Below are 144,179 nucleotides of genomic sequence, written 5' to 3' on the forward strand. Positions count from 1 at the left end.
AGGAGGGATCAGCCTCTAAAAGACGTACTTGCGAACAGTATAGGAGCTCCATAAGCCCTTCATATCAAAGAATCAGAATATGTTGAGAAGAGGTCTAAAAGCGGATGCCCGGTTGGTATCTATCTATCTATCTATCTATCTATCTATCTATCTATCTATTTGTCTGTCTACTTTTCTATGCATCGAAGATAAAAGGGCTGATTGGATGTAAAGCTGATATTCAGGGCAAAAAGGTCCTGCTGTCTATCCTCCGTAAAAGGGTATACCTTCTTCCAACTTTTACAGTCGAGACTGGGCACGCAGACGGGACAGCAGTGCAGAGTTCCAACTCTTCGTTTCCGAACTCTAAGATGCGATTTACCTCTTTACACAGTGATCGACCTAGGAGAGGGATCTGCAAAGAGGGATCAGCCTCTAAGAGACGTACTTGCGAACAGTATAGAAGCTCCATAAAGAAGGGGGTGGAGGGGAGAGAGGGTTTTTTTTTTTTTTTCTTTTTTTCTCTCTGCCCCTCCGTGTCCCTAATTTGCCTCCTGTTTCCTCCTTCGCTCATCTAGCTTTGCTCCAATTCTTCCCCTTTTTGTTAAGAAGTACAAGTAGAAAGGGGTCAATAAGGAGATCTGGACGGAGGGGAGGCTAGCCATGGGAGGAGTGTAGCCCTAAGGACCAAATCAAAGGTGGATGTTAGTTCCACAAATGATGAATAGGCAAAGTGAAGGCCTAAAAAGAGGGGGGAAGGGGGGGGAGGGATGGTGGTGAGGTTGTGGGGAGGGGATGGAGGGGAGGGAGAGGGGAGGGATTGTGGGATGGGGGGGAGGGATAAGGGGAGAGAAAAGGTTAGCGAGATAAATACGCTCTACAGCAGCGGTTCTCAACCTGTGGGTCGCGACCCCTTTGGGGGTCAAACGACGCTTTCACAGGGGTCGCCTAAGACCATCGGAAAACACATATTTCCGATGGTCTTAGGAACCGAGGCACCACTCCTCTATCTGTCTCCAGGTGTGTGCGGGATGACATGCCACCTCTGTCATCTGGACACACCCCCGGCATCAATCCTCGCCGGTGATTGGACGCCGGAACTGAAGCTCAGGAGAGGCACACAGGCGGCAAATCACCGGCGAGGTGGTGGAGCTCAGAGAGGTGGAGCCGAGCGGCACTGCGAAGATCGAGCGAGTGAAGAGGAGCAGAGCGGCCGGAGAAGGAAGACAGCTGACCGGTAAGTGTCTGTACCATGTGAGAGGGAGGGAGCGAGCGAGGCCAGGCTGGAGCAGGGGTCAGCAAGGTAAGTATCATTGGTGTCAGTGGGAGGAATAGTGCCCAATCATTGGTGTCACTAATACCAATGATGGGGCACTATTCCTCCCACTGACACCAACGATGGGGCATGATTCCTCCCCCAAATGACACCAACGATGGGGCACTATTCCTCCCCCCACTGACACCAACGATGGGGCACGATTCCTCCCCCCACTGACACCAACGATGGGGCACTATTCCTCCCCCCACTGACACCAACGATGGGGCACTATTCCTCCCCCCACTGACACCAATGATGGGGCACTATTCCTCCCCCCACTGACACCAACGATGGGGCACGATTCCTCCCCCCACTGACACCAACGATGGGGCACTATTCCTCCCCCCACTGACACCAATGTTGGGGCACTATTCCTCCCCCCACTGACACCAATGTTGGGGCACTATTCCTCCACCTGATACCAATGTTGGGGAACTATTCCTCCCACTGACACCAATGATGGGGCACTATTCCTCCCACTGACACCAATGTTGGGACACTATTCCTCCCACTGATACCAATGATGGGGCACTATTCCTCCCACTGACACCAATGTTGGGGCACTATTCCTCCCACTGACACCAGTGATGGGGCACTATTCCTCCCACTGATACCAGTGATGGGGCACTATTCCTCCCACTGACACCAATGATACTTACCTTGCTGACCCCTGCTCCAACCTGGGCTCGCTCGCTGCCTCCCTCTCCCATGGTACAGACACTTACTGGTCAGATGTCTTCCTTCTCCGGCCGCTCTCCTCCTCTTCACTCGCTCGATCTTCGCGTTGCCCCTCAGCTCCTCCTCTCCAAGCTCCACCTCCTCGCCGGTGATTGGTCGCCTGTGTGCTTCTCCTGAGCTACAGTTCCGGCGGCCAATCACCGGCGAAGGATTGATCCCGGGGGTGTGTCCAGATGACAGGGACGGGATGTCATCCCGCCCACACCTGGAGACGGATAGAGGAGCGGTGTCTCGGTTCCTAAGGCCATCGGAAATATGTGTTTTCCGATGGTCTTAGGCGACCCCTGTGAAAGTGTCGTTCGACCCCCAAAGGGGTCGCGACCCCCAGGTTGAGAACCGCTGGTTTAGAGTAAACAGTTAGTGTTTGTCGGTCTTAAGTTTGTTACTTTGATTGTGAATAAGCAATGAAAAATATGTCAGCAAGAAACATGTTGAGCGTGGGGCGTCTAATGTTCTTGTCAGTATTGTGTCCTTTTTAAAAGTGTTGTGCTCTGGCCAGAGTGGATTACTTTTCTGGAACATTATTTGGTCTGAGTTTACTCTGTGGTAAAAGCGGATGCCCGGTTGGTATCTATCTATCTATCTATCTATCTATCTATCTATCTATCTATCTATCTATATATTTGTCTGTCTACTTTTCTATGCATCAAAGATAAAAGGGCTGATTGGATGTAAAGCTGATATTCAGGGCAAAAAGGTCCTGCTCTCTATCCTCCGTAAAGGGGTATACCTTCTTCCCCCTTTTACAGTCGAGACTGGGCACGCCGACGGGACAGCAGTGCAGAGTTCCAACTCTTTGTTTCCAAACTCTAAGAAGCGATCTACCTCTTTGCAGATCCCTCTCCTAGGTCGATCACAGTGTTAGGAGGGATCAGCCTCTAAAAGACGTACTTGCGAACAGTATAGAAGCTCCATAAGCCCTTCATATCAAAGAATCAGAATATGTTGAGAAGAGGTCTAAAAGCGGATGCCCGGTTGGTATCTATCTATCTATATATTTGTCTGTCTACTTTTCTATGCATCAAAGATAAAAGGGCTGATTGGATGTAAAGCTGATATTCAGGGCAAAAAGGTCCTGCTGTCTATCCTCCGTAAAAGGGTATACCTTCTTCCCACTTTTACAGTCGAGACTGGGCACGCAGACGGGACAGCAGTGCAGAGTTCCAACTCTTCGTTTCCGAACTCTAAGATGCGATTTACCTCTTTACACAGTGATTGACCTAGGAGAGGGATCTGCAAAGAGGGATCAGCCTCTAAGAGACGTACTTGCGAACAGTATAGAAGCTCCATAAAGAAGGGGGTGGAGGGGAGAGAGGGTTTTTTTTTTTTTTTTTCTCTCTGCGACTCCGTGTCCCTAATTTGCCTCCTGTTTCCTCCTTCACTCCTCTAGCTTTGCTCCAATTCTCGCCCTTTTTGTTAAGAAGTACAAGTAGAAAGGGGTCAATAGAGATGTAAAAGGGCTAAATTGTCCAGGAAAGAGATTTAGGTTATTTAAAGAACTACAACATAGAAAATCCTCAGTGATATTCTTGCAAGAAACACACTTAGAGATAGAGTCGAAGGTTAGACTGAGAACCAGATATTTTCCGACATGGTTTTATGCGCATTCACCAATTAAAAGAGCAAAAGGAGTTGCTATAGGCTTTGCTAAAAATATAAGGTTTGAGGTTGAGGAGAGATTGACGGACCCGGAGGGAAGGTTCCTATTTTTGAGAGGTAAATTACAGGGAATTGAGTGCACAACAGCAAATATATATAGTCCAAATAAGAAGCCAGTGACATTTGTGAGAGAAGTGTTGAAGAGATTGATGGACTTTAAAAAAGGGTGTATGTTAGTGGCGGGTGATTTTAACCTCTGTATAGACCTGAAGATGGATACCACTTCCTGTGTGAGGAGAGAGGAAAGCAAGTCCTTGAGAAGGTTAAAAAAAATGATGCATGAGTGTCAACTGGTGGACATCTGGAGAATTAGGAATATGAAAGAGAGAGATTATACTTTCTTTTCGCAAGTACATGAGACTTATTCTAGACTAGATTACATATTAGTAGAACACCAAATGATAGAATGGGTGGGGGAAGTAAAAATAGGAGAAAGCACCCTATCGGATCATGCCCTGGTAGAAATGAGGTTAAGATGGGGTAGAGAAGAGAGAGAGGGATATGTGTGGCGGATGAATGAGGCACTCCTCATGGATGAAGAGATTAGTCGAAGAATTGAGAGGGAAATTGAGTGGTTTTTTGAAGAGAACGAGACAGAGGATGTATCGGTAGCAATGGTTTGGGAAGCTCATAAAGCTTACATCAGAGGTCTGCTCATTGCAATGGGGGCAAAAAAGAAAAAAGAAAGGAAAGAAAAGATAAACAGATTATTAAATGAAATAAATGATCTTGAACAGGTGCATAAAAGGGAAAGATCTAAGGAGATAATGCAGGGGTTAATAAAGAAGAAAGAAGAACTAGAGAATGTAATGGAGGAAGAAAAAAGAAAAGTCTTTAATAAAATAACATGTGAAAGGTATAGATGGGGAGATAGGCCGGGAAAGTATTTAATGAGAACTTTAAGAAAGAAGAAAAATAGAAATTATATTGAGAAAATAAGAAACCCCAAGGGTGAATTTCTACACTCAACTAAGGATATTGCCAGAATATTTAAAGAGTATTACAATGAGTTGTATAATATTATACCCCAGGATAAGTTTAAGAAAATGGATATAGTAAATAGGGGGAAAAGAAAGATATACCTAGAGGAAGCAGGTCTACCGAAATTAAGAGAAATACAACTGAACTCTTTAGAGGAAGAAATAACTTCAGAGGAAATAAAAATAGCGTTAAAAAGCATGGCGGGAGGGAAAAGTCCGGGTCCAGACGGATACACAGTTAAATACTATAAAAAATATATAGAGCTTTTAATACCCAAGATGAAGAGTTATATGAACGCCTTGGGGAATGGGATGGAGATGAGGGGAGAATCGTTACAGGCTAATATAGTACTGATTCAGAAGGAAGATAAAGATCCCACGCAATGTGCGAGTTATCGACCAATAGCGCTATTGAATGTAGACACTAAAATATTTGCAAAGGTGTTGGCAAATAGATTAAAAGAACTGATGCCGGAGTGGATACATAGAGATCAAGTGGGGTTTGTTCCAGGAAGAGAGGGTAGAGACAACGCTCTGAGATCACTGCTGCTTACACAAGAGGGCAAGAAAGGGAAAACCCCAATGATACTGATGTCGATAGATGCCGAGAAGGCATTCGACAGAGTAAGTTGGGGTTTTATGATGGACACCCTGGAAGCATTAGGAATGGGAGATAGAATAAGAGGGTGGATTGGAGAGTTAGATAGAGGGCCTACCGCCACCATAATGGAAAATGGAGGAAGATCAGAGTATTTTAAGATGTCAAATGGTACAAGACAGGGATGTCTATTGTCCCCACTGTTATATGTATTATCACTGGAGCCCTTGCTGTCTAGGATTAGGAAGAATATAGATATAAAAGGAATAAAGATAAAAGATAGAGAAAATAAGGTAGCGGCGTATGCGGACGATTTGATGTTCTATGTAGGAAATCCCAGAACATCACTTCCAAATTTAATGAAATCATTGAGAGAGTATGGAGAACTGTCGAATCTGAAAATAAACCCGACAAAGACTGAAATTTTAAATATCAACCTTAAAAATGAAGAAAAGGAAAAACTAAAAGAGGAATTCCCTTTCCTTTGGAGAGATAAAGATTTAAAATATCTAGGAATAAAATTATCAGCCTCAACTACGAACTTATATAAAGCCAATTATATAGCACTATTAAATGAGATAAAGGCGGAGCTGAGAAGGGTGGGAAATGGAAACCCATCGTGGATGGCACGCATAAACCTGATAAAGATGATAATTGTCCCTAAAGTATTATACAAATTTCAAATGATCCCAATTAAGCTCCCAGAGACATATTTTAAAGAACTTAGGAAAATGATGATAAAATATATATGGAGAAATAAAAAACCTAGAATAGGCTATGAGATATTGACTAGAAGTAAAGAGAGAGGAGGATTGGGAGTACCAGATTTCAGGAGATATTATAGAGCGGGGATTATTGAGAGAATTTTTGACTGGATCCATAATCCGGAGAAAAGTTGGGTTAAAATTGAGAAAGCACTGAGTGGAATAAGTTTAAGTAAAAGTATTTGGGTACCAGCACAATATAGGGAATTAGAGGAGAGCACTAGTAAGTATACTTTGAATGTTCTAAAAGAATGGGATTTATTACACAGACAAAAAGGGTGGGTTTTTAATTCACAATTAATACCACTTAGGAACACAAAATATTTTATCCCGGGTATGGATAGTATAGCAGGGAAATGGATTATAAAACAAGAGGCGCAATTGAGAGATATATTGGTAGGGGAGGAAATTGGGTCATATAAGGATATGGAAGACAGAAAGGGAGAAGTTTTTAATCAGATGGATAGATTAAGATATTACCAACTGAAGTAATTTTTTGAGAGTCTCCCTAAGCCCATAAGAACTAGAAAGGATTGGAACCCATTTGAGAGACTATTTGAGACACGGGGAAATGGTAGACACGGAATGGCAAAAATACACAAGATATCATTGGAGATTGACACTGACACAAAATTAATGCACATAGAGAAATGGGAAAGAGATATAGGAAGGAAAATAGAGGAGGAGGAGAAGAGGAAAATGTTCACATTCATTCATGAAAATATTAGTATGAGGGAAGTAGAAGTAAATTATAAGTGTTTGAATAGATGGCACATTACCCCTAATGTAGAGCACAAGATGAATACGGAGATGTCACGGATGTGTTAGAGAGGATGTGGTGAGGTTGGCACGTGGTATTACATGTGGTGGGAGTGTTCAGAAATACAGGTGTTTTGGCGGAAGATAGTTTATTTAATAGGGAAAATTACTAAAATCAATATAGGATTGGATCCAGAGCTATGTCTCCTCCATATCTCGAAGCTCTCTACGAAAGTATACAAGAGTCTCGGGATATGGCAATACTTGACCGCAGCAAAGAGTCTGATCCCCAGGTTCTGGAAGAAAAGAGAGGTGCCAACTGAGGAGGATTGGATAAGTAGAGTAAATCAGCTATCCGGGACAGAAAGATTGTATTATACATATGAGGACAAGTTGGAGTTGTATAATAAAAAATGGAAAGTCTGGGAAGAATATAAAGTAAAGATGAAATATATGAGGAGATAATATTCCTGGAAGTGGAATTAGAATAGGGTTTAGGAAGAATAGAAAGATATGGAGTTAATGAGAGAAAAAGGAAAGTGGAGCGTGGGTGGGAGAGGGAAGGGGGGGAGGGGAGGGGGAGTTTTGGGAGGGGGGATGGTAAGTAAAGGAAGTTTATATATATGGTCAAATAAATCATATAAATTACTGTTTTGATAATTATAATAATAGAAATGTTGAAATGACATGTATAAGACTTGAAAATAAATAAATATTTATAAAAAAAAAAAAAGAAGCTCCATAAGCCCTTCATATCAATGAATCAGAATATGCTGAGAAGAGGTCAGAAGTGTAATGTGAAACATAGCTTTTTAATGTACAATAAAGACTATACAGAAAAAAGGTCAGGAGTACAACATACAACATACACTACCCAGAGAATGGGTCAAAAGTATAATGTACAGTGTAACACAGACTATAGAAAGATAAGAGAGGAGTTTATTGCAAAGACAATAGACAGTGCAGAGAAGGGGCCAGGAGTAACATATACTGTTTAGAGTAAACAGTTGGTGTTTGTCGGTCTTAAGTTTGTTACTTTGATTGTGAATAAGCAATGAAAAATATGTCAGCCAAAAACATGTTGAGCGTAGGGTGTCTAATGTTCTTGTCAGTATTGTGTCCTTTTTACATGTGTTGTGCTCTGGCCAGAGTGGATTACTTTTCTGGAACATTATTTGGTCTGAGTTTACTCTGTGGTAAAAGCGGATGCCCGGTTGGTATCTATCTATCTATATATTTGTCTGTCTACTTTTCTATGCATCAAAGATAAAAGGGCTGATTGGATGTAAAGCTGATATTCAGGGCAAAAAGGTCCTGCTGTCTATCCTCCGTAAAGGGGTATACCTTCTTCCCCCTTTTACAGTCGAGACTGGGCACGCCGACGGGACAGCAGTGCAGAGTTCCAACTCTTCGTTTCCGAACTCTAAGAAGCGATCTACCTCTTTGCAGATCCCTCTCCTAGGTCGATCACAGTGTTAGGAGGGATCAGCCTCTAAAAGACGTACTTGTGAACAGTATAGCAGCTCCATAAGCCCTTCATATCAAAGAATCAGAATATGTTGAGAAGAGGTCTAAAAGCAGATGCCCGGTTGGTATCTATCTATCTATATATTTGTCTGTCTACTTTTCTATGCATCAAAGATAAAAGGGCTGATTGGATGTAAAGCTGATATTCAGGGCAAAAAGGTTCTGCTGTCTATCCTCCGTAAAAGGGTATACCTTCTTCCCACTTTTACAGTCGAGACTGGGCACGCCGACGGGACAGCAGTGCAGAGTTCCAACTCTTCGTTTCCGAACTCTAAGATGCGATTTACCTCTTTACACAGTGATCGACCTAGGAGAGGGATCTGCAAAGAGGGATCAGCCTCTAAGAGACTTACTTGCGAACAGTATAGAAGCTCCATAAGCCCTTCATATCAAAGAATCAGAATATGCTGAGAAGAGGTCAGAAGTCTAATGTGAAACATAGCTTTTTAATGTACAATAAAGACTATACAGAAAAAAGGTCAGGAGTACAACGTACAACATACACTACCCAGAGAATAGGTCAAAAGTATAATGCACAGTGTAACACAGACTATAGAAAGATAAGAGAGGAGTTTAATGCACAGCATAGACAATGCAGAGAAGGGGCCAGGAGTAATATATACTGTTTAGAGTACACAGTTAGTGATTGTCGGTCTTACGTTTTTTACTTTGATTGTGAATAAGCAATGAAAAATATGTGAGCCAAAAACATGTTGAGCGTGTGGCGTCTAATATTCTTGTCAGTATTGTGTGTTTTTTACATGTGTTGTGCTCTGGCCAGAGTGAATTACTTTTCTGGCACATTATTTGGTCTGAGTTTACTCTGTGGTAAAAGCGGATGCCCAGTGGAGGTCTATCTATCTATCTATTTGTCTGTCTATTTTTCTATAGATTAAAGATAAAAGGGCTGATTGGCTGTAAAACTGATACTCCAAGCAAAAAGGTCCTGCTGTCTATCCTCCGTAAAAGGGTATACCTTCTTCCCACTTTTACAGTCGAGACTGGGCATGCCGACGCGACAGCAGTGCAGAGTTCCAACTCTTCATTTCCGAACTCTAAGATGCGATTTACCTCTTTACACAGTGATCGACCTAGGAGAGGGATCTGCAAAGAGGGATCAGCCTCTAAGAGACGTACTTGTGAACAGTATAGAAGCTCCATAAGCCCTTCATATCAAAGAATCAGAATATGCTGAGAAGAGGTCAGAAGTGTAATGTGAAACATAGCTTTTTAATGTACAATAAAGACTATACAGAAAAAAGGTCAGGAGTACAACGTACAACATACACTACCCAGAGAATGGGTCAAAAGTATAATGTACAGTGTAACACAGACTATAGAAAGATAAGAGAGGAGTTTAATGCACAGCAGAGACAATGCAGAGAAGGGGCCAGGAGTAATATATACTGTTTAGAGTACACAGTGATTGTCGGTCTTATGTTTATTACTTTGATTGTGAATAAGCAATGAAAAATTTGTGAGCCAAAAACATGTTGAGCATGTGGCGTCTAATGTTCTTGTCAGTATTGTGTCCTTTTTACATGTGTTATGCTCTGGCCAGAGTGGATTACTTTTCTGGCACATTATTTGGTCTGAGTTTACTCTGTGGTAAAAGCGGATGACCGGTTTGGGTTTTTCTATCTATATATTTGTCTGTCTATTTATCTATGGATCAAAGATAAAATGACTGCTTGGCTATAAAGCTGATACTCCGGGCAAAAAGGTCCTGCTGTCTATCCTCTGTAAAGGGGTATACCTTCTTCCCCCTTTTACAGTCGAGATTGGGCACACCGACGGGACAGCAGTGCAGAGTTCCAACTCTTTGTTTCCGAACCCTAAGAAGCGATCTACCTCTTTGCAGATCCGTCTCCTAGGTCGATCACAGTGTAAAGAGGGATCAGCCTCTAAAAGACATACTTGCGAACAGTATAGAAGCTCCATAAGCCCTTCATATCAAAGAATCAGAATATGTTGAGAAGAGGTCAGAAGTGTAATGTGAAACAGCTTTTTAATGTACAATAAAGACTATACAGAAAAAAGGTCAGGAGTGCAACGTACAACATACACTACACAGAGAATGGGTCAAAAGTATAATGTACAGTGTAACACAGACTATAGAAAGATAAGAGAAGAGTTTAATGCACAGCATAGACAGTGCAGAGAAGGGGCCAGGAGTAACATATACTGTTTAGAGTTCACAGTGAGGTAAACCAGATTCACTCATGGCAACCGATACAGAAATCTATGTATTACTCCCAAGTGCAAAAGGGAAGCCTGCAGTCCAAATGTGTTCATGTATCCAAAGGCTATGTTCTCAGTTGTGCATTGTGGGAACACATGCACAATTGCACACTTTGCAGCCCTGTATCCGGTGCACAGCATTGATAATAATTTTTAATGGCACCTGCATGCGCTACGCTAATGCGTGTACATTCATGTGCGCCAAAACATATGGTGCTTTATTACATTTTAGCGTGGTGCGATTTTTAATAGAGGCCAGGGAATTATTTTTTACATTTCTTGTGCATAGCACAGTCCATTGAGAGTAATGGGCTGCCCAAACCTAACGTGCAGACTGCGGCCGGCCAGTTCTGGGAGGGCGTCATATGACATCCTCTCAGAACGTGCCCTCCCGCATGCCCCCAGGGGTGCGTACCCGGCGATCTACAATCTTAAACTAGATTCACTGATGGCAACAATACAGAATGGGCTGCCCAAACATGATGCACAGAAACACACAGAAAGCATAAGTTTCTGTTTAACCACTTGCCGACCGCAGATAGCCAAATGATGGCTTCACTGCGACCGGCTAGTTCTGGGAGGGCGTCATATGACGTCCTCCCAGAACGCACCCTCCCTCGTGTCCCCAGGGGCATGCCACCCAGCGATCACCGTGAGTGCTGTGTCCTACAGACACAGCTGATCAAGTGATGTGCTAAAAGGTCAATCACAGAGGTCTTTTACCACATGTTTAGCCTTGTCCAATGACACAGCAGATCACCGGTAAAATGCAGTTGTGTGAGGAAAGTACTGCTGATAACTGGCAATTGTCAGAGGATGGATCAGCACTGATCATCAGTGCCCTGATGATCAGTGTCCATCAGTGCCACCCACCAGTGCCCATCAGTGCCACCCACCTGTGCCTAGCAGTGCCACCCACCTGTGCCCATCAGTGCTGCCAGTCAGTGCCACCCATCAGTGCTGCTCATTAGTGCCGCCTATCTGTGCCCATCATTGTTGCATAACAGTGCCGCCTCATCAGTGCCGCCTATCAGTGCTGCTTATCAGTGCCGCCTATCAGTGCTGCCTATCAGTGCAGCCTCATCAACGCACATTAGTGAAGGAGAACAATTACCTGTTTGCAAAATTGTATAATAGAAACAAAGAAAAACTTTTTTTTCCAAAATTTTTACTCTTTTTTTGTTTATAGCACAAAAAATAAAACACCCAGTGGTGATTAAATACCACCAAAAAGAAAGCACTATTTGTGTGAAAAAAATGATACAAATTTCATATGGGTACAATGTTGCATGACTGCGCAGTTGTCATTCAAAGTGCGACAGCGCTGAAAGCTGAAAATTGGCCTGGGCAGGAAGGGGGTATAAGTGCCCTGTAGGCAAGGGGTTAAAATCTATGTATTATACTTATGATGGAGTGGAATCACCACTCTCTTCCAGGGTTACAGAGCCATTAGGATCTTCAGTATCCAGCATATTCAGTAGGTCCCATTCACACCTGAGCATTTTGTAAACGCACAGAAACTCCCAAGAATGTACATGCATTTACAAAATGCGCATAACATGCATGTGACGCTTGTGGTGCCATTCACTGGTAATGGCACCTCAAACGCAGTAAGCAGACATGTTTCTGCATGTGGAAAAGTGCACAACAATCGTGTCAAAACGCACAAAGTTCAATGCTGAAAAAGCTACATGCACTACTTTGGCGCGTGTGTTGTGCGTAGGGAAGCCCATTGAAATGAATGGGCTGCCCTATGCGTGTAGTACACAAATACGCACAAAAAAGTGCTCTTTTTACATGCGTCCACAAAATGCAGTTTATAGATACAGGATAAAAAAAAATTACAAAGGAAAAAAATCTTTTACAATTATGAGGGTGGCCTTTGGGGTGTAGTATGTGTCATTATTTGTCTGTACTACAGTCCCAGCTGCCCACACCATACATGGCAGGAAGGGGGCACTTTACCAGGATAAAGAGATGTGGGCTGCTCAGCTCCGCCCACTCACATGCTGGCTTAGCTGCTAATGACAGTTTTGAAACTGCACCCAAAATCGCCATTCATACATGTATTATCAGCCCAGAAGCCATTGGCTGTCCCTCTGGGCTGTTCTGTGGCTACTACTGCTCTGAATTACATCCCCAGCTGCCCACACTGCACCTAGAAGGGAATAGGTCCTTCACCGTAACAAACATGGCCGCCGGAGTCCTCAGCTCCGCCCCGTTTAGCTACTTAGCAAGTAATGACAGCTTTAAAACTGCAAACAAAATCAGCATTGGTACATAAATAATCAGCCCAAAAGCCATGAGATGTCCCTCTGGGGTGTGCCCACACTGTACATTGAAAGGAATGAGTTCTTTTACCATAACAAAGATGGCCACCGAAGTCCTCAGTTCCACCCACACAGATGTTGGGTTAGCAACTAATGACGGCTTTGAAACTTGAATCAAAATCGGCATTCAAACATGTACAAACATTACAAAATGCATGAACTGCCCCTCCAGAGTGTACTGTGGCGATTACTACTCTGAATGACATTCACGGCTGCCCACACTGTATATAGAGGAGAATGGGTCACTGTACCTTAACAAAGATGGCCATCCTAGTACTCGTCTCCGCCTCTCCTTGGCTCCTCCTCTCATATGGCCTAGTCTGTGGTCTCTTCATAACTGACGGAGGTGGAGCTTCAGCCCAGCAGTCCACTCCTCTCGACGAGAAGGCAGCAAATGAATAGTTGCTAGGGACTCCAGAGTGCATAGCAACCGAGGTTTGCTCCGCCCCCTGCTGTGTGTGACTCCTCCCACTTCCCTCCCCCTGATTGGCTGACTTCTGGGACTTGTCAGGTATAATGGGGGCTGTGATAGGAGCTGTGTTGATCTATGGGGAGGGGGACTGTGATTTATGGGGGACCTCAGAGGGGATCTAGCTCTGTATACACAAGCATTGCTATAGAAATGTCTGTCATCTCATGTACAGGTGATCATGACATCACACTCTGCTTTCTATGGACATTTTACTACTTTGTTGTCAGAGGTTTTATATAAAGTGACCCTTCCCCCACCCCCACTTTGTATCATTGCACTCCTCCCCCTCCGCTGTCACAGATGGACATTTTATTTCATTATTCTATTTATTATTCTACTTTTTTTGGCATTTTTTCTTAAATTTGCTTATTGCTGTAATATCTTTTTTTCTTGCCCCCTCTCCTCACATTACAGGTGATCATGACATCACACTCTGCTTTCTATGGACACTTTGCTACTTTTGTTTGTCAGTTTTCTTTTAAAGTGATCCTCTCCCCCCCACACTTTGTATCATTGCACTCCTCCCCTCCGCTGTCACAGATGGACATTTCTTTGTATTTCTTTTACGGATTATTCACCTTTTTTGCATTTCTTTATTAATTTTTGTAATACCATTTTCCTTGTCCCCTCCCACCACTGGCAGGACTCTCCCACATCCTCCTGGAATACTGATGTCATGCATCCCAGGAAGCCTCGGGGTCCTGTACAACGCATGCGCTGCTGTGCATCATCAGGGCTCTGGCTGTCTCTTCATGATTCTTGCAGCTGTAGCCATGATGCTGCACTTTGTCCAATGCGTGCCATCAGGGGGACGGCTACGAGAACCCGGGAGAGACTGCGGCCCCTTGATGATGTACCTAAACACCTGATTGTTTCATGAGAGCAGCAAAATCGTAAGTTTTTATGTGAATTTATGAAACGTTGTGGTGCCATTCATTGTTAATGACATCACAAACACAGCAAGCACACACGTGTGGTGTTCCACGTCGCAGACGTGTCAAAACGCACAAAGCTTAATGCTACTTTGGCACGTGTGTCATGCGTAGGGCCGCCTACTGAAATGAATGCGATTTTGCATGCGTTCATGGAATGTACTTTATAGCTTACAAAAAATGATGAAGGAAGTCATTCTTTTACCAGAACAAAAAGCTCTGAGCGCTCGGCTCCACCCCGCAACATTGTGCTGGGCTGGCAGATTATGACAGCTTTGTACCAAAACTGCTATTCATGGATGTATGGATGTGTATGGATGATGGCAACAGCCATCAGGGGTCCCTCTGGGGTGTATTGCGGTTATTACTGATCTGCACTACATTCCCTGCTGCCAACACCAGACATTGGAGTGAAAGGGTCACTTTACCATAAAAAAGATGGCCACTGGAATGCTCAGCTCCACCTCCCATCCTTGGCTCCACCTCTCATCATTGGCTCCACCTCCCATCCTTGGCTCCACCTCTCATCCTTGGCTTCACCTCCCATCCTTGGCGCCACCTCCCATCCTTGGCTCCACCTCTCACTCAGGCTCTGTAATCCTTCAAACTTACTGAAAGCTCTTCAGAAAATGGCAGACCTGGACCGTCAGCCCGCCAATCTGCAGCGCTGGATCCCCACTGAGCAGCAGTCAATGATTGCTAGGAACGCCAGCGTACTTAGCAACTTCTTAGCAACCAATGGTGTCTTGTGTATGCCTTGTCCCCTGTAGCACACCTCCTCCCAGTTCCCGTCTCCTGTCTGCCCTTCTTCAGGGTATTATTGGTCGAGCACTGGGCACTGTGATAGGGCTCTACTGATCTATGGGGCTACTTTGACCTATGTGGGCACTCTAATCTATGGGGATACTCTGACTGGGGTACCTGATTTGTGGGGGTACTCTGATCTGTAGAGGCACTCTATGGGGGTTCTCTGATTGGGGCACCTGATCTATGGGGGTACTCTGATGAGGGCAATTGATCTTTGTGGGTACTCTGATTTGTGGGGGTACTCTGGTCTGTAGAGGCACTCTATGGCAGTACTCTGATTGGGGCACCTGATCTGTGGAGGTATTCTGATTGGGGCAACTGATCTTTAGGGGTACTCTGATCTATGGGGGTGCTCTGAATGGGGCACCTGAAATTCTGCAGCATAGAGGTGGGTATGTTTTTTTTTTAGTAACCCCATACATCTCAGACTGATGCAACAGTGTGGCGGGGAGTATAAATGTTTCTTTTTTGAGAACCCCAAAGTTCTCCTTTAAGTGACCTCCTACTTGATGGTGCCTAGTTAGTTCCATGTGTGACACCAGACTACAGCATGACATTAGGTAAGGGGTGCATTCTTCCTACTGACCACCAATATGAGGGACACTTTTGCAATTGACTCTGATTAAACTCGTAAGTTGTCCTTGGCTACACCTGTCACTCAGGCTCCGTTGACCAATACATTTCCTGAAGATTCTTCAATAAAGGGCAGACCTAGCCTGTCAGCCCGCCAATCAGCAGCACCGGATTCCCGCTAAGCAGCAGTGAATGGTTGCTAGGGGTTTCTTTAGCAATTGATGAAGCCCCATTTGCTCCACCCCCTGCGGCACGCGTCTTTCCTCCAGTTCCCGCCCCCTGCCTGGCTGGCTACAGGGACTTGTCAGGTATAATGGGTGCCGTTATAGGAGCTGGGCTGATCTATGGGGAGGGGGACTCTGATCTATGGGGGAACTCAGAAGGAATCTAGGTCTGTATACACAAGCATTCCTCTAGAAATGTACATTTACAAGTGATAATGATAATAAACTCTGCTTTCTATGGACAGTTTGTAACTTTTTTTAAAAAAAGTTCTATTTAAAGGGAACCTTCACCCTCCCCACCCACTTTGTATAATTGCACTCCTACCCCCTCCACTGTCACAATTGAATATTTTTTAATTTCTTATTCTACTTTTTTTGCATTTTGTATGAAAAGTTTTTGTGGTAATACCTTTATTCTTGTCCTTTCCCACCACTGCCAGGATTCTCCCGCAGCATTCCAGGAAGCCTTGGGGTCCTGTACAACGCATGCGCTCCTCTGCATCATCGGGGCTCTGGCTGTGACTTCCTGGTTCTTGCAGCTGTATCCCTGATGTTACACTGTGACACGTGCATGCCATCAGGGGGACGGCTACAAGAACCCGGAAGACACAGCGGCCCCTCGATGTAAGTAAACAAGATGGAGGCATGGTGAACAGTTTGCAGCGGATTGCAGCTGGAGAGGCGGTATAATTAGAAAACCCCTCTGCAGTGTAAAGAGCAGGCTCTATGGCAAGCTGCATCAAGTGTCTTGGAGCTGCAGTGGCTGGGCAGTAGCCATCGCATGCATCAATAATTGCAGCGAATCTGGTTGGGTCTCTCTGAGTTATGGTTCAACAAGTAATGTCAGTTCTCTGTATAGGTAAACCAGATTCACTCATGGCAACCGATACAGAAATCTATGTATTACTCCCAAGTGCAAATGGGAAGCCTGCAGTCCAAATGTGTTCATGTATCCAAAGGCTCTGTTCTCACTTGTGCATTGTGGGAACACATGCACAATTGCGCACTTTGCAGCCCTTTATCAGGTGCACAGCATTGCTAATAACTTTTAATGACACCTCCATGCGCCACGCCAATGCGTGTACATTCATGTGCGCCAAAACATATGGTACTTTATTACATTTTAGTGTGGTGCGATTTTTAATAGAGGCCAAGGAATTATTTTGTACATTTCTTGTGTATAGCGCAGTCCATTGAAATTAATGGGCTGCCCAAACATGACGCGCAGACTGCGGCCGGCCAGTTCTGGGAGGGCGTCATATGACGTCCTATCAGAACGTGCCCTCCCGCATGCCCCCAGGGGCGCGCACGGCGATCTACAATCTCAAACTAGATTCACTCATGGCAACCGATACAGAATGGGCTGCCCAAACATGACGCACACAAACACACAGAAAGCATAAGTTTCTGTTTAACCACTTGCCAAATGATGGCTTCACTGCGGCCGGCCGGTTCTGTGAGGGCGTCATATGACGTCCTCTCAGAACGCGCCCTCCCTCATGTCCCCAGGGGGGCGCCACCCGGCGATCACCGTGAGCGCTGTGTCCATTGGACACAGCTGATCACGTGATGTGGTAAAAGGCCAATCACAGTGGCCTTTTACCAGGTGATTAGCCGTGTCCAATGACACATCAGATCACCGGTAAATGTAGTTGCCGGTTATCAGCTGCACTTTCCTCACGCTGTGACAGCGTGAGGAAAGTACTGCCAATAACTGGCAATTGTCAGAGGACGGATCGGCACCGATCATCAGTGCCCTGATCATCAGTGCCGCCCACCTGTGCCCATCAGTGCTGCCAGTCAGTGCCACCCATCAGTGCTGCTCATCAGTGCCGCCTATCTGTGCCCATCATTGTTGCATAACAGTGCCGCCTATCAGTGCTGCTTATCAGTGCCTATCAGTGCCGCCTATCAGTGCTGCTTATCAGTGCCTATCAGTGCTGCCTATCAGTGCTGCCTATCAGTGCAGCCTCATTAACCCACATTAGTGAAGGAGAACAATTACCTGTTTGCAAAATTGTATAATAGAAACAAATTAAATTTTTTTTTTCACAATTTTACTCTTTTTTTGTTTATAGCACAAAAACTAAAACACCCAGTGGTGATTAAATACCACCAAAAAGAAAGCACTATTTGTGTGAAAAAAATGATACAAATTTCATATGGGTACAATGTTGCATGACCGTGCAATTGTTATTCAAAGTGCGACAGCGCTGAAAGCTGAAAATTGGCCTGGGCAGGAAGGGGGTATAAGTGCCCTGTAGGCAAGGGGTTAAAATCTATGTATTATACTTATGATGGAGTGGAATCACCACTCTCTTCCAGGGTTACAGAGCCATTAGGATCTTCAGTATCCAGAATATTCAGTAGGTCCCATTCACACCTGAGCGTTTTGAAAATGCACAAAAACTCCCAAGTATGTACATGCATTTACAAAATGCGCATAACATGCATGTGACGCTTGTGGTGCCATTCACTGGTAATGGCACCTCAAACGCAGTAAGCAGACATGGTTCTGCATGTGGAAAAGTGCACAACAATCGTGTCAAAACGCACAAAGTTCAATGCTGAAAAAGCTACATGCACTACTTTGGCGCGTGTGTTGTGCGTAGGGAAGCCCATTGAAATGAATGGGCTGCCCTATGCGTGTAGTACACAAATACACACAAAAAAGTGCTCTTTTTACATGCGTCCACAAAATGCAGTTTATAGGTACAGGATAAAAAAAAATTACAAAGGAAAAAAATCTTTTACCATTATGAGGGTGGTCACTGGGGTGTAGTATGTGTCATTATTTGTCTGTACTGCAGTCCCAGCTGCCCACACCATACATGGCAGGAAGGGGGCACTTTACCAGGATAAAGAGATGTGGACTGCTCAGCTCCGCCCACTCACATGCTGGCTTGGCTGCTAATGACAGTTTTGAAACTGCACCCAAAATCGCCATTCATACATGTATTATCAGCCCAGAAACCGTTCGCTGTCCCTCTGGGGTGTTCTGTGGCTACTACTGCTCTGAATTACATCCCCAGCTGCCCACACTGCACCTAGAAGGGAATAGGTCCCTTCACCATAACAAACATGGCCGCCGGAGTCCTCAGCTCCGCCCCATTTAGCTAATCAGCAAGTAATGACAGCTTTAAAACTGGAAACAAAATCAGCATTGGTACATAAATAATCAGCCCAAAAGCCATGAGATGTCCCTCTGGGGTGTGCCCACACTGTACATAGAAAGGAATGAGTTCTTTTACCATAACAAAGATGGCCACCGAAGTCCTCAGTTCCACCAAAACAGATGTTGGGTTAGCAACTAATGACGGATTTGAAACTTGAATCAAAATCGGCATTCAAACATGTACAAACATTACAAAATGCATGAGTGTACAGAGTAATCGCCTCCAGAGTGTACTGTGGCGATTACTACAGTGAATGACATTCACGGCTGCCCACACTGTATAAAGAGGAGAATAGGTCACTGTACCTTAACAAAGATGGCCATCCTAGTACTCGTCTCCGCCTCTCCTTGGCTCCTCCTCTCATATGGCCTAGTCTGTGGTCTCTTCATAACTGGCGGAGGTGGAGCTTCAGCCCAGCAGTCCACTCCTCTCGACGAGAAGGCAGCAAATGAATAGTTGCTAGGGACTCCAGAGTGCATAGCAACCGAGGTTTGCTCCGCCCCCTACTGTACGTGACTCCTCCCACTTCCCTCCTCCTGATTGGCTGACTTCTGGAACTTATCAGGTATAATGAGGGCTGTGATAGGAGCTGTGTTGATCTATGGGGAGGGGGACTGTGATCTATTGGGGACCTCAGAGGGGATCTAGCTCTGTATACACAAGCATTGCTATAGAAATGTCTGTCATCTCATGTACAGGTGATCATGACATCACACTCTGCTTTCTATGGACATTTTACTACTTTGTTGTCAGAGGTTTTATATAAAGTGACCCTTCCCCCTCCCCCCACTTTGTATCATTGCACTCCTCCCCCTCCGCTGTCACAGATGGACATTTTATTTCATTATTCTATTTATTATTCTACTTTTTTTGGCATTTTTTCTTAAATTTGTTTATTGCTGTAATATCTTTTTTTCTTGTCCCCTCCCCTCACATTACAGGTGATCATGACATCACACTCTGCTTTCTATGGACACTTTGCTACTTTTGTTTGTCAGTTTTCTTTTAAAGTGACCCTCTCCCCCCCCCCACACACTTTGTATCATTGCACTCCTCCCCTCCGCTGTCACAGATGGACATTTCTTTGTATTTCTTTTACGGATTATTCACCTTTTTTGCATTTCTTTATTAATTTTTGTAATACCATTTTCCTTGTCCCCTCCCACCACTGGCAGGACTCTCCCACATCCTCCTGGAATACTGATGTCATGCATCCCAGGAAGCCTCGGGGTCCTGTACAACGCATGCGCTGCTGTGCATCATCAGGGATCTGGCTGTCTCTTCATGATTCTTGCAGCTGTAGCCATGATGCTGCACTTTGTCCAATGCGTGCCATCAGGGGGACGGCTATGAGAACCCGGGAGAGACAGCGGCCCCTTGATGATGTACCTAAACACCTGATTGTTTCGTGAGCGCAGCAAAATCATAAGTTTTTATGTGAATTTATGAAACGTTGTGGTGCCATTCATTGTTAATGACATCACAAACACAGCAAGCACACACGTGTTGTTCCACTTGGCAGACGTGTCAAAACGCACAAAGCTTAATGCTACTTTGGCACGTGTGTCATGCGTAGGGCCGCCTACTGAAATGAATGAGATTTTGCATGCGTTCATGGAATGTACTTTATAGCTTACAAAAAATGATGAAGGAAGTCATTCTTTTACCAGAACAAAGAGCTCTGAGCGCTCGGCTCCACCCCGCAACATTGTGCTGGGCTGGCAGATTATGACAGCTTTGTACCAAAACTGCTATTCATGGATGTATGGATGTGTATGGATGATGGCAACAGCCATCAGGGGTCCCTCTGGGGTGTAGTGCGGCTATTACTGATCTGCACTACATTCCCTGCTGCCAACACCAGACATTGGAGTGAAAGGGTCACTTTACCATAAAAAAGATGGCCACTGGAATGCTCAGCTCCACCTCCCATCCTTGGCTCCACCTCTCATCCTTGGCTCCACCTCCCATCCTTGGCTCCACCTCTCATCCTTGGCTTCACCTCCCATCCTTGGCGCCACCTCCCATCCTTGGCTCCACCTCTCACTCAGGCTCTGTAATCCTTCAAACTTACTGAAAGCTCTTCAGAAAATGGCAGACCTGGACCGTCAGCCTGCCAATCTGCAGCGCTGGATCCCCACTGAGCAGCAGTCAATGATTGCTAGGAACGCCAGCGTACTTAGCAACTTCTTAGCAACCAATGGTGTCTTGTGTATGCCTTGTCCCCTGTAGCACACCTCCTCCCAGTTCCCGTCTCCTGTCTGCCCTTCTTCAGGGACATATTGATCATGGGCCTGGGCACTGTGATAGGGCTCTACTGATCTATGGGGCTACTTTGACCTATGTGGGCACTCTAATCTATGGGGATACTCTGACTGGGGTACCTGATTTGTGGGGGTACTCTGATCTGTAGAGGCACTCTATGGGGGTTCTCTGATTGGGGCACCTGATCTATGGGGGTACTCTGATGAGGGCAACTGATCTTTAGGGGTACTCTGATCTATGGGGGTGCTCTGAATGGGGCACCTGAAATTCTGCAGCATAGAGGTGGGTATGTTTTTTTTTTAGTAACCCCATACATCTCAGACTGATGCAACAGTGTGGCGGGGAGTATAAATGTTTCTTTTTTGAGAACCCCAAAGTTCTCCTTTAAGTGACCTCCTACTTGATGGTGCCTAGTTAGTTCCATGTGTGACACCAGACTACAGCATGACATTAGGTAAGGGGTGCATTCTTCCTACTGACCACCAATGTGAGGGACACTTTTGCAATTGACTCTGATTAAACTCGTAAGTTGTCCTTGGCTCCACCTGTCACTTAGGCTCCGTTGACCAATACATTTCCTGAAGATTCTTCAATAAAGGACAGACCTAGCCTGTCAGCCCGCCAATCAGCAGCACCGGATTCCCACTAAGCAGCAGTGAATGGTTGCTAGGGGTTTCTTTAGCAATTGATGAAGCCCCATTTGCTCCACCCCCTGCGCCATGCGTCTCTCCTCCAGTTTCCGCCCCCTGCCTGGCTGGCTACAGGGACTTGTCACGTATAATGGGTGCAGTGATAGGATCTGTGCTGATCTATGGGGAGGGGGACTCTGATCCATGGGGGAACTCAGAGGGAATCTAGCTCTGTATACACAAGCATTCCTCTAGAAATGTACATTTACAAGTGATAATGATAATAAACTCTGCTTTCTATGGACAGTTTGTATCTTTTTTTAAAAAAAGTTCTGATTAAAGGGAACCTTCACCCTCCCCACCCACTTTGTATATTTGCACTCCTACCCCCTCCACTGTCACAATTGAATATTTTTTAATTTCTTATTCTACTTTTTTTGCAATTTGTATGAAAATTTTTTGTGGTAATACCTTTTTCTTGTCCTTTCCTGCCACAGCCAGGATTCTCCCGCAGCATTCCAGGAAGCCTTGGGGTCCTGTACAACGCATGCACTGCTGTGCATCATCGGGGCTCTGGCTGTCTCTTCCTAGTTCTTGCAGCTGTATCCCTGATGTTACACTGTGGCACGTGCATGCCATCAGGGGGACGGCTACAAGAATCCGGAAGACACAGCGGCCCCTCGATGTAAGTAAACAAGATGGAGGCATGGTGAACAGCTTGCAGCGGATTGCAGCTGGAGAGGCGGTATAATTAGAAAACCCCTCTGCAGTGTAAAGAGCAGGCTCTATGGCAAGCTGCATCAAGTGTCTTGGAGCTGCAGTGGCTGGGCAGTAGCCATCGCATGCATCAATAATTGCAGCGAATCTGGTTGGGTCTCTCTGAGTTATGGTTCAACAAGTAATGTCAGTTCTCTGTATAGGTAAACCAGATTCACTCATGGCAACCGATACAGAAATCTATGTATTACTCCCAAGTGCAAATGGGAAGCCTGCAGTCCAAATGTGTTCATGTATCCAAAGGCTCTGTTCTCACTTGTGCATTGTGGGAACACATGCACAATTGCACACTTTGCAGCCCTTTATCAGGTGCACAGCATTGCTAATAATTTTTAATGGCACCTCCATGCGCCACGCCAATGCGTGTACATTCATGTGCGCCAAAACATATGGTACTTTATTACATTTTAGTGTGGTGCGATTTTTAATAGAGGCCAGGGAATTATTTTGTACATTTCTTGTGCATAGCGCAGTCCATTGAAATGAATGGGCTGCCCATACATGACGCGCAGACTGCGGCCGGCCAGTTCTGGGAGGGCGTCATATGACGTCCTATCAGAGCGTGCCCTCCCGCATGCCCCCAGGGGCGCGCACGGCGATCTACAAACTCAAACTAGATTCACTCATGGCAACCGATACAGAATGGGCTGCCCAAACATGACGCACACAAACACACAGAAAGCATAAGTTTCTGTTTAACCACTTGCCAAATGATGGCTTCACTGCGGCCGGCCGGTTCTGTGAGGGCGTCATATGACGTCCTCCCAGAACGCGCCCTCCCTCATGTCCCCAGGGGGGCGCCACCCGGCGATCACCGTGAGCGCTGTGTCCATTGGACACAGCTGATCACGTGATGTGGTAAAAGGCCAATCACAGTGGCCTTTTACCAGGTGATTAGCCGTGTCCAATGACACATCAGATCACCGGTAAATGTAGTTGCCGGTTATCAGCTGCACTTTCCTCACGCTGTGACAGCGTGAGGAAAGTACTGCCAATAACTGGCAATTGTCAGAGGACGGATCGGCACCGATCATCAGTGCCCTGATCATCAGTGCCGCCCACCTGTGCCCATCAGTGCTGCCAGTCAGTGCCACCCATCAGTGCTGCTCATCAGTGCCGCCTATCTGTGCCCATCATTGTTGCATAACAGTGCCGCCTATCAGTGCTGCTTATCAGTGCCTATCAGTGCCGCCTATCAGTGCTGCTTATCAGTGCCTATCAGTGCTGCCTATCAGTGCTGCCTATCAGTGCAGCCTCATTAACCCACATTAGTGAAGGAGAACAATTACCTGTTTGCAAAATTGTATAATAGAAACAAATTAAATTTTTTTTTTCACAATTTTACTCTTTTTTTGTTTATAGCACAAAAACTAAAACACCCAGTGGTGATTAAATACCACCAAAAAGAAAGCACTATTTGTGTGAAAAAAATGATACAAATTTCATATGGGTACAATGTTGCATGACCGTGCAATTGTTATTCAAAGTGCGACAGCGCTGAAAGCTGAAAATTGGCCTGGGCAGGAAGGGGGTATAAGTGCCCTGTAGGCAAGGGGTTAAAATCTATGTATTATACTTATGATGGAGTGGAATCACCACTCTCTTCCAGGGTTACAGAGCCATTAGGATCTTCAGTATCCAGAATATTCAGTAGGTCCCATTCACACCTGAGCGTTTTGAAAATGCACAAAAACTCCCAAGTATGTACATGCATTTACAAAATGCGCATAACATGCATGTGACGCTTGTGGTGCCATTCACTGGTAATGGCACCTCAAACGCAGTAAGCAGACATGGTTCTGCATGTGGAAAAGTGCACAACAATCGTGTCAAAACGCACAAAGTTCAATGCTGAAAAAGCTACATGCACTACTTTGGCGCGTGTGTTGTGCGTAGGGAAGCCCATTGAAATGAATGGGCTGCCCTATGCGTGTAGTACACAAATACACACAAAAAAGTGCTCTTTTTACATGCGTCCACAAAATGCAGTTTATAGATACAGGATAAAAAAAAATTACAAAGGAAAAAAATCTTTTACCATTATGAGGGTGGTCACTGGGGTGTAGTATGTGTCATTATTTGTCTGTACTGCAGTCCCAGCTGCCCACACCATACATGGCAGGAAGGGGGCACTTTACCAGGATAAAGAGATGTGGACTGCTCAGCTCCGCCCACTCACATGCTGGCTTGGCTGCTAATGACAGTTTTGAAACTGCACCCAAAATCGCCATTCATACATGTATTATCAGCCCAGAAACCGTTCGCTGTCCCTCTGGGGTGTTCTGTGGCTACTACTGCTCTGAATTACATCCCCAGCTGCCCACACTGCACCTAGAAGGGAATAGGTCCCTTCACCATAACAAACATGGCCGCCGGAGTCCTCAGCTCCGCCCCATTTAGCTAATCAGCAAGTAATGACAGCTTTAAAACTGGAAACAAAATCAGCATTGGTACATAAATAATCAGCCCAAAAGCCATGAGATGTCCCTCTGGGGTGTGCCCACACTGTACATAGAAAGGAATGAGTTCTTTTACCATAACAAAGATGGCCACCGAAGTCCTCAGTTCCACCAAAACAGATGTTGGGTTAGCAACTAATGACGGATTTGAAACTTGAATCAAAATCGGCATTCAAACATGTACAAACATTACAAAATGCATGAACTGCCCCTCCAGAGTGTACTGTGGCGATTACTACAGTGAATGACATTCACGGCTGCCCACACTGTATAAAGAGGAGAATAGGTCACTGTACCTTAACAAAGATGGCCATCCTAGTACTCGTCTCCGCCTCTCCTTTGCTCCTCCTCTCATATGGCCTAGTCTGTGGTCTCTTCATAACTGGCGGAGGTGGAGCTTCAGCCCAGCAGTCCACTCCTCTCGACGAGAAGGCAGCAAATGAATAGTTGCTAGGGACTCCAGAGTGCATAGCAACCGAGGTTTGCTCCGCCCCCTACTGTACGTGACTCCTCCCACTTCCCTCCTCCTGATTGGCTGACTTCTGGAACTTATCAGGTATAATGAGGGCTGTGATAGGAGCTGTGTTGATCTATGGGGAGGGGGACTGTGATCTATTGGGGACCTCAGAGGGGATCTAGCTCTGTATACACAAGCATTGCTATAGAAATGTCTGTCATCTCATGTACAGGTGATCATGACATCACACTCTGCTTTCTATGGACATTTTACTACTTTGTTGTCAGAGGTTTTATATAAAGTGACCCTTCCCCCTCCCCCCACTTTGTATCATTGCACTCCTCCCCCTCCGCTGTCACAGATGGACATTTTATTTCATTATTCTATTTATTATTCTACTTTTTTTGGCATTTTTTCTTAAATTTGTTTATTGCTGTAATATCTTTTTTTCTTGTCCCCTCCCCTCACATTACAGGTGATCATGACATCACACTCTGCTTTCTATGGACACTTTGCTACTTTTGTTTGTCAGTTTTCTTTTAAAGTGACCCTCTCCCCCCCCCACACACTTTGTATCATTGCACTCCTCCCCTCCGCTGTCACAGATGGACATTTCTTTGTATTTCTTTTACGGATTATTCACCTTTTTTGCATTTCTTTATTAATTTTTGTAATACCATTTTCCTTGTCCCCTCCCACCACTGGCAGGACTCTCCCACATCCTCCTGGAATACTGATGTCATGCATCCCAGGAAGCCTCGGGGTCCTGTACAACGCATGCGCTGCTGTGCATCATCAGGGCTCTGGCTGTCTCTTCATGATTCTTGCAGCTGTAGCCATGATGCTGCACTTTGTCCAATGCGTGCCATCAGGGGGACGGCTATGAGAACCCGGGAGAGACAGCGGCCCCTTGATGATGTACCTAAACACCTGATTGTTTCGTGAGCGCAGCAAAATCATAAGTTTTTATGTGAATTTATGAAACGTTGTGGTGCCATTCATTGTTAATGACATCACAAACACAGCAAGCACACACGTGTTGTTCCACTTGGCAGACGTGTCAAAACGCACAAAGCTTAATGCTACTTTGGCACGTGTGTCATGCGTAGGGCCGCCTACTGAAATGAATGAGATTTTGCATGCGTTCATGGAATGTACTTTATAGCTTACAAAAAATGATGAAGGAAGTCATTCTTTTACCAGAACAAAGAGCTCTGAGCGCTCGGCTCCACCCCGCAACATTGTGCTGGGCTGGCAGATTATGACAGCTTTGTACCAAAACTGCTATTCATGGATGTATGGATGTGTATGGATGATGGCAACAGCCATCAGGGGTCCCTCTGGGGTGTATTGCGGCTATTACTGATCTGCACTACATTCCCTGCTGCCAACACCAGACATTGGAGTGAAAGGGTCACTTTACCATAAAAAAGATGGCCACTGGAATGCTCAGCTCCACCTCCCATCCTTGGCTCCACCTCTCATCCTTGGCTCCACCTCCCATCCTTGGCTCCACCTCTCATCCTTGGCTTCACCTCCCATCCTTGGCGCCACCTCCCATCCTTGGCTCCACCTCTCACTCAGGCTCTGTAATCCTTCAAACTTACTGAAAGCTCTTCAGAAAATGGCAGACCTGGACCGTCAGCCTGCCAATCTGCAGCGCTGGATCCCCACTGAGCAGCAGTCAATGATTGCTAGGAACGCCAGCGTACTTAGCAACTTCTTAGCAACCAATGGTGTCTTGTGTATGCCTTGTCCCCTGTAGCACACCTCCTCCCAGTTCCCGTCTCCTGTCTGCCCTTCTTCAGGGACATATTGATCATGGGCCTGGGCACTGTGATAGGGCTCTACTGATCTATGGGGCTACTTTGACCTATGTGGGCACTCTAATCTATGGGGATACTCTGACTGGGGTACCTGATTTGTGGGGGTACTCTGATCTGTAGAGGCACTCTATGGGGGTTCTCTGATTGGGGCACCTGATCTATGGGGGTACTCTGATGAGGGCAACTGATCTTTAGGGGTACTCTGATCTATGGGGGTGCTCTGAATGGGGCACCTGAAATTCTGCAGCATAGAGGTGGGTATGTTTTTTTTTTAGTAACCCCATACATCTCAGACTGATGCAACAGTGTGGCGGGGAGTATAAATGTTTCTTTTTTGAGAACCCCAAAGTTCTCCTTTAAGTGACCTCCTACTTGATGGTGCCTAGTTAGTTCCATGTGTGACACCAGACTACAGCATGACATTAGGTAAGGGGTGCATTCTTCCTACTGACCACCAATGTGAGGGACACTTTTGCAATTGACTCTGATTAAACTCGTAAGTTGTCCTTGGCTCCACCTGTCACTTAGGCTCCGTTGACCAATACATTTCCTGAAGATTCTTCAATAAAGGACAGACCTAGCCTGTCAGCCCGCCAATCAGCAGCACCGGATTCCCACTAAGCAGCAGTGAATGGTTGCTAGGGGTTTCTTTAGCAATTGATGAAGCCCCATTTGCTCCACCCCCTGCGCCATGCGTCTCTCCTCCAGTTTCCGCCCCCTGCCTGGCTGGCTACAGGGACTTGTCACATATAATGGGTGCAGTGATAGGATCTGTGCTGATCTATGGGGAGGGGGACTCTGATCCATGGGGGAACTCAGAGGGAATCTAGCTCTGTATACACAAGCATTCCTCTAGAAATGTACATTTACAAGTGATAATGATAATAAACTCTGCTTTCTATGGACAGTTTGTATCTTTTTTTAAAAAAAGTTCTGATTAAAGGGAACCTTCACCCTCCCCACCCACTTTGTATATTTGCACTCCTACCCCCTCCACTGTCACAATTGAATATTTTTTAATTTCTTATTCTACTTTTTTTGCAATTTGTATGAAAATTTTTTGTGGTAATAACTTTTTCTTGTCCTTTCCTGCCACAGCCAGGATTCTCCCGCAGCATTCCAGGAAGCCTTGGGGTCCTGTACAACGCATGCACTGCTGCGCATCATCGGGGCTCTGGCTGTCTCTTCCTAGTTCTTGCAGCTGTATCCCTGATGTTACACTGTGGCACGTGCATGCCATCAGGAGGACGGCTACAAGAATCCGGAAGACACAGCGGCCCCTCGATGTAAGTAAACAAGATGGAGGCATGGTGAACAGCTTGCAGCGGATTGCAGCTGGAGAGGCGGTATAATTAGAAAACCCCTCTGCGGTGTAAAGAGCAGGCTCTATGGCAAGCTGCATCAAGTGTCTTGGAGCTGCAGTGGCTGGGCAGTAGCCATCGCATGCATCAATAATTGCAGCGAATCTGGTTGGGTCTCTCTGAGTTATGGTTCAAAAAGTAATGTCAGTTCTCTGTATAGGTAAACCAGATTCATTCATGGCAACCGATACAGAAATCTATGTATTACTCCCAAGTGCAAATGGGAAGCCTGCAGTCCAAATGTGTTCATGTATCCAAAGGCTCTGTTCTCACTTGTGCATTGTGGGAACACATGCACAATTGCGCACTTTGCAGCCCTTTATCAGGTGCACAGCATTGCTAATAATTTTTAATGGCACCTCCATGCGCCACGCCAATGCGTGTACATTCATGTGCGCCAAAACATATGGTACTTTATTACATTTTAGTGTGGTGCGATTTTTAATAGAGGCCAGGGAATTATTTTGTACATTTCTTGTGCATAGCGCAGTCCATTGAAATGAATGGGCTGCCCATACATGACGCGCAGACTGCGGCCGGCCAGTTCTGGGAGGGCGTCATATGACGTCCTATCAGAACGTGCCCTCCCGCATGCCCCCAGGGGCGCGCACGGCGATCTACAATCTCAAACTAGATTCACTCATGGCAACCGATACAGAATGGGCTGCCCAAACATGACGCACACAAACACACAGAAAGCATAAGTTTCTGTTTAACCACTTGCCAAATGATGGCTTCACTGCGGCCGGCCGGTTCTGTGAGGGCGTCATATGACGTCCTCCCAGAACGTGCCCTCCCTCATGTCCCCAGGGGGGCGCCACCCGGCGATCACCGTGAGCGCTGTGTCCATTGGACACAGCTGATCACGTGATGTGGTAAAAGGCCAATCACAGTGGCCTTTTACCAGGTGATTAGCCGTGTCCAATGACACATCAGATCACCGGTAAATGTAGTTGCCGGTTATCAGCTGCCCTTTCCTCACGCTGTGACAGCGTGAGGAAAGTACTGCCAATAACTGGCAATTGTCAGAGGACGGATCGGCACCGATCATCAGTGCCCTGATCATCAGTGTCGCCCACCTGTGCCCATCAGTGCTGCCAGTCAGTGCCACCCATCAGTGCTGCTCATCAGTGCCGCCTATCTGTGCCCATCATTGTTGCATAACAGTGCCGCCTATCAGTGCTGCTTATCAGTGCCTATCAGTGCTGCCTATCAGTGCCTATCAGTGCTGCCTATCAGTGCAGCCTCATTAACCCACATTAGTGAAGGAGAACAATTACCTGTTTGCAAAATTGTATAATAGAAACAAAGAAAAACTTTTTTTTTCACAATTTATACTCTTTTTTTGTTTATAGCACAAAAACTAAAACACCCAGTGGTGATTAAATACCACCAGAAAGAAAGCACTATTTGTGTGAAAAAAATGATACAAATTTCATATGGGTACAATGTTGCATGACCGTGCAATTGTTATTCAAAGTGCGACAGCGCTGAAAGCTGAAAATTGGCCTGGGCAGGAAGGGGGTATAAGTGCCCGGTAGGCAAGGGGTTAAAATCTATGTATTATACTTATGATGGAGTGCAATCACCACTGTCTTCCAGGGTTACAGAGCCATTAGGATCTTCAGTATCCAGAATATTCAGTAAGTCACATTCACACCTGAGCGTTTTGAAAATGCACAAAAACTCCCAAGTATGTACATGCATTTACAAAATGCGCATAACATGCATGTGACGCTTGTGGTGCCATTCACTGGTAATGGCACCTCAAACGCAGTAAGCAGACATGGTTCTGCATGTGGAAAAGTGCACAACAATCGTGTCAAAACGCACAAAGTTCAATGCTGAAAAAGCATTACTTTGGCGTGTGTGTTGTGAGTAGGGAAGCCCATTGAAATGAATGAGCTGCCCTATGCGTGTAGTACACAAATACACACAAAAAAGTGCTCTTTTTACATGCGTCCACAAAATGCAGTTTATAGATACAGGATAAAAAAAATTACAAAGGAAAAAAAATCTTTTACCATTATGAGGGTGGTCACTGGGGTGTAGTATGTGTCATTATTTGTCTGTACTACAGTCCCAGCTGCCCACACCATACATGGCAGGAAGGGGGCACTTTACCAGGATAAAGAGATGTGGACTGCTCAGCTCCGCCCACTCACATGCTGGCTTAGCTGCTAATGACAGTTTTGAAACTGCACCCAAAATCGCCATTCATACATGTATTATCAGCCCAGAAGCCGTTCGCTGTCCCTCTGGGGTGTTCTGTGGCTACTACTGCTCTGAATTACATCCCCAGCTGCCCACACTGCACCTAGAAGGGAATAGGTCCCTTCACCATAACAAACATGGCCGCCGGAGTCCTCAGCTCCGCCCCATTTAGCTAATTAGCAAGTAATGACAGCTTTAAAACTGGAAACAAAATCAGCATTGGTACATAAATAATCAGCCCAAAAGCCATGAGATGTCCCTCTGGGGTGTGCCCACACTGTACATAGAAAGGAATGAGTTCTTTTACCATAACAAAGATGGCCACCGAAGTCCTCAGTTCCACCAAAACAGATGTTGGGTTAGCAACTAATGACGGCTTTGAAACTTGAATCAAAATCAGCATTCAAACATGTACAAACATTACAAAATGCATGAACTGCCCTTCCAGAGTGTACTGTGGCGATTACTACAGTGAATGACATTCACGGCTGCCCACACTGTATATAGAGGAGAATAGGTCACTGTACCTTAACAAAGATGGCCATCCTAGTACTCGTCTCCGCCTCTCCTTGGCTCCTCCTCTCATATGGCCTAGTCTGTGGTCTCTTCATAACTGGCGGAGGTGGAGCTTCAGCCCAGCAGTCCACTCCTCTCGACGAGAAGGCAGCAAATGAATAGTTGCTAGGGACTCCAGAGTGCATAGCAACCGAGGTTTGCTCCGCCCCCTGCTGTGCGTGACTCCTCCCACTTCCCTCCTCCTGATTGGCTGACTTCTGGAACTTATCAGGTATAATGGGGGCTGTGATAGGAGCTGTGTTGATCTATGGGGAGGGGGACTGGGATCTATTGGGGACCTCAGAGGGGATCTAGCTCTGTATACACAAGCATTGCTATAGAAATGTCTGTCATCTCATGTACAGGTGATCATGACATCACACTCTGCTTTCTATGGACACTTTACTACTTTGTTGTCAGAGGTTTTATATAAAGTGATCCTTCCCCCTCCCCCCACTTTGTATCATTGCACTCCTCCCCCTCCGCTGTCACAGATGGACATTTTATTTCATTATTCTATTTATTATTCTACTTTTTTTGGCATTTTTTCTTAAATTTGTTTATTGCTGTAATATCTTTTTTTCTTGTCCCCTCCCCTCACATTACAGGTGATCATGACATCACACTCTGCTTTCTATGGACACTTTGATACTTTTGTTTGTCAGTTTTCTTTTAAAGTTACCCTCCCCCCCCCCCCCCCACACTTTGTATCATTGCACTCCTCCCCTCCGCTGTCACAGATGGACATTTCTTTGTATTTCTTTTACGGATTATTCACCTTTTTTGCATTTCTTTATTAATTTTTGTAATACCATTTTCCTTGTCCCCTCCCACCACTGGCAGGACTCTCCCACATCCTCCTGGAATACTGATGTCATGCATCCCAGGAAGCCTCGGGGTCCTGTACAACGCATGCGCTGCTGTGCATCATCAGGGCTCTGGCTGTCTCTTCATGATTCTTGCAGCTGTAGCCATGATGCTGCACTTTGTCCAATGCGTGCCATCAGGGGGACGGCTATGAGAACCCGGGAGAGACAGCGGCCCCTTGATGATGTACCTAAACACCTGATTGTTTCGTGAGCGCAGCAAAATCATAAGTTTTTATGTGAATTTATGAAACGTTGTGGTGCCATTCATTGTTAATGACATCACAAACACAGCAAGCACACACGTGTTGTTCCACTTGGCAGACGTGTCAAAACGCACAAAGCTTAATGCTACTTTGGCACGTGTGTCATGCGTAGGGCCGCCTACTGAAATGAATGAGATTTTGCATGCGTTCATGGAATGTACTTTATAGCTTACAAAAAATGATGAAGGAAGTCATTCTTTTACCAGAACAAAGAGCTCTGAGCGCTCGGCTCCACCCCGCAACATTGTGCTGGGCTGGCAGATTATGACAGCTTTGTACCAAAACTGCTATTCATGGATGTATGGATGTGTATGGATGATGGCAACAGCCATCAGGGGTCCCTCTGGGGTGTATTGCGGCTATTACTGATCTGCACTACATTCCCTGCTGCCAACACCAGACATTGGAGTGAAAGGGTCACTTTACCATAAAAAAGATGGCCACTGGAATGCTCAGCTCCACCTCCCATCCTTGGCTCCACCTCTCATCCTTGGCTCCACCTCCCATCCTTGGCTCCACCTCTCATCCTTGGCTTCACCTCCCATCCTTGGCGCCACCTCCCATCCTTGGCTCCACCTCTCACTCAGGCTCTGTAATCCTTCAAACTTACTGAAAGCTCTTCAGAAAATGGCAGACCTGGACCGTCAGCCTGCCAATCTGCAGCGCTGGATCCCCACTGAGCAGCAGTCAATGATTGCTAGGAACGCCAGCGTACTTAGCAACTTCTTAGCAACCAATGGTGTCTTGTGTATGCCTTGTCCCCTGTAGCACACCTCCTCCCAGTTCCCGTCTCCTGTCTGCCCTTCTTCAGGGACATATTGATCATGGGCCTGGGCACTGTGATAGGGCTCTACTGATCTATGGGGCTACTTTGACCTATGTGGGCACTCTAATCTATGGGGATACTCTGACTGGGGTACCTGATTTGTGGGGGTACTCTGATCTGTAGAGGCACTCTATGGGGGTTCTCTGATTGGGGCACCTGATCTATGGGGGTACTCTGATGAGGGCAACTGATCTTTAGGGGTACTCTGATCTATGGGGGTGCTCTGAATGGGGCACCTGAAATTCTGCAGCATAGAGGTGGGTATGTTTTTTTTTTAGTAACCCCATACATCTCAGACTGATGCAACAGTGTGGCGGGGAGTATAAATGTTTCTTTTTTGAGAACCCCAAAGTTCTCCTTTAAGTGACCTCCTACTTGATGGTGCCTAGTTAGTTCCATGTGTGACACCAGACTACAGCATGACATTAGGTAAGGGGTGCATTCTTCCTACTGACCACCAATGTGAGGGACACTTTTGCAATTGACTCTGATTAAACTCGTAAGTTGTCCTTGGCTCCACCTGTCACTTAGGCTCCGTTGACCAATACATTTCCTGAAGATTCTTCAATAAAGGACAGACCTAGCCTGTCAGCCCGCCAATCAGCAGCACCGGATTCCCACTAAGCAGCAGTGAATGGTTGCTAGGGGTTTCTTTAGCAATTGATGAAGCCCCATTTGCTCCACCCCCTGCGCCATGCGTCTCTCCTCCAGTTTCCGCCCCCTGCCTGGCTGGCTACAGGGACTTGTCACATATAATGGGTGCAGTGATAGGATCTGTGCTGATCTATGGGGAGGGGGACTCTGATCCATGGGGGAACTCAGAGGGAATCTAGCTCTGTATACACAAGCATTCCTCTAGAAATGTACATTTACAAGTGATAATGATAATAAACTCTGCTTTCTATGGACAGTTTGTATCTTTTTTTAAAAAAAGTTCTGATTAAAGGGAACCTTCACCCTCCCCACCCACTTTGTATATTTGCACTCCTACCCCCTCCACTGTCACAATTGAATATTTTTTAATTTCTTATTCTACTTTTTTTGCAATTTGTATGAAAATTTTTTGTGGTAATACCTTTTTCTTGTCCTTTCCTGCCACAGCCAGGATTCTCCCGCAGCATTCCAGGAAGCCTTGGGGTCCTGTACAACGCATGCACTGCTGCGCATCATCGGGGCTCTGGCTGTCTCTTCCTAGTTCTTGCAGCTGTATCCCTGATGTTACACTGTGGCACGTGCATGCCATCAGGAGGACGGCTACAAGAATCCGGAAGACACAGCGGCCCCTCGATGTAAGTAAACAAGATGGAGGCATGGTGAACAGCTTGCAGCGGATTGCAGCTGGAGAGGCGGTATAATTAGAAAACCCCTCTGCGGTGTAAAGAGCAGGCTCTATGGCAAGCTGCATCAAGTGTCTTGGAGCTGCAGTGGCTGGGCAGTAGCCATCGCATGCATCAATAATTGCAGCGAATCTGGTTGGGTCTCTCTGAGTTATGGTTCAAAAAGTAATGTCAGTTCTCTGTATAGGTAAACCAGATTCATTCATGGCAACCGATACAGAAATCTATGTATTACTCCCAAGTGCAAATGGGAAGCCTGCAGTCCAAATGTGTTCATGTATCCAAAGGCTCTGTTCTCACTTGTGCATTGTGGGAACACATGCACAATTGCGCACTTTGCAGCCCTTTATCAGGTGCACAGCATTGCTAATAATTTTTAATGGCACCTCCATGCGCCACGCCAATGCGTGTACATTCATGTGCGCCAAAACATATGGTACTTTATTACATTTTAGTGTGGTGCGATTTTTAATAGAGGCCAGGGAATTATTTTGTACATTTCTTGTGCATAGCGCAGTCCATTGAAATGAATGGGCTGCCCATACATGACGCGCAGACTGCGGCCGGCCAGTTCTGGGAGGGCGTCATATGACGTCCTATCAGAACGTGCCCTCCCGCATGCCCCCAGGGGCGCGCACGGCGATCTACAATCTCAAACTAGATTCACTCATGGCAACCGATACAGAATGGGCTGCCCAAACATGACGCACACAAACACACAGAAAGCATAAGTTTCTGTTTAACCACTTGCCAAATGATGGCTTCACTGCGGCCGGCCGGTTCTGTGAGGGCGTCATATGACGTCCTCCCAGAACGTGCCCTCCCTCATGTCCCCAGGGGGGCGCCACCCGGCGATCACCGTGAGCGCTGTGTCCATTGGACACAGCTGATCACGTGATGTGGTAAAAGGCCAATCACAGTGGCCTTTTACCAGGTGATTAGCCGTGTCCAATGACACATCAGATCACCGGTAAATGTAGTTGCCGGTTATCAGCTGCACTTTCCTCACGCTGTGACAGCGTGAGGAAAGTACTGCCAATAACTGGCAATTGTCAGAGGACGGATCGGCACCGATCATCAGTGCCCTGATCATCAGTGTCGCCCACCTGTGCCCATCAGTGCTGCCAGTCAGTGCCACCCATCAGTGCTGCTCATCAGTGCCGCCTATCTGTGCCCATCATTGTTGCATAACAGTGCCGCCTATCAGTGCTGCTTATCAGTGCCTATCAGTGCTGCCTATCAGTGCCTATCAGTGCTGCCTATCAGTGCAGCCTCATTAACCCACATTAGTGAAGGAGAACAATTACCTGTTTGCAAAATTGTATAATAGAAACAAAGAAAAACTTTTTTTTTCACAATTTATACTCTTTTTTTGTTTATAGCACAAAAACTAAAACACCCAGTGGTGATTAAATACCACCAGAAAGAAAGCACTATTTGTGTGAAAAAAATGATACAAATTTCATATGGGTACAATGTTGCATGACCGTGCAATTGTTATTCAAAGTGCGACAGCGCTGAAAGCTGAAAATTGGCCTGGGCAGGAAGGGGGTATAAGTGCCCGGTAGGCAAGGGGTTAAAATCTATGTATTATACTTATGATGGAGTGCAATCACCACTGTCTTCCAGGGTTACAGAGCCATTAGGATCTTCAGTATCCAGAATATTCAGTAAGTCACATTCACACCTGAGCGTTTTGAAAATGCACAAAAACTCCCAAGTATGTACATGCATTTACAAAATGCGCATAACATGCATGTGACGCTTGTGGTGCCATTCACTGGTAATGGCACCTCAAACGCAGTAAGCAGACATGGTTCTGCATGTGGAAAAGTGCACAACAATCGTGTCAAAACGCACAAAGTTCAATGCTGAAAAAGCATTACTTTGGCGTGTGTGTTGTGAGTAGGGAAGCCCATTGAAATGAATGAGCTGCCCTATGCGTGTAGTACACAAATACACACAAAAAAGGGCTCTTTTTACATGCGTCCACAAAATGCAGTTTATAGATACAGGATAAAAAAAATTACAAAGGAAAAAAAATCTTTTACCATTATGAGGGTGGTCACTGGGGTGTAGTATGTGTCATTATTTGTCTGTACTACAGTCCCAGCTGCCCACACCATACATGGCAGGAAGGGGGCACTTTACCAGGATAAAGAGATGTGGACTGCTCAGCTCCGCCCACTCACATGCTGGCTTAGCTGCTAATGACAGTTTTGAAACTGCACCCAAAATCGCCATTCATACATGTATTATCAGCCCAGAAGCCGTTCGCTGTCCCTCTGGGGTGTTCTGTGGCTACTACTGCTCTGAATTACATCCCCAGCTGCCCACACTGCACCTAGAAGGGAATAGGTCCCTTCACCATAACAAACATGGCCGCCGGAGTCCTCAGCTCCGCCCCATTTAGCTAATTAGCAAGTAATGACAGCTTTAAAACTGGAAACAAAATCAGCATTGGTACATAAATAATCAGCCCAAAAGCCATGAGATGTCCCTCTGGGGTGTGCCCACACTGTACATAGAAAGGAATGAGTTCTTTTACCATAACAAAGATGGCCACCGAAGTCCTCAGTTCCACCAAAACAGATGTTGGGTTAGCAACTAATGACGGCTTTGAAACTTGAATCAAAATCAGCATTCAAACATGTACAAACATTACAAAATGCATGAACTGCCCTTCCAGAGTGTACTGTGGCGATTACTACAGTGAATGACATTCACGGCTGCCCACACTGTATATAGAGGAGAATAGGTCACTGTACCTTAACAAAGATGGCCATCCTAGTACTCGTCTCCGCCTCTCCTTGGCTCCTCCTCTCATATGGCCTAGTCTGTGGTCTCTTCATAACTGGCGGAGGTGGAGCTTCAGCCCAGCAGTCCACTCCTCTCGACGAGAAGGCAGCAAATGAATAGTTGCTAGGGACTCCAGAGTGCATAGCAACCGAGGTTTGCTCCGCCCCCTGCTGTGCGTGACTCCTCCCACTTCCCTCCTCCTGATTGGCTGACTTCTGGAACTTATCAGGTATAATGGGGGCTGTGATAGGAGCTGTGTTGATCTATGGGGAGGGGGACTGGGATCTATTGGGGACCTCAGAGGGGATCTAGCTCTGTATACACAAGCATTGCTATAGAAATGTCTGTCATCTCATGTACAGGTGATCATGACATCACACTCTGCTTTCTATGGACACTTTACTACTTTGTTGTCAGAGGTTTTATATAAAGTGATCCTTCCCCCTCCCCCCACTTTGTATCATTGCACTCCTCCCCCTCCGCTGTCACAGATGGACATTTTATTTCATTATTCTATTTATTATTCTACTTTTTTTGGCATTTTTTCTTAAATTTGTTTATTGCTGTAATATCTTTTTTTCTTGTCCCCTCCCCTCACATTACAGGTGATCATGACATCACACTCTGCTTTCTATGGACACTTTGATACTTTTGTTTGTCAGTTTTCTTTTAAAGTTACCCTCCCCCCCCCCCCCCCCACACTTTGTATCATTGCACTCCTCCCCTCCGCTGTCACAGATGGACATTTCTTTGTATTTCTTTTACGGATTATTCACCTTTTTTGCATTTCTTTATTAATTTTTGTAATACCATTTTCCTTGTCCCCTCCCACCACTGGCAGGACTCTCCCACATCCTCCTGGAATACTGATGTCATGCATCCCAGGAAGCCTCGGGGTCCTGTACAACGCATGCGCTGCTGTGCATCATCAGGGCTCTGGCTGTCTCTTCATGATTCTTGCAGCTGTAGCCATGATGCTGCACTTTGTCCAATGCGTGCCATCAGGGGGACGGCTACGAGAACCCGGGAGAGACTGCGGCCCCTTGATGATGTACCTAAACACCTGATTGTTTCATGAGAGCAGCAAAATCGTAAGTTTTTATGTGAATTTATGAAACGTTGTGGTGCCATTCATTGTTAATGACATCACAAACACAGCAAGCACACGTGTGGTGTTCCACGTCGCAGACGTGTCAAAACGCACAAAGCTTAATGCTACTTTGGCACGTGTGTCATGCGTAGGGCCGCCTACTGAAATGAATGAGATTTTGCATGCCTTCATGGAATGTACTTTATAGCTTACAAAAAATGATGAAGGAAGTCATTCTTTTACCAGAACAAAAAGCTCTGAGCGCTCGGCTCCACCCCGCAACATTGTGCTGGGCTGGCAGATTATGACAGCTTTGTACCAAAACTGCTATTCATGGATGTATGGATGTGTATGGATGATGGCAACAGCCATCAGGGGTCCCTCTGGGGTGTATTGCGGCTATTACTGATCTGCACTACATTCCCTGCTGCCAACACCAGACATTGGAGTGAAAGGGTCACTTTACCATAAAAAAGATGGCCACTGGAATGCTCAGCTCCACCTCCCATCCTTGGCTCCACCTCTCATCCTTGGCTCCACCTCCCATCCTTGGCTCCACCTCTCATCCTTGGCTTCACCTCCCATCCTTGGCGCCACCTCCCATCCTTGGCGCCACCTCCCATCCTTGGCTCCACCTCTCACTCAGGCTCTGTAATCCTTCAAACTTACTGAAAGCTCTTCAGAAAATGGCAGACCCGGACCGTCAGCCCGCCAATCTGCAGCGCTGGATCCCCACTGAGCAGCAGTCAATGATTGCTAGGAACGCCAGCGTACTTAGCAACTTCTTAGCAACCAATGGTGTCTTGTGTATGCCTTGTCCCCTGTAGCACACCTCCTCCCAGTTCCCGTCTCCTGTCTGCCCTTCTTCAGGGACATATTGATCATGGGCCTGGGCACTGTGATAGGGCTCTACTGATCTATGGGGCTACTTTGACCTATGTGGGCACTCTAATCTATGGGGATACTCTGACTGGGGTACCTGATTTGTGGGGGTACTCTGATCTGTAGAGGCACTCTATGGGGGTTCTCTGATTGGGGCACCTGATCTATGGGGGTACTCTGATGAGGGCAACTGATCTTTTGTGGGTACTCTGATTTGTGGGGGTACTCTGATCTGTAGAGGCACTCTATGGCGGTACTCTGATTGGGGCACCTGATCTGTGGAGGTATTCTGATTGGGGCAACTGATCTTTAGGGGTACTCTGATCTATGGGGGTGCTCTGAATGGGGCACCTGAAATTCTGCAGCATAGAGGTGGGTATGTTTTTTTTTTTAGTGACCCCATACATCTCAGACTGATGCAACAGTGTGGCGGGGAGTATAAATGTTTCTTTTTTGAGAACCCCAAAGTTCTCCTTTAAGTGACCTCCTACTTGATGGTGCCTAGTTAGTTCCATGTGTGACACCAGACTACAGCATGACATTAGGTAAGGGGTGCATTCTTCCTACTGACCACCAATGTGAGGGACACTTTTGCAATTGACTCTGATTAAACTCGTAAGTTGTCCTTGGCTACACCTGTCACTCAGGCTCCGTTGACCAATACATTTCCTGAAGATTCTTCAATAAAGGACAGACCTAGGCTGTCAGCCTGCCAATCAACAGCACCGGATTCCCGCTAAGCAGCAGTGAATGGTTGCTAGGGGGTTCTTTAGCAATTGATGAAGCCCCATTTGCTCCATCCCCGGCGCCATGCGTCTCTCCTCCAGTTTCCGCCCCCTGCCTGGCTGGCTACAGGGACTTGTCACGTATAATGGGTGCAGTGATAGGATCTGTGCTGATCTATGGGGAGGGGGACTCTGATCCATGGGGGAACTCAGAGGGAATCTAGCTCTGTATACACAAGCATTCCTCTAGAAATGTACATTTACAAGTGATAATGATAATAAACTCTGCTTTCTATGGACAGTTTGTATCTTTTTTTAAAAAAAGTTCTGATTAAAGGGAACCTTCACCCTCCCCACCCACTTTGTATAATTGCACTCCTACCCCCTCCACTGTCACAATTGAATATTTTTTAATTTCTTATTCTACTTTTTTTGCATTTTGTATGAAAATTTTTTGTGGTAATACCTTTTTCTTGTCCTTTCCTGCCACAGCCAGGATTCTCCCGCAGCATTCCAGGACGCCTTGGGGTCCTGTACAACGCATGCGCTGCTGTGCATCATCGGGGCTCTGGCTGTCTCTTCCTAGTTCTTGCAGCTGTATCCCTGATGTTACACTGTGGCACGTGCATGCCATCAGGGGGACGGCTACAAGAACCCGGAAGACACAGCGGCCCCTCGATGTAAGTAAGCAAGATGGAAGCATGGTGAACAGCTTGCAGCGGATTGCAGCTGGAGAGGCGGTATAATTAGAAAACCCCTCTGCAGTGTAAAGAGCAGGCTCTATGGCAAGCTGCATCAAGTGTCTTGGAGCTGCAGTGGCTGGGCAGTAGCCATCGCATGCATCAATAATTGCAGCGAATCTGGTTGGGTCTCTCTGAGTTATGGTTCAAAAAGTAATGTCAGTTCTCTGTATAGGTAAACCAGATTCACTCATGGCAACCGATACAGAAATCTATGTATTACTCCCAAGTGCAAATGGGAAGCCTGCAGTCCAAATGTGTTCATGTATCCAAAGGCTCTGTTCTCACTTGTGCATTGTGGGAACACATGCACAATTGCGCACTTTGCAGCCCTTTATCAGGTGCACAGCATTGCTAATAATTTTTAATGGCACCTCCATGCACCACGCCAATGCGTGTACATTCATGTGCGCCAAAACATATGGTACTTTATTACATTTTAGTGTGGTGCGATTTTTAATAGAGGCCAGGGAATTATTTTGTACATTTCTTGTGCATAGCGCAGTCCATTGAAATGAATGGGCTGCCCAAACATGACGCGCAGACTGCGGCCGGCCAGTTCTCGGAGGGCGTCATATGACGTCCTATCAGAACATGCCCTCCCGCATACCCCCAGGGGTGCGCACGGCGATCTACAATCTCAAACTAGATTCACTCATGGCAACCGATACAGAATGGGCTGCCCAAACATGACGCACACAAACACACAGAAAGCATAAGTTTCTGTTTAACCACTTGCCAAATGATGGCTTCACTGCGGCCGGCCGGTTCTGTGAGGGCGTCATATGACGTCCTCCCAGAACGCGCCCTCCCTCATGTCCCCAGGGGGGCGCCACCCGGCGATCACCGTGAGCGCTGTGTCCATTGGACACAGCTGATCACGTGATGTGGTAAAAGGCCAATCACAGTGGCCTTTTACCAGGTGATTAGCCGTGTCCAATGACACATCAGATCACCAGTAAATGTAGTTGCCGGTTATCAGCTGCACTTTCCTCACGCTGTGACAGCGTGAGGAAAGTACTGCCAATAACTGACAATTGTCATAAGACGGATCGGCACCGATCATCAGTGCCCTGATCATCAGTGCCGCCCACCTGTGCCCATCAGTGCTGCCAGTCAGTGCCACCCATCAGTGCTGCTCATCAGTGCCGCCTATCTGTGCCCATCATTGTTGCATAACAGTGCCGCCTATCAGTGCTGCTTATCAGTGCTGCCTATCAGTGCTGCCTATCAGTGCCCATCAGTGCTGCCTCATTAACGCACATTAGTGAAGGAGAACAATTACCTGTTTGCAAAATTGTATAATAGAAACAAAGAAAAACTTTTTTTTTCACAATTTTTACTCTTTTTTTGTTTATAGCACAAAAACTAAAACACCCAGTGGTGATTAAATACCACCAAAAATAAAGCACTATTTGTGTGAAAAAAATGATACAAATTTCATATGGGTACAATGTTGCATGACCGTGCAATTGTTATTCAAAGTGCGACAGCGTTGAAAGCTGAAAATTGGCCTGGGCAGGAAGGGGGTATAAGTGCCCTGTAGGCAAGGGGTTAAAATCTATGTATTATACTTATGATGGAGTGGAATCACCACTCTCTTCCAGGGTTACAGAGCCATTAGGATCTTCAGTATCCAGAATATTCAGTAAGTCCCATTCACACCTGAGCGTTTTGAAAATGCACAAAAACTCCCAAGTATGTACATGCATTTACAAAATGCGCATAACATGCATGTGACGCTTGTGGTGCCATTCACTGGTAATGGCACCTCAAACGCAGTAAGCAGACATGGTTCTGCATGTAGAAAAGTGCACAACAATCGTGTCAAAACGCACAAAGTTCAATGCTGAAAAAGCTACATGCACTGCTTTGGCGTGTGTGTTGTGAGTAGGGAAGCCCATTGAAATGAATGGGCTGCCCTATGCGTGTAGTACACAAATACACACAAAAAAGGGCTCTTTTTACATGCGTCCACAAAATGCAGTTTATAGATACAGGATAAAAAAAATTACAAAGGAAAAAAATCTTTTACTATTATGAGGGTGGTCACTGGGGTGTAGTATGTGTCATTATTTGTCTGTACTACAGTCCCAGCTGCCCACACCATACATGGCAGGAAGGGGGCACTTTACCAGGATAAAGAGATGTGGGCTGCTCAGCTCCGCCCACTCACATGCTGGCTTAGCTGCTAATGACAGTTTTGAAACTGCACCCAAAATCGCCATTCATACATGTATTATCAGCCCAGAAGCCGTTCGCTGTCCCTCTGGGGTTTTCTGTGGCTACTACTGCTCTGAATTACATCCCCAGCTGCCCACACTGCACCTAGAAGGGAATAGGTCCCTTCACCATAACAAACATGGCCGCCAGAGTCCTCAGCTCTGCCCCATTTAGCTAATTAGCAAGTAATGACAGCTTTAAAACTGGAAACAAAATCAGCATTGGTACATAAATAATCAGCCCAAAAGCCATGAGATGTCCCTCTGGGGTGTGCCCACACTGTACATAGAAAGGAATGAGTTCTTTTACCATAACAAAGATGGCCACCGAAGTCCTCAGTTCCACCCACACAGTTGTTGGGTTAGCAACTAATGACGGCTTTGAAACTTGAATCAAAATCGGCATTCAAACATGTACAAACATTACAAAATGCATGAACTGCCCATCCAGAGTGCACTGTGGCGATTACTACAGTGAATGACATTCACGGCTGCCCACACTGCATATAGAGGAGAATAGGTCACTGTACCTTAACAAAGATGGCCATCCTAGTACTCGTCTCCGCCTCTCCTTGGCTCCTCCTCTCATATGGCCTAGTCTGTGGTCTCTTCATAACTGGCGGAGGTGGAGCTTCAGCCCAGCAGTCCACTCCTCTCGACGAGAAGGCAGCAAATGAATAGTTGCTAGGGACTCCAGAGTGCATAGCAACCGAGGTTTGCTCCGCCCCCTTCTGTGCGTGACTCCTCCCACTTCCCTCCTCCTGATTGGCTGACTTCTGGAACTTGTCAGGTATAATGGGGGCTGTGATAGGAGCTGTGTTGATCTATGGGGAGGGGGACTGTGATCTATTGGGGACCTCAGAGGGGATCTAGCTCTGTATACACAAGCATTGCTATAGAAATGTCTGTCATCTCATGTACAGGTGATCATGACATCACACTCTGCTTTCTATGGACACTTTACTACTTTGTTGTCAGAGGTTTTATATAAAGTGACCCTCCCCCCACTTTGTATCATTGCACTCCTCCCCCTCCGCTGTCACAGATGGACATTTTATTTCACTATTCTATTTATTATTCTACTTTTTTTGGCATTTTTTCTTAAATTTGTTTATTGCTGTATTATCTTTTTTTCTTGTCCCCTCCCCTCACATTACAGGTGATCATGACATCACACTCTGCTTTCTATGGACACTTTGCTACTTTTCTTTGTCAGTTTTCTTTTAAAGTGACCCTCCCTCCCCCCTCCCACTTTGTATCATTGCACTCCTCCCCTCCGCTGTCACAGATGGACATTTCTTTGTATTTCTTTTATGGATTATTCACCTTTTTTGTATTTCTTTATTAATTTTTGTAATACCATTTTCCTTGTACCCTCCCACCACTGGCAGGACTCTAATCTATGGCACTCTAATCTATGGGGGTTCTCTGATTGGGGCACCTGATCTGTGGGTCTACTCTGATCTATGAGGGAACTCTGATCTATGGGTATACTCTGATGACAGCAACTGATCTGTGGGGGTACTTGAATCTATGGGGGTACTCTCAGGCACCTGATCTGTGGGAGTACTCTGATCTATGGGGGCACTCTGATGTATGAGGGCACTCTGATGAAGGCAACTGATCTGTGGGGGTTCTCTAATCTATGGGGACACTCTAATCTATGGGGTTACTCTGAGGCACCTGATTGTGGGGGTACTCTGATCTATGGGAGTACTCTGATTTGGGCACCTCATCTATGGGGGTTCTCTGGTGGGGGTAACTGATCTGTGGGGGTACTCTGATGTATGGGATACTCTGATAAGAGCACCTGATCTATGGGGATACTCAGATGGGGCAGCTGTTCTGTGAAGGTTTAGAGGTGAATCTCAGGATAAGCAAATATTGTCTAAATGTAAGAGTCCTGTGTATTCTTCTTGAATCTCGGTGTGTTTGGTTTATTTCTTCCAGATCTGCGCAGTAATCCAGTATGAACTTTTCCCTCTGTGCAGGAACTTCCTGTAATAAAGACCGCTCACTGCTGCTCTCTCTCTTTGCACAGGGTGACTGGTCTTGTCTCTGCCCCTCTGGTGGTTTTCTGAAGGCAGCTTGCGATGGATGGGTCCTGCCTGGTCCCGCCCACAGCTCTGCTCTCTGCACAGGCTATGTACAGAACAGTGATGATGTCACTGCTACGTTTATAAGATAATATCTGGTTTTGCAAAGGCATATGGTGCTCCCAAAGTGGACATCCTTTGTGGCTATTAGGAATGATATATTTTAAAGTGTTTCTGCTTGGAGTTCAGCTGTAAACCTAAAAATGAAGATGCCTTTTTTAACCAATATATTGTTTTTGAAAAATGTTACTAAAAGTATTTTTTAAACAGGTGTCCCAGCGAAGCTCCCAGCACAGCACATAGTAAGGGGCCAGATCGATAAATCTCCTTTACAGAATAATACTTCATCTGTAATCAACATTCCAGCGTACTGCACAGAGGTAAGAATTGATGGGCTACTCATAGATTTACTTCAGTTATTTAAAAGTGACCTACAGGAACACGGCTAAATCCACAAATGAGATCCATACAAGGGACCTGCCAAAGAATTTGTGCTTCTGTCTGTACACTGGTGATAGTTACACAGCTCCCACACACAGCACAACACGGTCTAGATGGGCTTTTCTCTGATACAATTAAAGTGATTATAAAGGTTTGATTATTTTTTTCATATAATAAACATGTTATACTTACCTGTTCTGTGCACAGCAGCCCTCCTCTTCTGGGGTCCCCCGCCATCACTCCTGGCTCCTCCTCCCTTCCAAGTGCCACCACAACAAGCTGCTTGCTATGGGGGCACTCGCACGGGTTTGATCCCGAGCTGAGCTGTGTGCGTCTATTGATACACACACTGCAGTTCAGCCTCGCCCCTGCTCCCTTGAGTGACAGCAACAGGAGCCAATGGCTCCAGCTGCTGCTTCCATATCCAGTGAGGAGAGAGAGAGTAGCACTGCTGCTCTCAGGCACAGTGCTGGATCGAGATCAGGCAAAGGTAAGTATTTAGGGGGGTCTGGGGGGAGCTGATCAAAGAAGATCTTTTACCTTAATGCAGAGAATTCATCAAAGTAATAAACCTTCTGTCTTTACAACCACTTTAAAAACCAGAAGCTCATTTGGACATACTTCTCTTCTGGGTCACAAGAGTGCACTTGTGTTCCCCTGTGACCCAGAATCAGCCAAAAGTGGGCTAAAGGTCCTCCGTGGGCTGATGTCACAGAGCTGCTCCAAGCTGTGGAAGGATCCCAACCTTATTGTTGGGATCCGCCCAGCTGCCTATTGACAGCTGGCTTCAGCTCTCAGCACACGGCTGAAACTGCTGTCTGCTTTGAGGAGACCGAGAACTAAGCAATCAGCAGTTATGTGATCACTCAGTTCTCTGTCTTAGAGTTGGTTGCGGACAGCTGCAGCATCACAGTGATGATGCAGCATAGAAGTGGGTAAGTATGTTTGTTTATTTTTAGTGCCCCCATACATCTCAGACTGATGCTGCATTGTGGCGGGGAGTATGGATGTTTGTTTTTTGAGAACCCCCAGATTTTCCTTTAATTGACCTCCCATTTGATGGTGCCTGGTTAGTTCCATGTGTGACACCAGACTACAGCATGACATTGGGTAAGGGGTGCATTCTTCCTACTGACCACCAATGTGAGGGACACTTTTGCAATTGACCCTGATTAAACTTGTAAGCAGGGGCGGACTGACCATATGGAAACTCGGGCACTGCCCGAGGGCCGGGGGTCAGTAGGGGGCCCCATGAGATGCCCCTGGTACCGTTTTCATAGGCTTTTTTGAGTTTGGGCAAGGACACAGGGGCCCCATGATCCCCTATTGCCCGGGGGCCCCATGAATTGTCAGTCCGCCCCTGCGGTTCCCAAAAACCTGAAAATTATTATTTTTTTATACTGTTAGAGGATTTAAGTTAGAAAAAGCCTGGTCTAGACCTTCCTGTAATCTCCTCACCACCCCTACTAGATGCATTGTTCTCCCAGCTGTAGAGGGAACACTACATTTAACAATTTTCCTGGGTGCTCAAACACAGGACTGGGCCTTCCTTTTCTAAGATTTCCCATCACATTCTCTCACAGTGATAACCCAGCTCCCTATCTGATCAATCTACATGCCTGAATCTTATATCTAAATTAAGATTTTTTGCAGTTTGAATCAAGATTGCAATAAAGATTGAGACATGAGTTGTACTTAACATTTCCTCTATTTTTCCAGAAATGTTTGTCTAGAATGGGGTCACCATAACCGTCCTACTGCAAGATTTTTTCCAGCCAACGACTAGTGGCATTGACATATCCTCAATGTGCACAGATCTGGGATTTAGCCCAACAGAGGCTGCCTATGGTCTCTGCTTTGACTTCATGTAAGAGGGGACTCTGATGGGAACCCAGATGAAAGGGGGACCCTGATATAAGTGGATACTCTGATGTAAGGGGGACTGTGATGTAAGGGGGGATTCTGATGTAAAAGTGGACTCATTTCTTTATAAAAATTTTTTTGTTTTGGCCCACAAATATTTGTAAAATAAACAATATAGCCATCATACTGAAAGGTTCGGAGACCCCTGCTTTAGGGGAAATCTGTGGACCCTGATGTAAAGGTGAGCTCTATGGACTCTGAGGTAAGGAGGAACTCTGCAAACTCTTATGTAAGGGGGGGGGGGGCTCTAGTGACCAGGTAACCTCTTACACCAGAGTTCCCCTTTACACCAAGTCAGCAACATTCCCCTTTACATCAGGGTCCAGAGAGTTCCCCTTTACATCAGGGTCCAGAGAGTTTCCCTTTACATCAGAGTCTGGAGAGTTCCCCTTTACATCAGGGTCTGGAGAGTTCCCCTTTACATCAGGGTCCAGAGAGTTCCCCTTTACATCAGGGTCCAGAGATTTCCCCTTTACATCAGGGTCCAGAGAGTTCCCCTTTACATCAGGGTCCAGAGAGTTCCCTTTACATCAGGGTCCAGAGAGTTCCCCTTTACATCAGGGTCCAGAGAGTTCCCCTTTACATCAGGGTCTGGAGAGTTCCCCTTTACATCAGGGTCTGCAGAGTTCCCTTTAAATCGGGTCCATAGAGTTTCTCCTTGCACTATAAGGCAAATCCTGTAGACTCTGATGTACTGTAAAGGGGAACTCTGATGTAAAGAGGTCTCTGCGAAAGGCTGGGAACTCTGATGTATGAGGGGATTCTAATGTAGTGACAGGAAGGGGGCACGCTGCAGAACATGTGAGAGGGCCCCGCTGCAGTACCATAATAAAGGGCCCCAGGCTCGGATCAGGGGGATCCTTCATGGTTTTTTGCACCAGGGCCCTGAAGGTTGTAGTTACGCCTCTGGCTTGCAGGAATTTACTAGATGGCAGCTGCTCTGACCCAGAATCTTGGGTGTTTTGTTTGACACAGTGTAGGTACAACCATACACTCTAGTGTCGATGGGTATGCTGACAGGTCCATAATCTGGGTCTCCTAGCTGTCCGTTTTCCTCTTTCTCCTCATAAAGCCCCTTGCTTTCTCGTTCCGTGCACGTTTCTCGCACCGCATCCAAAACCCACTGATCTGCTGTGGGTGCCAATAATTTGTTAATGGCACCCCAAACAGATTGCAAACGCAGTGCATTTGCCTGCACCAGATCGCATGGTACCGCAGTGCTGTGTGTTTTTGAAAAGTAGTGCACGCTTTACTTTATGTGCAATCTAGTGCAATTGCAGCCTATTCAAATGAATAAGCTGAAACTCGCACCATTCTGAATAGCGTAGGAATGTGTGCGATTCAGGTGTGAACCGGCCCTAAAATTCCCAGTCGTTTTTCTTTTTTACTTTTGTATCGGTTACAAGTCCATACACAAGGGTTTTTTTTTAAGTTTTAAAATTTATATAATTATAGACTGAGACACTGTTATGACATCTGAACAGTTTATAGGCCGCATTTAAGCCAGCCATAGACAAATCTAAACCCAGGTGATTCAGCAGGAACCGGACGAATTTCAATCCATCTATGATCAGACTGGTAGAACTGAAGTCGAGCTATCTATTGATTGACTTCAGTGCAACCAGCCTGTGTTTTTTCTTTTTTTTTTTTTTCTTTTGTTCAATCACTATAGGCACCAGCATTGATCAATGTATTCTGACAGCGGTGAATCCTTCCGCCATCAGAATACAATAGCACAGTGGGAGGGATTCCCCCAACACTGACTGTGTTGATAGAGAAATCAAGCAATTTCCTTTCCTTCAACCCATGGTAAATGTATGGCCTGCCTTAGACCATGTATATTTAGTGTGCAACATGCAGCATGGTCCCTATTCATCAGTGGCCAATGGCACTTTAAACCCCCAAAACAATCCCACAATCGTTGCCGATTAGTAGCACTTTAACCCCAGCTCTGACCCTGGAGAAACAAATTCCACCATCATTGGTGGTCAGTAGCACTTTAACACTTTAAGACCCCCTACCTTCACCTTCCATCTGCTGATCCTTCTTCCTACTGTGTTTACAAATATTTAGTGCTCCCTTTACTCTCCTTCAGCAACTGTGAATTGGCTGAATGTTTGTAAACACTAGCAGTATTTACACCTGTGATGACTTTGATTAGTTCACAGTGATCACAAGGTACTGAGCCACTCTGATTGGCTCTGTACATTGTGCATGTGATCTGAGCTGTTCAATGGCAGCCATTTATGGAAGCGCTGGCCACCCATGTGTGTTTTTTGAAGAGCCATTTTTTCCGGCCCATTAGAAAATAGCGTCCATCTCCCCACCATTTTTTTTTTTTACAATACGGCAGGGTATTGAGCCGATTAAAGTGACCTGTCACCACAGGTTAGCTTGCAAAAAATTTAACAGCACTGTAATAGGACAGGCACTATACTTACCTTTGCAGTGTCCTGTATATTGAAACGCACTTCTGGGTGTTTGCCAAAATACAGACCACAGTGTTTCTGTAAACATTTACACAGGAAACGTGACCTCCACTTCCTTGAGTTGTGTCTATTGGTTGTTTTTTATATTAAGCACTTTTCCGCCACCCTATAGTAGAAATACAGCTACAGGGCGGCAGGGCTGTGCAAAATCACGTATATATACATGATTTTGCACTTCCGGGTAGGGGGCACACGTGCATTGACAGCTGTTGATCATCGGGTCCCAGCCAGTGATTCCCTGGCGGGACCCAGCGATCGCTGAGGAACACTGACTGGGGAGAGACCTGTATGTAAACGCTAGAACTTTCACATAAACCAATTAATTTACACGTAATGGGATTTTTTTTCCAGCAAAGATATGGAGCAGAATACATTTTGGCCTAAATTTATGACAAAATTTGATTTTTAAATTTGTTTTTCTAGATATGTTTAACCGCCTCCCGCCTGCCATATAGTACAATGACGGGCGCAAGGCGGTTCTCTCGTTCTGGGAGGACGTCATATGACGTCCTCCCATTCTAACCGTGCATGTGCGGCTCTGGGAGCGCGCACCGCGGCGATCGGTGGTGCGCTGTGTCCCTCGGACACAGCGGATCACCGATCAATGGAAAGAGCCGAATATGTCGGCTTGGTCATGTGATCAGCTGTGTCCAATCACAGCTGATCGCATGTAAATAGGGAAATGCCGGTTATCGGCATTCCTCACGACCTGTCATGCTGACAGCTCCAGAGGAGAGCAGAGCCGGTAATCGGCATTCCTCGGAGGGGAGATGTGCACTGATCATCAAGGCACTGATGAGCAGTGTGCTCTGATGATCTGTGTAGCCCCAGCAGTGCCACCTGTCAGTGTCCATCAATGTCAGCTGTCAGTGCTCATCCATGCCACCTGCCAGTGCCCGTCAGTGCCACATCAATGCCACATATCAGTGCCCATCTGAGCTGCTTTTCAGTGTCACCCATCAGTGCGTCAGTGCCACCTATAAGTGCTGCCAATCAGTGCCACTTATCAGTGCCAGTCAGTGCCACCTAACAGTGCCAGTCAGTGCCGCCTATCAGTGCCAGTCAGTGCCGCCTATCAGTGCCATATATGAGTGCTGTCTTTCAGTGCCCATCAGTGATGCCTGTCAATGCCAATCAGTGCCACCTACCAGTGCCTCCTCATCAGTGCCCATCAGTGCCACCTATCAGTGCCCATCACTGCAGCCTCATTAGCGCACATTAGTAAAGGAGAAAAATCACTTATTTACAACATTTTATTACAAAAAATAAGAAAAAACTTTTTTTTTTTTAATTTTCAGTGGTTTTTGGTTTAAGAAAAAATAAAAACCCCAGAGGTGATTAAATGCCACCAAAATAAAGCTCTCTCTGTCACAAAAAAATGATAAAAATTTCATATGGGTACAGTGTTGCATGACCGCGCAATTGACATTCAAAGTGTGACAGCGCTGAAAGCTGAAAATTGGCCTGGGCAGGAAGGGGGTGTTAGTGCTAGTGGTTAATAACAAAAGTTAAAAATATTGCTTTTTTCTCAAAATTCTCAGTCTTTCTTTGTTTATAGCGCAAAAAAATAAAAAACACCGAGGAGATCAAATACCACCGAAAGAAAGCTCTATTTGTGGGAAAAAAAGGACGTAAATTTAGTTTGGGTACAGCGTTGCATGACCGCGCAATTGTCAGTTAAAGCAATGCAGCGCCGTAGCGCCGTATCGCAATAAATGGCCTGGTCAGGAAAGGGGGCAAATCATCTGGAGGGCAAGTGGGTAAAGTTCATTAAATAAAGAATAAAGGTGGAGTCCACTAAAAAGTTGGAGTGGAGGTCACGTTTCCTGTCCAGAGTGGAACTCCAGTCTGCAGCTACGCCCCTTTGAAAAATATACACAGGCAATATGTGACAGGAAACACGTGACCTCCACTTCCTTGCCTTGTGTCTATGAGTTGTTTGTTACATTAAAGTTCAATTAATTCAAAAAAAGTTGTAGCGGAGGACACGGGTTCTGTCGAGTGGAGCTCCACTCTGTAGACTTTGCCAGTGTTTTACATTAAAGTTCATTTAAAAAAAAAAAAGTGGAGGTCACGTGTTTCCTGTAGAAAACAGAGTTCTGTTCTGCAGCCATCCACCTCGGCATGGGTAGGGCTGTGCTGACATCTGATGGGTAGAGGGAGGTGATGGCTCTGCCCTGGAAGAGGACCTGTCTGCCTGTGTGTGGGCTGATCCGTCACATTACTGGCCTCCACATCCCCTCTGCAAGGAGGAGGCACTCAGTGCCCTGGTGAGTCCTTTATGTAGATAATTATGGGGACATGAGAGGACAGATGGAGTGCACCGCCTGTAACTCCTGCATGGATAGCAGGTGAAGCATGTGTCCTTCCACCCTAAACTGAGAGTTCAGAGTTTGGTAGACATTAGTGAGATCTCTACGTTGAGTTCCTGGGTCTGTACACTCGCTGTGCCCATTATGAGGGGTTCCCACCATCCCTGTGCTGAGTTCCTGGGTCTGTACACTCGCTGTGCCCATTATGAGGGGTTCCCACCATCCCTGTGCTGAGTTCCCAGGTCTGTACACCTGCTGTGCCCATTATGAGGGGTTCCCACCGTCTCTGTGCTGAGTTCTCGGGTCTGTACACCTGCTGTGCCCATTATGAGGGGTTCCAGGTTGGCGGGGACAAAGCTAGGCACTCTTAACAGGGAGATCTCAATGCAGGAGGTAAAAGGCTAGCCATGCACTGTGCAATCTGATTGTATGACCTCATTTAGGGCCATCATACAGGTTACAATGTGACTATACAGTCATTAGACTTCCCAACACCATGAATAATGTGCACTCACTGAATGAAACCAATCGCTTTGTATCCAGGCAGGCCATTGCACTACATAAGTGATGGCAGATGTAAAGGAGATTGTACAATTAGATTGTGCAGTGTATGGTCAGCTTCAGGAAAAAATTGGATGACTCTGAGCGCCAGGCTCCACCTACAACTGGAAAATCACATTAACGTGAACTGACCCTATTGGAAACTGGAAGTGTACAAGAAACTATAAATGGATGATTGTTCTGGAATCCCTGTCATGCCCTGGGGGTCTCATCGGGCCCTCCGACTCCATCACTCCATAGGACGTCTATAGGTCAGGTAGGTTCTATTGACACACCGATACACTTTTTTTTTTTTTTTATTGGTAGATACCGATACTTTGCGCTGCGATTTGCATCATAAATATAAATGGGCGCAAATCACACTGCAAAGAACCGCATGTGATTTGAACAGGAATGTGGTGCGATTCCTTGTCCAAACTGCATGCGGTTTCCCACACAGCCAGGCTTGTCATAGTTACTTTGAGGCTGAGTTCACATAGGAGGGGTGGGGGAAACCTCCCTGCACCGATCCCCGCTATCACTCAACGAAAAGCTGCTTCACAGGTCTGGGGATTTGCAATCCTTGGGGGTTTCTCTCCTCCCTTTGCAGGGATAACAGTACAGGCTAGACAGCTACTGATTGGTCAGCACTGTCCATGTGACAGTGCTGACCAATCAGTAGCCACCTAGCCCATACAGTCATCCCTGCAAGGAGAGGCGAGAAAGCCGCAGGGATTGCAAATCCCCAGACCTGTGAAGCGGCTTTTCGTTGCGTGACAACGGGGATGGGTGCAGGGAGGTTTCCCGCACCGCTCCTGACAGCAGGGATCGGCAATCTGGTACAGCGGGACCAGGGGGGGATGAGGCAGAGGTCCATTGGATGGCTGGAACTGTTGGAGGCTGGGGAGAGAGAGCCATGGGAGAGGCAGGAGAAGCCAAAGCCGCAGCCACTGATGTCAACAGTCAGATCAGGAGCTGGTGGAACCCGCCATGCAGGGAGGTTTCCCCCACCCCTCCTATGTGAACTCAGGCTCAAAGTTACGATAACAAGCTTGGCTTCACACAGGAGCAGTGGGGAAACCGCATGTGATTTGGACAGGAATCGCATTGCATTCCTGTTCAAATCACATATGGTTCTTTGCAGTGGGATTTGCGCTCAGTAATTTTGCGCCACAAAGTATTGGTGTCTGGTATTGGGAGCATTTTCACAAGTATAAGTTCTCTCCATTGGCACTGACACCTGTATCGGCACTGGTGCATCCCTGTTGGGTTCCAGGGTTACGTTGGGAAATATGTATCACGGTGTTGTTTCCCTTGCGGTAGGTACCAGGAGATTCTGAAAACACAGGATAAAACAAAGAAGGTTAAGAAGGAAGACCGAGACCGGCAAAGCATCCTGAGGAACCCGGGGGTCGTCACCGTCAGTAGACTCAGCAAGGAGGAGCTGTGCCAGCATCTGGCTCAGAATGTTGTCTACAAGGAAGGTAAACCAAACCACAAAGAACGGCGCTCTACCGGACCTGGGAGCACCCACTGACATCCATGTGCAGGCTGCTGGATTCCTTCGAAGTCTTCAGTGCAGGGCTGCCCTGTCCTCTTCCTGCTGCTGAACTTCCAGCACTGTGGGAGGATAACCGCTTTAAAGCGGAGCTCCACCCAAAAGGGGAAGTTCCGCTTTAAGGACTGCTCCCCCGCTCCCCATTAAGGATTGGCACCTTTGGGGGGCAGGGGGGGAGCGGGTACCCGAATTTGACAGGTACCTGCTCCCATTTCCGGTCCAATCACCAGTTTTTGTAGCTGCAACCACACAATCTTTTTCCAGAGCAGCCTGTTTTTCTTTTGAGGTTTCCTGTGGGTTTTTCTTTGTATCCCGAAGAATTCTTCTGGCAGTTATGGCTGCAATCTTTCTTGGTCTACCTGACCTTGGCTTGGTATCAAGAGATTCTCGAACTTTCCCCTTCTTAATAGGTGATTTAACAGTACTGATTGGCATAGTCAAGGCTTTGGACATCTTTATATGTCTTTTTCCATCTTTATAAAGTTCCATTACCTTGTTACGCAGGACTTTTTACAGTTCTTTTCTGATCCTCATGGATCAGCCTAGTCAGTGCTTCCACATAAGAGCTAACAAACTCATTGACTATTTATACACTGACACTAATTGCAATTTGAAAAGCCACAAATGTGGGACATTAACTTCTAATAGGCATTTTAGCCCGTGTGTGTCACCTTGTGTGTCTGTACCAAGGCCAAACATTCCAGGGGAGGGAAACTTCTGATCCATTTGGGTGATTTCTGTTATCATTATGATTTAAAAAGGAGCCAAACAACTATGTGATAATAAATGGCGTCATATGATCATCATCCTTCAGTAAAAGGGCATTTTTGGCATGATCAGTCATATTTTCAATGTCAATGCCAAAATTTCACAATTTCTGCCAGGGTATGCAAACTTTTGAGCACAACTGTGTGTGTGTGTGTGTGTGTGTGTGTGTGTGTGTGTGTATATATATATATATATATATATATAATTTATTATAAATTTTTTTTTTTTTTTTTAAATGTCTGTCTTTTTTCGTTTATATAATCAAAAATCCCAGTGATGATCAAATACCACCAAAAGAAAGCCCTATTTGTGTGAACAAAAATGATATAAATTTTATCTGTGTACAGTGTTGCATGATGACACAATTGCCAGTTTAAATTAGCACAGTGCTGAATAGCAAAAAAAAAAAAAAAAATGACCCGGTCATGAAAGGGGTAAAATCTTCCGGTGCTCAAATGATTAACTAAACTTCGACTTTAGGACCGGTTCCCATGGTTCTGCATGTTTCCATGCAAAAAAAAAAAGTATGGCAGGTGCGACTTTTAACCCATTTACGCCGGCCGCACACAAATGTGCGGCCTCCCGGCGTCTGGGCCGAGACGCTGAGCGGCCGCACATTTGCGTTCATGTAAGAAAAATCATATGTGCTGAGAGCACGCGCCCTGCTCGCTCTCAGCACCCATGTCTGGTACTCACGGAAAGGTCCCGGTCTGCTCTTTCGATCAGAACCTTTCCTACTCATGTGACCACCGTGCCGACGCGTCACGGCAGTCACATGATCCCTAAAACACGCCCTGCCTCCCGGCGTCTGAAACTCTTAAAGGGCCAGGAGGCTCCGGCGGGAAGGGGTTAAGATCGCTTCGCACCAAATCACTGTGGTACCATGTGTTTTGGTGGCTGTGAATACACCCACGTTTCCAAGATGCACGGGGGCACCATTAAGAATTAGTGGCACCCGCAAATCTGTAGCCAGCAGCACGCCCCTGTGCAGTGTGGGAAAACACGCACTTCCACGTATGTTCCCACGCCGTGATTGGTGTGATCCAGCAGCCCTTAATGTTCTCCTATTTAGATCTAGAATAAAGATGTAGAATGATTAGGAGAGTATTAATAAAGAGTAATCGGGGAGGTAACCCTCCGACCCCCCCTGCTATTTTTACAATTGGCATCTTGTGTGTTACTCCTTGGGGCACCTTCTTGAAAGTCCAGGTGTTGAGTTTCTCTCTTTTGAATGTTTTAGATCTAGAATACCTTTTTTATTTTACTGACTACAGCATTGTTCTGTTTTTTTTTAGGTCCGATCCTTGCCATTAACAAACCACAAGGACTGTCGATCACAGGTACACACCCATTGTATACAACAGTAATGACAGCCTGTCCCCACTCCACATTGATGTAAGCCAGAGATCGGATCATGAACCTTGAAAGCTGAACTCCAGGATTAGCAAATATGGTCTAAATACATTCACCCTGTGCATTCTTCCTGGAATCTTGCTGTGCTTTGTTGTATTTTTTTTCACATCTCTGCAGTATTCCAGAGTGAAACTTTGGCTTCCTGTAATAAAGACCAGTCACTGCTGCTCTCTCTCCTTGTGCAGGGTGACTGGTCTCGTCTCTGCCCCCAACTGTTTTCTGCAGGCAGCCTGTAGTGGGTGGGGCTTGTTGGGTCCCTCCCACAGCTCTGCTCTCTGCACAGCACACTGATGATGTCACCACTACGTTTCCACAGTAATATCCCGGTTTTTAAAGGCGTTTGGTGCACACAAATGGATTTTTATTCAATTTGGCTATTGAGGAATATATTAAATTTTTTTATTTTTTTTTTGCTGCCAACTTTAAGGCTTCGTTCACGCCTGGGAGTTTTTGCAATTTCAAAGCGCCCTGCTAAAATGACAGATCGCACAACACAAATTTCAGATGCCATTCATTTTAAAGGCACCTAAAAACGCAGTGGGGTTCTGCGACGATTGTCATGCAATAAATCGTGCTGCAATTGCATCACGTGAAGCTCGTTGCCCAAAAAGGAGCTTCTTTTGGGCGACAAGCTTCGCACGATGCGGTTTGCTGTGATTGTAGCGCAAATTTTTGCTCTACGTTTATGGCAGAACCGCACCACGCTTTAGGGTGCCATTAAAATGAATGGCATCTAAAAGATCGCATCACAAAGAAAGATCGCATCACAAAGTGAAGTGCAACGTTTCGGAGCCTCACAGGACCCCTTCATCAGGCATTTGAAGGGGTGACGAAGGGGTCCTGAACGACTCCGAAATGCTGCACTTTTCTTTGCGATGTGATCTTTTTGGAATGAAAACCTTTTTGGACCATATCGAGATCCGTGCTGTGCTGACGAATATGTACGTTTAACACAACAAACACTTTACTCCTGCGCTAGGAAAGGACTCAGTAGACCCAATAGGAATGTTCTGGAATTTTCTGGAATATGCACTGCTTGCTGCCCTCAACAGACCGGGGTGGTCCGAATACACTGGATACAAATGGAGAAACAGAAAAAGAACGCACCGACCTAGTGCATTATCGTTTAAAATAATTTATTGAAGAAACAAAATAGGTATCATACTCACAATAGACATAATAACACAGGCATGTCAAACTGAACAAGATGTATGATCCAAACAACATCTGAGTCCATACGATGGAACCCTGGATGACCAACTGGCTAACGCGTTTCGAGGACGCAACCTCTTCCTCAGAGCCAACCTTTGTGAGTATGATACCTATTTTTGTTTCTTTAATAAATTATTTTAAACAATAATGCACTGAATATGTACGTTTTTCCTATGGTGTTTCCAGTCCCAGCTGGCAGTCAGTACAGCGCCCTCTATTGATGAGCCGTACTGCCAGGAATGTGTGCGAAGGGAATATAGTTATTGTCAGTATAGCAGAGCGCTATGAAAATCATGGGCAGAATCACGCTGATTCTGCCCGCGACTCAAAACTCCCAGTGTGAACGGAGCTTAAAGTGTAAGTTCAACCTTTAAGAGACAATGAAAAGGTGAACTTACACCGTACAGCCTCCCCACCTTCCCCCTGGTCCCCTCTGTACTTACCTCTTTGTGTGATGAGCCGTCAGTGCCCAGGCAGCCAGTATAGCAGTCTGGTGATTTGAAATCTCTGCTCTTCTCTGTGCATCACTTCCAGGATGGATCAGAATGGTTCTGATTGGTCAGCACCAGCACAAATCATCCATCCCGGAAGCCCTGCAGAGAGAAGAGGGAGAATCTCTGGAACACTACACCGCCTGTGTGTGTACTGACAGCTCATCAGTACAACGGGGAACGGGAGGTAGGCAGGGTGTTCGGTCACCTTTTTTTTCTTTTTTTTTTTTTTTCTTTCTGAGAAGTTGAACTAAACCTTTAAAGTATCTAAAGCCAATTGTTTGTTTTTTTTTCTTTTTTTTTTTTCTTTTTTTTAGATGGAGTGCAGAATACTGGGGAGATTCACCCTCTCTATTTGTCCTGATGACCATCCACACTTGGACAGAAAGTAATGGGAAATTTTTACAGCTGTCACCAAAACAGGAATAGTGAAGACCTCTTCCAATGGGGACACCAGGTGATTTCCTCTTACTTCCTTTGTCTCCTCGGGACAGGAAGTGAAGAGAAATCTCCCCAAAGGGACATGTGTGTGATGTCAGCTGTCATCCAGCATGTAGCAATATATTAGATTGGGGTTAGAGCAGTGTCTGTATTAGCCAATCAGATCCTTCCCTGTATGGCGGTGGTGTCATCTATTCTCATTTCCTGTTAACAATGTTTCCTTTTATCTGTAGGAACTTCAGAGGAGATCTCTCTGGTGTCTCTACTACCGGATCTACAGCAGTTGTTGGAGGTCGAACCTGAACTGCATGTTGTGAAAGCAGCACCTAAGTACATATGTGATATTATTATTATTTATTTTCTGTGTATGGTAGTCACATTCTTACAGCCTCCAGCCAGAACTCCGGCTTTCCATTCAGTCTTGCACAGTTGTATACAGGGCCGGGACAAGGGGTGGGCAGGAGGGGCAGCTGCCCTGGGCACTGTGGTCATGCATAGCTAGTAAGCATGCAAATTAGTGCTCAGTTTTTGTTTTTGTTTTTTTGTTTGTTTTTTTACTTTTTTTTGGGGGGGGGGATTTTTGCTGACACATAATGGTTATACATCTTGGGGGGCGGGGGGACAGTTTGGCATGTTTCTCCTAGGCCACGGGTGTCAAACTGGTGGCCCTCCAGCTGTTGCCAAACTACAAGTCCCAGGAGGCATTGCAATATTGACAATTACAAGAATAACTCCCAAAGGCAGAGGCATGGTGGGACTTGTAGTTTCTCAACAGCTGGAGGGCTGCCAGTTTGACACCCCTGCCCTAGGCTCCAGATTACGTCCTCGCCTGGACTGAAATTGCTTCCTCTGATTTCACTGCACACTGTGAGCTTCTCACGATGTGCATTAGAAGCTGCAGCAGTTCAAATAGAGCCTGCCTCATTTTCTGAGTGGAGGACATCCAGCATCATCTAGCACTTTTCTCCCTGGCCCACCTTTTCAATCTCTGGAATTCAGTTTTTACAATCATGGAGCCTCAGCATTACATGTAGGCATTACCTAGGACGATCTGCATGCAAACACAGCCCACCTAGCAACACCCATCAAGGTATTTTGATATTTGCATAACTCCTCCCAAGAGCTTCCTTCAAATTTTCTCATCAGTAATGTCACAAACGAACATCGACTTGACTCCACTAACCATTAGAAAATGAAACAAATGTGCCAAAGAAATAACATTTTCAAAAGGCATTCTAGTGATGTATGGCCATCTTTATGTCCCACCCCACCAGACATGTAACCCATATGAGTGCACTTCTGTAGGATGGCTGTCATCTGTTCTCCTTGTCTCTCCTGTAGGGAGAGCTCCGGGCTCGTCCTCCTCTCCACCTGCCATGTGACAACCAAGCACTTTGAAGATTTTTATTCTCGGTGTCGGAAAGCAAAGAAACCGTTTACAACGTTCTGGTGAGTTTGTGTCTTCAAGTCCTGTAAGTTATACCCAAGATGTGTGAGCATTATGTACGATGCCAAAAGAATCCAAGTGAGCCTGTATAGGGCAAAGCAACAACTGAACTCGGGCATAAGTAAATATTGCCTAAATACATTCGTCATGTTTATTTTTTCTTGTATTTTGGTGCGCTTTGTGCATTTCTTCAAGATCTGTGCAGTATTCCAGTGTGAAATGTTGGCTTCCTGTAATAAAGACCGGTCACTGCTGCTCTCTCCTTGTGCAGGGTGACTGGTCTTGTCTCCGCCTCCTCCTGTAGTTTATTGCAGGCAGCCTGTAATGGGTGGAGCTTGCTGGACCTTTCCCACATCTCTGCTCTATGCATAGGATTTGTACAGCACAGTGATGTCACTGCTGCTTTTACAAAGTAATATCTGGCATTTAGTACACATAGTGGTTTTATATAGTCGATTGCTACTGAGGAATATATTTGAATGAAGGTTTTTGTGCCAGTCTACTCAGCATCTTGTACTGCCGTTCTGTGAAGAAACATAAATAACACATACGTCTTAGATAGTAGAGTACTAGGCAGGGGCGGACTGACAACTCATGGGGCCCCTGTGTCCTTGCCCAAACTGAAAAAAGACTATGACAAAGGTACCAGGGGCATCTCATGGGGCCCCCTACTGACCCCGGGCCCTTGGGCAGTGCCCGAGGTTCAAATGGTCAGTCCGCCCCTGCTCCCAGGATCAGGCCCTCCTAACCCTCTTGTATTGAACTGTATTGTCTCCCGTTATATTGTAAAGCGCTGAGCAAACTGATGGCGCTATATAAATCCTGTATTATAATAATAAAACTTCCAAATACAGGGAGCATGTGACCTGCAGCAATGGTGATTGGTCGCACAGCCACCAATGATGTCACATGGAGGCAGACAGAGTCCTAAGCCCTGTGTAAGCTCTAGACTCAAACACAGGGCTTCATTTCTTTGTTTCTGGCAGCCAAATAGAACAGTTGAGGGGGCAGGTAGATGAAGCTGTTGCTTTGCTTTGCAAGGGATCTCTTTAAGGTTTTAGATTTTTTTTTATTTTTTTTTGGTTCCTCAAAGTTAGCAGACGCATTGTCAGCATGCTGTGTACTCTTGTTAGCCCGGATTCTGTTGAAGACAGCAATACACATGTGCTGAAAGTTGACCGGTTCCTGCTGAACTGGCCAACTTTTGGTACATGTGTACTGGGCTTTAGTTGGCCATTAGGCTGCTTATCTGATAGAACTGTTAGACAACCCAATGACCATCTGAAGGAGTGAACACAGCAGGCTGACAACGCTGCTGTTAATGGCAAGGGTGAGCCTTAAGGTGGGAATACACGATTAGAAAATCAACTGATCGGTCATCCGACGACCAAGAGGCGTTCGTTCGCTGGTCGAAATCGTGGGCCACATTAACCAATCTAAAAAAAATTGTTGGGCAATACGTAGTGTTGACGTCTTCCGTACAAGTGAAAGTGATGCGGTGTGCGTGTGACCTTGTAGCCACGCCCTTCCGGACAGAACGAGCGATATACACGATTACCAGCAATGAGTATAATATCGTTTATTACATGACTTATATACATAAATAGTGATACATAAAATATAATCTGCAGAATTCTGGTTTCATCATCTCATTAGCACAATCTACTTTTAACATTTGGATTTTTCCTTCATGTTTACGAAGATTCCTTGGATATAAACATCCGGGTTATCTTCTGTTTCCGCTCATGCGTGATAGCGCTTGATTGATTTTTTTTGTACGACTGTCATACCACCGCATAGAAAATCGATCGTTCGTATGCAAAACGACAATTTTTCGTTCACAATATCGTTATCGTTTAACACATCCTACTCATTATATATTTCAGGTACTTATAGAGCGCCATCAATTTATGCAGCAATATATATATATATATGTATATATATTTTTGTACATTCACATCAGTCCCTAACCCTCAAGGGGTGTACAATCTAAGGTTCCTAACTTACATTCATACATACACATACTAGGGCCAATTTAGACAGGAGCCAATTAACCTACCAGCATGTCTTTGGAGTTTGGGAGGAAACCAGAGTACCTGGAGGAAACCCACGCAGGCACAGGGAGAACATGCATACTCCATGTAATTAGTGTCGTGGCTGGGATTTGAATAAAGACTTCTTATAAATAATGGCCACTTATTTTTCAGTGTTATCACTTTAGGAGTGCCAGACCCAGCGGAAGGGGATGTAAAAGTATCTCTGAAGGAGGAAAGTATTAAAGATCTAAGGCTGGTAAGTTGATTTGATGTCTCATTGGATTTGAGCAGCTTGTGGCCCTTCGGGGATTGAAGCTGAACTCCAGCCTTCCCTTCAGTCTTGTTGTTGTACAGCTCCTCTCCTGTACTGTAATTGCTTACTCTGATTTCACTGCACACTGTGAGCTTCTCCCAGTGGCGTCCCGAGGCAGGTGCGGGGGGTGCGGTTCGCACCGGGTGACACCGACCGCAAGGGGTGACACTGGACCCGCTCCACAAAAAGGTAAGTTGTAAAGCAAGCCGACGATTGTCAGCTTTCTTTACAACTTACCTTTTCTTGGAGCGGGTCCGGTCTCGCCCCGTATAGGTTGCATGCGGACGATCCTGCGGGGTGACACCAGTGTATCGGCAAGATGTGTCTCCCATGTAGATATGTCCCCCTAAAGCAACTGCACATGTCCTGGTTTCAGGCACGATCAATCGATCTATTGATCGTGCCTGAAACCAGGACATGCGCAGTTGTCCCGGACCCGCTCCAAGAAAAGATAAGTTGTAAAGAAAGCTGACGATCCCCGCAGGATGGATTGGATCTGCGGATTGAGCATAATGGATTGTAGTCTGATCCATTATGCTCAATCTGCAGATCCGATCTATTCTGCGGGGATCGTCGGAGGGGGTGTCACCAAGTGTGATCGCACCTAGGGACGCCTCTGGCTTCTCCCATTGTTCGTTAGAAGCAGGTCACATGGGGCCTGTCTCGTTTTCTGGCTGGAGGACATTCAGCACCCTTTAGGCCTTTCCTCCCCAGCCTGAATGTCCCTGGCCCAACCCTTTCATTCATTGGATTTCAGTTTTTTCCAATCATGCAGGCTCAGGAACACTTGGGGGTGTTACCTAGGGGGGGGGTCTGCATACAAATAAAGCCTGACTCAGAATGCCCACTGCTCCCAATAATTAAGACGCTTTAATATTTGCATAACTCCTCCCAAGAACCAGCTCATTGTTTTCTTAGGGACTGAGGGCTCTTGAGAGGAGTACTGAAGCAGGGGGCTGTGGTGTATTCAGGGAACTACTGTATGTACAGCACCTTGTTGGCCCCTCACAATAGCTATGACCTGCCTGCACTGCATAGAGAAGCACAGACACCCAGTGATAATGTCACTGGGTCTAAAATAAGGTATGCAATGAAAAGATTTTATTTACAAATGTCATTAACATGTTGCTGGGGGAAGGAGGTATGAAATAAGCAGATGTGTTGAAATATTTTTCTGTGTAGATGCAGTTTGATTTTTGTACAGGTCATTCCAGTGACTGATCCATCCAGAGGGAGCCTGGAGAGGAGAGAGTTGAAGGAGACCTGTACATTCTATAAGGTTCTGGACTCTGTGGATGGTTGTTCTTTGTTACAGCTGCAGCCCATGAAAGGTACATCAGAAATGCTCTGTAGGCTCAATGATAGTCAGTGGTGAGACGTTTGCATGTCCTAGAACCCCTGTACTGCTCTATGTAACAAGGCCAGAGGGCAAAGGCAGCGCACCTGTGGTTGAAGGCCATGTACAGTATATTTTCAATGAGTGCGTAGTGCTCTAACCTCTTGGTGCTGGCGCCTCCCGGCCCTTTATAAGGGTTTCAGAAGCTGGGAGGGGTTTTAGGATCATGTGACTGCCGTGACACGCAGTCACATGATCGGGAAAGGTCTCGATCAAAAGTGGAGATCGGGACCTTTCCGTGAGTACCAGACATGTGTCCTGGGAGCGCGCAGGGCGTGCACTCTCAGCACATATGTTCTTTTTTAATAGAACGCAAATGTGCAGCCGCTCAGCGTCTAGGCCCAGACGCCGGGAGGCCGCACTTTTGCGTTCGGCCGGCGTGAAGAGGTTAAATGTCAATCCAATTGCTAAAATCACATACAAGCTTTTCATATCTGCAACTTTCATTCTAATCATTCCTGCTGATCCTGCCATGAATGTACAGTACTTGTGCAGGCACTTCCTGTTAGAGGGCGACAACGCTCTGTCTTTGTCTACCAGTTGTGCTCCTGTGTTGTCACACTGTAACACGACCTCTTACAGAGATTACAAGTGGCTGTTTGAACCCACATCACACAGGCATGGTCTACTGCTGTCATCGGGAAACCCACCCTGAGAAATGTCATGCAGCCATCACTGGAGTGCATGTAGACAGGAAGAAGCTGCAGGAGATCAGAAGTAACAAAGGATACATAAAGATTGTTTTATCCAGTTTACTACCGTTTACAAAAAAATAATAAATGCACATTATTTAGCAGGTAAAAGATGTGCATTTCATTTTTCTTTTTTTGTTTATCCCCCCCCCCCCCCCTCCAATGTGTTGAACATTATCTACAGCAGCGGTGTCCAATATTTCTAAATAAAGGGCAAGATTACTGTCCTTCAGACTTTAGGGGGGCTAGACTGTAGCCGGTAATAGTGGTCCTTCATTGGTGTCAGTTGAAGCAATAGTGCCTCATTATTCGTGAGAGAAATAGTGCCCCATCGGAGGTATCAGTGAGAGGAATGGTGCCCCATCATTATTATTGGGGGAGGAATAGTGCTCCATCGTTATTACTGGGGGAGGAATAGTGCCCCATCATTGGTGTCAATGGGAGGAATAGTGTCCATCTTTGGTGTCGGCAGGAGGAGCAGTGCCCCATCATTGGTATCAGTGGGAGGAATAGTGCCCCATCATTGGTGTCAGCGGGAGGAATAGTGCCCCATCATTGGTGTCAATGGGAGGAATAGTGTCCATCTTTGGTGTCGGCAGGAGGAGCAGTGCCCCGTCATTGGTGTCAGCGGGAGGAGCAGTGCCCCGTCATTGGTGTCAGCGGGAGGAGCAGTGCCCCGTCATTGGTGTCAGCGGGAGGAGCAGTGCCCCGTCATTGGTGTCAGCGGGAGGAGCAGTGCCCCGTCATTGGTGTCAGCGGGAGGAGCAGTGCCCCGTCATTGGTGTCAGCGGGAGGAGCAGTGCCCCGTCATTGGTGTCAGCGGGAGGAGCAGTGCCCCGTCCTTGTTAGTGAGAGGAATAGTGTCCCATCATTGGTGTCAGTGGGGAGAATGTGGGTGTCCCGTTGTCTGTCAGGAATTACAGTATCCCCCACTGTTCCTGACAGTGGGGGAAATAGTGTCCCAAGGGCTGGATAAAGCCAAGAAAAAGGCCACATCTGGCCCCCGGGCCGCAGTTGGGAAACCACTGTCTTACAGTCACGTAAAAATGGAATAGCTCCTTTTGGGGAGGATTATTTGCATTTATCATTATTTTATATTTTTTTACTACTTTTTATTTTCAGTCTTTAAAGACCAGCTGCTGGTTCAATGCACCCTGAAGTTTTGTCCAGTACTTGGCGATCACACGTACAGCATGCGGGTAGCAAAGATTTTGGGAAAGGACATCTACATCCCCTTTGATGTGGCTCTTCCACAAACTCAGGTAGATGCTTGGCTGATTTTCTTAAAGAGTACCTGGCACATTTCCAGTATAAATAATGTTCTAGAGCCAGTATACAAAATGTTACAATGTGAAGCGTTGCTGCTCTTTGCCGAAATGTGAACTCCAGGCAGATACAGTATAAGACACAATTGAATGCAGCTCTGTTATCATTCCGTGTATTTTGTAACCCCTTCCAGCCCAGCCCAGGGTCTCTGTATCAGGGTCTTTATGCCTGGTGGGTGGGAAAGACCAGCCGATCGTGTGACCATTGCAATTGCCTATCAGTGGTTGTGTGATTGTGAGCCAGTCCTGCCAGCTTCCAATCATTAAGGGCTCATGTACACTGCAGCTGATAAACTGACTCAGGAGCCATTCAGCATTTTTTTCAGCAGCCCATGAACTCTCCTTCATGTTTTCCTATGTGTCCATGTACACAGAGTCGTTTACAGGCAGTTGAGTTTCCAGTTGTTTTTTTGAACGCGGCAAACTGGAGTAGATTTTACCAGCGTTTCAAACGCTTGTAAACGCGGTTAACTGCGTTTATAAGCATTTGCGTTTAGAAGCATTTTTTTTAACTGTTCCATGTCCAGATGCTGTCCAGAGCCTTTTTTCATCATCAGAAATGCATGCAAAGCGTTTTCCATGTATTCAAATGGACCCGGCACACCAGCGCAGTCAGTTCCAGGTTTCGCGTGAAGGAAACAATGGTAGAACGCACCTCATTATGCTCATGATGGGATCCATAGTGAATACAACCAGAAAAGACAGGTCATCTCAACAAATACTGCTCTCTCTGCTTCTGCTCTCTATTCTTCTCAAAATGTCTGAAATAGTTAATTTTTTACTATTTTTCAGTGCATTCTGGGCGTTTGGGAAGGTCTCCTGAGGTTATCTTTTAAAAATGCTTCTAAACACAAACGTGCATAAATGCGGTATGCAAATGCAGCTAAACTGACGTTTTTTTAACCTACGTTTTCCAGCAGTCAGTTTCCATCGTTCAGAAGAGTTTTCCAAACACCCTGTGTACATGAGCCCTTATAGAGACCAAAGGCTATCTTTGATAGCTTGGTCACTGTGCTGGGTATACGAAGTGAGCACGCCTTCAATTCATAAAGCTCTGCCTCCCACGGACGCATATATGAGATGCGTGGGTTCTAAAGCCCACTCATTTTGCATTACGTGAACGGTAAGAGGTTAATGTAAGCCGTGTAAGTGCCTGAATGTGACTCAGTGTTCCCCGAACAGCAGAGCTCAGACTGGGAGTAAGAGAAACAGCATAAAGATGGCAGTAATGTTTGCTGCATTTCCTTTTGCTGTGGCGTATCCCGATAGGAGGAGAGAGTGAAGTGCCAGAGTTCAGCCTATCAAACCTACTGCTTTTCTATTCACTTTTCAGTCACAGGGGGTGTAGGGGAATAAGGTCTGTAAGTGTTAACTACTGCAATAAAAAAAACAAAAAACAAGGGCAAACGTGAAATTCTGTTTGAAACTGGACAAATCTGCTACAGAGACATTTGACATGATTCAGAAAGTTTATGGCGATGCTGCAATGAGTTGTTTGAAGTGTTTCGAGTAGCACACGAGAGCAGAGCAGAAGAACATCACTGGAAGACGAGGAGAGATCAGGAAGACCTTCAACAAGCTCAACCCTCGAAAATGTCGAAACCAATCGGCAATTTGTGCATGATGATCATTGGAGAACAATCCACAACATTGCTGCCATTGTCGGTATATCCTACGGCAGTGTTTCTCAACCTTTTTTTCAGTTTAGGCACCCTTAAAAATGACGGACAGTCCCGCGGCACCCTTAAAAATGACGGACAGTCCCGCGGCACCCTTAAAAATGACGGACAGTCCCGCGGCACCCTTAAAAATGACGGACAGTCCCGCGGCACCCTTAAAAATGACGGACAGTCCCGCGGCACCCTTAAAAATGACGGACAGTCCCGCGGCACCCTTAAAAATGACGGACAGTCCCGCGGCACCCTTAAAAATGACGGACAGTCCCGCGGCACCCTTAAAAATGACGGACAGTCCCGCGGCACCCTTAAAAATGGACAGTTCCGAGGCACCCTTTTAAAATGATGGACAGTCTTGAGGCACCCCATTCTAAAAGTGAAAAGTTTTATATAACGCAGCAACATCCACACATGTAGGACACCCAACATTAGAGGGGATTCATTCTTCCAAAGCAAATACACTTTTGCACACTGGTACTGACTAGTATTCCCATGTTTCTCCTCTCCCTCAGTTTTTCTCCATCACTGAGCTAATATGACCCCAGCACTGATGGAGGTGGGCAGGGAAGGGTCAAACTAGGATGCTGTGCAGGCAGCTGACATCCTGCTTTTCAACTGATGGTTGTCAGGACGCCGGCACCTAAGAAGGTCATAATGTTGCACAATGAAAACCCTGTGGCTTTGTGTAACTAAAAGGCAAGCTTGTGTACAGGTTTTGGGCAATTTTTAGGCATTTGGCCAAGGCACCCCTGAAGAAACATCAAGGCAGTCCAGGCTATTCTTGTGTAATTTGAACATGTGGCATGTTGCTGCCAAGTTCGACCCCAGGCTGCAATGATCTCACTTCTGCACTCACCAGATCTGGCTCCTGCAGACTTCACCCTCTTCGTAAAGAAGAGATCCAAGAATAGCAGAAGGTGCTTGATGCGCTTTGAAAAGACCTCCAGGACACATTCCAGAAGTGACCGGAACGCTGGGAGCGCTGTATTGCTTTGCAAGGGGACTATGTTGAAGGTGGAAGTGTGTGAACGTAGACAAAGTACTTTCTTGTAAACAGTGGTAGTCCCCAAACCTTTTGATACCATCTCCTCTGTATTGTAGTTGTAGGTATATGCCTAGAGTTCTGTTTTGTTTAAAATGATGTTTATGACGAGACCTATAATAAAAAATAAACACAAGAAAATATATTTTTATTTAATAACATACTACGGCATTGAAGAGGAAAAAGTGATGATAATCATTTGGGCCCCGTTGGCATTCCAGACTCATTGGGAGACATAATTTCACTTCAGACAGCCAAAATGAAAGCTCAACTCTAGGCAAATGGTCACCCAGTCAGGGCAAAAGTAAACAAAACAACTCGGGCTGCAGGGGTGAGCCTGGGCTTTAAACTCAACCAAAATGTTTCTCTAGCTTTAGATGGCTTGAGGAAGAATTACATTTCTGTCAGGCTTTTATTTCTGCCTGTGAATCTGTTTGATAGACTTCCCCCTTAATTCCTGTTCTCCAAATAAAAGGGATTATCACCGTGACAGAAAGGCGCAGATAGTAAACCATTTCAGATGTTCTAACCCCTCTTCACTGCTTAAATTGTATTGTTGTTTGTGTCCCTAGTGGAGACATTTCCCATCTTAATAAATCATCTCAATAGGAAAACCTATCCATTGTATTTATCCAACACCAGAGAAGTTTACTGAACATTGTGGTAACAAATGGATTCATTTTTGTCTTGGTTTTCTCCAGCGGGTAGAAGAGAGGATTCTTCGTAAGATGCATTTTTCAAGCCAGCTGATGCATCGGATGCCTCTTCACCTCCACCTTCACCAACTGTTAATGCCAAAGGATCCTCGAGGGAGGTATCCTGCACATATCCAGGCTCCACCCCTGCCCTTCTTCCAGCGGACAATGGAACTCTTGGGACTTAGGATGCAAAATTAACCTGCTTGCATCAAGCATGGTTTCATCTGCACATGGATTTCAGGATTGTCTAAGCCATTTCCAACTGTATCATGATTTCACTGTGGACTTTTAACTGTAGCTCCCTGCAGAATATATTTTTTGGGACAATTTGAGTGATCCCAAAACACATACAATCAGTAGCCTCGTTTCTGGATTTACAAAATATGTTTTTTTTTTTTGTTTTGTTTTTTTTAACTGTAATGCAACTTAAAATGACAGTGTCACTTCATGCTCTTAATTATTATGACTTTGTATTTTTAACACATAAACACATTTGATGTTTTATCATTACCTTTTCTAATGTTGGCCTCCAAGCATAGGTTGATGTGACTGTGGGCAAAATAAAATAAAAAGATGTGCAATACCATATAGAAAAAGTAATAGAAGTACCACTCCTCCACTAAAAGTTCAGAATGGGATTTTATTTAAAAATCTTCATAGGAAAGTCAACGTGTTTCAGGTGCTGTAGGAGTCCCCCTTTGTCAGGGCTGAGAAGGACCTAAAATCTGAACCGTGGACCATGCAATAACAGAGGCATGGACAATATCCATCCCCTGTCTACATGTGTGATTTCACTGCAGAATGAACAGTGTTGTCACCTTTTTAACCACTTCTCGTCCAGCACATGTCCGTAAACGGCCGGGCGGGAGCAGTGCAGGAGCGGGTTGCCGTTCATAAATGGCGCCTGCATTTTGAGCCTGTGTGTGCTCCATGGGAGTGCGCAGTACCGCGATCCGGTGTCTGCTTTGTCCTCCGGACACAGCGGAACACCGATCGCTGTACGGGACCTCAGTGATCACATGAATAGTAGTAAGCAAGATGTCACTTCCTGACATCATTGCTAACTACTAGTGAAATCTGTGAATGATCACAGAGATCACACGCTACAAGGCTATTCACAACAGCCTTGTACCATGTGACAAGCTGTGACCAACTGCAGCTCTCGTAGTAGGAGAAATGATTGCTTTTACAGCCTTTATGGTGTATTAAAAAAAAATCTTCAGGCAGTATATTTAAAAAAAAAACTAATAATATTAAAAAATAAATTATACATAATTAAAATAAATGATAATTTTTGGTTATACAGTGAAGGAAATAGATATTTGATCCCCTGCTGATTTTGAATGTTTGTCCACTCACAAAGAAATGATCAGTCTAAAAATCAAATGGTGTATTGTAACACTGAGAGAGAGCATAGCAACAACAAATTCAGCAGAAATGCATGTCTAACAAATGATGCACTGATTTGCATGTTCACAAGGGAAATAAGTATTTGATCCCCTTCACAAAACATGACTTAGTACTTGGTGGCAAATACTTTGTTGGCAATTACAGAGGTCAGATGTTTCCTGTAGTTGGCCACCAGGTTTGCACACATCTCAGGAGGGATTTTGGCCCACTCCTCCTGGCAGATCCTCTCCAAGTCCTTAAGGTTTGGTGGCTGACTTTTGGCAACTCAAACTTTCAGCTCCCTCTACAGATTTTCAATCGGATTAAGGGGTGGAGAATGGCTAAACCACTCTTCTTGAGCCACTCCTTTGTTGCCTTGGCTGTGTGTTTTGGGTCATTGTCATGCTGGAACACCAATCCAAGACCCATTTTCAATGCCCTGGCTGAGGGAAGAAGGTTCTCACCCAAGATTTGATGGTACATTGCCCCGTCCATCGTCCCTTTGATGCAGTGCAGTTATCCTGTCCCCTTAGCAAAAAAACACCCCCAAAGCAGAATGTTTCCACCACCATGTTTGACAGTTGGGATGGTGTTCTTGGGGTCATAGGCAGCATTCCTCTTCCTCCAAACTTGTTGAGTTGATGCCAAAGAGCTCGATTTTGGTCTCATCTGACCACAAAAATTTCAACCAGTCCTCCTCTGCATCATTCAGATGTTTAGTGGCAAACTTCAGACATTTGCTTTCTTGAGCAGAGGGACCTTGTGGGCACTTCAGGATTTCAATCCTTGTCGGCATAGTGTGTTACCAATTGTTTTCTTGGTGGCTGAAGATCATTGACAAGATCCTCACATGTAGTTCTGGGATGATTCCTCACTGTTCTCATGATCATTGACACTCCACGAGGTGAGATCTTGCATGGTGCACCAGGCCTAGGGAGACTGACAGTTGTTTTGCGTTTTTTCTATTTCACGAATGATTACACCAACTGCTTAGCCATAGTTTGGTAGCCCAGTCCAGCCTTGTGTAGGTCTACAATCTTGTCCCTGACATCCTTTGACAGCTCTTTGATCTTTGCCATGGTGGAGAGTTTGGAATCTGATTGTTTGATTGCTCCTGTGGACAGGTGTCTTTTATACAGGTAATTAAATGAGATTAGCAGCACTCCCTTTAAGAGACTGCTTCTAATTTCAATTTGTTACCTGTATAAAAGACATCTGGTAGCCAGAAATCCTGCTGAACACATTTCCTTCACTGTATCTGGTTTATCCACTTGCCTACTGGGCACTTTTACCCCCTTCCTGTCCAGACCAATTTTCAGCTTTCAGTAGTCTTATACTTTGAATGACAATTGTGCGGTCATGCAACATTGTACCCAAACTAAACTTTTATCTTTTTTTTTAGATAAATAGAGCTTTCTTTTGGTGGTATTTAATCACCAGTGGGGTTTTTATTTTTTGCTAAACAAACCAAAAAAGACCAAACTTTTTTTAGTTTTTAGCTTTTTTAGTTCTGTTATAAAGTTTTTAAAAAAGTAATTTGTCTCCTTCACTGATTGGCACAGATAGGCTGCACTGATGAGGAGTCACTGATATGTGACACTGATGAGGCTGCACTGTTAGGTGGCACTGATTCAACTGATGGGCAAAATGAACAGCCTCTTTACCTTTAGTAAATCAACCCCATGATGTTTCCTGATCTGACTGTAACCAGCTGGATCAAGAATCCCGATCCAGGACTCTAAGGCCTGGTTCAAACAAGTGCAATGCGTTTTTGAGGAGATTGTGGCTAAATTGTTAGCACTTCCACCTGGCAGTACTAGGGTCATTGGTTCATATGCCAACCTCGGCACCACCTGCCTGGGGTTTGCATGTTCTCCTTGTGCCTGCGTGGATTTCTCCGGGTACTCCGGTTTCCTCCCACACTCCAAAGACATGCTGATAGGTTAATTGGCTCCTGTCTAAATTGTCGCTAGTATGTGTATGTATGAATGTGAGTTAGGGACCTTAGATTGTACACCCCTTGAGGGTTAGGGACTGATGTGAATGTACAATATATATGTAAAGCGCTGCGTAAGTTGACAGTGTACCTGTAATAAATAAATTTGAAGTGCGACTTGTGAGTGATTTTGACATGATTTCATGCAGTTTCATCCCTAGTAGTCAAGGTGTTGCTGCTTTACCTGGATAAAGAGTTGAAGGTTAAAAAACATGAAATCACTTTCCAGATCGCATCAGAATCGAATATACGTGCAATTTCTGTGTGATTCCTTTGAACTCTATGGGGCCAAAATTGTTCTGGAATAGCATCAAAGTTCCAAAATTGCTCCATACTGAGTTGCATTCATGTGAATGGACATCATTGAGAACAATGTGATTTCCATCATCATGCAATTCTGTGCGACTCAAGTCTGAACCAGGACAGAGGCCTTACAGGGAATATGAATGAAATGGCCAGAAGAAAACACATGATAAGCAGTTATAAAACTTTATTTGCACAGAGCTGGGACAACCAGCACCATCACATTTCTCCAGGGAGGTAAAGGTAGATAGTGAGAGAAGAGTGCATTTTTCTGCAGTGATTGTTCATTTTCCAAACCGTTTTACATCAATCAGTACAGAAAAAGTATATATCACAGTCTCATGTATGCAATAGTAAAGCACAGTGTATGCACCATTTTTAGCCTGTAGGGGGCCTCACAAACAGCACGGGTCATATAGTCTCTGAGGGCGTATGTCTGGTCAAAGTTACAAAAAAAAAAAAAGTATTAAGTACATCTCTTCAATATGTGCACAGTTCCCTATATTTTATTTCTCATTAAAAAAGTACCAAAAAATACCTGTTGACCGTGTCCGAAATCCAGTGTGCTCATGACCTCTTTTAGTGAACTGACACCACTGCCTCTGCTGCACTGAAATCCCAAGGAAAGAGAAAATAGGTCCAATCTAAGTGCAGCATTAGAAGGAATTTATTGCAAGGTTAAAAATATTAGCAACTCACTAGACATAAGTTGATAAAAGACATGTCACCCTCGTACGGGGTCCTGAAGGATCCAGGAGCCGATATGCGGCACAGCGAGTCTGGGCATCCCGTTGATAGCTGAGAGCAGGTTCCCTGAGGCTGAGGAAGCGGCCGGCCGCGATGAAAGAACCAGCCTGGAGCACAAATGGCGCTGGAGCGGACGTGACGTCAGACGTCGGTGCGAGATGGCGTGAAACGGGTGGTAACGCGTTTCCAAGCACAGCTTATTCTTCAGGCCTTTAGGAGGTCTGAAGAAGAAGCTACGCTTCGAAACGCATTACCGCCCCCTGTTTCACGCCATCACGCTCTGACATCATGTCTACTCCAGCGCCATCTCCGCTCCAGGCTGGTTCCTTCATCGTGGCCGGATGCTTCCTGTGCCTCAGAGAACCTGCTCTCAACTACCAATGGGACGCCCAGACTCGCTGTGCCGGATTCTCGATCCTTCAGGACCCCGTACGAAGGTGACATGCCTTTTATCAACTTATGTCTAGTGAGTTGCTAATATTTTTAACCTTGCAATAAATGACTTTTAATGCTGCACTTAGATTGGCGCCCCTATTTTCTCTTTCCCTGTTTACAGAGTTCAGCTTTACTCTAAGGGAGCTGCCGCTGATGCTACCATTTATTGCCCACTGCCCCCCTTGAGTAACCACAGCCTGTCCAACAATCCCTCTCCCTTTAATTCCCCTGGCTATAAGTTGGACTTTATTTACGGACTTGTTATTGAACTTTTCACTGGATTTTTATTGGAATTTTAAGTTACTTTGGCTATACCCCTCCAACACCAAAATACCGATATATTTTACTGAAATCCCAGGCAGTGTTGTCAGTCCTGTCTGAGTTCTCTACTTGACTACAGTACACTTTTCCCTTGGGTTATGGAGAGGGGAAGGTGTTCTGTAATCCAGCAGAGAAGAGCTTGGAAGGGCTGACAACACTGTTTGGGAGTTCAGTGCAGCAGAAGCAGCGTTGTCACCTCACTACAGGAAGTTGGGAGCTCATTGGATTTCTGGCAGATTTGATTGGTCTTTTTCTGTACTTGCAGCATTTTTAAAGGGATAAAACAGTAAAATTTGCATTTATGGCAGAAATATGTTGAATATGTTTTTAAAGAGGGAAACTCGGAGAAGGTAGCACCAGTGAAGACTGTGGAATGGCCCACGCACCCAGGGTCCTGGGCTTCTTAGAGGCTGATTGTAAAGACAGCAACAGCAGCAGTATTAGAAGACATTGGATGACAGTTTAAAGTGCTAATTTTTTTTGGTGCAGAGAAGCTACTAGTTCAATACTTTGAGTCACCCCTTGGATCAAGAATGTAGAGAAAGTCACAGAAGAGTCAAATCCTGAGTGCTTTTTCCAGGTCACAAGTTATTGAAGCAAGAAACAGCCAGGCAGCCAACATTTACAGATAGACCCGTCAACAATGGCAGCCTCCATGTTTCTCTAAAACAAACCTGCCACTCCCCCAACTGATATGGCTAAGTTTACCAATGAAGATAAGACAGCACCGGGTTCTGATTGGTTACATGAGTCTTCCACTGCAGGGCCCCCGAGGAGCCTCCACAACTCTGTGGCCTACAATATTCAAACGTTCTGTCTTTGGAGATGTCGAGGCTGAAAATGTTCCCAATCATCCCACAATGCAATGTGTATATAGGGAGGTGCAGGAAGCGATTCCAGCTGCTGACTTTTGAAAAAGTCAGTGTTTGCATATTGCAGGTTTTACAGTATCATGCCGCAGCAACAGATTCTAATGCAAGAGATACCTTTCAATACTGTCTAGTCTGCATTGGTAAGGTCTCTGAGTTGGTGATAGGTTGACTTTAGAGAGACTCTGTCACCTTGAAAAAAATAAAAATATAGGCACTGTATACCTGCAGCGTTCATGTTTTTAAGGTGACAGAGTCTCTTTAAAACCAAAGGTCAATGCATGGACTGACAGATGAGATTCACAGCAGCAAGGATGTGATGATGGCGGTTCCTCGTGCCGAGAGCTGTTGTGCTCCTCCGTGGAACCTGCTGAGATGCGTCCCTTTGGATAGCTGGAAGCGGATTGGTTTAGGGGGGAGTTTGGTGCTTTTACAACAGCTGCATGTGGCTTGCAGAGACGAGATTCCCTTACAGAACAGGCAGGGCATCCGATGGGAGTCAAGTCCTGCATGATAAAGAAGGTTAGTTTAGTAACAAGGTCTATTTTACACATAGGGGATACCAGCATCATTTTCTATATGTTCTATTAGGGACACGTCTCTAAATTCCATGTTATGGCTATACTACCACCTACAGGAGGATCTGGACACTAACATTCAAGATGTCAGTACATTATAGGTAGATCAGGGGTGTCAAACTGGCGGCCCTCCAGCTGTTGCGAAACTACAAGTCCCATCATGCCTCTGCCTTTGGGAGTCATGCTTGTAACTGTCAATCTTGCAATGCCTCATGGGACTTGTAGTTTGGCAACAGCTGGACGGCCACCAGTTTGACACCCGTGAGGTAGATAATCAACCTCACCTAGCATGCTCAGTTTAGTGTAGAGTACTCAGAAGAAAGGAATTTTTTCTTTTATTTTGTTTCATGTTGGATTCATTCATTATATACCGTATTTTTAGCTAAAAAAGAAAAAGGAGGGAAATGTCTGTGCAGAGCCACACTTGAAAGCACCCACACAGCACATAATGTGAAACAACACACAGTTAACCCTTTGATCGCCCCATATATTGACCCCTTCCTGCCCAGTGCCTTTAGTGCAGTATCAGTGCTTTTTTTTTATTAGCACTGACCACTGTATTAGTGTCACTGGGGATATCAGTGGCAGTTAGTCAGTTCACCCCCAGAAAGCTCGCTGCAGTCCCGCTATAAGTCGCTGATCACCACCCAGACATGGAGCAGAATACATTTTGGCTTAAATTTATGACAAAATTTGATTTTTTAAATTTTTTTACTGGACATGTTTAATAGCAAAAAGTCAAAAATATTGTTTTTTTTTCTCAAAATTGTTGGTCTTTTTTTTGTTTATAGCACAAAAAATTAAAACCGCACAGGTGATCAAATACCACTGGAAAAAAGCTCTAATTGTGGGAAAAAAGGACAAAAATTTCATTTGGGTGCAGCGTTGAATGACCGCGCAATTGTCAGTTAAAGTAATGCAGCGCCGTATCGCAAAAAATGGCCTGGTCAGGAAGGGGGGGGGGGGGTAAATCCTCTGGAGGGCAAGTGGTTAAACAAATGAATACGAAAGCATTCGTTGTTTTCATTATAATTCTTTCACATTTGTTGAAATTTGTTATTGTGATTCAGAAATTCTGATACATCCGAATCTCTGAATAACAAATTTTGTCCAAATTTCAATTTGTAATGAAACGATTCATACATGTCTAGTTGGAGATATTGGCTTTACCACAGCCCTTGGGTAGCCCTTATACGTCAAATGGAAAAGCGATCGCCATTAAAAGTGTACTATGCAGTTAAAGCTCACCCTGTCAAAAAATAAAAGTCAGCAGCTACGAAAACTGTACCTCCTGACTTTTAATAAAAAACAGCCACTTACCTGTTCCTCGGTCCCGTGGTGTGTCCCCCGTTTCACCGGCTGTCCTGTATTCCAGGAGGCCGGCATCTTCAGTGTGGGCACCCGGCTGTGACAGCTTGCGGCTTCACAGCCGGGTACCCACTGCGCATGCGCGAGTAGCGCTGTGCTTCCTGAATGGTCCTGTAGTCTTCTGGGACCTGTCACGTGTCCCAAAAGACTACAGGGAGGGAGGGAGGACACCTTCCGTTTCTGATCGCCTAGGCAGTCGGACCGGAAATGGGAGCGGGTACCTGTCAAATTCGGGTACCCGCTCCCCCCCACCCCCCAAAGGTACTAATCCTTAAAAGGGAGCGAGGAAGCAGTCCTTAAAGCGGAACTTACCTTTTGGGTGGAGCTCCGCTTTAAAAACTAGAAGCAATCAACCAATTAAACTCCTTCTTGGACAAATTATGAGTGTATGCTTTATAAATGACAGATGTCTTTACCTGCCCTCGTCACCCTCTTAAGAAGCTGCATTTCTCCTGAGTCAAGGCTTGTAATCTTCAGATCCAGACGTGATGCATCTTTCTGCCCAATCAGGTGTTTTGTTAAAGAAGGCTTTTCCGAAAGACACAGCTTAGGAGTGGCAAGCAAACGTTGGTGAAGCTGTATGACTTTTGCCGTGCTTACTCCATGCATGAGCGATTTTGTGTTCTTATGATCAACACCAAACTTCTCAGAAAGCCTGACCAACTCTACGCTCTCTGATCCGCACCGAACTTCGGACGTTGCTTTGTTTTCTTTATCTAGGACTGTGGTTTTTGCCCTGTTCAAGGTGTGCAGTGTTTTGGTACGATGATTTGCTTTGAATGTTGAATATGGGATGGCAGGTGGGTGTCTGGTGGTATCATGAGGCCCAGCAAAGCTTGTTGCTGTTGACACCTTGGCTTGCACCATGGAGAGAGATCTTTGGTGGTTGATCAGGTGAGTCATGCCTGGGTTGACAAGGTTAGTGGGTTGTCTTGGAAGAGGGACACGTGGCTTTTTCACCATGGCTCCTTCAACCAGCAAATTTATTCCAATGTATTGAGGGATGTCTACTGCAGCCTGTAACACAATCAAGATGTTACCACAGTTCTCCATTGCTGGTCTTTTATAGTGCAAGAAGTGAAAAGTAACTGATGTTATTGACAGCTTTCAGAAGCAGTGGTCCACTTATACACAGTGCCTTGAAAAAGTATTCATACCTCTCGAAATTTTCCACATTTTGTCATGTTCTAACCAAAAATGTAAATGTGTCTTATTGGTATTTTATGTGATAGACCAACACAAAGTGGCACATAATTGTGAAGTGGAAGGAAAATGAGAAATGGTTTTCCAAATTTTTTACAAATAAATATGTGAAAAGTGCAGCATGCATTTGTATTCAGCCCCCCAGAGTCAATACTTTGTAGGACCACCTATCACTGCAATTACAGCTGCAAGTCTTTTTGGGGATGTCTCTACCAGCTTTGCACATTCAGAGAGGAACATTTTTGCCCGTTCTTCTTTGCAAAATAGCTCAAGCTCTGTCAGATTGGATGGAGAGTGTCTGTGAACAGCAATTTTCAAGTCTTGCCACAGATTCTCCATTGAATTTAGGTCTAGACTTTGACTGGGCCATTCTAACACATCTGTTTCCCTCTTGTACAAAATTGTATTGTAACTATAATGTCTACCTTCATTTTGTAAAGCACTGTGCAAACTATTGGCACTATAGAAATCATGTATTATAATAATAATAAATATGCTTTGATCGGAACAATTCCATTGTAGCTCTGGCTGGTTGTTTCGGGTCGTTGTCCTGCTGGAAGGTGAACCTCCGCCCCAGTCACAAGTCTTTTGCAGACTCTAACAGGTTTTCTTCCAAGATTGCTCTGCATTTAGCTTCATCCATCTTCCCATCAACTCTGACCAGCTTCCCTGTCCCTGATGAAGAAAAGCATCCTCACAACAAAAATACATTACCATTTTTGGTTGTAACATGACAAAATGTGGAAAATTTCAAGGGGTATGAATACTTTTTCAAGGCACTGTAGGTGGGAGGTTTCTCTTGGAACTAGATCAGGTAACTACTAGTCAACTCCACTGGGGATGACATCCTGAGGAAGACCAAAAACTCACGTATGTGACTGAATCTCCTAGATGGCCTGAAAACTTTCTGGAATTTAGCAGGGTGGGAGTGGTGCCATCTCATTATGTATATCTAAAATTACACGTCAAGGCCTCATGCACACAGTACGTTTTAAAAAAGCTCCTCCTCTTGGCAGCTGCGTTTTGGCAGAAATAACGCCTGAGTCTTATCAAAGCGTCTAACAGTTTTACAAGCATTTAGGCGCGTTTACAGGTGTCAAGTGCTTTGGCGATAATCCATTTAATTGGCGAGAATAATAAGCGCCTATCATTAATACGCGTTTAGACACATCAAGCATTTTTCTGACAAAACGCTGCTGCTCCTGGATGCACTGGCCATGGGTTTTTTCTTCCTGCTGGTAAACACTACTGCTACTAAAAGCTCCTAATGTTTGTGTGCATGGATACATAGGATAACATGGAGGGCTGAAAACGCCCCTAAAAGTAGCTGCAAAAAGCCCCTGTGTGCATGAGGCCTAATTATATAATAATGGTCTAAAAAAAAAGAGTGACTTTGAGTTGATGGTTTATTGATCTACGAAAGCTTTTTCATATGAATGGGTTATTTTGGATATACACCCCAAGAAAATAAAATTGTTAGGCTATTTTCTGTCTAGTTATCATGATAATGAAAGAGTCTCCATAGTTTCCAAAATTATAATTCAAAAACAATAATGAAGCTCACTTTACCTGAATAAAAATTTCCTTTTTTCAGATGCCTCTGTTATAAACTGGAGGATTTTGGCCTACCCAAATGAACGCTATCCCCACTCCAGTCGATCCTACACTCAGCGGCTAGACTCATCCACCTCACCAACCGCTCCACATCTGGCTCCCCCCTCTGCCAATCCCTTCATTGGCTCCTGGTTGCCCAACGCATCAAATTCAAACTGCTAACCCTGACCTACGAAGCCATTCACAATGCCGCCCCAAACTACATAACTGACCTGATACCCAAATACCTCCCTACCCGTGCCCTCCGCTCCTCACAGGACCTCCTACTCTCTAGCTCCCTGGTCTCCTCCTCCCACGCCCGATTGCAGCACTTCTCCAGGACTTCCCCCATCCTCTGGAACTCCCTACCCCAATCCATCAGACTGTCACCTACCCTCCTCACCTTCAGGCGCACCCTGAAAACCCTCCTCTTCAGGGAAGCCTACCCCAACCTCACCTAACGCCTGACCTCACCTAGCAACTAACCTCCTCCACTCCTCCCACCACTCCATCCCCCACAGCCATCTCCTCCTGTACTACCTTCCCCTCCCTCCTAGATTGTAAGCTCGAAAGAGCAGGGCCCTCGAACCCCTCGTGTATTGTATTGTTACTGTCTCGTCTCATGTTCTGTCCCCCTTGATACCGTACAGCGCTGAGCATACCCTTTGGCGCTATATAAATACTGTATAATAATAATAATAGTTTTGCATAATGCTATGAATACAGATCCCTTCCTTATGTTAGCAACTGATGGATTCTGGCCATTTGGTTTTATTGAGGTAGAGTAACCTTCATTATTTTTAATGCATTATCATTTTGGAAACTATGGAGACTCTTTCACTGCCATTGTCCCTCCTCTGGACCCTGTTCCATGGCTGCTTTTTCTTTCTCTGTCATAGCATGCGGTGGGTTCCTGGCCCTTAGGTCAAGATGGTATTTCATAATTATGACACATATATGTATACTCCTTTTTTCTTCAGATCAATTTTGATACAATACTAGACTGACGGCTCCTGAAGAAGTAGAGTATTCCATGAAACGTGTCGGCCCACATAAGCCCAGCATATCTGTATACCAATTTTATAAAATGTTTTGGTGAAACCGATGAATAAGATTGTATTATGGATTGATTTTACAAAACATTGTATATTATATTAGCAGGTTTTATATTTAATTGAATAAATAAAGTATATTTTTTAATAGTTCTGCCTAAAAAATCCCATGTTTCACAATACGCTGCTAGAAATTTGCAAAATGACGTCTTGTTGCTATTTTCAAAGGCTTGACTACAGCAATAGAGACAGCTTTCTGAAGCAAGTGGCCTTCCTGTATACGTCACCAAGCTAGAACATTTCCAGGAAACTGTAATCTTTTATATTGCTTTGGCCCCCTGAACAGTGGAATCTCAACATTTAGTTTTAAGGGTTTCTCGTGTTCATGGATTATCTGTACCTGTTTATAGATGAGTTCAAAACTGCCAACATCACAGTTGCGATCGTGCTTCCTATCTATGATGATGCGTATGGTGTCCTCCTGAACGCTGGCACACATTCTGGTGGTCACTGCCGTTGAAGGGGCCATGGTTGGACTGGCATTGATCTCAATCAGCCAGGGTTTGAAGTCCTCTCCGAACATGAAGTCGGCCCCATATAATTCAAAGCTGCTTTTTCTGAACTCCACAACATCCTGAGCACTCTGCATGGCATGTATGATGGCAGCTTTCATCCCTGGGACAATGATGTCAGTCCAGGCATGTCTTTCTCCTAGCCTCTGAAGATGGGCCTGGAACTGGTCACTGGACCACATATTGTCCAATGGCACCTGAGGGTGGCGATGGCGGGAGTTCTCAAAATTCTTCTGGATGGAGTTGTTGCATAAATGAATAGAGCTAAGGGAATAAAGTTTGACTGTGTTATGTTATGTTCTTAATACAATTCAAACAGAACTTCCTTTTTCTGAGATTCCCAGGCAAGGTCATCAAAACAAATACTGTACAGGAATGTCAGAAAGTCTTAAATCATTAAATGTAGTCTTGTTTTGCAGACTTCCTACTTGCATTTTGTTCGGTACTGCAGTATCTGTCACATGATTCTGCTTATCATCCACATTATTATCCAGTGTACATTAAAACCTACACTGGGGAGGGGGAGGGAAGTACTGGAAACATGGAACACATTGACCAGGCCCAGACTTACAATTATTCCTAAGATGAACTAACAGGAATACATATTTAGCAAGGGGAAAGTCAACTACACAAGATAAATATCAGAACCATTGAGCTGCTAAGTCGAGTTGGTTGGAAAGAAAAATCTCTATGTTTTACTGGAGACTTGGCTTGTGGGTAAACGTAGCTTGTTTTCTCCATTTGTTGTTATAGTTGGGATTACACAGCTGGCTACGGCTCTTTTCTGCCTGGCAGGCCCTCTCCTAATGCCACCTGGGGGAGGGTTTTTTCCAGATGGGCCTGGAATTGGTCACTGGACCACATATTTTCCAATGGCACCTGAGGGTGGCGATGGCGGGAGATCTCAAAATTCTTCTGGATGGAGTTGTGGCATAAATGGATAGAGCTAAGGGAATACAATTCGACTGAGTTCTGTTCTGTTCTGTACAGTATTACACCTTAATACTATTCAAACAGCACTTCCTTTTTCTGAAATTCCCAATGATCAGGCAAGGTCATCAAAACAAATACTACAGGAATGTCAGAAAGTCTTAAATCATCAAATGTAGTCTGGTTTTGCAGACTTCTTACTTGCGTTTTGTTAGGTACTGCAGTATCTGTCACATGATTCTGCTCATCCTCCACCTTATTATCCAGTGTATGTTAAAAGCTACATTGGGGAGGGAAGTACTGGAAACATGGAACACTTTGACCAGCCCCAGACTTACAATTATTCTTAAGCGGAACCAACAGGAATAAGTATTTAGCAAGGGGAAAGTCAACTACACAAGATAAATATCAGAACGATTGAGCTGCTAAGTCGTGTTCTCTGAGTTGGTTGGAAAGAAAAATCTCCCATGTTTCACTGGAGCCTTGGCTTGTGGGTATACATAGTTTGTTTTCTCCATTTTTTTTTTTGTAATAGTTGGGATTACACAGCTGGCTACGGCTCTATTCTGCCTCCCCTTTATCTATCCCAGTGTCCTGCAGGCACTCCCCTATTGCCACCTGGGGTAGGATTTCTTAAACCACGTATATATAGCACCCTCTCAGAATTAGCGGCAGTTAGGTTATTAACTGACGCTGTGGAAAGCTGTAAATAAAATTTTTGTTGATATATGAAATGTTGTTAATGGAAATGTTATTGGTACTATGAAATAATGCTTTAAATCTTTAAATAGTCCCATGATGTCCTTGATGAAGTAGCTGTAAACTGAGAAATGTGTTGGCATAAAACGGGACACAATACCAGCCATGACTTTGTATGGTTTATGAAGGTTGATGTGTATATAAAATGTATGAATTTTACATGGTGGTTATGTAATATTCCACTATTTTTATATTTATGTTAATTAATAAATATATATTTTAACCAAATTATGCTATGCATTAGTATGGTGCCTTTATTGTCCCCTTCATTCTGAGAGAATCTCCCTCTTCTTCTCTTTTTGGTCTCAACATTTTGGATGTGGCACCATACACCCATTCCCTGTGATGTGGTAATTTTGATTGTTATGCTGAACCAACAGGAATACATATTTAGCAAGGGGAAAGTCAACTACACAAGATAAATATCAGGACCATTGAGCTGCAAAGTTGTGTGCTATTGGTTGGTTAAAAAGAAAAATCTCCATGTTTCACTGGAGTCTATCTATCGACGTATACCTGTAAAATATATTGGGTAAAGTTTGGGTCAACTGTACAATGTGAGTGCAGAACTGTGGCTGCATATATAGGGTGGGCCCAAAGTAGGTATGTTACCTCTACATTATACATTGATGTACAATATACATGATAATGCGGCCCCTCATCATTTTGCTTTGTCAGTATGGAGTTATCTTGACAACACTTTCCACAACGGGTGACATGGCAGCACGTATATGGTCCTAGCCGGTTGGTATCTGTGAAACTGTGCAAACCAAACCTTGTAGCCTAGCCTGCATGTTTAACATATAAAAGTGTTTTTTAAACAGCTAGTTTCTGTACAGTCCCAACCTAACCTACGTGTCTAGATTTTCCAGGGAGAACGGCTGGGTTGAAAAGCGGACGTAACATTCTCGGTAAAACCAAATCGTCAGCGGATTCCAGTCCGTAACAAGGAACCACTGGCGGACATCAAACTTTGTGCCATGGATGAGCAGTGGTCTCTCAATGTATTTCTGCACCACCCATTTGCCATCCTTAACGATCATGGGATCGCAATCCACCAACTTCAGAATTTCCTCCAAACGATCCATACAGATTATTCCTGGAAAAAAGGAATTTCAACCATGTTAGAGATTCCGCCAACCACATCCATCTGCCTGTAACTTGGATGATCTCAACACATATGGAACAACTAGAACTATTTTGTTGTACAGTATTGCAATGCTGGGGTCTTGGGTGCAGTTCTTATCAGGTCCCAATCATCTGCATGGAGTCTGTATCTGCTCTCTTTGTTTGCACAGTTTTCTTCCATGTGCTCCTGTGTCCTTTATACACTCACCAGCCTCTTTATTAGGAACACCCGTTCAATTGTGTGGTAACACAAACTACTATTCAGCCAATCACATGGCAGTAACTCAATGCATTTAGGCATCTAGATGTGGTGAAGACGATTTGCTGAAGTTCAAACCGAGCATCAGAATAGGGAAGAAAGGGGATTTAAGTGACTCTGGATGTGGCCTGGTTGTTGGTGTCAGACAAGCTGGTCTGAGAATTTCATAACTGCTGATCTACTGGGATTATCACGCACAACCATCTCTAGGGTTTACAGAGAATGGTCCGAAAAAGAGAAAATATCCAGTGAGCAGATGTGTGGACGAAAATGCCTTGTTGATGTTAGAGGTCTGAGGAGAATGGGTAGACTGGGGTTTGAGATCATAGAAAGGCAACAGTAACTAAGATAACCACTCGTTACAACCAAAGTATGCAGAAGACCATCTCTGAATGCACAATACGTTGAACCTTAAAACGGATGCGCTACAGCAGCAGGCGACCACACCGGGTGCCACTCCTGTCAACTAAGAACAGGAAACGGAGGTTACAATTCGCACAGGCTCACCAAAATTGGACAAACGAAGATTGGAAAAATGTTGTCTGTTCTGATGAGTCTTGATTTCAGTTGCGACATTCAGATGGTAGGGTCAGAATTTGGTGTACATAACATGAAAGTATGGATCCATCCTGCCTTGTATCAACAGTTCAGGCTGTTGGTGGTGGTGTAATGGTGTGAGGGATATATTCTTTGCACACTTTGGGCCCCTTAGTACCAACTGTGCATCGTTTAAAAGCCGTGGCCTACCCGAGTATTGCTGCTGACCATGTCCACCCTTTATGACTACAGTGTCCCCATCTTCTGATGGCTATCTCTAGCAGGACAATGCACCGTGTCACAAAGCTCAATTCATCTCAAACTGGTTTCTTGAACATGAAAATGAGTTCACTGTACTCCAATGGCCTCCACAATCACCAGATCTCAATCCAATAGAGCACCTTTGGGGATGTGGTGGACCGGGAGATTCGCATCATGGAAGGGCAGCCGCCAAATCTGCAGCAACTGCGTAATGCTATCATGTCAATATGGGCCAAAATCTCTGAGGAATGTTTCCAACATCTTGTTGAATCTATGCCACAAAGAATGGAGGTAGTTCTGAAGGCAAAAGGGAGTCCAACCTGGTTCTAGCAAGGTGTACGTAATAAAGTAGCTGGTGAGTGTATCTCCAAAGTAGATTCATAGGCGTTTGACACATGGGGGTTTATTTACTAAAGCTGGAGAGTCCAAAATCAGACTCACTTCTGCATAGAAACCAATCAGCTTCAAGGTTTCATTGCCAAAGCTTCATTGAACAAGCTGAGGTTAGAAGCTGATTGGTTTCTATGCAGAAGGGAGTCTGATTTTGCACTCTCCAGCTTTAGTAAATAAACCCCATGTTGACTACTAGCTCTTCAGGGTCTGTGAGGTGCTAGATAATAATTGGCTGCATATAATACTCCAACATCAACCACTCTCCATTCCTAACCGATAAATTAGTCTTAGGTGGGCTGACTCTTTTGATGTAATGAATTATGGCAGAGAAAACAAAACTTCCAGACAAAATGGATTGGGTACGCCAGTATGGCAAGGTATGGTAGGACATAAGGCCATGTGATTCTTGTTCTCTCACCTCTACCTCTGGATTTGGCACCCGGTTTAACAATCCAGATGTTTCTGTCACCTTCAATGTCCAGCTGTGGGTTCACGTCTGCCAATTGTCTTAAAACATGATCACACTGGTCCACATAGGAGGACGATTGGTCTATCACAGCTCCATCACTAAAATAAGATAGGAAGTGATTATTTAACAGCCAGAACATACTGTACTATTATAATGTTACGGTAGGTATTTCTGGTTCCATGAGTCTATTCACCCATCCCCCCAAGCTACACATTCCAGTCATGACCCAACATTGGGGCTTGTTACCTCGTTCTGCTAGCATATTCTACGAGGCAAGACAACATACTGCAAACCTTCATCTCCTAAACAACTTTATTTAGTCAAGAAACACTTTAACCTGCTCTTCCCCTCTGATGCATTTTTATTATCTGTCTGTCCAGTCCAAAGATTGACACAGCCCCATCATACATCACACCCAAGTGAATATGCCACTTACAGTTCAGAAATACAGTGATGTCCTCTTTCTACTCCTATCCCACTGATTGGATAAAGATAGCAGCAGACTGTTGAGATCATCCTTCTGCTCGCTCTTCCTCTCATCTTGTTCCCTTTTAGTATATTTACATGCAGCACACCTGAAGTGTTCCTACGGCTACTCCTACCTCTAGGTTTGAACAAGGACCGCAAGACGCTGCTACCAATTCATATTCAGGTTGTTACACTAGTTGCATTTTAAAAAATGTATTAAATTATTAATGAATACCTCCCAGAATTAAACAATGTTTTTTTTATAAAAATCAAGTGATATGTTTTTTTTGGTGAAGTTACTCAGCTCCATTTCAGTACTACAGAAGTCATGCTATGGTGGCACCTTACACTTAGCTCCAGTGATCAGAATATTCTGGAGGGGATATAGAGACAAATAGAGCCCTGGAGGTGCGAGTGAGGAATCCTTCCATATCCATCTTATTAAGCAGCATTGTGGAGAGACACCAGGTGGATCATTAGCATACAACAACGTGCAACCAGCTGAGGTGTCCGTTTATGAACCAGCGGTAATAGATCGCTGTTCAGTTCTCCGGCATTCTCGGAGAACACAGTTCTCCTGTGAATGCAGTTTATGAAGCAGTTCTCCGAACGAAGGGAGAACGGTCTCCAAACGCTGGAAAACGGCTCATTTTACTATAATCTCGCGAGATTACAGTAAAAGATCAGTTTACTAAACAGAGGTAAATTATCTCTGCTTAGTTTTCGGTCCCTCTGATTCTCCAGCTCTGGGCTGGAGAATCTGGAGGGAGAACACAGATCTCCAGTGAAGGGCTGACATGATCTCCTGAGTGTCATAAACTGTGAATGACCAGAGAATAGCTGAGATCTGTTGAATCGCAGCTATTCTCTGTGTCATAAACGGACACCTATGTGAGAGATCTGGAGCAGGAGTAGTTTTCATCTGTCCTGTCAGGACAAAAAGTGTTTTTTTGCCTATTTATATATTAGGCAAAAATTGGAGGTGAGCGCAATATATATTAATATTCATCGGTGTTTTTCCCCATTTGGTGACACGAGTTTTTGGATTTATCAAGAGGACTGTTCATTTAACACACAAATTGTTTGCATCAAGGCTATTATATTATATTGTTTTTGTTATTTTAATATGTTTTTGAGTATATAATTTGATTATGAACTGATAATCACTGTTGAAAGTTTTTTTATATAATTAATTTAGCACGGGAGCGCAGCACTAAATATTATTATTCATTAATAATATAATTTTTATTTTGAATGTTTTTTTTATATCTGCCTGGAATTTTGAGTTCACGGCAGATGTCCGATAATATAAAAATGACATCATGTTTGGATGTAAAAAAAAAAATTACATCATAAATGATTCCTTGGGTGTTCACTTACTGGATGACCTGATAATAATGACGCAGAAATTCTTCCCACGCTGCATCTGTCATGATGGAAGCTGAGCATGTTTCCATATCAATGTCATCGTGTTCCAGGCTATTCAGGTAGGCCTCACAGGCCTGGATGGCGGTACTGATCACCTGAGCTGACACACGTCCTCCATGTTTATTTGTTCTTTTGGCATCTGCAGACAAAAAGAAAACAAGAAAAATACAAGTAGAGCTTGGCCAGTGGTGTGAATGATAATAACCAATCAAGTTCCTTCTTTCATTTTCTAGAGGGTATCTTTCAGCAATCTCCCTAATAGCATGAATCTCAATGGACCTAGCTTACCTAAAGCACGTCAATGGGGTCCACAGAAACTGCAGAAAGATACTGCGGAGTTACATAGGTTCCTTATAGTGGGCCCAGTGGCCTAATAGAGCCTCCAGAGCTCATGCTTTCTCCATTAGAGAAAAATACAAGTAGAGCTTGGGCAGTGGTGTGAACGATAATAACCAATCAAGTTCCCCTTTTCATTTTCTTATCTACGATAAAAGACATGAAACCTCTCTGGCTGCTATGGGCGAAAGGACATTTTTTTTCCATTTGATCCAATTTTTTTAGAGGGTATCTTTCAGCAATCTCCCTAATAGTAAGAATCTCAATGGACCTAGCTTACCTATAGCACGTCAAGGGGTCCACAGAAACTGCAGAAAGATACTGCGGAGTTACATAGGTTCCTTATAGTGGGCCCAGTGGCCTAATGGAGAAGGCAGTGGTGTATGTAGGTTTTGTACTGCCCTAGGCAACACAAAAATCGCCCCCCCCCCCCCCCCCCCCGTATAGAGAGCCTGACACCAACCAACCTGCCCCCCCCCCACCTGAAAGAGCCTTCTACTACCATTGCCCCCCATACACCGCCTTCCCCACCCGGCAAGAGAGAGAAAGACGCTCGCCTTCACAGCTCTGGACATCCTTGAGAATGAGAGTTGGGCTTTGCATATACTGTCAACCAGCCCGCAGCCTCTCTCAGATCCCACCTGATCCCCATGCCGCATGTGTCCCTTCCTCAGTCCCTTCTTCCAGGGGACAGTGCTGCCCCCCTGAAAAATGCTGCCCCAGGCAAATGCCTTGTTTGCCTTGTGGTATATACGCCCCTGGGAGAAGGCATCAGCCTCCAGAGCTGGAGATTGTGGGTTCAAGTCCCACTTGGGTCATCACATGGTTTATAGTACAATTCAATTACCTTATTCAGAATGGCAACATAATAGAAATATGCAGTGTTTAGGTCAATTGTGAGTTTGAACTGCAAGTGAATCTAAAGTGACCTTGTTAGGAGAAAAGTATGGGGGCTCCCTTTGTTGACTATCTCCTTGAGAATAGTTGTTTTGTTGATACTTTATCTTTAAAGTGGTTGTAAACCAGTGGTTCTCAACCTTTCTAATGCCGCGACCCCTTAATACAGTTCCTCATGTTGTGGTGACCCCCAACCATAAAATTATTTTCGTTGCTACTTCATAACTGTAATTTTGCAGTGGGAGGACTAGCGCCCCATCACTGATGTCAGTCGGATGAATAGTGTCCCATCAATGGTATCAGTGGGATGAATAGTGCCCCATCGTTGGTGTCAGTGGGAGGAATAGTGTCCCATCGTTGGTATAAGTGGGTGGAATAGTGCCCCATCATTGGTATCAGTGGGTGGAATAGTGCCCCATCATTGGTATCAGTGGGAGGAATAGTGCCCCATCATTGGTATCAGTGGGAGGAATAGTGCCCCATCATTGGTGTCAGTGGAAGGAATAGTGCCCCATCATTGGTGTCAGTGGGAGGAATAGTGCCCCATCATTGGTGTCAGTGGGAGGAATAGTGCTCCATCATTGGTGTCAGTGGGGGGAATAGTGCCCCATCATTGGTGTCAGTGGGGGGAATAGTGCCCCATCATTGGTGTCAGTGGGAGGAATAGTGCCCCACCATTGGTGTCAGTGGGAGGAATAGTGCCCCATCATTGATGTCAGTGGAAGGAATAGTGCCCCATCATCGGTATCAGTGGAAGGAATAGTGCCCCATCATCGGTGTCAGTGGGAGGAATAGTGCCCTATCATTGGTGTCAGTGGGAGGAATAGTGCTCCATCATTGGTGTCAGTGGGAGGAATAGTGCCCCATCATTGGTGTCAGTGGGGGGAATAGTGCCCCATCATTGGTGTCAGTGGGAGGAATAGTGCCCCATCATTGGTGTCAGTGGGAGGAATAGTGCCCCATCATTGGTGTCAGTGGGAGGAATAGTGCCCCATCATTGGTGTCAGTGGGAGGAATAGTGCCCCATCATTGGTGTCAGTGGGAGGAATAGTGCCCCATCATTGGTGTCAGTGGGAGGAATAGTGCCCCATCATTGGCATCAGTGGGAGGAATAGTGCACAATCATTGGCGTCAGTGGGAGGAATAGTGCCCAATCATTGGCGTCAGTGGGAGGAATAGTGCCCCATCATTGGCGTCAGTGGGAGGAATAGTGCCCCATCATTGGCGTCAGTGGGAGGAATAGTGTACAATCATTGGCATCAGTGGGAGGAATAGTGTACAATCATTGGCATCAGTGGGAGGAATAGTGCCCAATCATTGGCGTCAGTGGGAGGAATAGTGCCCAATCATTGGTGTCAGTGGGAGGAATAGTGCCCCATCGTGGGTGTCAGTGGGAGGAATAGTGCCCCATTGTGGGTGTCAGTGGGAGGAATAGTGCCCCATTGTGGGTGTCAGTGGGAGGAATAGTGCCCCATTGTGGGTGTCATTGGGAGGAATAGTGCCTCATCATTGGTTTCAGTGGGAGGAATAGTGCCCCATCATTGGTGTCAGTGGGAGGAATAGTGCCCCATCATTGGTATCAGTGGGAGGAATAGTGCCCCATCATTGGTGTCAGTGGGAGGAATAGTGCCCCATCATTGGTGTCAGTGGGAGGAATAGTGCCCCATCATTGGTGTCAGTGGGAGGAATAGTGCCCCATTGTGGGTGTCAGTGGCAGGAATAGTGCCCCATTGTGGGTGTCAATGGGAGGAATAGTGCCCCATTGTGGGTGTCATTGGGAGGAATAGTGCCTCATCATTGGTGTCAGTGGGAGGAATAGTGCCCCATCATTGGTGTCAGTGGGAGGAATAGTGCCCCATCATTGGTATCAGTGGGAGGAATTGTGCCCCATCGTTGGTGTCAGTGGGAGGAATAGTGCCCCATCGTTGGTGTCAGTGGGAGGAATAGTGCCCCATCGTTGGTGTCAGTGGGGGAGGAATAGTGCCCCATCGTTGGTGTCAGTGGGGGGAGGAATAGTGCCCCATCGTTGGTATTAGTGACACAAATGATGGGGCACTATCCCTCCCACTGACACCAATGATACTTACCTTGCTGACTCCTGCTCCAGCCTGGGCTCGCTCTCTCCCTCTCCCATCTACAGCCTGCATACCTGGCTGCAGCAGCAAAATTTGCACTTACCTGTCAGCTGTCTTCCTTCTCTGGCCTCTCTCTTCACTCGCTCCTGCAGCTCCCTTGATCTTCTTCGATCTCCGCGCGCTGCCGCTCGGCTCCTCCTCTCCAAGCTCCACCTCCTCGCCGGCGATTGGCCGCCTGTGTGCCTCTCCTGAGCTACAGTTCCGGTGGCCAATCAGCGGCGAGGAGGCGGAGCTGTTGAGTGATCCCGGAGGTGTGGCCAGGTTACAGGGGCAGCATATCATCCCGCCCACAGATCGCCTGAGACAGGAGCGGTGTCTAGGTTCCTAAGACCATCGGAAATATGTGTTTTCCGATGGTCTTAGGCAACCCCTGTGAAATGGTCGCTCGACCCCCAAAGGGGTCGCGACCCCCCGGTTGAGAACCGCTGTTGTAAACCCTTCCATGTACCCAATGAAGTGACTGGCCTCAGGTGATACACAGAGATGAAACAAATCCTACTACATACGTTGTATCTGGTTATCTGCAGTCTTCTCTTCTCTGTTTCAGTTCAAAGTCCAGTTTTTTTTAAAGCCTGAGTAAAAAAAAATAAAAAAGGGGGTGGAGAGCTGAAGTTACACTCTGCAGAGCTCAGTGAGGAGAGCTCTGAGAGCTGATTGGTACGGAAAAGTCACAACCCTCCAGACAACTCAAAGGAACAGAGCTGAGGCTGTCAACTGAAGGTCCCTCCCCTGTCACCATTTTTCTCTTGGTGTCAGGAAAACTTGTCAGAAGTGATTCAGGCTAATAGCAGAAAAACAAAGCAGCAGACAGAAATGACACTTAGTGCTCTGGCTTGAGACAAGTACACACTATAGAGGGATATGCTTTGTTCATAGTTCATGTCTGAGGTTTACAACCATTTTAATACTTTCTGAATCACTGATCTGTAACAAGTGTAGAGATAAGGAATTCCAACATTATACAGCAGGTCAGTGACTCAACGGTATTAGAGCCAGGTACAGCCAGGGAACTACAACTAGTAGCAGTAAGTCATATTCAGCTGAACTTCAATGTTCAAGACATTTCGTAGCGTCTACAAGCCACTTCTTCAGCTCCAATGGTTATCAGGAAGATACCCCAACATTTAAACCTACATCAGTAGCACAGACACCTTAATCCAATTACCAAGAAATGTGTAGATGTTGATTGTCCAAGAACTGGATCGGAGATGGGAAAGTGGTACCACCAAGTTCTAGTTAAGTATCACATCTTTTCTCACCTCCCATCCTGTTCTTGGACAATCAACATCTACACATTTCATGGTAACTGGCTCTGATGAGGGGAGTTCATCTCCTGAAATGCGTTAGCTTACCTCACTAAGGATCTATCGTCACTTTGGACTGTTATTATGGACACTTCTTGTCTGTTTTTATCCCCCATTGGTTTGTGAGTATGCATTTTTATGCTTTATATTAAATTCGTGGTCTACTACGTCAATGCATGAAGAGAGTGCGTCCTGTTTTGATTTTGTTAAGTGGATTAATATGTCTGGGCATATGGATGCTGGGTTATCTTCCTAACATCCGGTAGAACTGAAGAAGTGGCTTGTAGAAGCTACAAATGTCTTCAACATTACAGAACAATTCAGGTGCAATGTGACTACTACTAGTTATACCATGGCCTGGATAAATGAGACCCTTCAATGACACCAGGAACCAATATTTTCAAAACAGGCCCAGCAGTTCCCATACTCGAGATAAACACGTCTATTCTCAGGCAATGTACGGAAAAACACTTGTTTTTGGCCACCATCCTCTTTATTTTTATATGTTCTTCTGTTTTTATTTATCTGGTGACAGGTACGTTTTACATCAGTCAAATGCCAACATGTCGGGATCTGTTTTTACCTTGTTCATTCTTTGGATTAGTTGCATTCTCCGGGGTCAATGCGATGAACTCTGTATCTGTAGCCGAAATGCTTCTTCTTCCCGACACTCTCTTGAGAATACTCCGAGCAGCCGTCAGCCAGAAATCTTCTAAAGGTTAAAATTCCCACGGAAATGGATATATTTATTGTGCAAAGTGAAATTTTATAAAGAATGTGTTGTGATTTTATAATCATTTTATTTGTAATTTGGTAGTTATAAAATCTTACACATAAATATTTCCCATATACTGTAGTATTGTGCTGTAGAACAGACCATTACGTCTACAGATCCTGACTTTGGACCAAACAGAGTGACAGCTGAAGAAGAAAGAAGGACTATACATAAGGGGCCTTGATGGTCACCCATTTAGGGTTTGTCTCAGAGTTTACTGACTGATGGTGTCCATCCCAGAGGACAATGGATATCACAGCAGCTAGACCTTATGCTGGACTCAAGAACCCCTCAACACTTGTGTGGCTTGAGGAAATATTCCACCTGGCTTTCTATCACTCTCTTAAAGTGTTACTAAACCCAGGACCTGCATTCACTTTATCTGGTCTCCCCGGACCCTGCATTCACTATATCTGGTCTCCCTGGAACCTGCATTCACTATATCTGGTCTCCCCGGACCCTGCATTCACTATATCTGGTCTCCCAGGACCCTGCATTCACTATATCCGGTCTCCCCAGACCCTGCATTCACTATATCTGATCTCCCCGGACCCTGCATTCACTATATCTGGTCTCCCCGGACCCCGCATTCACTAGATCCGCTCTCCCCGGACCCTGCATTTACTAGATCCGCTCCCCGGACCCTGCATTTACTATATCTGGTCTCCCCGGACCCTGCATTCACTATATCTGGTCTCCCAGGACCCTACATTCACTATATCTGGTCTCCCCGGAACCTGCATTCACTATATCTGGTTTCCCCAGACCCTGCATTCACTATATCTGGTCTTCCCGGACCCTGCATTCACTATATCTGTTGTCCCCGGACCCTGCATTCACTATATCTGGTCTCCCAGGACCCTACATTCACTATATCTGGTCTCCCCGGACCCTGCATTCACTATATCTGGTCTCCCCAGTGCCTGCATTCACTATATCTGGTCTCCCTGGACCCTGTATTCACTATATCTGGTCTCCCAGGACCCTACATTCACTATATCTGGTCTCCCCGGACCCTGCATTCACTATATCTGGTCTCCCACAGTACACACAACATAGAAATGCAATTATTTTAATAAATATAAACTGCTAAATACCTTTTCTCATCAGTAGTTAGAGCAGTCTTGTGACTTCTATCAGTGTCCTGCTGAGCACTGGTTAAAGCTTGTAGGAAGAGTTTTAATTCTCCCCTGATTGTCCTATGAGGCTGCCTGACCCCTATCCCTCTGTCTGGACAGTGCTGACTGGCCCTGTGCTAATCACATGCACTCTCCCAGAGAAAATAAAACTCACCAAACTGAGCATGTGCAGCTTGCCCCCAAGGCTCTGTACTATCAGCAGATGGATTGGGGACAGTAGAAGAAGGGGAGGATCAGAGAACACAGGAGCAAACATCCTTTGTAATCATTGCGGAGGATTAACCCCTTAGGCTCCACAGTGAGTATAACAATCATGCTTTACTGCATATACAGACTGATTTTACTGTTGTGGGTTTAGTAACACTTTAATAGGGTAGACATGATATTTAAGGGACTTCTCTCTCTGTCCACATATTACAGGTAACATTGAAGACAGCAAAATGTAACACTCTACTAAGAATTGCTGAGATCCATCCTTTCGACATGGAGAAGTGGAAGGGGCGCTCAAAGGGCATAGAGAATGGAATTTGGGCACCCCTTTTATTGATAAATAGCAATAGGTCCAGCGCTATGGTGTACAAACTCCTAACATGTGGCTGCCAGCACCTCAATCATATCCAAAAAGAGATACAACCAATCAAAGTTATGTACACATGGATGTGCTACAAAACACCTCCCCCATATGTGATATATGATGGGTATGCAAAAATTCTAAGCTATAAAATAAGCCCCCAAAAACAGATCAACATAACAAACGTGTCACTAGCAAGCACTTTATTGGACTTTTAATTAAAACCATATAAGACTTTTATAATGTCATATATTGTAATGGGGGAGGTGTGTCGTAGTACCACACAAAATTGTGTTTATTAACTGTTTGTTGTCGCATGACTAATGATATTTGGTTGGATTTACACTGAATAGATATGTTCTGAGGATGGTGAAACATTGGTAGCAGGAGGGAGGATTTAATAGTACATATATTTTGGTAATTTTAACACCATGTGGATTTTTATCTTTATTTGTTTTGTTTTTGTGGGTTAATTTTAAAGTTTATAATTGTTTTGCATACCCATCACATATCACATATGGGAGAGGTGTTTTGTAGCACTGCATCCACATGTATATAACCTCCTTGTTTTTCCCGTGTAAACAAAGTCTTACAGGTGATAAAAGGCCTTACCAATGAAAGTCCTCTTCTCATCTTCAGCCCCCAGTCTGTAGCAACGAGGAAAAAAGGAATCAGGGTCGGCTTCATCAAACCAGTGCAAGTTTCTAAGATTGACACACAGCCCCACCTGCGAATAAAACATTTGATCTTAGTTAAAGTGTTACTAAACCCCGGACCCTGCATTCACTATATCTGGCCTCCCCGGACCCTGCATTCACTATATCCAGTCTCCCCGGACCCTGCATTCACTATATCCGGTCTCCCCAGACCCTGCATTCACTATATCCGGTCTCCCCAGACCCTGCATTCACTATATCTGGTCTCCCCGGACCCCGCATTTACTATATCCGATCTCCACGGACCCCGCATTCACTATGTCCGGTCTCCCTGGACCCTGCATTCACTATATCTGGTCTCCCTGGACCCTGCATTCACTATATCCGGTCTCCCAGGACCCTGCATTCACTATATCCGGTCTCCCAGGACCCTGCATTTACTATATCCGATCTCCACGGACCCTGCATTTACTATGTCCGGTCTCCCTGGACCCTGCATTCACTATATCTGGTCTCCCCGGACCCTGCATTCACTATATCTGGTCTCCCCAGACCCTGCATTCACTATATCCGGTCTCCCCGGACCCTGCATTCACTATATCCGGTGTCCCCGGACCCTGCATTCACTATCTGATCTCCCTGGACCCTGCATTCACTATATCCGGTCTCCCCGGACCCTGCATTCACTATCTGATCTCCCTGGACCCTGCATTCACTATATCCGGTCTCCCAGGACCCTGCATTCACTATCTGATCTCCCTGGACCCTGCATTCACTATATCCGGTCTCCCGGACCCTGCATTCACTATCTGATTTCCCTGGACCCTGCATTCACTATATCCGGTCTCCCAGGACCCTGCATTCACTATCTGATCTCCCTGGACCCTGCATTCACTATATCCGGTCTCCCAGGACCCTGCATTTACTATATCCGATCTCCACGGACCCTGCATTCACTATGTCCGGTCTCCCTGGACCCTGCATTCACTATATCTGGTCTCCCCGGACCCTGCATTCACTATATCTGGTCTCCCCAGACCCTGCATTCACTATATCCGGTCTCCCCGGACCCTGCATTCACTATCTGATCTCCCTGGACCCTGCATTCACTATATCCGGTCTCCCCGGACCCTGCATTCACTATCTGATCTCCCTGGACCCTGCATTCACTATGTCCGGTCTCCCTGGACCCTGCATTCACTATATCTGGTCTCCCCGGACCCTGCATTCACTATATCTGGTCTCCCCAGACCCTGCATTCACTATATCCGGTCTCCCCGGACCCTGCATTCACTATCTGATCTCCCTGGACCCTGCATTCACTATATCCGGTCTCCCCGGACCCTGCATTCACTATCTGATCTCCCTGGACCCTGCATTCACTATATCCGGTCTCCCAGGACCCTGCATTCACTATCTGATCTCCCTGGACCCCGCATTCACTATATCTGATCTCCCCGGACCCCGCATTCCCTATATCCGGTCTCCCCGGACCCCGCATTCACTATATCTGGTCTCCCCGGACCCTGAATTCACTATATCTGGTCTCCCCAGATCCCGCATTCACTATATCTGTTCTCCCCGGACCCTGCATTCACTATATCTGGTCTCCCCGGACCCGGTATTCACTATATCTGGTCTCCCCGGACCCGGCATTCACTATATCTGGTCTCCCCGGACCTTGCATTCACTATATCTGGTCTGCCCGGACCCTGCATTCACTATATCTGGTCTCCCAGGACCCTGCATTCACTATATCCGCTCTCCCCGAACCCTGTATTCACTATATCTGGTCTCCCCGGACCCTGCAGTCACTATATCTGGTCCCCCGGACCCTGCATTCACTATATCTGGTCTCCCACAGTACACACAACATGGAAATGCAATTATGTTAGGAAATATAAACTGCTAAATCCCTTTTCTCATCAGCAGTTAGAGCAGTCTTATGACTTCTATCAGTGTCCAGCAGAGCACTTGTTAAAGCTTGTAGGAGGAGTTTATTTCTGCTCTAGGAGGATGCAGGACCCCTGACCTCTGTCTGGACAGTGCTGATTGGCTCTGTGCTGATCACATGCACTCTCCCAAACTGAGCATGTGCAGAGTGTCTCCGTATGTCTTATCAGGAGATAAGATGGGGGCACTGGAAGAAGGCGGCACAGTGGCTAAGTGGTTAGCACGTCTGCCTGGCAGTACTAGGGTCGCCGTTTCAAATCCCAACCATGGCACTATCTGCCTGGAGTTTGCATGTTCTCCCTGTGCCTGCGTGGGTTTCCTCTGGGTACTCCGGTTTCCTCCCACACTCCAAAGACATGCTTGTAGGTTAATTAGATCCTGTTAAATTGTCCCTAGTATGTGTATGTATGAATGTGAGTTAGGGACTTTAGATTGTACCCCCCTTGAGGGTTAGGGACTGATGTGAATGTACAATATATATGTAAAAGCGCTGCGTAAATTGACAGCGATATACAAGTACCTGAAATAAATAAATAAGAAGGGGAGGATCAGATAAGTCAGGATCAAACAGCATTTTTACACATGATTAACCCCTTAGGTTCCACAGTGAGTATAACAAGCATGCTTCGCTGCATATACAGACTGATTGTACTGTTGTGGGTTTAGTAACACCTTAATAAGTGAATGCAGTGTGCAATGATGGTGCCACCCTTGGAGGTACATCCTCTGTTTTGGAACCAAATTAATCTGTCTTTCATTCTCTTTGTAGTCTGATATACAGACCTCTATCATTTAAAATACATTTAAGTGTAAATCAAATCACCGAGCTTTTAACATGTTAAAGAGACCCTGTCATCAGACCTCGCTTTTTGTGTGTACCCCAGCTTTTGCACCTAGTTCACATCCACTTTATCTAACAAAAAGGTCACACTATACGAAACTTTTTGCCTGCTGAAGCGAAGGAAAGTAGTTGTTAAAAAGGTAGCATTGCGCTTAAAGGATAAGTTCACCTTTGGGAACATATTACTTGTTACATGTTCCACCTGTTTTTAGGGTGAAACATGTAACATGTTCCTATGGCTGTAGCTGCGCCCGCTGCCCCTCCATCTCTCTGACAGATAATATGGGGAGAAGTCCCCCCTGTACTATCTGTCAGATTTTAAAACCTCTGCACACTGTATTACTTCCTATTGACCTCTGCACACTGCATTACTTCCTATTGACCTCTGCACACTGCATTACTTCCTATTGACCGCTGCACTTTGTATTACTTCCTACTGAGCTCTGCACACTGCATTACTTCCTACTGACCTCTGCACTTTGTATTACTTCCTACTGACCTCTGCACACTGCATTACTTCCTACTGACCTCTGCACTTTGTATTACTTCCTACTGACCTATGCACACTGCATTACTTCCTACTGACCTCTGCACTTTGTATTACTTCCTACTGACCTCTGCACTTTGTATTACTTCCTACTGACCTCTGCGCACTGCATTATTTCCTACTGACCTCTGCACTTTGTATTACTTCCTACTGACCTCTGCACTTTGTATTACTTCCTACTGACCTCTGCGCACTGCATTATTTCCTACTGACCTCTGCACTTTGTATTATATCCTACTGACCTCTGCACACTGCATTGCTTCCTATTGACCCCTGCACACTGCATTACTTCCTACTGACCTCTGCACACTGCATTACTTCCTATTGACCTCTGCACACTGCATTACTTCCTACTGACCTCTGCACACTGCATTACTTCCTATTGACCTCTGCACACTGCATTACTTCCTATTGACCGCTGCACTTTGTATTACTTCCTACTGAGCTCTGCACACTGCATTACTTCCTACTGACCTCTGCACTTTGTATTACTTCCTACTGACCTCTGCACACTGCATTACTTCCTACTGACCTCTGCACTTTGTATTACTTCCTACTGACCTCTGCACACTGCATTACTTCCTACTGACCTCTGCACTTTGTATTACTTCCTACAGACCTCTGCACACTGCATTACTTCCTACTGACCTCTGCACTTTGTATTACTTCCTACTGACCTCTTCACACTGCATTACTTCCTACTGACCTCTGCACTCTGCATTACGTGTTACATAACTCTGCACCAGGGGCGGACTGACCATTCAAGCACTTGGGCACTGCCCAAGAAATTCCCCTGGTACCTTTTATAGGCTTTTTTTGAGTGTGGGCAAGGACACAGGGGCCCCATGATCCCCTATTGCCCGGGGGCCCCGTGAGTTGTCAGTCCGCCCCTGCTCTGCACTCTGCATTACTTACTCCTGACCGCTGTGCTATCCTAACTAAATTACATATTGCTCTGATGGGCCGATCCTAGCCAACCAGAGCAAATCTCAGCCCAACCAGTCAGGCCAGAACTCAAGGCAGCCAGGACAGAGCCAAATGTACCTAGCTTATAAGCAAGGACCGGATTCGCCACCAGCAACAATCATGTTGGCTCAGGGCACCTCTCATCATACTCCTGCAACATGAACGAAATGGGGTATCGTTCACCTGTACAACAAATGTGTTCAGCCATTTTGATTAACTACATGCTCCCAGCCAAAATACCCTCCTCCAGGAATAGAAGAATGTCCACACAATCAGCCTTTTGAATGCTTTACTATGCTCAGTTCTTCCCCATACACACGTACATCTCTTCCTCTATTCATCAGACATTAGCATTACTGTTCAGTTCAAACTCAAAGTTAACAATGCTTCCATTTATCTCATCCTTAGGTTTCCTGAGATGGGTTCTCATTGGGGCCTATATTAGGCCTACCCTGAGGGGCATGCTCCACTCAGACTGTGTACCTACATGGTGTTGTTTTGCAGACTTCCAGTCAACCCACTATGGTTCTTCCGGGACCCTGCTTATAAAGAGATAAGCTGGCCCAATCCACAGTACCCACCCAGGGGTGGTGTCTCGCTAAAAGAGGTACTAATCCTTGCTTACAAGCCAAGCCAAAATTCAACGTAGCCCGCCAGACCGGAACTCAACTCAGACAGCCAGGCCAGAACTCAATGTAGCCCACCAGACCGGAACTCAACTCGGACAGCCAGGCCAAAACTCAACATAGCCCGCCAGACAGGAACTCAACTCAGACAGCCAGGCCAGAACTCAATGTAGCCCACCAGACCGGAACTCAACACGGACAGCCAGGCCAAAACTCAACGTAGCCCGCCAGACAGGAACTCAACTCAGACAGCCAGGCCAGAACTCAACAAAGTCGGCTGGCCCAAGCTCAAATGGAAGGATTAGTTTATTCTTACAGAGACATTTGTATTACTATATCTTCTTCAAGCATTCTTTTTAATGGGGCCTTGCTGTGTAAAGTCCTTATAAAAAAGGGCTCCACAACCCTGGTAATCTTCGATCTCTTCCATGTTGTTCAGGTAGACCTCCACTTCTCCAAGGATGCCCACCTCTGATTTTATCTATACTCTGAAAGTTAGTCCCAGTTCTTGTTCTTGTTATGATACATTCAGATGCCTGCACACGTATTATGGCTGTCTGAACTTGTTTATAAAGCACTCTATAACACTTTGTTTCCCAGTTAATAAAATAACCCAGTTAATGCTCTAAATTCTCCAGCCATGGGTGTCTCAGGTGCCGGTCAAGCTGCTTTTGCACACCCTAGCTTCAAACATGGAGCTGTGAAAATGTGGAATAGACTCCCTCAAGAGTTGGCTCTGGCCAGCTCAATAGATTGCTTTAAAAAAAGTCCTGGGTTCTTTATTGGATACAAAGAATATTACTGGATACTAACATTTATAGGTAAGGTTGATCCAGGGAATATCCGATTACCTCTCTGGAGATCAGGAAGGAATATTTTCTGCTGCAGGAGCAAATTTGGATCATGCTTTGCTGGGTTTTTTTGCCTTCCCCTGGATCAACTATGGGTGTAGGATTATAACTGTTTTTTTTTTATTTTTTTTATGGTTTAGCTGGATGGACTTTTGTCTTTTTTCAGCCAGACTAAGTTACTATGTAGCTCAAGTGAATTAACAGCCAGGCATCAAAGTTGTCACTTCTTTATAAAAACTTTATTGAACTAGTCAAGAACACACTGACACCTCCACTGAAAGACCGCTCATCTCTGACACCAGCAGAGGCTCAGTCTTCAGCTCCTTCTTGGCTGATTCAATAAAGTTTTTATAAAGAAAAATGGTGACACCAGTGTGCGGCCATTTGTTTCCTTGTACTCTGCCACCCAGATTAAAGGACAAAAGATTTGTGGTCCACTCAGCTGGGGACATGGCAGGGGTGTGTCCTGTGCCAACATTATAAAAGGTGTCCCTCTTTTCCATTTCTGAAAGAAATGTATTTAACAAAAGAGCAAAGTGCAGCCGATCAGATTTCAGGACATTGCTGTCAGATGATGAGAAGGATAAAGACTTACATGTGCACACAATCATCACACTTTGCTCTTGTTTATAACATAAGGCCAGTCTTCATTGGTCTTCATCGGGATAATGTAGGCATTAAGATACAAAGTGGAGGGACCCACCTTGGTGGTGAAGGAACCAGCTCTGGCGTAGTGATTCATCATTTGGTCTTTTTTCAGGAAGCGACAGTCCACGGCATCACGTCTGGTCGTCCAGATAAAATAGGGGATCTCATTGCGAACTAGCCTGGACTGAGCAGGACATACAATGGACACTAGAAGTTATTTTTTTTTTAAGCATAATTTAAAATAAACTTAAAATGAAAGCAGACATGGGAAGTGATATTCAAACATACGGATGTCAACCAACGCTTCCATTTACCTCAGCCTTAGCTTTCCTGAGATGGGTTCTCATTGGGGCCTATATTAGGCCTACCCTGAGGGGCATGCTCCACTCAGACTGTGTACCTACATGGTGTTGTTTTACAGACTTCAAGTCAACCCACTATGGTTCTTCCGGGACCCTGCTTATAAAGAAATAAGCTGACCCAATCCACAGTACCCACCCAGGGGTGGTGTCTCGCTAAAAGAGCTACTAATCCTTGCTTACAAGCTAGGCCAAAATTCAACGTAGCCCGCCAGACCGGAACTCAACTCAGACAGCCAGGCCAGAACTCAACGTAGCTTGCCAGACAGGAACTCAACTCAGACAGCCAGGCCAGAACTCAATGTAGCCCACCAGACCGGAACTCAACTCAGACAGCCAGGCCAGAACTCAATGTAGCCCACCAGACCGGAACTCAACTCAGACAGCCAGGCCAGAACTCAATGTAGCCCACCAGACCGGAACTCAACTCGGACAGCCAGGCCAAAACTCAACGTAGCTCGCCAGACAGGAACTCAACTCAGACAGCCAGGCCAGAACTCAATGTAGCCCACCAGACCGGAACTCAACTCAGACAGCCAGGCCAGAACTCCACTCAGACAGCCAGGCCAGAACTCAACAAAGTCGGCTGGGCAAAGCTGAAATGGAAGGATTAGTTTATACTCTTACAGTGACATTTGTATTACTATATCTTCTTCAAGAATTCCTTTTAATGGGGCCTTGCTGTGTAAAGTCCTTATAAAAAAAGGGATCCACAACCCTTGTAATCAAAAATAAACTAAAAATTAAAGCAGACTACGTGGGAAGTGTTATTCAAACTAACGTAAATGTGTTTCCATAGATTAGGGATAGAAGATCCTGTGTAATGCCTTCAAAACATCATCTGTGTTACAGATTTGTCCTGTGTCCTGTAAAGTTGGCCATACACTTAACAAACTTCAACGAAGAAATCAAAGGAGCACTGCCGAGTCTTCTTCATCTTGGGCATACACTCCATGGCCCCATTCGTTTCTTTGGATATCTGTATTCATTGTGGCCTCCAGCAGTCCTATGGAGTACTTCTTTCCCTATAGGAACTAATGGAACCATGGCATGTATGCGCAGGATGAAGAGGACCCAGAGGGACAGTTTTGGAAAGAGCCTGTACCGGTGTGAACAGGGCCATACAGTAAAAATTGCTGGAAGCAGGATGAAGGCAAGTATTGGACTGGGTCAGCTCAGAGGAATGGGGGCCACTTGTTCCAAAGCTATACATATAAAAAAGTGCAGCGCTTATATATTAAAACATGCAAAATATCAAAGTGCAAGAGTATATAACTGCAAAACGCAGGCAGGGTGTAATTTTTATACTGCCCCTTATAGTCTCAATTGACACACAAATCTATAGTTCACAATCTCCCAGTGAGTAGGGTGAGGTGAAGGATCAAATGGATCCCTGTTGACACACGGTGATAGCCAAACAGGAGAAGTCAGCAGAGGTCCGGATCAGGCAGGGTCAGCAACGAATCAGACAGAGACAGGAACAGGGATGCAGGAACAAGATACAGGGCCCAGGAAAACCACACACCAAGGCTGCTTGTTCCAAAGCTATACTTGGCCTTCAAAGTCCAGCTACCCTTCTGGTTTCCAATATACCCAACTGTTGAAAAATATGCACATGCAAGAAATGAAGTGATCAGCTGAGAGCCAAGAGAAGTGCGTTTGCATAGTCGTGTTCCCTATCCACCTCATGAACAATGACTTAGTGTTTGCTGAAGGTCTTCAGATAAAGGTCCATCACCAACGTAACACTGGAACAGTCTTTATACCACAGTTGGGGGGCAGTAACAGTGAGAGGCAGTGATTAAATGATGGTGGAGAAGGCTCAGAGATGTAGAAATCTCAAGGCTAGGTTCACATTTGAGCTTCTTTAGACATTTTTGGAATGTTTTTTATGTGCGGTTGCACATGCATTTTTCATGCGTTTTTATTTTAGCCAATGAAAAAACAGTTACCAGGAGAAGGAGAGGCAAATAGATGTGTGCGATTCATTTGATTACGAATTGTAATTCGGACAAAATTTTCTTTATTTGGTGACTCAGATGTATCTGAAATTCTGAATCACAATAGTAACGAATTTCAACAAATCCGAAATCAATTGTAACAAACAAATTATCCAAATTAAAATTTGTAACAGTACTAATTCAAATCTATCCAAATTCCGTACTATCCAAATTCAAATTAGAAAATGAATTTGAATTTGGAAATGAATTTGAATTTACATTTGAAAATGAATTTGAATTTGTAATGGAAACATATTGCAATAAATACAGTAAAGTCTAAAAGTGAAATAAGATGATGAATCCTACTTAGGTTGCTTTATAGAGTAGAATAGAATAAAACAAAACAGAATAGAATAGAAAATAATATAATATAATATAATAGATCAAAACAGAAAAGAATATAATATAGAATAAAAAATTAGAATAGAAAAAAAAGAATAAAATAGAATAAAAAAATAATAGAATAGGATATAAAGGAATATAATAGAATGGAATACAACAGAATAGTAAATAAAAGAATACAATAAAATAGAAGAATAGAAGAGATATAGAAAAGAATATAATAGAATTAACAAAATATGATAGAAAATAAAAACTAGAATATAATAGCATAGAATGAAATAGAATTAATATAGCTATCTTCTGAAATTCACATTTCGAATAGATTTGAAAATAATGAAAATATGAAACGAATCCAAATATACGAATTCCGAAAGCAAATCATTCTAACATAACCTATCTTAACGAATTAATACAAAACGAATGGAATAGAATAGAATAAAACAGAATAGAACAGAATATAGAATAAAAGAAAACAGAATAGAATGTAAAGGAATAAAATAGAATAGAAAAAACAGAATGGAATATAAAAGAAATTGTGCGACTTCTCAGTTAGTTGCATGATTTCAAAGTCGGGCTTGATGTGACCGGGGTGTCAATGAATGAATCCGAAACTAAACAGATTTTTCCATTATGCACATTTCTAGAGGCAAGAAAGTGCACATTTTTAGGCCTTTTTTTTCAGGCACTCCCATTAACGCCTATAGGGGAAAAAAATATGCACCTCTTGCCCAAAGAAGCTCATGTTTTTTTTTTCAAGCTTTGGAGGACAAGCTTCAAGCAAAACACTGCTCAGATGTTAAAGGGTACTGTAGGATACTATACATGGGGAATCCTCATGCAAAGCATTGATGTGCTTCAAATTGCTCAGGTGTGAACTGCAGATAAAGCAAACACAGTCCTTGTTGGACAAACGAAACTAATCCAAATATACGAATTCCGAAAGCGAATCATTCTAACATAACCTAACAAATGAATACAAAATGAATAGAATAGAACAGAACAGAATAAAATATAGAATAAAAGAATAAAATAAAACAGAATGGAATGTAAAGGAATGGGTTATTGACTGATTAGATACTTGCCATAAGGTCATAGGTGCCATCAGGATCATCATCTTTTTCGTCCTCCTCTTCACCATCATCATCTGATCAGGAAATAAAACATGATTTCACCATTACATTTACCAGCCATTCAGCATTGCTCATCTGGGAGTTTTGTGGAAATGACATTAACTTTCATAACTTTTTTACCATTTTTTCCAAATGACTTTATTGTAAGTTCCTGGCCATTCCCAAAGATCTCCTACCTTCACCTTCATGGTGTGTGGTGGTGTGTCGCAGGCTTCCACCCAGGGGCGGACTGACAACTCATGGGGCCCCCAGGCAATAGGGGATTATGGGGCTCCTGTGTCCTTGCCCACACCCAAAAAAGCCTATGAAAAAGCCAAAGAAAGGTACCAGGGGTATCTCATTGGGCCCCCTACTGACCCCGGACCCTCAGGCAGTGCCGAGTGCTCGAATGGTCAGTCCGCCCCTACTTCCACCTTAGCAGATGTATGCCTGCTCACTGAATGGTAATAGAAGAAGAACCAACTAAAGTGTGTCTGTGGGTAACACTGGATTTTCCCGGGAAATGACCCTCTGTCTCCATGCCTGACTTTGATACTGGTGTCCGACTATTGCTAACCCAAAGTGGTTGTAAACCTCAGACATGAAATATGAACAAAGCAAATCCCTCTATAGTGTGTACGTGTCTCAATCCAGAGCACTAAGTGTCATTTCTGTCTGCTGCCTCATTCCTCTGCTGTCAGCATGAATCACTTCTGACAATTTTTCCTGACACCAAGAGAAAAATGGTGATGGGGGAGGGACCTCCAGCTGATTGACAGCCTCAGCTCTGTTCCTGTGAGCTATGTGAAGGGGGGGGGGGGTGTCTCTTCCCTCCAATCAGCTCTCTGAGATCTCCTCACTGAGCTCTGCATAGTGTAACTTCCGCTGCATGCCCCTTGCTTTCTGAACTCTCAGACAAGCTTTATAACGGATGTAGAGAATGTCTGTAGAGAGGAGAGTGGTACAGATAAACAGGTACAACTTATGTAGGACAACTTATGTTTCATCTCTGTGTATTACCTGAGGCCAGACACTTCACTGGGTATATAAGAGTTTACAACCACTTTAAATTTATTTTTTAAATGCAAGTACCTGACTGTGACTTGGCATCAGCTTCTTGCAGTCCCTGTACAGCAGGACTGAAGTATGAGAGGAAGAACCAGCACAAGCAGCCAATCAGTTCATGAGCTGACAAGAAGCATGCTGATAGGGTATATGTAAAGGTTTACAACCCAAAAACAAACATAATATATTGCAGCTTACAGGTCCTTAGATGTGGTGACTGCATTAGTTTTCTTTTTTTAAGGCTAAGAACATTTTCAGCAAGTACAGAAAATACCTGTTGATCCTGCCATAAATGCAGTGTTCTTATCACTTTCTGTGAGCTGAACGGACAACAAAACAATCATATCTTTGTTTTGTAAACCAATCACCCCTCCCCATGTAGTGGAGAGGTGCAAAAGTAGACCTAAAGTCCAGCCTGGGGCTCCCTGCATAGATACAATGGAGAAGTGAGTGTAGCCATGGAGGGGCAAGAAGTGTGTTAGTCTCAGGATCACAAGGTGAAAATAACGGGAGAAAAGACATTAGACAAAGAAAACAAATGCAGCCACCATATATAAGGACTGTTTATGCATCATAAAGAAGGCGTCATTGTAGTGAGTCTTAGATAGAAGCGCAGCTTATGCCATGCTGGTAAATATTCTTTTCCTCTTCCTTACATTACCAGGAAATCGGTTTAGTTCCATTTGCAGCAAGGAGCAGAAAAGCATACAGCTCTGGCATGGAGACGTCCTAGTCATGTCTATACAGAGCCCATGTTCTGCCATTTGTATTACCGTCATCATCATGGCCGCTTCCATCGCCATCATCCTCCTCTGTCTCCTCATCTGATGACTTCTCTTTTTTCCGCACTGCCTTGGCCACCTTGGGCAGTTTCTTCTCCACCCATCCGCGATTCCGCAGACATCTGCGTATGACGGGGTATGGACCATGGATGCTGAATATCTTTTTTTGCTGTGTAACAGGGATGGGGAGAAAACAGTATTATCAAAGTGTTACTAAACCCCAGACCGTGCATTCAGTATATCTGGTCTCCCCGGACCCTGCATTCAGTATATCTGGTCTCCCCGGACCCTGCATTCAGTATATCTGGTCTGCCCGGACCCTGCATTCACTATATCCGGTCTCCCCGGACCCTGCATTCAGTATATCTGGTCTCCCCGGACCCTGCATTCAGTATATCTGGTCTCCCTGGACCCTGCATTCAGTATATCTGGTCTCCCCGGACCCTGCATTCAGTATATCTGGTCTCCCCGGACCCTGCATTCAGTATATCCGGTCTCCCTGGACCCTGCATTCACTATATCTGGTCTCCCCAGACCCTGCATTCACTATATCTGGTCTCCCCGGACCCCGCATTCACTATATCTGGTCTCCCCAGACCCTGCATTCACTATATCTGGTCTCCCCGGACCCCGCATTCACTATATCTGGTCTCCCCAGACCCTGCATTCACTATATCTGGTCTCCCCAGACCCTGCATTCACTATATCTGGTCTCCCCAGACCCCGCATTCACTATATCCGGTCTCCCCGGACCCTGCATTCACTATATCCGCTCTCCCCGGACCCTGCATTCACTATATCTGGTCTCCCAGGACCCTGCATTCACTATATCTGGCTCCCTACCTGCGCCGCTATTGGCTCCTCGGCATGTCAATCACCGGGTCCCGGCCGCCGATTCTCGACCAGGACTTGGTGATCGTTGGGGGAGCTGACAGTGGAGAGGTCTGTATGTGAACAACACAGATCTCTCCCCTGTCAGCAATGGCATTCTGCTTTGTATTGCTCTGCGCAGTCTCCCTAGTAGAATACACACAGCACATAGTTAACCCTTTGATCGCCCCTCATGTTAACCCCTTCCTGCCCAGTGTCATTAGTACAGTGTCAGTGCTTTTTATTAGCACTGATCACTGTATTGGTGTCACTGGGGACGTTAGTGGCAGTTAGTTCCCTCCAGTGCCAGAATGCATGCCGCAGTCCCACTATAAGTCGCTGATCACCGCCATCACTAGTAATAAATAAATAAATATTCCAGTGTATATACCGCCATTTTTAGATGCTATAACTTTCACGTAATCCAATTAATTTACACGTATTGGGATTTTTTTTTAGCAGAGACTTGGAGCAGAATACATTTTGGCCTAAATTTATGACAAAATTTTATTTTTTTTTCTTTATTTTTTGTTTAATAGCTAAAAGTCAAAAATATTGTTTCGTTTTTCAAAATTGTCGTTTTTTTTATTTATAGCGCAAAAAAAATGCACAGGTGATTAAATACCACTGAAAGAAATCTCTATTTGTGGGAAAAAAGGACGTAAATTTCATTTGAGTGCAGCGTTGCATGACTGCGCAATTGTCAGTTAAAGTAACACAGCGACGTATCGCAAAAAATGGCCTGGTCAGCAAGGGGAGTAAATCCTCTGGAGGGCAAGGGGTTAAGCCAGAGTGCATGGACCCTGAATTGATACCTGAACAAAGATGGTCCTGAATTTAAAAAAAAAATACAGATGAAGGCATTTTCAGGGGGAGTGCTGTGACCTTTGTGAGAAGTCACATACTGGCGGGATCAAAAGGTAACAAAACTACGCTACATGGGAATCTGAGAAAAACAAAAACTGCTTTGTTATTAATAGAACCAGACTATTATTGTTATTGCTAGAACATAGCATCCTTCTCTATGGCATGCTGCAGGAGACACGCTGTTTCTGCTTTAGAAAGAAGACAAACTCTAAGGCGTGTATTTATTAAGAAAAAAAAATTACAGGCCTCTTTGTCCTGAGAAACTACATGTACGTCCTGTGTGAACCAAGGCAAAAACAAACGCTAATAGGCTTTTTTCTGTCATCAGAAAAATGTGGATCAGGAAAATACTGCATTATGGCCACTAGATGGGGTTGATAATTAGAGATGAGCGAATTATTCAAAAATTCGATTCGGCTGATTCGGCGAATTCGCAGAATAAATTCGATTCGAGTCGAATATATTCGCTGCGAATTTAACTTATAAAAAGGGTGTTTCTAGGCTTCAGAGAGCCTTTATATTAGTGCAGAACACTGTACCTTTAATTTAAATGCCCTTGGAGTCTGCTGGGGAAGAGAAATAATACTGTCAGTCAGTATGACATGCAGATGAGTGCCGTCGATCTTAGAATCACCGCACACTTCACTCATTTGGGCAGTCACGGGGCCAAAACCAGAGTGTGGAGCCACAGTGTGGCGGTGGAGGCAGCAGCAATGGGAGGCCATACAGCACCCTATGAAAAAATGGAACCCACCAGCAGTGTGAGGAGACCTGAAAGTGGCACATGGCAGAGTGTGGCGATGGAGACAGCAGCAATGGGAGGCCGTACAGGGACCCATGACACACTCTGGACCTGGCAGCAGCATGAGGAGGCGGTACAGGGGCCCATGACAGATTACGGGCCTGGCAGCAGCATGAGGAGTCGGTACGGGGGCCCATGGCAGATTACGGGCCTGGCAGCAGCAATGGGAGGGCCGTAATCTGCCAGCACCCTATGACAAAATGGAACCCACCAGCAGTGTGAGGAGACCTGAAAGTGGCACATGGCAGAGTGTGGCGATGGAGACAGCAGCAATGGGAGGCCGTACAGGGACCCATGACACACTCTGGACCTGGCAGCAGCATGAGGAGGCGGTACAGGGGCCCATGACAGATTACGGGCCTGGCAGCAGCATGAGGAGTCGGTACGGTGGCCCATGGCAGATTACGGGCCTGGCAGCAGCAATGGGAGGCCATACAGCACCCTATGACAAAATGGAACCCACCAGCAGTGTGAGGAGACCTGAAAGTGGCACATGGCAGAGTGTGGCGATGGAGACAGCAGCAATGAGAGGCCGTACAGGGACCCATGACACACTCTGGACCTGGCAGCAGCATGAGGAGGCGGTACAGGGGCCCATGACAGATTACGGGCCTGGCAGCAGCATGAGGAGTCGGTACGGGGGCCCATGGCAGATTACGGGCCTGGCAGCAGCAATGGGAGGCCCGTAATCTGCCAGCACCCTATGACAAAATGGAACCCACCAGCAGTGTGAGGAGACCTGAAAGTGGCACATGGCAGAGTGTGGCGATGGAGACAGCAGCAATGGGAGGCCGTACAGGGACCCATGACACACTCTGGACCTGGCGGATTTAGTCAGTTGTGTCAGGAACTGGTGGTTTGAAATCCAGACTAATCCACGCCTGATTCATTTTCACAAACGTGAGTCTCTCCACACTTTGGGTGGACAGTCGTGTCCTCCGCGGAGTTACAATACCTCCTGCCGCACTAAACACGCGCTCCGATGCCACGCTACTGGCCGGGCATGACAGCCTTTCAAGGGCAAATTCAGCTAGTTGGGGCCAAAGGTCAAGTTTCGTTGCCCAGTAGTCAAGGGGATTGTCTACCTCGGTTGGCAGGGTGCTGTCCAAGTAGGCCCAAGCCTGTTGTTTGAGGTCCTGCTCCAGGTCCACCTGATGCTGCTGCTGCTGCGGCTGGTTAGTAGTTTCCTCACTGCGCTGGTGAAGAAAGCTACTCATCATCGACTGCAGACTGAGGCAGCCGCTGCTGGTGGAGCTGCCACTGCTCCTACCACCCCACCCCTCCCCTGCTGCCATGGCAGCGGAACGCGAGCGCACAGGGCCCACAGTGTCTGAGGATGGACGTTGGCGCAGAAAGGCAGAGACCAACTGACTACATAGGTGGTTTTTATAGTACGTTATTTTGGCCTCCCTCTCAGCAGGTGTGAAAAAGGCCACCATTTTTGAACGGTAGCGAGGGTCCAACAAGGTGGACAGCCAAAAGTCATCCCTCTGTCTGATGGTTATTATTCGGCTGTCGCTACGCAAGCAACCGAGCATGCTATGGGCCATTTGTGCCAAGGAATGCGAGGGACTCCCTGCCTCCATCTCCACAGCATACTGCCACGGTGCGTCTGGGTCCTCTGTCTCCTCCTCCTCCTCTACCAGATGCTCCTGCTCCTCCACTCCTGTCCGCTGAGTGGAAAAACCACCCATTTCACTCAATAATTCCTGAGCACCAATGTCCTCCTCTACCTCCTCCTCTTCTTCCTGTCCTGCCCCCACAGGGGTCATGTGGCGTTGAGATCTGTGCGCCACGTCTACCGCACCCTGACCAGCCATTGTTAACAGCATTTGTTCCAGGACGTGCAACAGAGGAATGACGTCGTTCATCCCATAGTCCTGCCGACTCACGAATAGCGTGGCCTCCTCAAAGGGCCTGAGCAAGCGGCAGGTGTCACGCATGAGCTGCCAATGGCTGACATCTAAGTTACACAGGGGAGTACCTTTATCCGCTTGTAACATCAGGAAATCGGTGATGGCCTTTCGCTGTTCGTAAAGGCGGTCTAACATATGTAGGGTTGAATTCCACCTTGTTGCAACGTCGCAGATCAGGCGATGCTGTGGAATTCCGTTCTGCCGCTACAGCTCAAGGAGGGTGTGCTTTGCAGTGTAGGAATGGCTGAAATGCATGAAAAGTTTACGTGACATTTTAAGGATGTCTTGCAGTGGGATGGTGGATTTTAGGAACCGCTTGACAACCAGATTGAACACGTGAGCCATGCATGGCGCATGGCACAACCTTCCTTGACGCAGAGCAGACACCATGTTCTTTCCGTTGTCGGTCAACATGGTTCCGATTTTCAGTTTGCGCGTAGACAGCCATCTGTCAATTTCTCTGTTCATTACACTAAGAAGTTCCTCCCCTGTGTGACTACGTTCGCCAAGGCATACCAGGTGCAGCACAGCGTGACACCGTTGCGCCCTGCACATGTGATATGCCGGTCGGGTAATGGGACTTGGCACGGGGGTGGCGGCTGAGGACACGGCGGAAGAAGAGGTGGTAGAGGCGGACATCTTTGCTGGACCAAGGACGTGCAAACGTGGAGGCAAAAGCGGTGTGACGTGTCCAAGTTGCTGGTGCGGCTGTGCCGGCACCACGTTCACCCAGTGGGCCGTAAATGACATGTACTGTCCCTGACCGTAGTTACAGCTCCACACGTCGGTGCTGCCGTGCACTTTGGCAGAGACCGACATGCTCAAAGACTGGCCCACCATCTCTTCTACATGTGAATGCAGGGCTGGCACTGCCTTTTTGGCGAAGAAATGCCGGCTTGGCACTCTCCACCGCGGCTCGACACAAGCCATCATTTCTCAGAAAGGTGCTGAGTCCACCACTTGGAAAGGGAGGGACTGCACCACCAGCAACTTGGACAGGAGGACGTTCAGCTTCTGCACCGTCGGGTGCGTGCTCGCAAACTGTTGTCTCTTGGAAACGGATTCCAAGAAAGACTGCTGACGGAATCCGTGAAGAGGAGTAGCAGGAGAAGGAGCATCTGAACGAGCGGAAGATGCCAACGAGCGACAACTCCCCTCAGCAGAGGTGTTGGAGCCTTGACTGGCTGATAGAGGGCGATTGACGTCGGGTGACGGAGCAAGTAACGGAGCGGGTGATGGAGCGGGGGCTGGGGCAGGCAGAACCGCCGTATCTTTATCACGGTTTTCCCAGGCCACCGAATGGCGACGCTGCATATGCTGACGCAACGCTGTAGTCCCAACATGGGCCCCCTGGCCACGCTTGACTTTCTGGCCACATAGTCGACATACGGCTACGTTTACTTCCTCGGGCGGCTTGACGAAAAATTGCCACACCGCCGAGTAGGAAACTTTGCCTCCGCTACTCCTCACTGGCTGACTGCTACTTCCTCCGTGCACACCGGCACCACTACTGGCCGTGGTGGTAGGCTGCAGTGGAGCTGGTGCTCTACTCCGTGGCCGTTTGCCTCCACTGACACTGCTGCGACCCTGCTGCCTCCTGGGCAACCCACCGACTGTTTTGCTCGCTGCCAAGCTGGCACCCTCTTCTCCTGATGATGCGGAAGCAATAGCTTGATGACGACGAGGCTGCCAAGTGCGATCAGCCTCATCATCATCAATTAGGGTCTCCGCCTCACTACTAGCCCCCTCGGCTGCGTGTGGGTCAGGAGACAGACCTGTCCCTAGACCGGCTACCGAGCCACTCTCCTCGCCAGTACTTCTTCGCCTGGCTGCTGAAGAGGCGGATGTCTCCCCCCGTTCCTGACCGCCCTCTGTTAGCTCTTCCTCACTGTACAGTGGGGCTGAGCCCACAGCATGCGATACTTCGCTTGGTGAGGGAACACCTAAGGACAGGGGCAGGTAGAGGACACGTGATTTCAGTGGGCTTGCTCCCGGGCCATGCCAACTAACGGTTGTGTCTGACGTACCCACCGACCGTTGGCTGTAGGTGTCAGAGGTGACCTGGGAAGAGGAAGACGACCGAGCCAACCAATCGATGACGGCAGGGTTGTCGGTGGAGACACGACCGCTGGATGACACCGGGAGCACTGGCCTCTGGCTGCGACTAGTGCTGCCTCGACCCCTTCCTCTGCTGCCACGTCTGCTCGCTCCTAAAACATTGCCTCCTCTGCCACTCCTCTGCGTGTTGTCTGACATACTCTTTAATTCAACGATTCTGTGTCCCTGAGTAACGATTCTGTGTCCCTGAGTAACGATTCTGTGTCCCTCAGTAACGATTCTGTCTCCCTCAGTAACAATTCTGTGTCCCTGAGTAACAATTCTGTGTCCCTGAGTAACGATTCTGTGTCCCTGAGTAACGATTCTGTGTCCCTCAGTAACAATTCTGTGTTCCTGAGTAACAATTCTGTGTCCCTGAGTAACAATTCTGTGTCCCTGAGTAACGATTCTGTGTCCCTCAGTAACGATTCTGTGTCCCTGAGTATCAATTCTGTGTCCCTGAGTAACAATTCTGGGTCTGTCCCTGAGTAACAATTCTGTGTCCCTGAGTAACAATTCTGTGTCCCTGAGTAACAATTCTGTGTCCCTCAGTAACGATTCTGTGTCCCTCAGTAACGATTCTGTGTCCCTGAGTAACAATTCTGTGTCCCTGAGTAACAATTCTGTGTCCCTCAGTAACGATTCTGTGTCCCTCAGTAACGATTCTGTGTTCCTGAGTAACAATTCTGTGTCCCTGAGGAACAATTCTGTGTCCCTGAGTAACAATTCTGTGTACCTGAGTAACGATTCTGTGTCCCTCAGTAATGATTCTGTGTCCCTGAGTAACAATTCTGTGTCCCTGAGTAACAATTCTGTGTCCCTGAGTAACAATTCTGTGTCCCTGAGTAACAATTCTGTGTCTGTCCCTGAGTAACAATTCTGTGTCCCTGAGTAACAATTCTGTGTCCCTGAGTAACGATTCTGTGTCCCTCAGTAACGATTCTGTGTCCCTGAGTAACAATTCTGTGTCCCTGAGTAACAATTCTGTGTCTGTCCCTGAGTAACAATTCTGTGTCCCTGAGTAACAATTCTGTGTCCCTGAGTAACAATTCTGTGTCCCTGAGTAACGATTCTGTGTCCCTCAGTAACGATTCTGTGTCCCTGAGTAACAATTCTGTGTCCCTGAGTAACAATTCTGTGTCCCTCAGTAACGATTCTGTGTCCCTCAGTAACGATTCTGTGTCCCTCAGTAACGATTCTGTGTCCCTGAGTAACAATTCTGTGTCCCTGAGTAACAATTCTGTGTCCCTGAGTAACGATTCTGTGTCCCTGAGTAACGATTCTGTATCCCTCAGTAACGATTCTGTGTCCCTGAGTAACAATTCTGTGTCCCTGAGTAACAATTCTGTGTCCCTGAGTAACGATTCTGTGTCCCTCAGTAACGATTCTGTGTCCCTGAGTAACAATTCTGTGTCCCTGAGTAACAATTCTGTGTCTGTCCCTGAGTAACAATTCTGTGTCCCTGAGTAACAATTCTGTGTCTCTGAGTAACAATTCTGTGTCCCTCAGTAACGATTCTGTGTCCCTCAGTAACGATTCTGTGTCCCTGAGTAACGATTCTGTGTCCCTGAGTAACAATTCTGTGTCTGTCCCTGAGTAACAATTCTGTGTCCCTGAGTAACAATTCTGTGTCCCTGAGTATCAATTCTGTGTCCCTGAGTAACGATTCTGTGTCCCTCAGTAATGATTCTGTGTCCCTGAGTAACGATTCTGTGTCCCTGAGTAACGATTCTGTGTCCCTCAGTAACGATTCTGTGTCCCTCAGTAACGATTCTGTGTCCCTGAGTAACGATTCTGTGTCCCTGAGGAACGATTCTGTGTCCCTGAGTAACGATTCTGTGTCCCTGAGTAACAATTCTGTGTCCCTGAGTAACAATTCTGTGTCCCTGAGTAACAATTCTGTGTCTGTCCCTGAGTAACAATTCTGTGTCCCTGAGTAACGATTCTGTGTCCCTCAGTAACGATTCTGTGTCCCTGAGTAACAATTCTGTGTCCCTGAGTAACAATTCTGTGTCTGTCCCTGAGTAACAATTCTGTGTCCCTGAGTAACAATTCTGTGTCTCTGAGTAACAATTCTGTGTCCCTCAGTAACGATTCTGTGTCCCTCAGTAACAATTCTGTGTCCCTGAGTAACAATTCTGTGTCCCTGAGTAACAATTCTGTGTCCCTGAGTAACGATTCTGTGTCCCTCAGTAACAATTCTGTGTCCCTGAATAACAATTCTGTGTCCCTCAGTAACAATTCTGTGTCCCTCAGTAACGATTCTGTGTCCCTGAGTAACGATTCTGTGTCCCTGAGCAACAATTCTGTGTCCCTGAGTAACAATTCTGTGTCTGTCCCTGAGTAACAATTCTGTGTCCCTGAGTAACAATTCTGTGTCCCTGAGTAACAATTCTGTGTCCCTCAGTAACGATTCTGTGTCCCTGAGTAACAATTCTGTGTCCCTGAGTAACAATTCTGTGTCCCAATTCTGTGTCCCTGAGTAACAATTCTGTGTCCCTGAGTAACAATTCTGTGTCCCTCAGTAACCATTCTGTGTCCCTGAGTAACGATTCTGTGTCCCTGAGTAACAATTCTGTGTCCCTGAGTAACAATTCTGTGTCTGTCCCTGAGTAACAATTCTGTGTCCCTGAGTAACAATTCTGTGTCCCTGAGTAACGATTCTGTGTCCCTCAGTAACAATTCTGTGTCCCTGAGTAACAATTCTTTGTCCCTGAGTAACAATTCTGTTTCTGTCTCTGAGTAACAATTCTGTGTCCCTGAGTAACAATTCTGTGTCCCTGAGTAACAATTCTGTGTCCCTCAGTAACGATTCTGTGTCCCTCAGTAACAATTCTGTGTCCCTGAGTAACAATTCTGTGTCTGTCCCTGAGTAACAATTCTGTGTCCCTGAGTAACAATTCTGTGTCCCTGAGTAACAATTCTGTGTCCCTGAGTAACGATTCTGTGTCCCTCAGTAACGATTCTGTGTCCTTGAGTAACAATTCTGTGTCCCTGAGTAACGATTCTGTGTCCCTGAGTAACGATTCTGTGTCCCTGAGTAACGATTCTGTGTCCCTGAGTAACAATTCTGTGTCCCTCAGTAACAATTCTGTGTCCCTGAGTAACAATTCTGTGTCCCTGAGTAACAATTCTGTGTCCCTGAGTAACGATTCTGTGTCCCTCAGTAACAATTCTGTGTCCCTGAGTAACAATTCTGTGTCCCTGAGTAACAATTCTGTGTCTTTCCCTGAGTAACAATTCTGTGTCCCTGAGTAAAAATTCTGTGTCCTTGAGTAACAATTCTGTGTCCCTCAGTAACAATTCTGTGTCTGTCCCTGAGTAACAATTCTGTGTCCCTGAGTAACAATTCTGTGTCCCTGAGTAACGATTCTGTGTCCCTAAGTAACGATTCTGTGTCCCTAAGTAACGATTCTGTGGCCCTAAAGTCTCTCTGGCCCTAACTCTGTCCCTAATACAGACAGGTCTGTCTCTCTTGAATGACCGGAGGCTAATGGAGAATTGTAAGATGGCCGCAATTTATAGCTCCACCATTACACAGTGCTGACTGGCTGGCTGCTGATTGGCTAATGCGATCACGTCATGAATGAATGCATTATGGGTCAGCGCGCCTTGTCTGCGCGCCTTCCCAGAGATCCCCGCCCCGTCGCCACACATGTCGCCGCCATTTTTGGGAAAATTTGATTCGTGCATCCGAAGTTTGCTAATTTTCAGATTCGGCGCGAATCGAATTTTTCCTGAACTTCGAAACGAATTCCACTTCGCCAAGTTCGATTCGCTCATCTCTATTGATAATCATAGGAAATAAACACTTAGCTCCATCTAGTTGCCATAATGCAGTATATTCCGTCAATCTATTCTGTATGAAGAGTAACTCAACCTGGAGAAAAAATAGCCTAATTACATGAATTTTTGCCCCAATTTGCACAGAAGGAATGTACATGCTCTTTCACACGAAGAAGAGATCTACATTTTTTTTTTTATAACACACCCCATAGCCTTTGCTTGGAATATATTTAACTGATTTACAATGACAGTTCATTTGGGCTCCCAGCTTGGCCCTTGTGTCACGTCTCATATATATTAAACCCTAAAGATTTAATTACTTCATTAACGGGGGATGAATAATTATCGTGCCGCACTTTAGAGTATGCTGAACTAGTTTTACTGACCTTAATTGCTTTCTCCACTAGGAGCTTGGCTAGCTTCAGTCTCTCTGGGTTGATCATGGTAGAATTCATTGTTTTTCTTATCCGTCCTTCGGCTGCCATAGCATGTGTACATAAAGATTAGATTGCGATGTTAATAGAGGCGGTTACGCCTGCCCTGTCTGCATGATATTATTGTATCTATACCCAAGAACATTTTATATCCATCTCAGCACACCAGTTCTTGGTGGCGGCTGCGTTAGTTCTCTTTTCTTTCTGGCTTTTTCTTTATTTTCACCTAACGATCCTGCCAGAAACACACTTCCTGAGTGACAACGCTCACTCATTGTACTGTATAGAGGAGCAGTGTTGTCACCCTAGGCTGATCCCCTGATTTGGACTATAAACATCTACTCCTCTACCAGAGGCGTCCCTAGGGTTGGTGTCACCCGGTGCAGTAACACATGGTGTCCCCCCTCCAGAGAGGAGTGGTGCCGGTGTAGCGGTAAAATGAGTATCCCTTGAAGATATGTAACCCCTGAAACAACTGCACATGTGGCGGTTTCAGGCCGAAGAAGCCGATCTCTTACTTTAGCACAGAGCCAGCGATCGGCTTCTTTGGCCTGAAACTGACACATGTGCAATTGCTTCAGAGGATACTTATTTTACCGCTACACCGGGGCGGGGGCAGCTGTCACTATGCCGGCATCCTGCTCCTGCACCCCCTGTGATTGTGGCACCCAGTGCGGCCCGCACTCCACGCACCCCTATAGGGACGCCACTGCCCTCTATATGTCTCTTACATATGGAGGAGGGAGCTGGGTAATTTACAGAAGATAGCTTGGAAAGCTGATAACCTTGATGAGATCAGTGCACAAGGAGATACTAGATTTCTGGCAGGATCAACAGGAATTTTTCTATAGTTGTAGAAAATGTACTTAGCCTGAAAAAATAGTGTATCTAAGGACTGCAATACATTACATTTTTATTCTTGAGTTTAGCTATACTTGAAGACTAACGTTTCTGATTCTTTCAAGATAAGATCCACACACAAAAATGTACATTTCTCCTGGCACAATCCCTTTTAGTAGAATTGCAGTGATAGAAGGTGTTAAAGTGTCTGCATACCAATTTTTTAGCACTTGCATATGATCATAAAGATAAGGGCTGTAATTATTAGAAAAATAAAAAGTTGGATGAATGTGACAAGAATTCATCCAGCCTTTCTCCAGCCTGGACCTGCTGAGCGACGTCAGCCGACAGCGAGCTTCAGCCCGCTGTCACCTGAAAACGGGTCACAGAAGTGAAGAATGAACTGCACTCCTGTGATCCACAGGAAAAGTACAGCCAGAAGAGCTTTGGCTGTACTTCTCCTTTAATACAGTGATTTTTTTTATGATTGTCAGCTCCATCTAGTGGCTTTAATGTGGTATTTTTCCTGAAATACTTCAATCAAAAACAATACCTTATTATGGCCACTAGATGAAGCTGATGATCACAGAAAATCAATGTATTAAATATAATATGGTCAGAACTAGTCAAAGATGGGCAAATGCTTGTCACACTGGTCCAACAAATATTTTTTAGAAATAGTCCTCTATTTGTCAAATGTTGTTTATATATATAAATATATACAGTTGTGCTCAAAAGTTTGCATCCCCTGGCAGAAATTGTGAAATTTTGGTATTGATATTGAAAATATGACTGATCATTGCATAAAATGCTCTTTTATTGAAGGATGATATGCATTATTATGAGTCATAGCTAGCGTGACATCACTGCAGGACTCTCTCTTCCTTTGCCTGGGGTTCCATTCTGACAGTGAGGATCCCTGGAGGAGCAGCTGTCAATCATGCTGTCCTGCAAGCTGATGAAGAATGTCACCTGTGGTGGCTAAAAGGGGAAACGTTTGGGAGTGCACAGCTTCATCCCCAGCGGAAACTGGAGCATGAGCAGAAAAAGTGGTACACAGAGCATTGGCTGGAATAGGGTTGTCACTCTCAATAAGGAAATACAGAGCTGGGTGGATGGTGGACCATCCAAGCATTGCCTTCAGTCTATATTTAATTTTCCAGTACTGGTTAGGGGATTAAATAGGGAATGTGATTAGTAGCTGTGAGAAGATGCTGTGAGCAGATGTTCATCGTGCATACCCATTGGGCCCCATACATTAAGGTCGCTGAGAGATGAACAGTTCTGGTTTTCCATAGCAACTAACCTTTGCTGGAAACTTTAGAATAGAGAGCCTGACTGGTTCGTAAAGCCTAACTGCATGAACTATTTTTCCTCCTTAAACTATTATGCATGAGGCCCTCCCATACGCATCAATAGCGAGTCTTTGATTGTTTTCCTACCATCCTGCTTGTGCTTTTCCACAGCAGACCGAGGATTCTTTTTGAGGTTCCCAGTAGGAGATGGTGCTCGATGGCCTTCATGTTGACTTTGAAGATTCAAGGAGGTGCCTGGAAAGTATATAATATTTTTTTAAATGTGCCCCAGCTGCTCATTCAGTGTTCATTTTTTTAAACAAGAGCACAAATATCATGGCCAAGTCATATAACCAGCAGTGACATTCAGAAAGTCTACTCTACAACTTCTAGATTGGGAGGAACCTATATTCAGAAATGATGAACCAACCTATTTTATATAACATGGCCACACCAGGTTTCTGTAGATGACTTGATGCAGTAGTGGCTATAGATAGGACGGGTGTCTTCTTGAGTAAAAAATCCAGTGAGATTCCTGCCCGCCCCTGATGGTACTGTGACCCACAACTATACTCACCCAACCTGTCCATCAAGTGGAGCTTATATGGTTTTTCTACTACCTTTTGGCCAACTGGCTAAGAGATGTTCCAAGGAGGTAAAACTAAAATCTTCTGATTAAAAGTTACTTTTTTTCACTTTTGATGTGTACCTATGGATGGCCAAGGTGCAGTGGGCAGAGGACTGGAGACAGAACCAAGATAAACAAAAATGGCAGCCACCTGAATTTATAACTAGCTTTTTTAAGTAAGATCCACATAAAAGAACTTTGCTATGCAAAGGCTTTTTATGTGCACCATACTTTAAAAGCATGTTATATGTATGTTCGGGTGATTGCCATTTTTATTTAGTTAAATTGGTTAAATTGAAGCAGGGACACGTTGGACGCCTTCAGCTGTCATTGTGCTTTGCTGGACTTCTTGTGTGTCCCTGCACCTTTAGGAAGGAATGAGACGCCTCAAGGTATACCTGCCCCTAATGTACAGTACACAATGCTATACAAGCTCCAACATGGAGACTCTCACAGATTAGAACAGCCTTTTACAACCTTTATAGACCAGAGGAACCCCTAAAAAAGTGTGGAGATCTCAAAGGAACCTTACTAAAACCAGTTAATCAGGAGGCAAAGGTTCCTTACGTTGGTGGTCAGTAGGAATGATGATAAAAAAGAAAATTGGAAATAAAAGTAGCAATAATGCTAAAAAAAAAGATAACTGATGTCACCCTGCTGACTCTGCCAAGTGTTGTTGGTCCTAGAACAATACAGGCACCATTAAAAGGAAGGTCAACCAGCCACGGCTCAAGGAACCCCTAGCAACTCCTGGAGAACCCTTGGGTTCCATGGAACCCTGGTTGAGAATGGCTGGACTAGAATTAGCACTGTACTATACAGGGGGGCACAGATTTGGATAAATAGAGACTACTAATATTTGAGACTATAAAAAACTTGGGAAGATAAAGTTTCCTAGTTGTTGGTGTTGTTGATGAAGTGTCAGGAATGGACTGGCCAGCAATAGTGGGACTCACCTGCCTTATGAGCTGCAGTACCAGGGCTGGCCAGCGGGTGCTCCCAGCAATCAGAGACTCAACCTTGCAGCCAGTCAAACACCTGGAACTAATTATACTGGTGTATTTAAGGGACATTCAGACCTGCAGACTCTGCCTTGGTGGTGTGTTTCTCCTGGGCCCTGTTTCCTGTTCCTGTTCCTGTCTGATTCTCTGCTGACCCTGCTCTGATCCCTGGCTTGTCTGACCATTCTCCTGCTCCTGATCCCTGGCTTGTCTGACCATTCTCCTCTGCCTGACCCTCTGTACCACGCTGCCCGCTACCTGCTGAACCTGGCTTGTGACCCCGACCATTCTCCGCTTGCTCCCCCTGTACCTACCTGCCCGATTGATATTGACCCGGCCTGCCTGACGACGCTTGCATTGTATGTACTGTTATCTGTGGGTGGTTGGTTTGGTTTGTTTGCACTGTGTTATGTTTTAGTATTGCACTGCGTTTATGTTTGTATTGTTAGTGTTAATAAATTACATTGTTTATAACATATCTGAAGTCTGCGTTTCCCTGCGTCAGTCACACACCTCTGGTCACACCCGGGAGCCCTGACATTACACCAAGGCCAATCCTGACCAGAAGTGGCTGCACAGGGAAGCCATCTTGGCTTGTTGATGGGAAGGATGGATCTTGATGAGGTTGTGTATTTATATCTGCTAGTGTTTGATGACAGAGAGTATGCTTATCAAACTCTGAAGGAGTATCCCCGGGATGAACTGCTAGAATGTATACGGCTCGCTCATGTTCTAGTAGATCAGGGCACAGAGTTCTCTGAGGTGCAGCCATTGATTCAGGTTTGTGCGGAGTTGGTTTCATCTGGTACCCCCGAATGCAGGGATGAATTTTTGCCGCCATTTAGTGCTGACCAGGTAGAGTCCCTGGTGTGGTTATTAGAGGATGATGTGGATTGCTTCTTGGAGCATTATGCTGCATGTTCACCACAGACACTAAGAGATTGTATAAACGCAGTGCAGTCATTGGTCAGACAGGCTTTGTGTAAGCTGAGCTTTGTTCAACCCATACTGCAGACATGGACAGATTTGTTGCACCCAGCCTCAGTCAGCTTACAAAAACCCAGTCCTGCTTCTAATCTATTTCCTCAAAGCTCTATTCCTGCATTCCCAACAGCTCCTCCTGCCCTGCTATCTACCGCATGTCAGTACCCTGTTCCCGCTCGCTGCACCTATCCTGCCTTTAACCCTGTAAAAAAGCCCTTTGTAGCAACTGCTCCCTACTCTGTTCCATCCTCCAGCTCTTCTCTGTCTCCAGCTGCTCCATTTGTTTGCAGACCTGCGTTTACTTGCAGTGCTCCAGTAGTTAAAACCAGAAAAAAGCGAAAATTCTTTACAACCAGTACCATCCTGCCAGTATCCAAACCGGTGAGCCTGCCGTCTGAGAACCTGCCTTCCGTGGTTCAGCCTGATGCCTCTCTTCAGCCTGATGCCTCTCTTCAGCCTGAAGCCTCTACTCAGCCTGAAGCCTCTACTCAGCCTGAAGCCTCTACTCAGCCGGAAGCCTCTACTCAGCCGGATGCCTCTACTCAGCCGGATGCCTCTACCCAGCATAATGAACTGATCCAGCCTGATGATCCTATTAGGCCAGTTGACTCGATGCCCGCTGTTGATCCAGATGATCCGGTACCTGATCCGGTGCCCGCTGTCGTGCCAATTGACTCAGAGCCCGCTGTCGTACCTGGTGACTCGGTGCCCACTGCCTTGCCAGATGACGCGGTGCCCGCTGGCGAGCCAAATGACCTGATGCCTGGTGACCCAGTGCCCGCTGTCATACCTGGTGACCCGATGCCCGCTGTCGAGCCAGACGATCCAATGCCTGGTGACCCGGTGCCCATTGCCTTGCCAGATGACGCGGTGCCCGCTGGCAAGCCAAATGGCCTGGTGACCCAGTGCCCGCTGTCATACCTGGTGACCCGATGCCCGCTGTCGAGCCAGACGATCCAATGCCTGGTGACCCGGTGCCCACTGCCTTGCCAGATGACGCGGTGCCCGCTGGCAAGCCAAATGGCCTGGTGACCCAGTGCCCGCTGTCATACCTGGTGACCCAATGCCCGCTGTCGAGCCAGCCAATCCGGTACCTGATGACCCGGTGCCCGCTGTCGTGCCAATTGAGTCAGAGCCCACTGTCGTGCCTGGTGACTTGGTGCCCACTGTCTTGCCAGATGACGCGGTGCCCGCGGTTGAACCAAATGACCTGATGCCTGGTGACCCGATGCCCGCAGTCTTGCCAGACGACTCGGTGCCCGCAGTCTTGCCAGATGACTCGGTGCCCGCAGTCTTGCCAGACGACTCGGTGCCCACAGTCTTGCCAGATGACTCGGTGCCCGCAGTCTTGCCAGACGCCTCGGTGCCCACAGTCTTGCCAGATGACTCGAAGCCCGCTGTTCCGCCAGTTGACTCGGTGCCCGCAGTCTTGCCAGACGACTCGGTGCCCGCAGTCTTGCCAGACGACTCGGTGCCCGCAGTCTTGCCAGACGACTCGGTGCCCACAGTCTTGCCAGACGACTCGAAGCCCGCTGTTCCGCCAGTTGACTCAATGCCCGCTGTTCCGCCAGTTGACTCGGTGCCCGCAGTCTTGCCAGACGACTAGGTGCCCGCAGTCTTGCCAGTTGAGTCAGAGCCCACTGTCGTGCCTGGTGACTTGGTGCCCACTGTCTTGCCAGATGACGCGGTGCCCGCGGTTGAGCCAAATGACCTGATGCCTGGTGACCCGATGCCCGCAGTCTTGCCAGACGACTCGGTGCCCGCAGTCTTGCCAGATGACTCGGTGCCCGCAGTCTTGCCAGACGACTCGGTGCCCACAGTCTTGCCAGACGACTCGGTGCCCACAGTCTTGCCAGACGACTCGAAGCCCGCTGTTCCGCCAGTTGACTCGGTGCCCGCAGTCTTGCCAGACGACTCGGTGCCCGCAGTCTTGCCAGACGACTCGGTGCCCGCAGTCTTGCCAGACGACTCGGTGCCCACAGTCTTGCCAGACGACTCGAAGCCCGCTGTTCCGCCAGTTGACTCAATGCCCGCTGTTCCGCCAGTTGACTCGGTGCCCGCAGTCTTGCCAGACGACTCGGTGCCCGCAGTCTTGCCAGTTGACTCGGAGCCCACTGTTGTGCCTGGTGACTCGGTGCCCGCCGCTCCGCCTGGGGGCCCGAGACCTGTCGCTCCGCCTGGGGGTCCGGCGCCCGCCACTCCGCCTGGGGGCCTGAGACCTGTCGCTCCGCCTGGGGGCCCGAGACCTGTCGCTCCGCCTGGGGGCCCGAGACCTGTCACTCCGCCTGGGGGTCCGGCGCCCGCCGCTCCGCCTGGGGGCCCGAGACCTGTCGCTCCACCTTGGGGTCCGGCGCCCGCCGCCCCGCCTGGGGGCCCGAGACCTGTCGCTTCGCCTGGGGGTCCGATGCCTGTCGCCCCGTCTGGGGGCCCGATGCCTGTCGCCCCTCCTGGGGGCCCGGCGCCCGCCGCTCCGCCTGGGGGCCCGATGCCTGTCGCCCCGTCTGGGGGCCTGATGCCTGTCGCCCCATCTGGGGGCCTGATGCCTGTCGCCCCGTCTGGGGGCCCGATGCCTGCCGCCCCTCCTGGGGGCCCGGCGCCCGCCGCTCCACCTGGGGGCCCGATGCCTGTTGCCCCGCCTGGGGGCCCGGTGCCTGCTGCTCCGCCTGGGGGCCCGGTGCCTGTTGCTCCGCCTGGGGGTCCGGTGCCTGTTGCTCCGCCGGGGGGCCCGGTGCCTGTTGCTCCGCCTGGGGGCCCGGGGCCTGCTGCTCCGCCTGGTGGCCGCTGCCTGCTGCTTCGCCTGGTGATCCGATGTGCCTCCGCCCGGAGTCCAGCCCGATGTGCCTCTGCCCGGAGTCCTGCCCGATGTGCCTCTGCCCGGAGTCCTGCCCGATGTGCCTCTGCCCGGAGTCCTGCCCGATGTGCCTCTGCCCGGAGTCCTGCCCGATGTGCCTCTGCCCGGAGTCCAGCCCGATGTGCCTCTGCCCGGAGTCCTGCCCGATGTGCCGCTGCCCGATGTGCCTCTGCCCGAAGTTCTGCCCGATGTGCCTCTGCCCGGTGTGCCGCTGCCCGGAGTCCTGCCCGGTGTGCCGCTGCCCGGAGTCCTGCCCGGTGTGCCAGTCTTTGATATCCCGCCAGTTACCAGACCCAGGCGGTGGAACATTTTGCCCAGCTAGGACTGTTTGGAGCATCCTGAGGCCGCTCCTTGAGGGGGGGGGTACTGTCAGGAATGGACTGGCCAGCAATGGTGGGACTCGCCTGCCTTATGCGCTGCAGTACCAGGGCTGGCCAGCGGGTGCTCCCAGCAATCAGAGACTCAACCTTGCAGCCAGCTAAAACAGCTGAAACTGCTTACACTGGTGTATTTAAGGGATGGCCAGACCTGCAGACTCTGCCTTGGTGTGTGTTTTCCTGGGCCCTGTATCTTGTAAACCTGCGTTCCTGTTCCTGTTCCTGTCTTGTTGCTGACCCTGCTTGATTCTGACCTCTGCTGACTTCTCCTGTTCTGATCCCTGGCTTGTGACCCTGACCAACCCTCTGCCTGACCCTCTGTACCACGCTGCCCGCTACCTGCTGAACCTGGCCTGTGACCCCGACCATTCTCCGCTTGCTCCCCCTGTACCTACCTGCCCGATTGATATTGACCCGGCCTGCCTGACGACGCTTGCATTGTATGTACTGTTATCTGTGGGTGGTTTGGTTTGGTTTGTTTGCTCTGTGTTATGTTTTAGTATTGCACTGCGTTTATGTTTGTATTGTTAGTGTGAATAAATTACATTGTTTATAACATATCTGAAGTCTGCGTTTCCCTGCGTCAGTCACACACCTCTGGTCATACCCGGTAGCCCTGAAAAGGGGTTAATAAAGAAGAAAGAGGAACTAGAGAATGTAATGGAGAAAGAAAAAAGAAAAGTCTTTAATAAAATAACATGTGAAAGGTATAGATGGGGAGATAGGCCGGGAAAGTATTTAATGAGAACTTTAAGAAAGAAGAAAAATAGAAATTATATTGAGAAAATAAGAAACCCCAAGGGTGAATTTCTACACTCAACTAAGGATATTGCCAGAATATTTAAAGAGTATTACAATGAGTTGTATAATATTATACCCCAGGATAAGTTTAAGAAAATGGAAATAGTAAATAGGGGGAAAAGAAAGATATACCTAGAGGAAGCAGGTCTACCGAAATTAAGAGAAATACAACTGAACTCTTTAGAGGAAGAAATAACTTCAGAGGAAATAAAAATAGCGTTAAAAAGCATGGCGGGAGGGAAAAGTCCGGGTCCAGACGGATACACAGTTAAATACTATAAAAAATATATAGAGCTTTTAATACCCAAGATGAAGAGTTATATGAACGCCTTGGGGAATGGGATGGAGATGAGGGGAGAATCGTTACAGGCTAATATAGTACTGATTCAGAAGGAAGATAAAGATCCCACGCAATGTGCGAGTTATCGACCAATAGCGCTATTGAATGTAGACACTAAAATATTTGCAAAGGTGTTGGCAAATAGATTAAAAGAACTGATGCCGGAGTGGATACATAGAGATCAAGTGGGGTTTGTTCCAGGAAGAGAGGGTAGAGACAACGCTCTGAGATCACTGCTGCTTACACAAGAGGGCAAGAAAGGGAAAACCCCAATGATATTGATGTCGATAGATGCCGAGAAGGCATTCGACAGAGTAAGTTGGGGTTTTATGATGGACACCCTGGAAGCATTAGGAATGGGAGATAGAATAAGAGGGTGGATTGGAGAGTTAGATAGAGGGCCTACCGCCACCATAATGGAAAATGGAGGAAGATCAGAGTATTTTAAGATGTCAAATGGTACAAGACAGGGATGTCTATTGTCCCCACTGTTATATGTATTATCACTGGAGCCCTTGCTGTCTAGGATTAGGAAGAATATAGATATAAAAGGAATAAAGATAAAAGATAGAGAAAATAAGGTAGCGGCGTATACGGACGATTTGATGTTCTATGTAGGAAATCCCAGAACATCACTTCCAAATTTAATGAAATCATTGAGAGAGTATGGAGAACTGTCGAATCTGAAAATAAACCCGACAAAGACTGAAATTTTAAATATCAACCTTAAAAATGAAGAAAAGGAAAAACTAAAAGAGGAATTCCCTTTCCTTTGGAGAGATAAAGATTTAAAATATCTAGGAATTGGGGGGGGCGTGTCCAAGATGGCGATCGGACCAGTCGCCTGAACTGGAGCTCCGACGGCTCATCTCCTCATCCGCCGGCATCCACCATACATCAGAGGGCGGGAGTGAGTGTGAGACTCACCCGTCCCCGCGACATCCCTGCTGGGCAGCTTCGGGCGCTGTTGGCGCCACTCGGAGGCGGTGACCAGGTGCGGCCTTGTTGCGGCCGGGTGGAGCCGCGGAGTTCACCGGCATCCACCATACATCAGAGGGCGGGAGTGAGTGCGAGACTCACCCGTCCCCGCGACTTCCCTACTGGGCAGCTTCGGGCGCTGTCGGCGCCACTCGGAGGCGGTGACCGGGTGTGGCCTTGTTGCGGCCGGGTGGAGCCGCGGAGTCCTCCGGCTCACATCGGGCCGGTCGGTGGTGACAGAGCACGCGGGGCAGAGGTGGGAAGGGGGAGGACTGGTCACCCCCCCTCCCACTCGTTCAGTGAACGATCCGCCTGTCGTCCCTCCGTTCCAGACGGGACGACAGGCATATAAGTGTCACCCTCCCTCCCCCCATATGTGAAACAGGGGCGGTGTGGAGTAGTGAGGCCTAGTGAGCCCAGGACCTCTCCCATCAGGGTACAGGCTGAGTGCGTTTTCAGTCCAGGGAGACACATCACACATGAGCACATTCCTTCTCCCACAGAGAACTGCCAGCACTTCACGATCCATTGGGTCACCCCCCACACAAACCCAGGAAATATCGGCATATTGTAGAGGCCTTGCTACAGCCTTTACAACAGGAAGCTGTGCTGAGGATAGGCCTATAGAAGACGTCCCATACAGATTCATATGAGGGGAAGGCTGTGGTAATCCCTGTATCCGTAAGTCCGCACAGCAGAAACCATTGACCCCCCCTGTTTCGCTTATCCTTTCCTGCACGCTGAGGCATATAGTGCAATTCTGGGCCTGTTGTAAACTACCTATTCTCATTTTCACATATCTGTTCTGGGGGATCCAGCTTGACCCCAAAGAAAATGGCAATATAATACCGTGAGCCTTGACACACGTAGGTGGGGCTACGCAATCTTCACTGAGAGGCGACGCAAACATGGGGAAGGCAGACAGGAAAGCTACTACTCCTCGCTCCAGATCCCCTCGCCGTACAGGTGGTCCTGCTAATCGCAGTATCCCGGAGCTATTCCGGTCTCACACTCCGGATCACTCAGAATCCTCTTCTATTGCATCACCATTACATTCGCCTACAAAGGAGATTCCATCACAGTCTATTAGTTTGACAACAGTTGCCACAACAGCGGCCATACCTGGACAATGTCGAACCTCCCCCTCTCACCATCGGGGATTTGAAAGCGGTTGAAAGCGGTTGCATCAGATATTAAAGGGACTCTTTCAGCGGCAATAGCTGAGCTACATATTGACCTGCAGGCAGTGGCGCATAGGCTGGACGCAGTGGAGGATAAAGTTAGTATGCAAGGCCTTGCTATTCATGAGGTGCGCAAGCAGGTTGACACGCACACAATGCACCTAAGAGAGCTCGATCGTCATATTGAGGACTTGGATAATAGGGGAAGACGACATAACTTGCGGGTGCGCGGTGTACCGGAAGCAATAGAGTCTGGCCAGCTCGCCCAAGTTCTTTTAACCATCTTTAATGATCTTTTGGAAAGACCGCATGAATCTCCTATTGAGATCGAACGTCTCCATAGGGCCCTACGTCCCAAAGGCAGAGACACAGACCCACCGAGAGATATAGTTTGCTGCCTAGTCGACTTCCGACTTAAAGAGGAAATATTACGTAGAGCTCGGGACAAACAGCGCTTGTTTTACCAGGAAACGGAAATTAAATTATTTCAGGATCTCTCCCATCTCACCCTGCAACGTAGGAAAGACCTGCGCCCCTTACTAGATTTACTTCGCTCTGAAGGTATCGCCTACCGTTGGAAGTTTCCGTTTGGTCTTGCTGCAACACATATGGGGAGATCAGCTCTCATGAGATTTCCGGAAGACCTTGCACCATTCTGTGAAACCTTGCATATCCCTCTACCGGATATACCTAACTGGTCCAGTGTTTCTTCTTTACAATTGCAGCTAGATGAAAGCCCCATGGAAGCACAATCTGCTGGCCACTTATCTGGAGAAAGACGACGCAAATCTTCACACCCAGCTTCAACTTCCCCGGTACGAAGAAGGCTTATTAATGATGACAGTTTACCAGCATCGCCTGCACACCGTAAGGCGCGTCATGAATGACCTTTTCCCGTTTTCTGATATTCATGCTCATGAGTATAAACACCCCCACAGTCTGAGGCTGCTTTACTAGTGAATCGAGTAGGTTTTGTTATTTTTTATCCACGGTTCCTTTATGTGACATACCTAACATCACCTGTACTTCTCTAGGGTATGTGTATCGCATCACATTGCCAAGCTTCATATATGTAATATGTATCAATCATATCTATTCGTTTTGTAGGCATGTAAGTGCTGAGGTATCCTTATTTGTGTTATGGAAGAGAGATGTTGGGATCTGTGGAGCTATTGGTTGTGTACCTGCTGGTATTGATGGGCTCTTTTTTGCTTGGCTAGTGCGCAATACTATGGTTCTGAAAAGCTATTTGTCTTGATCTTGCAGATAAATTCTCCATAAGCCTTGAAATGCCTCGGGACTAGCCTATACGCTTGTACATACCATCTTTGGTGGGACGGGGGATGGGGGCTTGTGCGGATCAGTAGTGTACCGAGATGTGTTTATCTCTCCTGAAGCATCCTAAACAATAATACCATAATCTGGATTCATGAGATTTCGTACCATCTTGGTGTACTGCTGTACGTGCTTGCCTCTGACCCTTGTCTCTTAATTAGATCAATGCTAATATCATATTAATAGTCTATTCGCATTATTTATTTGCTCTCCTTACATTATGTTCGTCTTACAAAACTCTTGGAATACCTCTATCTGCAATTCAGTTTATGATATGTTACATACCTCCTAACTAGATGTGAGTACTGTGGTATTTTTGATTTGGAGTATGAGCCCATACTATATGATTTTCACATGTATAGTTCACTCCGTGGATGGGTACAATTTGGCCCTATACATTTAGCTGCTCTACTTTGACGCAGACTCGTTGGGCCACAGATTATAGATGCTTCTTCCCCAGCAACCTATCTCTGTTTTGTAGGCGATGGGGTGTTCAACACTACTTAGGATCCCTCAGTTGGGATTATTACTTACATTATCTTTGGAAAACGGTTTCAGGAGATATTTGGCCCTTGGCTTACATCTCAGTTTCGGCATAAGGGATTTTGTTGCTCCTGCCATGCACTTTTTCATGTACAGTAGCTATCTTTATCCGAAATTGATATGGCCTATGCAGACCCTTTTCAAGTGACTCGAGGGTTTATGTGGTACGATTTAAAGTATCTTTTAGGAAATGACAGATCACAGATTGCATTGTATATGACTCGTGATACAATAATATGTATATGGTAAAATAGGTTACGCTCAATTGCATAACGTATTTCCAATGACTGTCCAAGTTATGTCATACAGTTTTAAATATTGGGTCTTCTCCTTTGGCATACATTCACTTTTACACCTATTGTTGCACATCACTGTTTAGGAGCCTTGATAGGGTCCAAGTGCCTACCTACAACATTGAGTTTATCATGATGTTGCATATAACACTTTTAGCATACATCCCTCCCCTGTTACACTCCACTTATCTCTCGCTACAAGTTAGCCACTTCCCACCTACGTATATGTGTCAAGGACACATCATATTGGATCATTCCCCCTCTACAACTTTTATTCAGGAGAGTTAGGCCGCTTTAGAACTATACTGTATATTCTTAATACGGCCGTTTCTGGGTTTGACACCTCTCCGACAGTTTATTCGAGATTCTCACACAACGTCTTGCAAACAACCATTCCATAGGAGCTTTACTATGAGATAGAATAGCTGGACTATTCTGCCTCTGGAGTCGAGTTTTAAAGGAAGTTGAAGGAACATAGATTAATACATACATACGGACATATATGACACACCTGACACTTCTATCTTTTTTTCTACCTAATTTTTTGACTCTGTTCCTTTATAATTTAGTTTCTATTTCAACAGTTTAGAAACTCTATATTAATCTTTTTTCTTCTGATACCCCCTTGTCCCCCCCCCCCCCTTTTTTTTTTTTTTTTTTTTCTCTCTCTCTCTCTCTTTCTCTCTTCGCCTTCCCCTTCTTCTCCCTGCCTCAGCGATACGTATCGAGTACACTTATAGCCCTCAAGCAACCAGTTCGTGTAGATTTCATAATGGCTAATAAACACGCTTCTAAACAGTCATTTCGCACACTTTCCGTGGCCTCTCTCAACGCAAGGGGCCTAAATGTGCCTGAAAAACGCTCGCAACTACACACTTATATGAAAAGCCTACGTGCAGATGTGATCTTTGTCCAAGAAACTCATTTTCGAGCAGACCAAGTCCCTAAATTCTCTAATGTTAACTACCCCACGGCATTTCACTCAGTTAATGCGGAAGTAAAAGCTAAGGGGGTATCCATTTTGCTTTCTAAAACGCTCCCGTTTGAACTTACTGAGTCTCTTGAAGATCCCGAGGGCAGGTTCCTTTTTCTCAAAGGCACCCTCTTTAATAAACCACTTACCCTAGTCAATGTTTATAGTCCCAATACTGCACAAGTAAGCTTTTTTCGTAAAATCACCAAGTTACTTGCTACATTTCAATCGGGTATCCTGATTCTGGGAGGCGATTTTAATGTGGCTCTGAACCCACTGGAAGATACGTCCTCGGGGTTTTCCTCCATACCGTTCCAAGCACTCAAACAAATCAAAATTGAATTGAAAGACCTTCTCCTTCATGATGCATGGCGTACCCTTCACCCTTCAGACAGAGATTATACCTTTTATTCTGCTCCTCACAAACGCCACTCTAGAATCGACTACTTCTTTCTCTCGCAAAACGATTTAAATACCTTGCAGTCTGCCTCGATCGAACCAAAGCTCCTCTCAGATCACCACCCGATTATGATAACTTTGCAATTCCTGGATACACCAGGCATATCCAAAATATGGAGACTGGATCCATTTCTCCTTACGGATTCCTCAGTTACCCTCCAGATCCGTGATTCTTTGACAAACTACTTTCGAGAAAATACATCCTTGGAAACGACCCCTCTCGTACGGTGGGAAGCGCACAAATGTGTAATACGTGGACTTATAATGTCAATCTCAGCTGCGCGAAAACGTCGGGCTCAAGCATCATTTTATTCTTTATTGCAAAAAGTTCGCTCACTTGAGTGCGCACATAAACGATCTATAGCCTTAAGATCGGCTACTGAACTAGATCGAGCACGACAACAACTCCGCGATGTCGTAGAGAAGAAAACTAAGCGTAATTTTACTCTACAACAGAAGCTTTTCTATGAACATGGCAATAAGAGTGGCAAATTTCTTGCTCGGGCGCTACAATCTAAAAAGGCAGCTCGACACATTTATCAGCTCCATTCCAAGCATGGACGCCTACTGAAAACATCGTCGGAAATCGCGGCGGAATTTGAAGAGTTTTACTCTAACCTATACAACCTACCTTTACAGCCAAAACCAACAGGTGACATTAGGCCACGTAAGACCATTATACAGGCCTTCCTCACGCAATATCTCCCCAAACCAGTTTCAAGGACACAAGCGAAAGAATTGGAGGGAGCTTTGACGCTACAGGAACTACAACAGGCTATTACACAGTTGAAACCTGGTAAAAGCCCAGGACCCGATGGCTTTATCAACTCTTATTACAAATCTTTTCTTGACATTTTAGCGCTTCCATTTCTACAGGCCTTCAACACATTAGACACGCCAGGACAATCTATGAGTCATCTTTCGGAGGCTCACATTACGGTTATACCCAAAGAGAATAAAGACCACACTTCTACAGTGAATTATCGTCCGATTTCGCTATTAAATGTTGATCTAAAGATCTTTGCTAAAATTCTGGCTAACCGTTTACTACCTGTTATAGAATCCATCATATCTCCGGACCAGGTGGGCTTTGTTCCGGGCAGAGAGGCCAGAGATAACACAATTAGGGCCATTAATATACATCACTGGCTACTTCAAAAGCGACAACCTGGATTTTTTCTCTCTTTAGATGCCGAAAAGGCGTTTGACAGACTAGCATGGGATTACCTGGAGGCAGTTTTGATTGTACTGGGACTGCCTTTGCGCTTTTTGACTTTTATTATGTCTCTATATATAGCCCCCACAGCGCGAGTGCGCGTGAATGGTCACCTTTCGGACTCCTTCTCAATTGGCAACGGGACCAGACAGGGATGCCCCTTGTCACCCCTCTTATTTATCCTTACATTGGAACCTTTATTGAATTGCATTAAGGATAATGCTAACATCAAGGGGATTTTGATCAATGACAAACTACATAAAGTGGCAGCCTTTGCTGATGACATACTTCTTTTCCTAACAGACCCGCATATCACGTTGCCAAACTTGCTACAAGATTTCAAACTATTTCAGTACTTGGCTAACTTTAAAATCAATTTTTCTAAATCTCAAGCACTTAATGTATCATTAACTCCGGATGTGTTGAAACAAGCGACATCAAATTTTCCTTTTACTTGGCAACGTGAAGCTATCACTTATTTAGGAATCCAATTACCAACACATCTTTCGGAATTATATACAAAAAATTTTCTACCCCTCTTACGTGACATCTCCAAAGACCTACAGACATGGAATAAACCCTGGTTTTCTTGGTTTGGTAGGGCAGCTATACTAAAGATGAACGTGCTCCCCAGAATATTATATCTTTTGCAGACAATACCAATCCAATTACCAAACTCATTCTTCAAATCCTATAGAACGCTCTGTACCTCCTTTCTTTGGTATAATAAACGCCCAAGAATTAGCTTTGCCCAACTCACCATGCCCAAGAGGAGTGGAGGTATAGGACTTCCGGATATTCACCGTTATTACAGGTCCTGTCACCTAGCCAGAATAGTGGACTGGACAACAAACCACACTCGTAAGGTGTGGGTTGGTGTAGAGGCTGATTTCTCAAAGATACCACTCTCCACCTCCCCGTGGCTGAAAACCTCTCACGTCCCTTCCGAGTTTTGAGAACACCCACTTATAGGTCCCACTCTATGCTGTAGTGCTCAGTTGTTCCAGAAAAAAGAACTATCTTCCTTTCCGAGCCCTCTTACTCCGATCAAATTGAATCCGGACTTTATTCCAGGGATTTCTCCGACCTTTCTTGCTGGGTATGGCCGTGATGAGAGTCTTACAGTGGGTCAATTCTTCAAAGATTCTAGCCTCTTATCTAAAGAAGACATTGCAAAGACGTGGCCATCCATTACACTAACTCCATGGATGTATAGACAAATCCACCATTTCTTACGTAACTCCCCACATCTAAAAGACTATTCAAGACCGCTTACTGCATTTGAGAAGCTCTGCTTTACGGACATCCCCCAGCGGCATGTTATATCTAAGCTCTATTCCTATCTTGAAAGTACTAACACATCTCATTCGCGGAAGACCTGTTCAGCCTGGCAACGTGACCTACAACTTCAAATCTCACCAGAGGACTGGGACCACATTTACGACCATATGCATAAAGGCTCCATTTGTGTCTCTACACAAGAAGGCAATTATAAATTATTTTCCAGATGGTACAGAGTTCCGTCTTTGGTTAGTAAATTTGATCCTAACGCCTCAGATCTATGCTGGAGATGTTCCCGGGCAACAGGTACTCTTCTACATATCTGGTGGGACTGCCCGCGGCTGCAACCCTTCTGGAGAAAAGTTTTGGACATAATCACACAGGTAACTACATACGCCCTAGACTTTACCCCAGCACAGTGTCTACTTCATCATTCCTCACTTTCTGTGCGGACTTATCGTAGGTCGCTTGCTTTACACATGATAAATGCGGCAAGACAGTGTATTCCGGTCCATTGGCGATCGGAATACGTTCCCACCGTGCGAGAGTGGATTCTTAGGATCATCAGGATCGCAGAGATGCAGGAGCTGATTTCAGTGGCAAAAGAACACCCCGAGAGATTCAGGAAGACTTGGGCGTGTTGGAATCATTTCCAAACTACCGATACTTATCATTGTCTAATGAAGGAATGAGCGAGAGGAGATTTGGTGACACGGAAACCCCTAGAACGTTCACCTCAGGAATAGTTCCATTACGGGACTTTAACGAAATTGTATTTCTAAGTAAAGATTGAATCTGTCTCAGCCTGGAAGCTGCTAACTGATATGACTGGTTTGGTTGTGCCTATTTAGTTATATACCTCATCCTTCCCCCATTCACCTCCCCCCCCCCCCCCTTCTTTCTTTTTTTTTTTTTTTTTTTTCCTCTCTCCCCCTCTCTCTCTCTCTCTCTCTCTCTCTCTTCCTCTGTATTCGTCCCCTACGTCCCTCCTCGCCCCACTATGATATTTTTCCTCATACTCTTCCTCCATTCCCTTGCTCGTCTCATTCCCATCTCTTCTTTCTCTCTCTTTCACCTCTTTACCATATTCTAACTAACTATATATTTTTCATAAGGTACAGAGTACTTACAGACACACAGGTGTAACAATACTCCTCAAATCTAATCTATAATGTTCAGGTACGGAATCCTAAGACATATATGCCTTGAGTTGACACGACTGTTGTTATATACCTCACTGTCCTGTTTCTTTAGATCTCCCTACACAAGGACTATTGTACCCCGTATTTCTATAAATTACATACTGCTAACATCATTGCTATGGGTATATACTATGCCTTCCCCTTAGGACTGTATTTCAGGTTGAGCAACGATTTACTTATATGTCCTGATCCCGTCTGCGTTACGGGAGAACATGCTTAAAGACTTGCGCGGACTGCGATCCGTATTTGTTTATGACTTGTTATGCCTTTCATATCTCAATAAAAAATATCTTGGGAAAAAATAAAAAAATAAAAAAATAAAATATCTAGGAATAAAATTATCAGCCTCAACTACGAACTTATATAAAGCCAATTATATAGCACTATTAAATGAGATAAAGGCGGAGCTGAGAAGGGTGGGAAATGGAAACCCATCGTGGATGGCACGCATAAACCTGATAAAGATGATAATTGTCCCTAAAGTATTATACAAATTTCAAATGATCCCAATTAAGCTCCCAGAGACATATTTTAAAGAACTTAGGAAAATGATGATAAAATATATATGGAGAAATAAAAAACCTAGAATAGGCTATGAGATATTGACTAGAAGTAAAGAGAGAGGAGGATTGGGAGTACCAGATTTCAGGAGATATTATAGAGCGGGGATTATTGCGAGAATTTTTGACTGGATCCATAATCCGGAGAAAAGTTGGGTTAAAATTGAGAAAGCACTGAGTGGAATAAGTTTAAGTAAAAGTATTTGGGTACCAGCACAATATAGGGAATTAGAGGAGAGCACTAGTAAGTATACTTTGAATGTTCTAAAAGAATGGGATTTATTACACAGACAAAAAGGGTGGGTTTTTAATTCACAATTAATACCACTTAGGAACACAAAATATTTTATCCCGGGTATGGATAGTATAGCAGGGAAATGGATTATAAAACAAGAGGCGCAATTGAGAGATATATTGGTAGGGGAGGAAATTGGGTCATATAAGGATATGGAAGACAGAAAGGGAGAAGTTTTTAATAAGATGGATAGATTAAGATATTACCAACTGAAGTAATTTTTTGAGAGTCTCCCTAAGCCCATAAGAACTAGAAAGGATTGGAACCCATTTGAGAGACTATTTGAGACACGGGGAAATGGTAGACACGGAATGGCAAAAATACACAAGATATCATTGGAGATTGACACTGACACAAAGTTAATGCACATAGAGAAATGGGAAAGAGATATAGGAAGGAAAATAGAGGAGGAGGAGGAGGAGGAGGAGAGGAAAATGTTCACATTCATTCATGAAAATATTAGTATGAGGGAAGTAGAAGTAAATTATAAGTGTTTGAATAGATGGCACATTACCCCTAATGTAGAGCACAAGATGAATACAGAGATGTCACGGATGTGTTGGAGAGGATGTGGTGAGGTTGGCACGTGGTATCACATGTGGTGGGAGTGTTCAGAAATACAGGTGTTTTGGCGGAAGATAGTTTATTTAATAGGGAAAATTACTAAAATCAATATAGGATTGGATCCAGAACTATGTCTCCTCCATATCTCGAAGCTCTCTACGAAAGTATACAAGAGTCTCGGGATATGGCAATACTTGACCGCAGCAAAGAGTCTGATCCCCAGGTTCTGGAAGAAAAGAGAGGTGCCAACTGAGGAGGATTGGATAAGTAGAGTAAATCAGCTATCCAGGACAGAAAGATTGTATTATACATATGAGGACAAGTTGGAGTTGTATAATAAAAAATGGAAAGTCTGGGAAGAATATAAAGTAAAGATGAAATATATGAGGAGATAATATTCCTGGAAGTGGAATTAGAATAGGGTTTAGGAAGAATAGAAAGATATGGAGTTAATGAGAGAAAAAGGAAAGTGGAGCGTGGGTGGGAGAGGGAAGGGGGGGAGGGGAGGGGGAGTTTTGGCAGGGGGGATGGTAAGAAAAGGAAGATTATATATATGGTCAAATAAATCATATAAATTACTGTTTTGATAATTATAATAATAGAAATGTTGAAATGACATGTATAAGACTTGAAAATAGATAAATATTTATAAAAAAAAAAAAAAGAAGCTCCATAAGCCCTTCATGTCAAAGAATCAGAATATGCTGAGAAGAGGTCAGAAGTGTAATGTGAAAAATAGCTTTTTAATGTACAATAAAGACTATACAGAAAAAAGGTCAGGAGTACAACATACACTACCCAGAGAATGGGTCAAAAGTATAATGTACAGTGTAACACAGACTATAGAAAGATAAGAGCTGAGTTTATTGCAAAGACAATAGACAGTGCAGAGAAGGAGCCAGGAGTAACATATACTGTTTAGAGCAGTGGTTCTCAACCTATCTAATGCCGCGACCCCTTAATACAGTTCCTCATGTTGTGCTGACCCCCAACCATAAAATTATTTTCGTTGCTACTTCATAACTGTAATTTTGCAGTGGGAGGAATAGTGTCCCATCACTGATGTCAATGGGAGGAATAGTGCCCCATCATTGGTGTCAGTGGAAGGAATAGTGCCCCATCATTGGTGTCAGTGGGAGGAATAGTGCCCCATCATAGGTGTCAGTGGGGGGAATAGTGCCCCATCATTGGTGTCAGTGGGAGTAATAGTGCCCCATCATTGGTGTCAGTGGGGGGAAGAGTGCCCCATCGTTGGTATCAGTGGGAGGAATAGTGCCCCATCGTTGTTGTCAGTGGGGGGAGGAATAGTGCCCCATCGTTGGTGTCAGTGGGGGGAGGAATAGTGCCCCATCGTTGGTGTCAGTGGGGGGAGGAATAGTGCCCCATCGTTGGTGTCAGTGGGGGGAGGAATAGTGCCCCATGATTGGTGTCAGTGGGAGGAATAGTGCCCCATCACTGGTGTCAGTGGGAGGAATAGTGTCCCATCACTGATGTCAGTGGGAGGAAAAGTGCCCCATCATTGGTATCAGTGGGAGGAATAGTGCCCCCATCATTGGTGTCAGTGGGAGGAATAGTGCCCCATCATTGGTGTCAGTGGGAGGAATAGTGCCCCATCATTGTTATCAGTGGGAGGAATAGTGCCCCATCATTGGTATCAGTGGGAGGAATAGTGCCCCATCGTTGGTGTCAGTGGGGGGAGGAATAGTGCCCCATCGTTGGTGTCAGTGGGGGGAGGAATAGTGCCCCATCGTTGGTGTCAGTGGGGGGAGGAATAGTGCCCCATCGTTGGTGTCAGTGGGGGGAGGAATAGTGCCCCATCGTTGGTGTCAGTGGGGGGAGGAATAGTGCCCTATCGTTGGTGTCAGTGGGGGGAGGAATAGTGCCCCATCGTTGGTGTCAGTGGGGGAGGTATAGTGCCCCATCGTTGGTGTCAGTGGGGGGAGGAATAGTGCCCCATCGTTGGTGTCAGTGGGGGGAGGAATATTGCCCCATCATTGGTATTAGTGACACCAATGATGGGGCACTATTCCTCCCACTGACACCAATGATACTTACCTTGCTGACCCCTGCTCCAGCCTGGGCTCGCTCGCTCCCTCCCTCTCCCATGGTAAAGACACTTACCGGTCAGATGTCTTCCTTCTCCGGCCGCTCTCCTCCTCTTCACTCGCTCGATCTTTGCCTTGTTCCTCGGCTCCTCCTCTCCAAGCTCCACCTCCTCACCGGTGATTGGTCGCCTGTGTGCCTCTCCTGAGCTACAGTTCCGGCGGCCAATCACCGGCGAAGGATTGATCCCAGGGGTGTGTCCAGATGACAGGGATGGCATGTCATCCCGCCCACACCTGGAGACGGATAGAGGAGCGGTGTCTCGGTTCCTAAGGCCATCGGAAATATGTGTTTTCCGATGGTCTTAGGCGACCCCTGTGAAAGTGTCGTTCGACCCCCAAAGGGGTCGCGACCCCCAGGTTGAGAAACGCTGGTTTAGAGTAAACAGTTAGTGTTTGTCGGTCTCAAGTTTTTTACTTTGATTGTGAATAAGCAATGAAAAATATGTCAGCCAGAAAAATGTTGAGCGTGTTCTTGTCAGTATTGTGTCCTTTTTACATGTGTTGTGCTCTGGCCAGAGTGGATTACTTTTCTGGAACATTATTTGGTCTGAGTTTACTCTGTGGTAAAAGCGGATGCCCGGTTGGTATCTATCTATCTATCTATCTATCTATCTATCTATTTGTCTGTCTACTTTTCTATGCATCAAAGATAAAAGGGCTGATTGGATGTAAAGCTGATATTCAGGGCAAAAAGGTCCTGCTCTCTATCCTCCGTAAAGGGGTATACCTTCTTCCCCCTTTTACAGTCGAGACTGGGCACGCCGACGGGACAGCAGTGCAGAGTTCCAACTCTTCGTTTCCAAACTCTAAGAAGCGATCTACCTCTTTGCAGATCCCTCTCCTAGGTCGACCACAGTGTTAGGAGGGATCAGCCTCTAAAAGACGTACTTACGAACAGTATTGAAGCTCCATAAGCCTTTCATATCAAAGAATCAGAATATGTTGAGAAGAGGTCTAAAAGCGGATGCCCGGTTGGTATCTATCTATCTATCTATCTATCTATCTATCTATCTATCTATATATCTATCTATCTATCTATATATTTGACTGTCTACTTTTCTATGCATTGAAGATAAAAGGGCTGATTGGATGTAAAGCTTATATTCAGGGCAAAAAGGTCCTGCTGTCTATCCTCCGTAAAAGGGTATACCTTCTTCCCACTTTTACAGTCGAGACTGGGCACGCAGACGGGACAGCAGTGCAGAGTTCCAACTCTTCGTTTCCGAACTCTAAGATGCGATTTACCTCTTTACACAGTGATCGACCTAGGAGAAGGATCTGCAAAGAGGGATCAGCCTCTAAGAGACGTACTTGCGAACAGTATAGAAGCTCCATAAAGAAGGGGGTGGAGGGGAGAGAGGGTTTTTTTTTTTTCTCTCTGCCCCTCCGTGTCCCTAATTTGCCTCCTGTTTCCTCCTTCGCTCATCTAGCTTTGCTCCAATTCTTCCCCTTTTTGTTAAGAAGTACAAGTAGAATGGGGTCAATAAGGAGATCTGGACGGAGGGGAGGCTAGCCATGGGAGGAGTGTAGCCCTAAGGACCAAATCAAAGGTGGATGTTAGTTCCACAAATGATGAACAGGCAAAGTGAAGGCCTAAAAAGAGGGGGGAAGGGGGGGGAGGGATGGTGGTGAGGTTGTGGGGAGGGGATGGAGGGGAGGGAGAGGGGAGGGATTGTGGGAAGGGGGGAGGGATAAGGGGAGAGAAAAGGTTAGCGGGATAAATACGCTCTACAGCAGCGGTTCTCAACCTGTGGGTCGCGACCCCTTTGGGGGTCAAACGACGCTTTCACAGGGGTCGCCTAAGACAATCGGAAAACACATATTTCCGATGGTCTTAGGAACCGAGACACCACTCCTCTATCTGTCTCCAGGTGTGGGCGGGATGACATGCCACCTCTGTCATCTGGACACACCCCCGGCATCAATCCTCGCCGGTGATTGGACGCCGGAACTGTAGCTCGGGAGAGGCACACAGGCGGCAAATCACCGGCGAGGTGGTGGAGCTCAGAGAGGTGGAGCCGAGCGGCACCGCGAAGATCGAGCGAGTGAAGAGGAGCAGAGCGGCCGGAGAAGGAAGACAGCTGACCGGTAAGTGTCTGTACCATGTGAGAGGGAGGGAGCGAGCGAGGCCAGGCTGGAGCAGGGGTCAGCAAGGTAAGTATCATTGGTGTCAGTGGGAGGAATAGTGCCCAATCATTGGTGTCACTAATACCAATGATGGGGCACTATTCCTCCCACTGACACCAACGATGGGGCATGATTCCTCCCCCAAATGACACCAACGATGGGGCACTATTCCTCCCCCCACTGACACCAACGATGGGGCACGATTTCTCCCCCCACTGACACCAACGATGGGGCACTATTCCTCCCCCCACTGACACCAACGATGGGGCACTATTCCTCCCCCCACTGACACCAATGATGGGGCACTATTCCTCCCCCCACTGACACCAACAATGGGGCACGATTCCTCCCCCCACTGACACCAACGTTGGGGCACTATTCCTCCCCCTGATACCAATGTTGGGGCACTATTCCTCCCACTGACACCAATGATGGGGCACTATTCCTCCCCCCACTGACACCAACGATGGGGCACTATTCCTCCCCCCACTGACACCAACGATGGGGCACTATTCCTCCCCCCACTGACACCAATG

General features: G+C 45.8%; 2 protein-coding genes across 2 annotated transcripts; one reads left to right on the forward strand and one right to left on the reverse strand.

Annotated features, from left to right (window-relative positions):
- Positions 1-52,409: 52,409 nt before the first annotated feature.
- On the forward strand, positions 52,410-73,184 carry LOC149458598 (mitochondrial mRNA pseudouridine synthase Rpusd3-like). Its single transcript, XM_089682076.1, has 9 exons — positions 52,410-52,592; positions 54,498-54,658; positions 56,796-56,840; positions 59,291-59,387; positions 60,399-60,506; positions 62,712-62,796; positions 64,058-64,184; positions 66,064-66,203; positions 69,686-73,184. The coding sequence occupies exons 1-9, from the start codon at positions 52,489-52,491 to the stop codon at positions 69,878-69,880; spliced, it is 1,062 nt and encodes a 353-aa protein (XP_089538202.1). The 5' UTR covers positions 52,410-52,488; the 3' UTR covers positions 69,881-73,184.
- Positions 73,185-76,042: 2,858 nt separating this feature from the next.
- Positions 76,043-119,423, reverse strand: LOC149458599 (tubulin tyrosine ligase 3-like). Its single transcript, XM_089682012.1, has 12 exons — positions 119,367-119,423; positions 108,634-108,811; positions 106,769-106,830; positions 103,041-103,169; positions 96,510-96,624; positions 93,996-94,124; positions 88,693-88,879; positions 86,794-86,942; positions 84,653-84,896; positions 81,937-82,372; positions 78,105-78,705; positions 76,043-76,248 (listed from the first exon to the last, which is right to left on the reverse strand). The coding sequence occupies exons 1-12, from the start codon at positions 119,421-119,423 to the stop codon at positions 76,043-76,045; spliced, it is 2,493 nt and encodes an 830-aa protein (XP_089538138.1).
- Between the last annotated feature and the right edge of the window lie 24,756 nt (positions 119,424-144,179).

Source organism: Staurois parvus, unplaced genomic scaffold, assembly GCF_062004578.1.
Source record: "Staurois parvus isolate SC_StPar_1 unplaced genomic scaffold, SC_StPar_1.0 ptg000283l, whole genome shotgun sequence".
Lineage (NCBI taxonomy): Eukaryota > Metazoa > Chordata > Amphibia > Anura > Ranidae > Staurois > Staurois parvus.

Coding starts and splice junctions, on each gene's coding strand:
- LOC149458598 (XM_089682076.1), top strand. CDS start 52,489: ATGGCTCTGCCCTGGAAGAGGACCTGTCTGCCTGTGTGTGGGCTGATC. Junction 59,388..60,398: donor GTTGTGAAAGCAGCACCTAA/GTACATATGTGA, acceptor TCTCTCCTGTAG/GGAGAGCTCCGGGCTCGTCC. Junction 60,507..62,711: donor AAACCGTTTACAACGTTCTG/GTGAGTTTGTGT, acceptor CTTATTTTTCAG/TGTTATCACTTTAGGAGTGC.
- LOC149458599 (XM_089682012.1), bottom strand. CDS start 119,423: ATGATCAACCCAGAGAGACTGAAGCTAGCCAAGCTCCTAGTGGAGAAA. Junction 94,125..96,509: donor TGAGAAGAGGACTTTCATTG/GTAAGGCCTTTT, acceptor TTTAACCTTTAG/AAGATTTCTGGCTGACGGCT. Junction 78,706..81,936: donor TTGAACTCATCTATAAACAG/GTACAGATAATC, acceptor ATTGTGTTACAG/GCTGCAGTAGACATCCCTCA.